The sequence below is a fragment of the Adiantum capillus-veneris genome, chromosome 11 (assembly GCF_014529385.1).
Source record: "Adiantum capillus-veneris isolate H3 chromosome 11, ASM1452938v2, whole genome shotgun sequence".
Taxonomy (NCBI): domain Eukaryota; kingdom Viridiplantae; phylum Streptophyta; class Polypodiopsida; order Polypodiales; family Pteridaceae; genus Adiantum; species Adiantum capillus-veneris.
The window spans coordinates 85659139-85803317 of record NC_140941.1 but is presented as its reverse complement, the minus strand read 5'-3'; the positions used below and the strand labels follow the sequence as shown (position 1 = coordinate 85803317).

At 43.8% G+C, this 144179-nt stretch overlaps 1 protein-coding gene and 1 pseudogene across 1 annotated transcript; one reads left to right on the top strand and one right to left on the bottom strand.

Annotated features, from left to right (window-relative positions):
• The first annotated feature begins 28466 nt into the window (after positions 1-28466).
• LOC147447577 (peptidyl-prolyl cis-trans isomerase FKBP16-1, chloroplastic-like) lies at positions 28467-140620 on the top strand. The gene is made up of 5 exons (XM_086523310.1): positions 28467-28676; positions 46019-46141; positions 46570-46656; positions 72490-72574; positions 140285-140620. The coding sequence occupies exons 1-5, from the start codon at positions 28468-28470 to the stop codon at positions 140486-140488; spliced, it is 708 nt and encodes a 235-aa protein (XP_086379436.1). The 5' UTR covers position 28467; the 3' UTR covers positions 140489-140620.
• Positions 43043-43839, bottom strand: LOC147447578 (uncharacterized; annotated as a pseudogene).
• Positions 140621-144179: the final 3559 nt, after the last annotated feature.

Genomic DNA, 144179 nt, shown 5'->3' with positions numbered 1-144179 from the left:
AAAAGGAGGCAAGGTGGGGATGGGCTTCCCCGCAGGCATGAGGTGGCCTATTTTACCTTTCTCGTATATTTACATAATCATACTTTTTTTTTTTTCTTACTTTTTCCAATGCCTTTTATCACTCCGTCCCTAAGAGGGGTTTTCATGGGGTGGGGACGAGAGAAGAGGGGTATGGGAGCTTGGCTTGTGAAAAGCCCCCATCATAGCCCTCCCCTTTTGGCTAGAGGCATTCATGTCTCTAGCTCATCTGTTTGATCATTATCGTCGGAGGTGGCGGCTGATAGTGTGTCCTCATCTGGAATGTCAATAGGTGGAGCCTGGTCAAATCGAAGAAAATAAGGTTTAAGTCGCCAACCATTTACCCTGGTTTTATGAAGTTTTCCATCAGCCTCCATAAGCTGGTAGCTTCCATTGGCATACTTTTTCCTGATGATGAAAGGGCCTTCCCATCGGAGCAGGAGTTTCTTATCCTTGCGCGTGTCGAAGCGATTGTCGTAGCGGAGCACCAACATTCCTTTCTTCAATTCTTTTTTCCGGAGATGCTCGTTAAAGCTAAGCCATCTATGCTCTGCTTGTGCTGCATAATAATTTATTGCTTCTTCTCTGTCCAGCTGCAGTCTTTCCAAGTTGATGATGTGATCTCTCAAATGCATGTTGGGTTGTTGAAGTTGACTTGCCATTACTCTGAGACTTTGTAGTTGCACTTCAATGGGCAAGATTGCTTCCTTACCAAATACTAGATGATATGGTGTGAATCCCAAGGATGTACGAAATGAAGTTCTGTAGGCCCATAAAGCTGGTAGTAGATACTTATCCCAGTCTCCAGGATGATTGTTTACCTGCTTGGTAATAATTTTAGAAACCATTCCATTTACCTTTTCAACTAGGCCATTACATTGAGGGTAATATGGTGAAGAGTGCCTCCTTGTAATGCCCAGTTTCTGCATTAATTCTCCTACCAAGTCTGCTCTGAAACCTGGCCCTCTATCACAGATGATCTCTAAAGGTGTGCCAAACCTACAACATATGTGCTCGTAGATAAATTTATCTACCTCTACCGCTGTGATTCTAGTGGTGGTTGTAGCCTCTGTCCATCTAGTCATGTAGTCGACCCCCTTGATAATGTAGAATTTTTCTGAGTTGGCCCTAGGTAATGGCCCAATGGCATCGATACCCCATTTTTCAAATGGGCCATATGAGAGAATAGGTGTCTGTGGTTCAGGCATAAGTGACCTAGTGCCGGCCTTTTGACACAACTTACACGTTTTGCACCAGTGGTGTACATCACAGTTGAGGCTAGGCCATATGAAGCCTGCCTGCAAGATTTTCCTACTTGTTATGTCTAGGGCAAAGTGACCACCACAAACCCCGTCGTGATAGCTAGCAATTACTCCCGTGATTTCCTGAGAGAGAGGGACCTTCCTGAGTATTTGGTCCTTACCCTTACAGTACAAACCGTCATTGATGAGTCGATACCTTGTGGCCTTCCGTATCAGCCATTGCTTCTGTCCCTTTGTTAAATCTGATGGGCATTCCCCTGTTTCCAAAAAATGCATGATGTCAGGCAAGGCATCACTTCCTTGAAATAGAGGGAGCTTTAGTTTTATTGCTCCAATCACCACTTCCTATAGTCTTTCACTTGCTAGGGCATCTGCTTCTTGGTTTTGAGCCCTTGGGATATGGTGTATTTGAACTTCTTCAAACTTACTCAACAAGGTTTTTACACCACTTAAGTGAGTCCTTAAACTAGGATTCTTGCATGTCCATGCTCCATTTACTTGCCTTACTAGAAGTAGAGCATCCCCAAATACATTAAGGCGTTGTACACCTTGCGAGACGCACCATTGTAGACCCTTGGTTAGTGCTGCATACTCAGCTTCATTGTTAGAATGTGAATCTAACAATTGGCCCAATGAAAATACCTTTGTCCCTTTGTCATCAAAGACCACTATGCCTGCAGCTGCTTTGTCGGACGCTCGCTTGTAGGCTCCATCAAAGTAGAGAGAGTATGCTCCTTCTACCATCGGTGGTACTGGAGGTAATCGGACTTCTCCTTCCTTAGATTGCTTCTCCTTCCCTTCAAAGACTTGGTAGGTCATGAGTCCCCCCAAACTTGCCCTTGTCGTGCTTTCTACCTGTATCGTGTAGTCAAACTCTTGCAGACGAACTAGCCATTTAGTAATTCTAGCAGACACATCCATGTGTTGTACAACATAGGGAAATATTTCATCTGTGGTTAGAATCACAAATTGCTTAAGCAGCAAATATGACCTAAACTTTGTAGTTGCAAATCTAAGAGCTAGGACTAAGTGTTCCACATGGGTGAAACCTTTCTCTCCTGCTGTCATCATTCGACTAGAGAAGTAGATTGGCCTCATGAAAGATGTCGTTGTATCCTTTTGGAGTAGCACAGCCCCCAATGAGTCATCACCAACACTTGAGGTGACATAGAATTTTTCATCCCACTTAGGTGGTGAGATAGTTGGCAGAGTGGCTAAGACCTCCTTTACCTTGTTGTAGTGATGTTCACTTTCCTCATCCCAAGTGAAAGTTGATCTTTGAGTGAGTTGTTGCAGTGGTAGAACAAGTTGTGATAGTAGATGTATGAATCTACTTAAGTATCTCACCTTCTATAGAAAAGAGACCAGTTGACGTGCGGTCGTTGTATTGAGGAGCCTCTGTCTTTTGATGAAGCACAGAATTCAGAAAATTGGATGGCTACCATGCAATCAGAATATGATGCACTTATAGAAAATGACATATGGACTTTATGTGATTTGCCTCCTGGCAAAAAGGCCATTGGTATGCAGTGGGTTTACAAGTTGAAACGCAAGCCGGATGGTGAGATCGATCGCCATAAGGCTCGACTTGTTGCAAAGGGTTATGCACAGCAAAAAGGCACAGATTATGAAGAGACTTTTGCTCCCACTTGTCGTACGACTACTGTGCATTTTCTATGTGCATTGGCAACTCATTTTGGTTGGAATGTACATCAATCAGACATTGTTACTGCTTCCTTGAATGGTGACATATTTGAGGAAGTTTATGTAACGCAGCCTCGCGGTTTTGTTATAAAAGGACAAGAGGACAAAGTGTGCAAATGTAAGAAGGCTTTGTATGGGTTGAAGCAATCTCCTCGTGCTTGGTATGAGAAAGCTAACACTCATTTGGTTAAATGAGGCTTTCGTAACAGTCGAATAGAAAGCACATGGTATGTAAAGCTTCAGGGTGATGTACTTCTCATTGTGGTTCTTTATGTTGATGATTTGCTGATCACTGGACCAAATGAGAGACATATTACTGAATTTAAGGCTAATTTGAATGCTACTTTCAAGATGAAAGATTTGGGGTGGTTGCATCATTACTTGGGCATACAATTTAAGCAGTGTGATGGTGGTATTGCCTTGTGTTAGAAAAGTTACACAGAGACATTGCTATGTAAGTTTGGACTTGAGGATTGCAAACCTATTGCCACTCCCATGGACACAGGTTTGAAGTTGAGTCTACATGATGCTGGCGATCCTGCTGATATCACTCTTTACCAAACTGCTGTTGGCTTCCTCATTTATGTACGCAACATGAGGCCAGATATTCAGTTTGCAGTCTCACAAGCCAGCAGATTCATGCATAGCCCAAGGTCTAAGCATTGGCAGGCTGTCAAGAAGATTTTCCGCTACCTTAGTGGCACTTTTACACCTTGGCTTGTTTTATCCCAAGGGGGGATCATTGCCGCCAGATTTACATGCTTTTTCATACTCAGATTGGGCTGGTTATTTTGACACGGAAGTGTCCACAAGTGGTTTTTGTTTCATGCTTGGTAGTTCATGTATATCATGGTTGAGCAAGAAGCAACCTACTGTGGCCACTTTGAGTTGTGAGGCTGAGTACAGGGCAGTCTTCACAGCTATGGTTGATTGTGTGTGGCTCAGACGCCTTATGGCTGATTTGGGTGTTGGACAGGACATTGCCAACACTATCTACATTGACAGTCAGAGCGCATTGGCAGTTGCGAGGAACCCAGTTTTTCATGCTCGCACAAAGCACATTGAGGTGCATTACCACTATGTCAGGGAGAGGCTCTTAGCAGGAGAGATCAGCTTGGCTTATGTGCCAACACGGGAGAACTTTGCAGATCTTTTCACAAAGGCATTGTCTCGTGAGAAGCTTGAAGCTTTCGGCAAAGCTTTGGGCTTACTCCCCTTTGGGGATTGATTATGTCCTCAGGGCATGGCACTTCCCTTTACTCATGTGCCAGCTCTCGTCCACCGCATCACTCCAGGGGGGATTTTGTTACCATATACATGTGGTAGTGATGTGTGTTAACACACTAGGACCGCCAGGGCATTTTTTCCCTCTTTAGGAGGTTTTTTCCCCCGTGCATTGTATATACGCCCATCACTCTAGGGCTATCTATCTTTCCATTGCACACTAAGTAATACACTCTCTATTGTGTGCCTTGAGCTTCCTTCGTCTTCTCCAAGCTGTGTGTGTTTCTCTGCAACCCTAATTCCAACATCCCTGAGATATTGCCTCTTAAGGAAATAAAACCCAAAACATTGCATGTCCAAGAGGTTGAACCATATGTCCCCATAGCCCAACTCTCTAGAGCTTCAACTGATGTAGTTGAAATAAAGCTTGAGACACACAAGGCCCATCCCAATATAACAAAGAAAACATACAAGTGGGTCCCTAAAGCTTCTTTAGCAACCATAGCCAGTGCTAAAAGACAAAAGCCTAGTAAGAGACGTCCCATTAGCCCCAAGAAATGTAAGGAAACGTGGTGGTGGATTCCTAAACGACTATTGTAAGCCCAAGACTACTATCAAGGAAATGATCAAATCTGGGTGCAAAAACGTAGATTGTGTTCTTACCTGTCACCTGACCCATGTGAGCCCAATCTCGTAGCTCCAAAATGAATTAACGATCGTGGAAAGAAAAAAATCACAGAATGCTATAAACCCGCTCCAGAGCTAGTTTGGGTACCGAAGAAAGAACGATTTGTTCCACCTAGCTCAGGAACAGGGAAATCAAATGAAGCTTCTTGCTCTTCGTGTAGTTCCTATACGGAAATAGAAGCTTCGACACAACCTCCACCTACCATTTTACATATCCATACAAGCAAGAAAGAGTTTACACCTCCCGTTTTAGGTTCACCACCTACAACAATGTTGCAAATAAATTCATGGGAGAGTACCTTACCACCCTTGCAACTAAATGAAACACATAGGGCGGTCAAAAACTATTGGTTAAAGCCTTCACCCATAACAACTTGGAACAATTGGTTTCAAAAGGTGACGACATCTTTCAAAAAAGTATGACCTACACAAGGAAGGGGGGAAGTCTTCATTCACGTCAGCCTATTGAATTATTTCCCTCTCAACCTTCCTCCCTGACCTCTCAATCTCCCAATCTTAGGGAATGTATATATAAAGCCTTATACTCACAGAAAACAAAAATAATAAAGAGCAAGAGCAATTAGCAAACAAGTATGCACAATAAAAGTCAAAACATTGACCTAGCCTACATATTCACATCCGGTACACTAAAATAGAAACCTATGTCATAATACACCTTTGATCCTCATCACTCGAGTGATGGAGGGTAGGTAGGATTAGTACGATAGGAGTGTTTCTATTTTAGAGTTTAGAGATAAGCAAAGTTCTTTCTTCCTACTAATGTGCCTCCTAGAGGTATTCTTGTGTTTCATAGTGTATACAGGAACGTGTTGCTGTCATCAGGATTTGGACCTTCATGGAGTCTTTCTATCATTCACTCTTCAAATCAAGCACGATCATCAACACAAACAGTTGTTTATTGTCCATTAGCATTGTCCCTTATCTTTTTTGCATCCATGTTTGTCTGCTTTAATTGTGATTGGTAACATAATATTCAACGCATTTACTTAGTATCAAACATTAAATTCAATGTAATTTTTTGTCATAAGCACTTGTTTAGGTTTAAAAATCAAGCAGTCCGAGTAAGCTAGTTTGACCAAGTTAGGTGTTACAAATCTTCTCTTAATACCATGGGGAATGCCTTCCTAATCATCAATGGTTACTTAGGTTCTTAATCCGATTTAGGCAGCATTGTGTGAAATGTACTAGGGCTTTCTAGTGGGCTTAGTCCCTATTGACCTTTAGCTTAAGTATTATAAAGGGAGTTACTAGTGTGATGAGCCTAGGGAGGGTAATAGTGTTATATGACCCCCCAAAGTTACAAAATTAAAATGTTGAAAACGAACAAACAAAAATCAAAGTGCCACAATGTAAAATCTTAAGCTGAAAGAGAAACCTCAGCTTGATTTGGTACTCCACTCACATGTATCGCCTATGGTACTAGAGCCCTAGAGGTTCCCAATGTGGGCGTTTTTCCTTGAAAAGCAAAAAACCCAAGGCATACAAAATAAGCACATACATCAAAATTGAATCACTATGAAAAGACTTTGGGGGGTCAAAGAAAAGGAAATAAGTCAAGCAATGATTTCATGAGCAATTCCTTTTATCGTAGCTTAACTACAAGGTCTTCTAGGTATAGCCTCTAGTCAGCCCTCGAACATGAAATACTTGGCTCTCGCGATTACACAACTTAATTGACCAGAGAAAATTGAGAAGCTTACCCATGGTATTAATAGTCGATCTTTAGTGCCTTTCGACCATTGAATTAGAGACCCCGAACTTGTTTAGTTTTTTACCTTCCCAACTGTTTATGCATTTGATTATGTCGCAATTTAATGTTTATTGTTGACAAATGGTTTAAAATTCTGTTACCAATCAAACTCTCTGCCTACGACTGCATATGCTTTTTAATTGTATATGAGAATGCAATTATTGTGCCAATGTTGTTTGATTTTTCAGTGACTGAAGAAGGCTAAGGACATTCATCTCAAATGCTCTTCCACCTTGACAAACGAGCCTCAACTCAATAGCTTCCGAGGACATCAGGAAGGGGGACATGTTAACCCTCATGCACATTCCTATCACCTAAGACGGACACCGTATTATTTATTTGGTAGAGTCAGGTACCGGGCTTGTTGGTCCAATAGGAAAAGGGTAAGAGTGATCGCCGATGAGAGGCACACTCTAACTAAAACATTCAAGGGATTAGTTGGCTAAGCATGGGCGCCCAAGTGTGAATGGGGCGATCTCATATAAAAGTCAACTAAACCTAAAATTCACTCATTCTCTCATTTGTGCAATTGAAGAGTGCTCTTGCTCCATCTCCATCTTCTTCTGCTTCATCTCCTTGTGTGTGTGTGTATATGTGAGAGAGAGAGAGAGTGCGATCGAGCATTGCGGCGGCACGACGGCGGCGAGGGGGTTGAGCGCGGCGTAGCGGTGTCTCCCTCTTTTTCGCGACGAGGAATCCTCCACGACAGCAAGCGTAGAGCGGTGAATGACACACCATCATCTTCTTTGAGCTTACTAGTTTAAGTTAGTTGCGTGCTTGGAGCCATCTATGGCTCGCACACAGTGTATTGGCAAGTTCCTTGCATTGACACGTGCGACATACGCACACATTCTAGCACACACTTTAGCCCTTGAGAACTTTTGCTTGCATGATGGGCTGATTGTGAAAAGAATCCAAAACAAAAGTTATGCTTATGAAAACCAATCATAAGGAGAAGCCATGCATTGTGTACAACAATGAGACACTTGAAGTTGTTCAGAGCTTTAAGTACCTTGGCCTTGAGGTTTTGGCCAATCACAAGTGGCATGAATGTGCTACGCATCATCTAGAAGCCAGAAAGAGAGCGTACTATGCATTTGAGAACATGTGTAATATGGGGAACATCAAGTGTTGGGTTATTAAGAAGTACCTTATTGACACATTGGTGACACTGGTTCTTATGGAGTTGAAGTGTGGGGTGGGAGCATCTCAAAGTCTACTTGGAAAGAGTTTGAGAATGCAAAAGTATTTTCTTACAAACTTTCTCAAAGTTAAAACACAAACACCATATATGCTCCTACTTCTTGAGTCGTGATCTCTTCCAATTGAGGTTATGGGCATGGAAAGGGTTGTGGAGTACGTGATAAAGATGCACCAAAGCCCGTCACATCAACTTCATACAATTGCATGGGAAGCAAGAAAAAGTGTTCAAAAGACGCATAAAAGTAAGATCTTGAGCACGGGATCCATACAAGACATAAAGAAGTGGTTTGGGAGATGGGATACATTACACTTGCTACATGATGCCTCAATAGACTCCCAAGTAAATGAAGCTTTTCTACAACGCCAATGTATTAAGGCTTGGAAGGAATTTGGTGGGTCACGCTTCATACATTACACCACCCATGTTGCCCCCAGCTACAAAACCATATTCTTTGATGAAAGAGGAAAATGTACTTACCCTTACATGCTTGAGCCTATCACCTTGTCAGCGATATGCACTATCGCAGCCATTCGGATTAGCTCCCACTCCCTTCAACGCGAGACATGGCATTGGGGCAATGGAGAAGAGTCAAATCAATTGTGCACATTATGCTCAGTGCACATTTAAGAGTCTGAGTACCACACACTACTGGAGTGGTCAGCTTTTGGTCACATACAAACTTGATTCCCTCACATTTTTAGCCATGACTTAAACCTACACACTTTCCTCTCCTAGCCACAGTGTGGGCTCTTTATTGCAACTCTCATCACGACAACTTTGGAGCATTCAGAATCACTCATCAGTCGCACACATACTACATCACATGTAACTTTGGTCCCATAGGTCATATTTGATCTCTAAGGATGATAATAAAATCTCTCTCTCTCTCTCTCTCTCTCTCTCTCTCTCTCTCTATATATATATATATATATATATATATATATATATGCTTGGTATCAATGGGATTTGATCTACCACATCCTATCTCTGGCTTGGTCTAAACACTAGACTAGATCGGACTGGATATCATATCTACTACATTGTAACTCTCTGATTTACTTTGACCCTTTTCTCTGATTTACTTTGACCCTTCTCTCTCTCTCTCTCTCTCTCTCTCTCTCTCTCTCTCTCTCTCTCTCTCTCTCTCTCTCTCTCTCTCTCTCTCTCTCTGTATCCTGCTAAAGGATTGGCGACTCTTCATCCATGGTAACTACCTGGGGTTTCTTTCACCCCTTGATATTATTGTGTGAAAAGAAGACTTCTTGGGCGCCTTGGACTTTTTTGAGGGTCTTCATTTTTCTAACCAAATATCTCATTGCATAATGAGGCGTGACAGCACATCATATCAACTTCAATGGCAGAAGGTAGCGCCGCTTACTATTTTTGGGTTGCATGCACAGAGCACCGCTCGGCATCGGATAGGGGAGGAATCGAATGCGCTGCCAGCCAGCCTCTCCATCTGCCCCGAAGAGGGCTCCACGGTCAGTTGAATGCGACTACGGACTTTCTTTGGCAATACTATATAAGGTGAGCCTAAGCTCACTTAGCTTCCACTCCGCGTTGGGTTTCCTTTCTGTCTTTTTCAATATTGTTGAGATTGTGAGTGGCTTCATCTCTACAAGTCCTTTGGTGATGGCTCCTAACAAGAAGTCACTGGCCGAATCTACAAAGGTACCCTGTGTGATTTTAATATTGAATGGCACTTTGGGCATGGTATGCTTTGATATAACGGTTTGAAATGAAGGTTTTTCTGCTGGGTAATTCACGGATGTTGCTTACACCATTTTCGGGATTAAACTTTGCAAAATAATTAAAATATGCTTTCTATCTCTAATGGGGAACATGGAAGCTCGTGGTTCGGGCTGTAGCAAGGCTCACTCTATGGTTTTTTGGATATGGTATGATTGGGTTTCTCACAATAGCTCAATGGATCGTGCTGGGTAATCCAATGTGTTTAAAAGGTTGTACTTGCCTTGTATCCGAGTAGTGGTTGACACTAATCGGGTGTTCTACTGAATGTGGTGAATAAAAGGATGGATTGTATCCTGTCCGGTGTTTGGTATGGGGTAATGTATGCTTTCTTATAATGTCCTAGCTATTTTGCAGACTGAGTTGTCTTTCTTTCTATGGATATCTTACAAAAGCTTAAGCTTCTATTTCGGACTGTTGCATGGCTCAGGAGTAAGGTTTTGAGACAAGGTGTAGTCTCGGGCTGTTGGACTACTCTTCTCCCTCATTTTGAGGGGTTGGGCTGGATCTACCTTGACTCTTGGCATTATCTGGTAGTGATGTGTCTAATCAGTGGATGGACTAAGATTGATTGTTGACTATGTAAGGATCCTTGCCGTTGGTAAATATATGGTAAGGTAAGCTATCCTATGCTGGTTTTGGCCGATTGGTTTGCTAGTGTTACTCACGACTTCCGACTCTTAGGATTGGCTTACCTCAACTCTTGGCACTATCTGGTAGTGGTATGTTGGATAGGATGACTGGTTTTTTTCCGACTAATTGCTGGTGAATTAAACCGCTGCCTAATATGATACAGCTATGATGCTTGCTCTTAAATATAAAGTCTATCTTGTAGCGTTTTTGACGGGTAGGTTGGACTGACCTAATGAGTTGTTTTGTGAGAATCCTTGCCGATGTTTGATATATGGTAGGGTAAGCTATCCTGGTCCTAGGGTTATTTTTGCCGACTGGTTTGCTGGTTATATTCACTGTTGCCGACTCTTGGGATTGGTCTACCTTGACTCTAGGCACTATCTGGTAGTGGTATGTTGGATAGGATGACTAGTTTTTCCGACTGGATTGCTGGTTTATTAAACTGTTGCGTCGTATATACAGTTATGATGCTTAAACTTAAGTATTAAGTTTGTCTTGCAGCGATTGATAGATGGGATGGACTGACCTAATGAGTTGTTTAGGGTTGAAGCATATTCTGGTGATTGAATTGGTTTGGGAACGGAACGGCTTAAGGCTCCCCACTCTATGTGGAAAATTGTTTAATGGCCTTTGCTGGTGCCGAAGCCATACTCTTTTTCTCTTATTTTTACTTGTTGGTAGCTATGGCAATTATTTGTTTTTCTAAAAGCCATATTTTACATACAAGTATTTGTACTAGCTAGGAGCTTTTGGTTTTTTTTGGCGTGAGAGAAATACCAATTGAATGACTGGATTGGATGTGAATGTATGCATATGCTCATATTCTTTCTATCTGGATTAGGAGGTTGTTCGTGCTGATGCATTTTCTCACACTAGCTTGATTGAGTGACTGTATACATATGCTCTTTTTCATTTATAGGGATAGGGTTGCATGACCTTGGGACTGGCTCTTACAAATCTATACTATTTACTTGATACAGCGTGTGTTTCGAACGGTTGGATGACATTGGTCTGGAAACGGACTGGTTTTTCCCTCGACTGACTTCTATTTTGCAGGCTTTGTAAAGCAATAAATACTAACAGTTGAGCATTCTGTTCCGGAGAAATGAACCGACAGCAGGCTGTAGTCATAACATGGGTTGGTCTAATGGTTGGTTTAGGGATTTATTTTGGAAACACATGAGGGATATGGGCCCCTCATTTGACTTGAATGAGTGGGGTTGCAAAATATATTTCTATTTATTCTCTATATGATTAAATGGTAGCATAACCGGACGATAAAAAGGCTGGTGGTAAAAAATTCTTTTGTCTGCTGACTAAAATCTCGGATCATTACTATTTGGGTTTTTGGTTTTTAAAGAAAAGTTGTGACTCAAAGATTGCTTTAACTCATTAAAATAGGCTTTTTGAAATATTTTTGATGGTGGAAATACTGGTAGAGGCGGACAGCCATGCTAATGATTGATTAATCTGGATGAAAAACACTAAGACCTGACTTCACAATAACATAAAAAACAACTGATATAGCATGAACACTGTTTTGATCGATAAAAACTAAATTTTAAAGTACGGAAGGAAGGATTTTTACTTGAACTGAAACTGGAAAGTTGTTTCAAAATTCCATTCTAGTTTAGGGAAACAAAATATTACTAATCACTTTAAACCTTAGCAGCATGATTTTTCTTTTTTTGATACCTTGGTGACATGGATGACAACTAGGTCACCCCAGTTACCTGCAATGCTGTTTGGAAGCTAAAGAATAGTATGTTTTCTTACTGTGGATGCAGGTAAGGGTGTCCTCTCCTTGGAAATTGATTAAGAAGATGAAGTGTTGTACTTGTAACTATTGGACTATAACAGGACAATCCTACCCTTTAATGGCCTGTTACTATGATGTATTTGCTTTGGATAAACTGTTGAAAGAAATACATGACTTTGTACTTTATCTATAGGCCAAGGCCTTTGTAGAATATCTCATGTGTTATGTATATTGTTAATAGTTAAAACTCTCTCTCTCTCTCTCTCTCTCTCTCTCTCTCTCTCTCTCTCTCTCTTCCCCCTTCTCTCTCTATGAGGGAAATGGGGGGAGAGAGAGAGGGGGGGGGGGGAGAAGAGAGAGAGAGAGAGAGAGAGAGAGAGAGAGAGAGAGAGAGAAGGAAAGAGGGAGAGGAAAATCTATAAAAAAGGGGAGGGGACAGAGGTAGAGAGAAAGAGAGGGAAAACACATAGAGATAGAGAGAGAAAGAGAGGGAAGAGAGAGAGGGGGGGGGGGGAGTGTGAAGAAGGAAGAGAGAGAGATAGAGAGAAATCTATAAAAAGGGGGGAGAAGATAGAGGTAGAGAGAGATATAAGCGCCCACCTCCACATGTGCTTGAGAGAGAGAGAGAGAGAGAGAGAGAGAGAAGGGGAAGAGAGAGATAGAGAGAGGAGGGAGATAGATAGATAGAAAGATTCCATTATCATCCTCAAAGGTCAAATATGACCTATAGGACGAGGAAAACGTGTACAATTGAGGCTCCTCTATCTAAGTGGGTACAATGATTGCAATGGCACATATAGATGTTGGGGGAGGGGGGGGGGGGGGGGGGGGAGACTAGGGGGTGATACAAAGTAATTGTAACAAATGTTGCTTATGGGGTAGAAATGGCTAAGAAAAGATGGAGAGAGAGAGAGTGAGTTATCGTCCTCGGAGGTCAAATATACCCTATGGGACCAAAGTTACATGTGATGTAGTATGTGTGTGGCTGATTAGTGATTCTCGATGCTCCAAAATTGTGGTGATGAGAGACATACAAATTTGAATACATGGTTTTCAAAGCTTTAGCAATGTAATATTAGGTTTCAAAAGTATGGTGGAGAAGGTTTGCATCGTATATAGTTAGCTTTGTGTGTTGGAAATCACGCACATGTACATGCCTGAACATGACGTGGAAGCCTTAGATGTGATGCCGAGTGGCTTATTTTGGCTCTAGGGAATGTGTGTTGACCGCTGGGTCAACAACACAACATAACTCAAGTTTCGTACCAAAGTCTTATCTTTTGCGAGTTATGAAATGCTGCGGATTATGGCTATAAACGTCATTTGTAATGAGTAGTTATTCTAGTTTCAGAAGCCGGGGTGCAATGGCACTTCCAAATTGTAAATACAAAGCCATTTGACCCTTTCAACCCCATTTTTGGTTAAACCTAAGGTAGCCTTAGTATATAGGTACCTAGGTCATTTTGTAAGGAAGACTTTAATCATAATCAAAACTTAGCGCTGTCGTCTACTGTGTGTGAGAGAGAAAGAGAGTGAGCGTGAGCTTCATCCTCTCGCTACGCCCGGCTCGCTCAACACATTGGAGATCCGACTGCACCATTGCTGTAGACTCGATGAGAGCTACGCGACAACGCCAAGCATTCCACGCGAGACGAAGCGCACACGTCGACGAATCTACGAGCTATTTGTGGCCGTAAGTGTATCAAATGATGTCTGTTTTCTGCGTGCTAGTAGTCTATAGAATCGTGGCGACATAAGCTACGCATAGGTACTCATAAATTTCAGTTTCAGGCACTTTCAAAATTCTGCTCTGTCATCCTACGCGTTTTTCGCAGATGGGTTTAGAGTGAGGGTTTTGAGTGTAGAAGCTTAGGGACAGGTGTATCCTAGTGAGGGGATGATGTTCCTTAAGTTTCGTACGAATCTGGCATGATGAGGTGAGTTACCTTCCGTATGTGTGTATGTGGCTAGGTGGTGTAGTTGAGAGCAGTGAGGTTCTTGATGTGGTTTAGTTGGCCTTCCAGAGTGTTGTATGTGTCGGATGGTCTCAGTCTGACAAGCTTAAGAGATTTCCTCCGTGTGCCTATCATGTCATCTGTGTCCTCGATTGACATTATGTTGATCTAGGTAGTGTTTGCATGCACTTCATGGGTGTGTGAGTCTCTCGTCCAACATTGGCGTCGCTGTCGGGGACACAAGGACCTAAGTAGGTTTCCTACTAACACTCGTGTGATGGTTGCTTGAGTTAGTTTCGACTAAAGAAAGCGTTTTTCTTAAGTGGATCCGGAAGAGGATATTCCGCGATCAAGTGGATAGCCAGAAAGCGTGTGTCTTGCCGAGGGTCTGCAACTAGATAGGTTTAGTTAGGATCTGTGGATTAGAGTAGTTGTTGGTGGTCGAGTGATTTGTGAGGTGATAAAAGCGTTTACTAGTCCGTGTGTGGCAGTGAAGCGTTTTTCTACTCATAGATGCAAAACCCCATATGATTTGTAGGAGTAGCTTTAGGTAAGTGATCCGATTATGATCTAGAGCTATTCAACACTGAATTATTTGCTAAAGTGCTTGATTGTATTTGAAATCACGGAAAAGTGTGCTTTTGAGGGTAAAAATGCATTAAACAAGCTTTTGTGGACATTTTTGTATGACTGACTGATGTTGTGCATATAAAAGAGCATTTGCAAGGGTTCTGTGAAGAAAACCTGCAATTCTGTAAACGTATTTGGTTCTAATGCTGGGTCTTTGAGGTTTGGTCTGTACTCATGACTAGAATCTGGCTCTTTTAGTTTCTGGTTTGGTGGGATTACTTGTGTAGGCATGACACAGATCACATCCTCAGGTTTTGCCACTGGTGGTTCTAGTAAAGCTTGGGCTATTTGAATCATTTTCTGGCACATTTCAAACTTTTGCTTTTCTAGTTCCGCATAGGGATATGTCATCCACGTGTGTTCTTGGGTTTGGTTGTTTTTGAGCCTCACATCATAGGCTTTCAAGAGGGCATCTAATGTCTCATTAACCTTCTCTGCCAACACAGATCCTCCTAAACTAGCACTTCTCGGTTTCTCATCCGTGGATGGTTCTTCTAGAGGTTTAACCATCAGTGTAAGAGAAGGTGCCTCCTTTTCCTCCTGTTATTTTATCTTCTCCTGAGCTTCGGTAAGCTTCTCAGCCAGGGATTTTTGCTCTCGTTCCTTGCGTGCTTTCATCCTAGTCTTTCTAGCTTTCCAACTATTTCGTTTACTCTTGGTTTTCTGACTAGGTGCGTCTGTCTTTGATCCATCATCTGTCTTTGGACTCGTGTTACTTTCCGTGTTCTTTGTCTCTCAATTCTCATCAGCTTTCTTTTGGGCTTGTGCTCTCGTAACCACTTGAACTGGTACAACATTTTCATTTTCTCAACTACTAGGGAGCTGAACAATCCCTAATACATTTGTCGTAATTTTCCTGATTTGGTTTGGTTTTTTTGGGCAATCGGGGATCAAGTGAGTGATGCCACACTCAAGACAATAGGCATTTACTTCAATGATCTCCGTATGAGGACATTGTTTGACCAAGTGGTTGTCACGACTGTTGTGACAATCTGTCTCTGGTTGAGGAGATTCTTTTAGCATTTCCTCTTGGCTATAAGCAAGCTTTGACCTAGATAAGCCGCTATTTGCAATGAATCGCAATGTCCTTTCGTCCATTTCATACCTTCTTTCTTTCGATTGAAACCCAGGATGTGGAGGTTGTACCAGCCTCACGACTCCATGTGTTTCTCTCACATTTTGTTGCTCCGAAGGGTAGTACTCACTTTGGTTGCTATACCACATTGTAGCTGGTACTGGCGTTGGTTTATTTGATGCTTCCATCATTGGCATGTATCTCATGTCTACCTGCATTCTAGCACCTGGCAGCAGCGAAGGTTGTTGTCCTAAGACAAGTTGTGGCCTTAAAACTCCTACTGGTCCTGGCGCATTCCCCGTAATGTATCTAAGTGGAGTAGGTGCTTCTGGAACAGGTTGTACATATCACTCCCTAGCATTTTCCATGCTATAATAGCACTCTTCCTCCGTATGGTTCGTCCATTTTCTCTCAATTTCACACCACTTTGGCTCTCCCAAATTAGACCTTACAAGAGGAATCAACCTCTTGACCAAGTCGACGATAAGCTTTTCTTGATCAATAGGTGCCGTTGGCTTGGCAATGGACTCACTTATCTGTGAAACACTGTGCCGAGAGGATGTGTCATCTCCTTGACTCTTTAAGTCCTTTTCTTTGTATGCCTCACAGTTATCCACTAGATAAAGAGCTTCTTTGATCAACTCGTTTAGCGTCATTCTCCTTATCATATGCAGATCCTTCTGAAGGCCCGCATGTCTCATTCCCTGGATAAAGATCAGCATCAATCGTGCTTGCGTAGGTAATTCCGCTCTCGGACAGAGCTTAACATATCTCTTGAGCCGTAATGATGCTTTGCGTACTGATTCATCCTCTTTCTGTTTGAATCTATGGATTTGCGAGACCGTGTCGTGAGCAATGCCTTTTGGCGAGAATTCTTCAATAAACTCCTCAAAGAGCTCATCTAGGGTCTCAAAATCCCATTTTTCCACGGAGTCGAACCATGTAGATGCATCATCTTCTAGAGTCAATCCAAATCCCGCAAACTGTGTCGCAAAATTTGAAACTTCCTCTGCTCTAATCACTCTTCTAAAAGCCGTTACGTGATCTCTCGGATCTTTATCTTCGGAGTATTTTCTGTTTACCCATTTCTAGACTTGGGATGGTCTAACTCGTTGATTGTCTACCAGAGACTCTCCCAATCCTTCTCTCGTTATCACTCTTGAAGGGAATCCTGGTAGTTCTCTTCTTGGAATTCCTATAGGAATTCTCGTGTTTGGTGGAGGCATTTGTGGTCCTTCATTGACCAAATATCCACCTCTTTCTAGTACAGTCTGTGGATTTGTGCTTTCTACAACTCTGTATTCTCCTCCATACTTGTCGACAACTATAGATCTGCATTGACAGTCGACTCCGTATGTGTAAACATATAAGAGCTTGTAATCCGTTATCTCTTCTAGGTATGGATCTGAGCACCTATAAAGATTGACCTCATTGTCGTCAATGTATATATATATTCCTTCACTCTCATGACCAATCATCCAAACTCTCTCAACAAGATGGGTCTTTATCAATTGCAAGTTTGGAAGATCCATTGTGGGAGGATATTCCTCTATCGTCGGGATCTCCAAGCTTGTGTAAGCTGCGTTTGAATCTAGGGTAGACATGATTTTTGGGCTTAAGAGATTTTTCTTGGTTCAAGTAGACTTAGTCCACTGTGTTCAAGTGCTTTGCTTAGGGAAAAGTCGAAACTATGTCCAAAACTGCAACCGTTTCGTCACAATTCTCACAAATTGTCGCTTTCAGACACCCCTAACTTGCGGATGTATTTTGAGGCCTCAAACGACGTTTTTTTCAAATTTGAACTAAACGGTTGCCATTGGCATGCATTTAGTTCAAGTTTTGCTCTAAGATCTGTAGAGCCGCTCTCAAGCTACGTTTTGATATAAAAACTTTTCCGATCCGATACCGTTTGTGAAAGTTATGGCCAAAACAGTGAAATACAGTTTAGAATGGTCAAAATGAATTTAAAAGAAGATTTGGGATCTCTGTGAGACTGTGAACACTCCTGTATGGTCAAAAGTACAGTTGGACCCTAAAACTGGCCTAGAGACATCCTACGCGTAGTATGTCTATATGCTCAGAATTTAACAAAATTTTGTCCAGAGACTCCCCTTAAGTCCAACAACACAATGGTATGCTGAGAATTTCATTTGGATTTAAAAATGTCCTTGAGACATCCTACGCGTAGGATGTCTTTTTGCTCAGAATGACTTGAAATTTTCACCCCAGCTTCTCCTTGATGTGCTGATCACAGTGGTGTGCTCATAGGTTGGTTTGGAGTCCTAAATCAAGCTGAAGACATCCTACGCGTAGGATGTCTAATTGCTCATATTTTGTCCAAACTTGATCCCAAGATTCTCCTAGTGCTCAACAACCCAATGGTATACTCAAAATTGAATTTGGATGACAATAGGTCAAAATTTAGGCTGCAAGAGCTTCTAGTGCACTCCAAGAGTAGGATGTCTGACAATTCTTGTCTTTGCTTGGTAAATAGGTCAAACAAGGTCCAAATTCACTTTTGAAAAAAGATCTGGAATCCTTGAGACACTTAGAATCTCCCTATATGGCTACGATAGAATTTTGACCACTTTATGACCCTGGAGACATCCTACGCGTAGGATGTCTTTTTGCTCTGTTTCAGCTCGAACTTGCACTGTAGCTTCCCCTTGATGTGCTAAACTCACAGCTATTTTTACTTTTTGATTCTAACACCTATAGGTTGGTCAAATGATCAAGAATCTGTTCAAAAAGCCTGATGTCTGTTCTGATGAATTCCCAAGTCAAATCAACTCCAAATTGGACCAAGTTTGCCTAGGAGGCTTATTTAAGGCTATATAACACCCTACTATGTCCACAGTTTGAATTTGGCCTCTAAATCATGCCTTAGACATCCTATGCGTAGGATGTCTAACTGCTTAGAATTGCCCCAAATTTGAACCACAGACTCTCCTTAAGGTGCTGGTCACTGTGGTATGCTCAGAATTTTGTTTAGAGTCCAAAATCACACAGAAGACATCCTACGCGTAGGATGTCTTTTTGGCCTGTTTGACCCCAGACTTGTCCCACAGCTTTCCCTTGATGTCAGCAACCCAATGCTATGCTTAGATTTGAGTTTGGATGTCAAAAGACCCCAAAACTAGCTATCCCTGTCTTTTTCATTCAAAAATGTTAAAGTCTGTTCAATCTTCACTTTCAGTGACCCAAATGAGATGAAATTGATCACATGCACTCAATACAACATTTAGAACATGCCTATGGAGTCATCCTATGGTTTGGTCTCAAAATTAGGCCTTGGACACAATTTGGGTAGGATGTCTGGCAATTTTCATCTTTTGGCTTTGATCTATCAAAATATGGTCAAATTTCCACTTTCCAAGTGAAAATAGGGTAAAACCTACCTTCTAAACACACTGGTAACCTTAGATTTTCAAAAAAATGCCCATATCACCCTATAGACATCCTACGCGTAGGATGTCTACTGCTGATTTTTTGAGACTGAAGTGTCCCTGATTCTTCCTTATGCACTCAACAAGTGCAGGTATGCTTCACAATTGCAAAAACATGCAAAAATCACTCAATTAAGCCTTTTTTGAAATTTTACGTTTTCTGACTCCGCCTTTTGGCTTTTGGTCAACAAAAATAGGGAAAAACACTCAAGTCAATATGTTACTAGGGTAAAACCTACCCTCTGAACCCACTGGTGCAGTCAAAATTTTCAAATTTGGTCTCCAAAACCCCCTTGAGACATCCTACTGGTCTTGAAGAATTGTGGAAACAAGTCAGAGAGGCCAATGAAACCAATGACCTAAGAAGACGAGTAGACAAGACTGGTGATGAACGAGGAGTGTTTCTACCACCAATAGAGGAATTTGAGACTGGATCTCAAATGAATCTAGACGTGCGATCGTATTGGGGCAACAAAGGATCTGTACAATCTATGGATAGTAAACCCCATTCGCTAAAAACACTACCGTCCTACATGGGAGAGTACGAGACCAAGTCAGATGCGGTTGCAGTCCCATCACAGAGACTGTCTCCCAACAAGGCCATCGATTCAAAGGGGCTAGTAGATATTCTATCTACCCTAGTCACTTGTACAATAATGTTAGCCGAGTTGCTCTGAATAAGACCAAACATGTGGGCTAATGTGGGTAAATGTCTAGAGAAATTTGGTGTAAAAACCCCAATGACTCAAATCGAGGAAGGCATCAAAGAGCTTGAAATGCCTCAACTAAATACTAGGCCAGTGCCATTAAACAAGGTAGGCGAGTATTACGAGGGAGAAGATGGAAACACCATCCTTCCTGTGGAATTCAATAATGTAAAAACCATGGAAATCCTTGACAATGGAGCTGGTGTGGCCATTGCAACCAAAGAGGTTTGGGAAAAATGGGGAAAACCTGCCTTTACATTCACATGAATGACCCTGCAGCTTGTAGACGGACACAAGAAAAAGCCCCTAGGACTGCTAGAAAAAGTACTTGTTACTTCTTGTGGCATTGAATATGAACACACTTTTGCTGTTGTTGACTTTGGCAAGAAGAAAAACTATGACATCATTCTGGGAAGACCATTCATGTGACAATTGAAAATGGTCCAAGATTGGGGTTATGACCATATATACCTGAGACATATGGAAACCATAACAAAAGTAAACTTGAGGGACCATAGCTATAGGGATGTGACGAGAACACCGGTTGAGGAGTTTGATTCCGCCACAGTAGCAGGATCAGAACTTCCAGCTTGGTTAGGTAAGCCTAAAGAACTGTGGATGTGTGGAGCTTCACAATGTGGTAGCTTGAAACGTGAGGAATGTATCCTAGAGCAGGTTATAGAGGATATGGACTATATCCCAGAACCATTTCCTGAAGAAGAGTTAGAGCCTTTTGGATGGGAACACATCTTGGCTACTCTAGACGTGTGCGCCGTGGAGGATGCTCCCACAACAAAGTTTTGTGATGAAAATGGCTATGATGTCGTTCCTTATTTTGCAGTAAGTATAATCCAAGAAAACGAAGAGATCTAGACATCAACAAGCTCTCGAAATAAGGAGCAAACAAAGAAATGTGGAGAATCAAAAGATGAAGAAGACGACGAGTTCTATGACTCTGTAGAACACTTCAAGCTTCAAGAAGATCAACGACCCGGGAATCAATGTCATCGCTATACGAATAAAGTGCATCAAAAGTGGATTCCAAAGTCCTCCATGAAGACACAGCCACCACAAGCATCCTCATACATGGCTCCTAATAAGGATGCAAAGACTCAGCTAGGAGGAATACGACCAGAGCAACGAGCTAACAATGCTCTAATCAATGGGCTAGAAAAGTCCTCCAAGAAACTACCACCCACGAGCAAACAGACAGTAACTTTCCACTACCAGCCAAAAAATCAAGGGAAAGTACAAGAAGTCAACCTTGTTGAGGATAGTAGCGATAGTGACGAATCTTATGACATCCCCTATCATCAACTCAGACCATCACTATCACCAACCCCTTCAGCAACAACAACCATGACAGGTCAAAAGAACAGGACAACAAGACAAAGCCAAAAAGCTCGACAAATCTGGATACCAAAAAGCCAGATCGTCCAAAAACAGATATGGATCAAAACGACAAAGATCTCTAATGACAAATCACAAGATCCAACACCAAAACAAAAAAAGGAAAGCGTGCACGAACGGGTAAGAATATCACAAAGTCGCAAGCTTTCACAACTCAGGTTTGGGCCCCAAAGAAGTTGATTCAAGCACGAAAAAGTCAGGAATTTATTTGGATTCCAAAACAACCACAATATCAACTTTCAAAGCCTGAATCCCGTCACCAACCAAGCGTACAAGGGCTGAAGCAAAGACCACTGTCGACTCACACAACAAAAAGGTGGATCCCAAAGAAGTCTCTTCAAACACAAACGAAGCACGGGCAAGTATGGGTTCCCAAACGAGCGTCAACAACAAAACAGCCAATAATCACAAAGAAATGGGTCCCAAAGAAGAACAACAAACTTGCTGTCAGTGCATCACCGCTTCAATTCTTACAATTCTTCCTACGATTACAGTACAGTTAGAAGAGAGCAAGTCGCTTCAATCAAGCAACGATACAGGAGGTTCAAAGACCATTACATTGCTTAGAATAGGAAGCCTCGCAAACAAATGCCAATAAGCAAATTGCTTATACCCACATCTTGCACAACATAAATCTTTTCCATGCATTGACTGTGTATGCATAATAGGGCTACATTACAAGGCCTACATAGGCACAACTTTTAATTGCCCAAGCACAACACATACCCTTTGCGATACCCTGTCGTAAAGGATGACTCCAAATAGGAAGGGGAGAGGCATTCTGAATGCGGACCTAACATTATGACTATTAGAGGGCAATGTTTTGTGAGATGCATTGAATTTTTGCGTTTTATTGTGATAATTTTTTGACGAAATTTAGAGTATATGCCCTCATAGTAGTGTTACAGAGGAGTATGGGGACAAAATCCATATATGAGTCCCTAGGGACATGTGTATAGTGTACATAGCATTTAGATTTCTATTTGAATGATTTTTATTTTGTTGAGTTGTTTTAAGATTTTCTTTGTTTATTATTAAGAAAAAAATAAAAAAATTCCATAATCCACATGAAGAAAAGACTGACGAGAGGCCTGAGCACTACAAAGAGAAGAAGGTACAGGGAAACGATGAAACTTCACGAAGTATGTTTCAGCCGCCACTACAACAGCCAAAGAACTTGTCACAAAGCAGTGTCAACATGCAATCGACAAGTCATGCAAGTCAGAGTCGAGTAGCTAAGCCACAAAATGAGTGAGGTGTTAGTCCCAAAGCTTCAAGTAATATTCTCTGTGGTGTAAGCGTCTTAGCTATTCTAGGTACTGCTCAAGATGGAAGAGTTAAGCATATTTACGTTGTGTCGCTCATGCTAGTATAGGTGAGCAAAAGAGTCGAAGTCTAAGTACTTAAGTCTGGTGAAGTGAAGGAGAAGGTCCAAAAGACACTCACGTACTGAGCATAGTGAGATACGAGTGGAGAAACTTCTACATCGAAAACCCTTCTTGGAAAGGTGGAAGCTATTGAGACATCTTTTGATGTCACATGTGCTACATTTATTCCTTGAAACACCCATCATCTCCTTCTTTCACTTTGCATGCTTTTGTTGACAAATTTCTCATATGCATATAGAGTGTCCCATAATTGGCACTTGCATCAGGCACTCTTCCCGTGTTTCACCCAAGCACTCACCTTTCATGAACATGTACTTCACGTTCAACTGCTCAACTCCAATAAGAGCATATACCAAAGGCATTTTTTTCCCACCGGGTTTTTTCCCTTTGGTCATCCAAGTTTTAGACCCTAATCTAAAGACACCTTAACCATCCTCTTGTACATATTCCTTCTACATCAACAATAAGGAAATGCTACTCAAATCAATTGACAAATGAATTGGAGCACCAATTTCATATCATAGCATACTTCTCCTCAATGGTGAGTTGAAGAATGGCCTACAATGACAAAGCTGCAGACAACACTAACAACATGATTGCACAGGAACAAAGAAGTCCCCAATGCAGAAGAGCAGACATAAAAGTAATCAGAAGATCTCAAAAGCTTGTCCTTGATAATGCGCATCGAATGCCCCTCAATGTTTTGAACCTCAAATTAGAATAATTAAGTCCTAGATTCGGCCTGACAGACAGACTTTGCATTGGAGTGCAACTTGGCGTAAAGAAGTTAAGGATTTAGCCATACAATTTCTACAAAATCCTTACAAAGTTGTCATTGGCTCACAAGATCAGAAAGCCAATCACTCAATTCTACAGATTGTAGAAGTTGTTTTTGAGAATCACAAATGCTCCGAATTGACAGATTTGCTGGAGCAAATGATGGATGGAGCTTTCTCTATCCATGATGATAAGAGTCAAGTTAAACGACATTGGGTTCTTTTTGAATTTAGATCTGGCAGTAGACCTATAATGACAGAAACAGATGCTGCAGCTCGGAGCGTGGATGTGAAAGACATAAAGTTCTTCATTAATTATGATTTTCCTGAATCATGTGAAGACTATGTACATCGAATTGGATGAACAAGACAAGCTACTGCAAAGGCTATAGTCTATACTTTCTTTAAAACAACAAAACGACAGCAAAGACCACATCGCCATCGACAATTAGGTCATGTCGGGGACGACATGAACGCGGAAGGGTGGAATGTTGACCGCTTGGTCAACAACACAACATAACTCAAGTTTCGTACCAAAGTCTTATCTTTTGTGAGTTATGAAATGCTACAGATTATGGCTATAAACGTCATTTGTAATGAGTATTTATTCTAGTTTCAGAAGCCGGGGTGCAATGGCACTTCCAGATTGTAAATACAAAGCCATTTGACCCTTTCAACCCCATTTTTGGTTAAACCTAAGGTAGCCTTAGTATATAAGGTACCTAGGTCATTTTGTAAGGAAGACTTTAATCATAATCAAAACTTAGCGCTGCCGTCTACCGTGTGTGTGAGAGAAAGAGAGTGAGAGTGAGCTTCATCCTCTCGCTACACCCGGCTCGCTCAACACATTGGAGATCCGAATGCACCATTGTTGTAGACTCGATGAGAGCTACGCGACAACGCCAAGCATTCCACGGGAGACGAAGCGCACACGTCGACGCATCTACGAGCTATTTGTGGCCGTAAGTGTATCAAACGATGTCTGTTTTCTGCGTGCTAGTAGTCTATAGAATCGTGGCAACATAAGCTACGCATAGGTACTCATAAATTTCAGTTTCAGGCACTTTCAAAATTCTGCTCTGTCATCCTACGCATTTTCCGCAGATGGGTTTAGAGTGAGGGTTTTGAGTGTAGAAGCTTAGGGATAGGTGTATCCTAGTGAGGGGATGATGTTCCTTAAGTTTCGTACGAATCTAGCATGATTAGGTGAGTTACCTTCCGTATGTGTGTATGTGGCTAGGTGGTGTAGTTGAGAGCAGTGAGGTTCTTGATTGTGGTTTAGTTGGCCTTCCAGAGTTTTGTATGTGTAGGATGGTCTCAGCCTGACAAGCTTAAGAGATTTCCTCCGTGTGCCTATCGTGTCATCTGTGTCCTCGATTGACATTATGTTGATCTAGGTAGTGTTTGCATGCACTTCATGGGTGTGTGAGTCGCTCGTCCAACAATGTGTTTGAGCTTTCTAGGATGTAAATATTGCAAGTGGGAAGTGTGGGCACTCTCGTTCCACCCGGAAGTTGGACTAGTGCGATAACTATCTATTTGCGGTGCTAGGTATGCAGCGATCCATGAACCGCCCTAAGAGTGGTCAAAATAATAATGTGGGTATGTGGAAATAAATTTTGGATATCAAGGATCAAGTCTACAAAATTTGGTGGATTTTGGAGTTTGTTTGGTATTTTTCTCACGAAGAATGCCCATTGGAGGTCAAAATAGGCCAAAAATGAGTCCAAAAGTCAAAAAATGGTAAAAAAAGGTGTGAAGTGGGTGATTTTTGCCACATCACTCACGGTGCGGTGAGTATCCAAGCTAAGGGAGAGTTTTTGAAGCCAAGAATTATAACTTTCACCTCTTTGTGTGTGGGAGAGAGCAGGGTTTCTACAGGTGGTACCATGCTGTCCCATCACGTTCACGTCCTGTTTTCAAGTGTGTGGGGGAGTGAATGGGAGTTTCTTCTCTTAAATTTTGCACTTGGGAGAGTCTATGGAAATTCTAAGGTTTCCATGGATGTGTGTATGTGAGGAATTGAGGGAGAAGGTGCGGCTATTTGAAAGACTATGTGACCATGTATCCGGTGCCATTGAGGCTACTCCAAATAGTCCATCAGAGTTGATTTTGGTGAAGCTTTTGCAATAGTTTAAAAGAGGTATTTTTTGGTTGGATTTTTTTAGTTTTTGATGGTTTTTCTTGTATATTTTGGTTGCTATCGAGTGTGATTTCAAATGTTGATCAATTCGACTCACCTTGTAGTGTGTGCGGGAAGGGAAGGGCTTGTAGGTCGAGGCGTTTGGGGTTTGAATTGGGCTTGGGGGGGAGGTTTTTCATTGAGCTTTTGAGTGGTTGTGTGCAAGGTGAGGGTATTAGTGAATTCCTTGTGTTGTATTGAGGTGTGAGGGTGTGTGAGTGTACGCTCTTTTGGCGAATTGCCGGTTGTGCACTCAGAATTTGGATTTTGAGCAGTGATGTTTCCACATTTTTGAATTTGAAGAGAATTTCATAACGGTGGTGCCATTCCAACCATCAATTTTCACAGGTTGCGAGGATGCAGACGATTGGCTTGTGTCTTATGAGTTTGACTTGACATGTTATGTTGTGCGGTTCTAAGTGAGGCGCAAAAACTTGTAGGTATCAATTTGGTGGTCATAGGGAATGCAAGAGATTGGTTTGAGGGCTTGTCACAGGATGAGAATTTCAACTGGGACTGGTTTAAGAGATGCTTTTTGAAGCGGTTCAAGAAGGTGATCCCTCACCAAGATGCATGAAACATGTCACTAGTTTGTTTATGCAAGAGCACAAATTTGTTGCATAATTTTGGTCAAGATTTGATGATGCTTGGAGAGTTTCGAAAGATGCTAAATTTGCCAATTCAGACAACAGGTCTTCTTGGTGTCAATTCACCGATTTAGAAAGACCAATTACAAAATCATGATGTAGAGGCTTCCCTCTTTGCCCCTGATATGATTTTGTTACTTGAGTATTGAATTTGGATTTGGACTTGGATTTGGAATTGGTCTATGATGATTTCTCGCTGACATTGTTTATGAAAATGCACTTGAAATCTATGAAAATTGACTATTGAATGATGAATGTGACCAATGATATCCTCATACATCATGATATGACATATATTTCTTATTCTCGTGGTATGAGACACTAGAATATGCAATATATGGATTTCGAAGACCATAACCAAATTAATCCTGTCTTTTGCAAGAAAGGAGACAATTTTCACCTTTCATCGGATACTTACCCCAAGTTTGAAGGGGGAGCTTACGTGCAATGAAAATGAGTGAGATAAAGAAAAAGAGGTGGTTTTTTTAAAACATGGAATAAGAGTGCAACATGCCGTGGGCAACAGAGGCCAAGAGGGAAGGGGGGGGGGGGGGCAGCACCATAGCGAAGAAGAGATAGCGCTAGCAAGGGAGCAACAAAAGGCTAAATTGGGACTCAAGTAGCACCACAACACGAGGGGAAAGGCATGATGAGGGCAAAATGATATGAACACGGCATGCATTTTTTGTTGTGCACCCATGTGAAAGCTTTATGTTATTGGATAAATATCCTCCTTCTTGTCAATGATATTTGCTCATCTTCTAGAGTCAGAGGTATCTAGCTTTGATTATCAGCAAATCGTGCCATAGCTTTGGTAAACTTTTGCTTTGTGAACACTATCAACAAGGTAGATATCAATTAAAAGAGCACCCAAAGGCAATTTTAGAAATGGGTTGTAATAACAACTCTCACGTTTACTTATCTTTTCTACTTTCTTCTCTTGACGGCTCCACCTTGAAACTTTGTCTTGTTGAGACTAAGATGTTCCACCATGCCGAGAGGCCACGTCCTCAACTTTATGGAGGCTTTCAAGGGGGAGCCTTTTCTGCAATGATTGCATGAAATGGAGTAGCAAATTAAACATGAATGTGTATATGTGTGTACCCAACAAACTTGTCGCCAAATGCATTTTTAAAAAAAAAGAAAGTTTTGTTTTTATGTTGAGAAAGAAGGCCACATTTTTGATACAAAATTTCTAGTAGTTGCATTGGCAATCCCTTTGACATTGCCAACTAAACAGGAATTCAAAGGCAACGACTACAATACACACTCACTTACTCTTCACGTGTGGACATTTTGGGATATGTATGTCTCTCTTCTGTCCTCGATCAATTGATAGACTAGACTGGCCGATACTTTGAACTAGTGTTCGGGAAAAATGTGTCTCAACGAACAATTGTGCCACTTTGAATTTCAAAAATTCCGGTTGCATTTTGGGATATATATGTCTCTCTTCTATCCTCAATCAGACTGGCCGGTACTTTGAATTAGTGTTTGGGAAAAATGTATCTCAGCGAACAATCGTTCCACTTTGAATTTTACAAATTAGCTTGAATTTTCAAAATTCCTCCTGGAAGGATAGAAAGGAATTCTCTCCTTGGCAGTCCGTCTCTGCAGCAAGATGCATGCCTCTCTCTCTCTCTCTCTCTCTCTCTCTCTCTCTCTCTCCGACAGCAAGGAAAACGCAGCAGTCAACATTACTCTCTCTCTCCCCCCGACCTAGAGGCCGCCCCTCCGAGATAGTGTGGAGGGAGTTCTCCATGGCTCACCTCAAACTTGGCGTTACTAAGTGGCTTTGCTCCCTCGTAGCAGTAGTCAACAGTCCTCTCTCTCTCTCTCTCTCTCCCCGACATCAGCATGGAAAAGGAAAGATTGAAAAGCAAGATTATAGAGGAAACGAATTACCTCTGCTCTGCGCCTGCTCCGCGTCAATTGCTTTGCTTGCTCTCTCTCTCTCTCTCTGTGCTAGGCAAGGACGCTGCTATAACAGAAAGTGGTTGATATATAAGTTGGCTGGCCGCCATTCTTTTCTCTCTAAAAACGCCATGCCTCGCAAAGTCTGCAAGCTTTATAGAGAAGCTCTCATTATGCTCAACTCTCGTTCTTTTTTTTTTATTTACCTTGTTCTCTCTCTCTCTACATCCTCATTAATTCCTCAAATCAACGGATGCCAAGTGGCATGCCTCCTCTTGCTCCGTTCCAATCAAGGTAATGACTTTTCAGTAGTTTATGAAATTGTTATGCTAGAAGTGTTTGAACTTTGCCGTCGTAATTTGATGGCAGAGTGCTGGCAAGGGAAGGCGCTCATTCACAGGCCCTACCAGATAGTCTGTCAGGAACATCATGCTCAGAGATCAAATGCAGCAACCTTAACCCGGCGAAGCCTTATCATTCTTACAAACACTGCCCTGCTTGGTGCTTCGCTACATTTAGCTCCTGCCGCCGCCCTGTAAGTCTTTCTATTTTTTCCAAGCTTGTTTCGTCAACAGTGTTAGTGCTAAAGATAAAGCTTGTAGGTCTTGTCTTCCATTTCTAGTGAGTTTGAAAAGGTATTCTCTGCTTTGCTGTGCACCACTCCATTAGTTGATGGTTGTATTGTCCTTTGGATGATTACCATAACTTGCATTTTCCTAGAAAGATGATTTTGCTGGACTGATCTAACGAGCGATGTGGTCTAGTCCAACTGGTTTGGTAAGAGTGTTTAGCGACAGGTTAAGAACTTTAATTTTAGATGCCTTATCACCATGAGTGAGAGGATAAATTTTGGATGCGACAACGGAGGATGGCTAGAGCTATCAAAGGAGCAGTGGAAAAGGTGAATTGGATCCCCATCAACTCTGCAAGACTAGAAGGACTCGCGTGATCAAGGGCAACCACCAAGCCTCGTCGGTGGTGTGAGCAAACCTCCTTGAATTGTGGACAACCCTCCTTGCGTGTAGAATTGCAAAAGCACATGACTCAAGGCAAGGGAGAGAGGGCGATGAGAGAGAGATAGAGAGTAGATCACCAATAGATGAGAGAAAACACTGCTTGGGTTGAAAGCACTGTGTTGAAGTGTGCAATGCGGCTAGGAAAGCGCAGAGCCTCTGACTTTGAGTGTTCGCAACAAAATCAAGCGAATCGTAGAACCTTTGAAGCTAAAGACACACTCCAAAAGACCAAAACTCGAGCCATGAAATCATCACTCTAAAAAAGAACCAAGATCAACTCAAGACTCTTGTATGTGTGAAGATTTTGTTGTAGCCTCGCTTCCAAATGCACAAATACAATGCTCTTTTGCCTTGTTAAAAACTCTAAATTAACGCTTCAATTCTTCATCGTGACTATTTCATGGAACTTCAGAACTTGATTAGAGAAGCCCAAGTGATTATTTGAAGAGGAAAAACCCTAATTGGTGGCCTTATAGCCTTGAACATGCAGTGGAAACAGCACGGGACTAGACTAGCACCCTCACTTGCAACTGCGGTATCTCCTTTCTTAGATGTCCAAAATAGCTCATTTTTGGCTCTATAAACGTACTCTCAGCTTGAGCAAAGATGTCACCGTCCTTGATGTGGCATTTTGAACTATTTTATGCTATTTTTGACCACTTTATGGTCATTTTCAGCAATTTTTAGCCTGTATATGCCCCCTTTTTTGTTTGTGAAAATCCCAAACAAGTTGAAAAATCCCTAAATTTGTGGAAAAATCCCGTTGGGCCCATTGTCATGGGGGCGGGCACCACGTGCCGGCAAAGAACAGACTCAACAAGTCTAAGCACTTCAAATAACAACTGAACTGAAAGAGATGCACGACACACGAGACGGGGAGTGGCGGAGCTTCATGTAACAGACTTGGACACTCCAAGTCAAGAATCAACCGCGACAGCACCAAATAACCACTTCAAAACAATTTACAGATCACAATAGATTTGCACTGGCCCGGCGGAGTTCCGTGCCTAGAGATATTGGCCCCAAAGACTGGCGCCCCTTTCGGTATTTCTTTTTGTATTAATCAATCATCAAAGTACAAGAGAGCGGTTAGGGTTTCACTCTCAGACTCTGTGTCCAGATGCTCTGAGAAGTGAGGCCCTCACCACTAATTTAAAGGTTACAAGGGATGCCCAAAAGCAGAGCCCCAAAAGCTTTTAAAATCAAAAGCATCAGTTCTCTCTCTCTCTCTCAGAGAGTCTTTTCTCTTTTTTTATAAAAAAAAGCAAAAGCAAAATTCGCGTCGCTCATCATCTTCCAAAAAAAATAATAAAAAAAAATACTTTTTAATAATAATCCGCCTCCGCGATTTCCGGAATTTAGGGTTTTTGGCAAAAATTAGGGTTTGCAGGAATTTTAGGGTTTCTGGCAGAAATTAGGGTTTTTGCTGTCCGCCACGTCATCACTTTGTGACATACCCCCCTCTTGAAAGCATTGTAATCGATCGCGATTACGCCTGCAAAACCGACAAAAGCCATAAACTGTCTTAGCAGACACTGACTGTTAGTACCTTCGTACTAGGAACACACATCTAGCACATGTACAAAATCGACAGTCACATCACACGACATCACAGGACATCACCAGACATCACAGGACATCACATGACATTCAACATTCATTCGGATCTTAGACCATGGTTTATCGGCAATGTAGCTAGCAATCACATCTAGGTCCAATCGGGATCAAGTAGACCAAAATGCTGCAGTCATTTCGTCTACCAGTTCCTGCACTCACAAGAAGTCAAGAACAAATCAGTATCATAATCAGGAATTCCATTTCAATATTTTCCCAGGGGCCTGGTGGGTATGGGTAAAGGCTGTAACAATCCCTGTGCCTTATGCCTGTCAAACTTGACCTTCTGGCATACCAAGCAACTGCGCACAAACTCTTCCACATCCTTCTTCAGTCTCCACCAAAAGAAATCTCTCTCTACCCCTTTCATGGTGGTAGCAATGCCGCGGTGACCCGTAAAAGGTGGACAGTGGCAATCAATCATAACCTTTTCCCTCAACAGCTGTGTAATGCACAACATAGTCTTTTTCATCAAGTAGCCTTCCCGAAGGGAGTATCCAGCTACTGTCTCCCCATCCCGTATCCGTGTGAAAATATCTGCAAAATCTGTATCTGTGGCACACTGATCGACCATATCCTCGAAGCTCCTATGATGTATCTCGGAAATAGCCAGAACCAACGGTTTCCGAGACAAAGCATCTGCCACCACATTCTTCTGTCCCTGCACATGGACAATCTGGAAGTGGAACTATGACAAGATGTTCACCCACCGCATCTGCTTTTCCGAAAGCTGCTTCTGTGACAAGAAGTAGCGCAAACTCTGATGGTCTGTAAAGACAGTAAAATCCGCTCCGAGTAGGTAATGCCGCCACTGAGTAAGAGCGTGGATAACCGCCAAAAGCTCTTTCCCATAGATCTGTGCTGTCATCTGCGGCCTAGAGAACAAACGGCTCTCGTAAGCTATGACATGGCCTTCTTGCAGCAAGACCGCACCCAGACTACGACCACAAGCATCACAATATACTTCAAATGACTTCTGCAATTCCGGCAAAGTCAAAATAGGTCTCATAGTCAATTTCTCTTTCAATGTCCGAAAGGCAGTCACCTCTGTGGGTCCCCACGAAAAAGGTACTCCTTTCTGTGTCAAGGTATGCAAAGGGGAAGCAACCTCTGCAAACTTTCGTATGAACCGCCTGTAGTACGAACACAGTCCCAAGAAGCTTCTAGCTTCATGGACATTCCTCAAATCGGGCCAATCACGGATAGTCTCTATCTTGGCCGGGTTCATTTGCACTCCTGCTGTTGACACAATGTGTCCCAAAAAGTGTATCTCTGGTAGGAAAAATTCACTTTTCTTAGCATTAATCACTAATGTGTGATCTCGTAATGCCTGAAAGACTTGAAGCATATGATCTCTGTGTTCTGCCTCATTCTTCGAGAAAACAATGATGTCGTCAAAGAAAGTGCCAACAAATAGCCTGTACTCTCGAAAAATCCTATCCATCATCCGGTTAAATGTCGAAGGAGCATTGGTTAAGCCAAAAGGCATCACCAAAAACTCAAATAACCCAAAAGTCGTCCGAAAAGCTGTCTTGTAGACATCTCCTGGTGCTATCCTGATCTGATGATATCCACTCTTCAAGTCAATCCTGCTAAAGCACGAGGATCCCTGTAACCTGTCGAGTATATCATCGATCCTAGGAATCGGAAATCTGTTCTTGATGGTGCTTTCGTTGAGAGTGCTATAATCGATGCACATTCTCCAAGATCCGTCTTTCTTCAAAACCAACAACACTGGAGAGCAATACGGTGAAGTACTAGGCTGGACAAGACCCTTTTCCAAGAGGTCTTTCACTGAGTTCATAATCTTTTCATTCTGTACTCGGCTCACACGATAAGGTGGCCGATTCGGTGGCGTGCTTCCAGATATCAGATCAATGGTATGATCTTCAGGCCCTCTCAAAAGCAATCGGCATGAGCGTGGAGAAAAAAAAATCTTGGCGTTCTTTTCTTCAGGTCAAAACATATTCAACCTTTATCCATCGTTCAATTCTCCCAAAAGAATGAGTAAGAAAACTGAAGTTCATCAAGTACAATCTCTAAGCCCTTCATTTATCAAAGTCGCTTTCTCGGCCCGGTAGTCAACCACGGCGTAGTTCTTGTGGTACCAAGGGATCCCGAGTAGAACGTCACTCACGTGCCCTGAACACCCCTGTCATTGCAAACGAAGTTTGCCAATGCTCGGTGTAATGGCAACATCCCATCCGGGTGCCAGTCGAACTACCTCCGCCTGTGGCGTCAGTCTATCGGGCGTAGTTCCAAATCGAGCCGCCAATTCCAAGTGAAAAGAAGTTGGCCTTGGCTCCTTCAAAAGAACTTCCTGATCCTTCACTTTGCCCCAAAAAAAGCGGCAAAGTTTGTACTTTCATTCATTTGATTCGGTGCAAGTCCCACGCCATGTGGTACCAGTTCTACTTTTCTATCTGCCTATTCTGCCACATTCCTCAGCTGCTCTCGAACTCTCAGACCTGTCGTCGTCTTTATCATTCTGTTCTTTCTGTGCCTTATCAGGGCACTTCGCGGAAATATGTCCATGTTCCCCGCATCCAAAGCACTTCCCCTCTCTGATGAAGCGAGCTCTCTCCTCAGGAGTAAGCTTGGGTCGTGCATCCTTTTTTTTTCTCTGGGTTGCTCTTTTTCATTCTACTTTCATTCCCAGAAGTCTGTTCGGCTCGTTGTGTCATGGCCTCATCTGTGGGGTAGGTCAGACTGCCAGAGTGAATGGCAAAGCCCCACTTCGCATGACTCATCAACTCCTGAATAGAAGCTGACTTCTGTTCCAAGCAGTGATCTCGGATCTCTGTAGGTAGACCCAAGGTAAACCGCTCAATCTGTTCTCTGAATGAGATCTTCTTGAATGAAGAGGCGGGTAGAAAAGAGCTCCAGAATCTTTCACAACAAGAATTCACTGTATCGCTCTTGGTCATCCGGAGATGGTTCCAAGCAGCTCGTATATCTCGCTCAAACTCTTGAGTCAACCAAGAAGAAATAAAAAGCCTCTTGAATTTCAGCCATGTAACTGGCACAATCTTGCTTAATAGAAGCGTGGACCACCAAGTACGAGCATTCCCCTTAGAGTAAGAGGCAGCTCTCCGAATCTTGGAGTGCTCTGAATAGCGTCCTCCCGCGAAAGCGATGTCAAAGACACAGCCTTCGAAGCATCCGAGTCTCGTGAAAAGTATCAAACTTGATCGAGTGGCCACCTTCCTTAAACTCTCGGACTTTCTTGCTTTTATCTTCGAGAAAGTCATACTGGTTGGCTTTGTAAAAATTCTTCTTGTTCGCATAAAACTTTCCGTCATCGGAATCTGAACTGTCTGTAGACGAGTCCTCAGTAGAACTGTCAGTCTCTGGGCGAGATTTAGCCTTCTTTGCCTTGCCCTTTCCAAAGCGTTGCTTCTTGCTTCTCTTTTTACCTTTTCTGTCTTCTTCGCTCGAATCCGAGGAGCTAGAAGAACTGTCAGAAGAAGAAGAAGAAGAACTGGGTACTCCTTCAAATCAAACACGCTTCTTCCGTTTCTTTGCCTTGTCAAATGTCAACCGACGATCCAAATATCCCGGGAAGTCAGTGCCTTTCTTCTGCTTTTTGCCGTGCTTTTTGGCTTTCTTTTGCGTGTCAAAAAGCTGAGCAATCCGTGCATCAACCACGTTCTCCAGTTCCTTCTCCGTATATTTCTTGGAGGCAGAAGGTTTCTTGAGAGCGGGTTTCGGGAGTGGTGTTGTGGTTCTCTGCCACTCCATCTGTACCTCTTTCAAAGAGGTCTGGTTCATATATTTTGCCATCTTCGGGTCCTTGGCAAAATTGAGCATCATCTTTGTTGCATCGCTGATCAACTGGCGACGCTCTATCTCTCGCCGCTCCGCCTAAGTAGGCCAAGGCGGGCCATACTCTCTGCCTGAATCTTCGTTGTGATCCCAGCCCGCATCTCCAGATGCAGAGGGAGTCGACTGGTCATTGCCTGAAGCCATAGGTGCTGCGGAAAAAAATTCGGGGATCGGATTTCCCGTAGAAGAGAAATCGGCCGTGCTCTGATACCACTGTAACAGACTTGGACACTCCAAGTCAAGAATCAACCGCGACAGCACCAAATAACCACTTCAAAACAATTTACAGATCACAATAGATTTGCACTGGCCCGGCGGAGTTCCGTGCCTAGAGATATTGGCCCCAAAGACTGGCGCCCCTTTCGGTATTTCTTTTTGTATTAATCAATCATCAAAGTACAAGAGAGCGGTTAGGGTTTCACTCTCAGACTCTGTGTCTAGATGCTCTGAGAAGTGAGGCCCTCACCACTAATTTAAAGGTTACAAGGGATGCCCAAAAGTAGAGCCCCAAAAGCTTTTAAAATCAAAAGCATCAGTTCTCTCTCTCTCTCTCAGAGAGTCTTTTCTCTTTTTTTATAAAAAAAGCAAAAGCAAAATTCGTGTCGCTCATCATTTTCCAAATTTTTTTTTTTAATAAATAATAATCCGCCTCCGCGATTTCCGGAATTTAGGGTTTTTGGCAAAAATTAGGGTTTGCAGGAATTTTAGGGTTTTTGGCAGAAATTAGGGTTTCTGCTGTCCGCCACGTCATCACTTTGTGACACTTCACCCCGAGAGAGCACTGGCCCCAAACGTTGGCGCCCCTTTCGGTATTTCTTTATGCTGCTTGAACTTAGTACAAGCCCGTACTCCATGCTTTGCATCTTCACCCGGAAGCGTGCCAAAGAATGAGCCCTTGGCTCATATTTAAAGGCCCTTGGCCTATGAAAAGCAGTTACATGAAAAGCTTCAAATTCAAAAGCATTTGGAATCACTAGCGTCAAAAGCTGCGAGCGCATTTTGCGAAAAGCTGTACAGCTGCCACAGCATCAGCGTAAAACGTGAAAATCCGTACAAGGCATTTGGTCATACCAAAAGCCTCCAACAATTCTTGGACATAGTGCGGCTAAGAGAGAAAGGTGCCCCCCTTTGTTTGCCATATCTCTAGTCCAAGAAAGTAATGTAGCAAGCTGAGTTTTGTCATCTCGAACTCCTTGGCCAAGGGCTCCATCGTACTACATCCCACCTCTATATTGTATATATTCATACTCTCAAAGAGTGATTGCTTTAGCACATAATCCTTTTCCTTTTGTTTGTGGACATACCAAAACACTTTGATATTCATTACCACTTTGTAATGTGCAGCGGAAGTGAATGATGGTGTATGCTCAAGATGAGTGCTTAGTGCGTACTCAAGGTTCCTTTTTATTAAAAGCCAGAGATGGGGAAAGGGGGCGATTAGCCCCCCACTGACTACCAGAGCAAGAGACCCTCAATACATCAGATGTGTGAGTCTAGGAAAATGAATATAGAGGGCGGCTGGACAATGCAGCCTAAATGCATATGCAAAGGGTGGCTAACTCGGAGGCACACTAGCCGTACATGTATGACCTAGATCTGTGAAGCAGTAGAGTGGTGTAAGTCCCCGACAGCCGGACAAGGTACAACCTATGCTATGGGTGGCCAGCCCGGAGACGCTAGCCTTACAAGGAAGTGCCCTAGACCTGTGTGAAGCAGCAGAGTGGTGTAAATCTAACACTTTTATAGACTTCTCTCCAGTAATCAAGATACTTTTATGGGGGGGAGACCAGCCCATCTTTTGGTCCCGAGTACTGTATCAATCTTCTCACTCTCTATCTCTTTCTCTCTCTATTTCTCTCTACGTCATCTGGCTCTAGTATTTAGTGATAATTCTATTTATCCGCGTATATATTTCTATTGTTATGCGCTCCCTTTTGTGACATTAAGTGAGCATAAGAGGCGGTTCAAGCGTGGTAACAGGTGATTCATATGCGGTGAATGCTTATGCTTGGTTGCTAAATGCTTATGCTAGGGTACTAATGGTGTGTGCAATCAGAAGGTATGCAACTACACTAAGTGCTTGGACATGCATGTCCTGGGTAGAGGCTCACAAGGGTGCCAGAACACTTCCTAGGCTGACCTAAACCCTAGAGGTAGGAGTTACAACTTGTCCACATGCACATAAGGTTAGATGTGCACGTGACACACTTTGTTAGGATTACATTGAGGATGGTCCTATCAACATTCAAGTTTTTAGCTTTATTTTCTTGTTTCTAATCTAAATTTTGAGCTTTATTTTTTGGTTTCATTTCTAGGGCCACAATCACTTTGATCCCACATTCACTGTTATTGTAATGTGCAATGAAAGCGATTGATGGTGAACGCTCAGGATGAGTGCTCAGTCCGTACCCAAGGTTCCTTTCACTTCCTGAGAGAGTTCCTTTTACTTTATGTGAGAGATGTACAAAGACTAGACAGAGAAGAAGAAGAAGAAGAAGAAGAGGATTTTAACGTCGCAGGAAACTATCCCAAGAGACCTCAAAGATCTATCCGACGAGAGTTGAACTCACGACCTATTAGGGAAATGGCATAACCAATCTACCACACTTGGGTGATAGAAAGGTTATACCGTTTTCCTCTTTTTATTCACACACACACACACACACACACACACACTCACACACGAGAAGAAGATGTTTTTAACGTCGTAGGAAACTATCCCAAGAGACCTCAAAGATCTATCCGATGAGAGTTGAACTCAAGACCCGTTATTCAAGAGGGAAATGGAATAACCAATCTACCACACTTGGGTGATAGAGGAGAGAATGATACTGAGTGAAGGTTCAGAGAGAGAGAGAGAGAGAGAGAGAGAGAGAGAGAGAGAGAGAGAGAGAGAGAGAGAGAGAGAAATGAAATGTTATATTAATGTCTTCAAAAGGTCAAAATGACCTATGAAACCAATCTGTTACAAAATGGTGAATCTAATACCATGTCTAGGTACAAAAGAACTAGAACAAAGATACTACTACTAGAATCCATCCTCATCTGCACTCTGGATGTCGAGAGAGTATGGCTCGAATACTCTGTTGTAGTCTCCGTCGATGCTGTGTAGCCCCTCTCCTCAATCGTGGCCGTTTGGATCTCCGTAGCTCCAGTGCTCGGTCGATGAGAGTACTGGTAGTGGTAGAATGAGTGTGGGCCGAGCTATGCAGTGATGGCTGTTCCTCTGGCTGTCCCATATCTAGTGAAAAGAAGTCTGTAATCTGTCTCTGGGACTATCTCTCTCTTGGGATAGTTTCCTACGACGTTAAAACTCTCTTCTTCTTCTTCTTCTTCTTCTCTATCTCTCCCCAGTAAAGTGTCTCTATATGTGTGTAACTCAAGTAGATATAGCCCAAGACATCTCTGATCTTCATAACTCATGACCCTAGAGAAAGGACCGAAACCCTCTTTGAATAAGCAGTGGAAACGGCCCCGTATCTCATAGTACACTGTGCAATGACATATGTAATGTAGCTCTGTCTCTAGCTCTAGCTAGCATAAGTGGCATATCCTGTTGTCTGCTTGTATCCCTTTGAATCTACCAGCCTCAATCTCCAGCTGACGTGAGGATGTGCGTATTTGACCAATGGCACATCGGGAAACCATGAGACATATGTGTGTCCATGTAGCTGGGTCGAATCACAAACCCATCTCTTGTGAGGTGGAGAAGATGCTCTCTTTAGAAAGCCATCTTTGTGCCCAACTCCTGTGGCGGCTCTATCCATGTCCTCTTGGTATCCAACTGGATCAGGTCCTGACAAATGAGTCTAGTAATCTCCACCTGTGTAAGAGACATGGAGGGTGCCTGAAGAGAGTACTGGAAAGGGGGCAGCCTGTCCATGGTGAAGCCATGCGTCTGAAACCATAATGTCATCTGTGCATACCAGCATGAAGTGTCCCCTGAAGAGCTGACTGTCTGGAAGACTCAAGGGCCAGTGTAGCATATGTCTCTAGTAGTATCCCACAAGTTGTGCACAAAGGACACTGATCTGGTAAGCTCCTCAATCTCCATAGGAGGGGCAGCTAGCTCTGCTCGAATGATAGCGTGGGGTACGAAGGCCTTGGTTCTGATTAGTCGAGAGATCATAGATACCAAGGGCCTCTCCATACGTCTCCAACCATCCTGGCCTACAGAAGGTCCCGTATCTGCACCCCAGACAACATAGTTGAGGCTACTAAAAGTATCAGAGAGCCATAACTTTGTCCGAGGTTCCCGGAACTGAACCTGCGAACATATCCTCTCCAAGCCTCCCAAGGCCGCAAAAGCTCTAGTCAGTCTAGCCTCTGCTGCTCTCCCCAAAGAAAACCTCGGCCCAATGAAGACAACCCCAAGGTAAGTGTATGCATCTGTATACTCTACAATCTCATGACCATATGTGAAAGTCGGTGCTGATCTCCTGATCCACTGTGGTGTGGTGTTAAACACCATAACCATGGTTTTACCAAGGTTTACAGACAATCCACTATCCTCTACAAAAATGTGTAATGCATCCTACTATCGCTGCATACCCTTTGGTGAGTCAGAGATCAACACAATATCATCATCATATAACAACAATGGGATCCACGTCCTTGCCAACTGGGCACCTCTATCACCCTCTCTATCAATGTAATTAGACACCTCATCAACATACATACCAAATAGAGTAGGAGACAAAGGGCAACCTTGTTTCACCCCAATGGTGGAGTGAACTAAATCAGATATCCCCTCCAGAGTGGTACATATCCCATCACTGATCTGTACAGAGCCATAATCCCCCAAAATCAACACTATGGGCACCCCCATCTCTTGCAGTTTGCGCATCAATCGAGCTCTCGGTACCATGTCAAATGCTTTGCGGAAATCCACAAAACTACAATAAATCTGTCTCCCATGTGACCTACCCTCCTCAATGATGGCTCCGAGTGTCAGAATATGATCAAGAGTAGAGAAACCTCTCCTGAAACCGGCCTGGCCCTTTGCTCGTACACCCTCACCCTCTCCCCAATTACTCAATTGCCACTCAAGAATGGATGCATACAACCGTGCCAATGTGTGCCCAACCATAATAGTGCGGTAATTCCCAGGCTCTGTAGGATCACTTACTTTGAAGATAGGCACAATAGTAAACAACCTCCAAGTCTCAGGTAACCCCTCACACATGGCACGATTGAACAACACTGGAAGAACCTCTACCAACATATCTCTAGCATGTGTAAAGTGCTTTGCTACTAGACCATCATTATCATATACCCTGCTGGCCCTCATCCTGTCAATGGCTAACTTTACCATCTCAGTGGTAAAGAAGCTGCTGGTAGGTGGGCATGGCTCTGTAGGATCTGGTAGGGGGTCCTGTCCAAGAACCGTATATAACGATGAGGCATACTAGCCCACACATTAGGAGAAGTAATCACTGGGGGAGGAGAGTGCTCATGAAAGAATCGCCATGTCTCTCCTGAGTCTCTACTCAAGAACAACTGAAACAAGTTTCGCTCCATCTGGGCCAAGTAAGTTTGTTTCTTCCGTCGCACAAGGCACCGGGAAGCAATCCGAGATTTTCTGTAAGTGATGACTCCTAAAAGAAGATCCCTATGAAGCTGGGCTGTCATCTCTTTGCACTCCTCATCATGCCAACTATTCTGGGGCATGCTCCCAGAATATCGCCTCCGACCCGGCTGAGTGTGTGGGTATGCCTTTGATGCTGCACTATGCAGTGTCTCAGTCAGTAAAGTGGTGCACTCCTCTACTGAGAGACCAGGACCAACTGTGCATAGACGGCTATAGATCTACTCTGTATAAACCGAGTCAGTCTCTGATGTAAATGTATAACAGGTATGTGACCTGCCTCCTGATGTTTGGGTTGTACTATACTAAAATGAAACATACAATGTCAAAAGTGCATGATCCATTGCTACGCCCACTAGTCTGGCTCCCACTATGAAATCTTGAGTACAAGGAATAAAGCTCGGTTGTGCCATAACATAGTCCACTGTACTAGCCCTGTGTCTGTGTGGAAAGAATGTGAAACTGGCTACTCCAGGAAATCGTTGTAGGCCATTAAGTATGGCTAACCCATGTGTAGTCGTCATCTTTGCAAGGTATCTCCCATACTCCGTCTGCTCTCTGTCATGTGAGCATCTGTCAAGCCCAAACTCACCCACATCCAACTCTCTAAGCATCTCTTCTGAAGTGTCGTAGAAGACTGTCTGAGAGTTGCCCGTTCGGGCATTGAAGTCCCCTAGGAGGATGATATCACCATCCCTAGAAAACTCCCATATATCATCATCTAGTATAGAGAAAGGCGACTGTCCTCTGGATGCAGCATATACTGATGTACTGGGGGGGGGGGGGGGAAGTAACATATAGAAATTAGCCTGGGTCAACTCTCAGCCTCACCCACATGTATCTAGCATGGTCATCTCTCCGTACAATATGTAGTAGTGGCTGTAACTTCTCGCTAAATAGCATTGCTACTCCTCCTGAACCTCTCCTACGCTCAGATCTCGCGACTGTCCTGTGGGGGGTCTCCCATCTGTATCCCACCACATGTGGCATAAGCTGTCTAGGGGCCTGATGAGTCTTTGAGAAGAAAACAATGTCCCCGTCTGTGAAACTGTCCTCAAAGGCACCAACGTCCAACCTCATAGATCCATTACAATTCCAAGTAGCCATCTTCAGTGTGGTCCCATAGGTCTCACATCGTCTGAAACCGGCCCGTGGTGGGGCAGGAGGCGTTGGCTTTCATCCAAAATTCTTTACTTTAGATACACACAGAGCACTTTGCAAAGGAAACCTGTGACGGGGATTAACACTTAAGCGCACACATGGCTCGGAAGCTAGAATGCCCCGAGCAGACGCCGACAACCTGTAGGCCCCAAAATTGGCGCCCCTTTCGGTATTTCTTTATACTTTGAGAGGGTAAATTTACAAAGTAGAGTCCTGGGAATCCTTTGTCTATATCCAACTAGATACCACTTGATTTGGCCAAATTTCGGCAGCATAACAGCCCCAAAACTTGCGCGAAACCAATTCCCCTGCTAGAACTCACTTCCACTGGCATAAACCCTCTGATTCTTGCCCAAAAACAGTAAATTCAGCATGCTGTATTTACTGGTTTTTGCCCTGTTTTCAGCCCCAAACAGTCCCCTAACTGTCCTATGCCAGTGGGGCACTATTCCCAATGGTTCTGGCGTCCGTATGGCTGAAAAACAGTCAATTTACAGCGCATACACAACGCTGAAACTCACCTTTATGGTGAGGTTATGACCCTCACCGGTGCCTGCTTTGGAGTAGTAGTTAGCTACCCTTGTTCCTGCTCAAGGAGGCTCTTGCCTCAGCACAAAAGCATGAAACCACACAGCTGTACATTAGTCAAATGAAGAGCCCTCTTGTGGGGCATCACATAACTGCACGTAGGGGAGAGAGAGAGAGCAGTGTGTAGCGTGCAGGGCATCACTCCTAGCACCACACTGTACATGGGAGGGAAAGAAAGCACTCCATAGCTCTTAACCTGTGGTGACAGGTGACAGGTTCTCAATGAAGCATCCCCCCAACATAAATCGAGTGCCCCCTCTGCTGCCCTTGACCTGTAATGCATCTGTGAACAAATAGATGCAAAAAGGGGAAGATTTCCATGGCTGTCAAAACCTGCGTATCGCTGAAAACGCAGCAAAACAGCCCTGTACACACGCATCTGATGCCTTCCAATGCTGAAAATGAGCTCCTTGGACCTAGGCAAAGTCATGGGAAGCTCACAAATGGAGAGAAATGGCTGAAAATCATTGTTAACAGCCTCCAAAACTGCTCTCAAAAGTCAGTTACAAGTTTTTGTTCTCCCAGACTTGGTAAATTGACCAAAAAGTGCCACTTGGCACTCATGTATGCAATTTCCCCGCATTGGGCTTCCTGCTTAAAAATCTCAACTGGTGCATCAGTTGACTTTGCAGCAGAGTAATAAAATGTTCCCATGGTCATACCGAAGGTAATGACGCGAACACATTTCATGGTTCAAAATAGCAGTTCCCTAATTTTTAGGAGATGCTTCTGTTGGGCTCCCACTGGTCATCTGACCATCTATCCTCATTGGGACCGCATCCAAAAGTGCAATGTGGCCCAATTGTCGGATACTTTCTGCTGGTAGTCCTACCTTGACTTTATGCCTTTATTGAGTTAACTTCCTAGTATCCACCAACTTGCTAAGTGCGACGGGGGGACCTACATGATCTTGATCTGAGCCTAGACATCCTTTTACTTTACGAGTTCCAGTGTGCTGACCAACTTTCCGTCTGCGGGTGAAACTACCGTTCACATTGGCCATACAATGTTCGACCATTTGCAACTTCAAAAAGAGGGTCTCAAAAATTAAACAAAAATCATAAGAAACCAACAACTAAGGTTAGCAGTTGGCACGTCCTCGTGACACCGTCATGTAGAGCGCCGCTCTACAATCACCACCCGACCATCTCTGTAAAAGGCTATCTTTCCCTTCTCCCTTGCCGTTGTAATCTCTGGCATTACCTCTCTCATATGCGCAAGCTATGAGAGAGTGAGATCATCACCGAGAAAAATACCTATCTTCTAGAGAGTAGGCCTCGTTCTCAAGATTTCCTTCTTCTCTTCCAAGGAGGGGAAGCGTAGTATGAGAGCTCTTCCTTTTGAAGATTCTCCCGGGCCATCACTCTTCTTAACCACTCTCCATGCCTCTGTGTGTGAAGGCTTGTCCACCCCCATCATGGATGTGAGGCTTGTGACCTCTTTTTCCACATTGTTTATGTCCTTGAGGCTGGTTACCCTCACATGTAGGGCCCGCATCCTCCTCCTCTGTTCCTCTTCAAGGGTCATGTTAATAAGAGTGGGTGTACAAGGAGCTTCCTTACCTTTCCCTTTCTTGGCGACCTCAATCCATTTTTCGGCCTCTACTTTCTTTTGTGTTGCGGAGATGACCGTGGCCCATGATTTCTTCTCCTCACCTTCCTTGATAACCCGTATTTCTTCTCTCATGGTATTCAATTCTTCTATCATGGATGATTGAATTTCGCCTTTTTCGAGGCGCCCACTTTTTGTTTGTAGATTTCGGATGATGGAATCTTGGATGACCACTTTCTCCTCGAGCGAAGCGATCCTCCTACACATGCCATCTCTTTCTTCGGTCCATCTTTGAAGAATAGTGCTCCTCTCCTTCCTCCACTCTTCCACTTCATTTCTCCATTCTCTCATTTTCTTCTCTATTGCCGACATTCTCTTCCCTATCCGCATGAAAGATGCTTTGTGGGTGGTTGGCGAAGGATGCGTCTTCTCACACGTGGGGGAAGCCGTTGGCACTTCTCCGATGCTTCCCATGAGAGAGAGAGAGAGAGAGAGAGAGAGAGAGAGAGAGAGAGAGAGAGAGAGAGAGACTCTAAAACAACAGAAAAATACAAGAAACCCTGAAAAACAGCAAGAAACGCTTGTGAAACCTTAAAAAACAGCACAACATAGATTTGAAACCCTAAAAAACAGTGGCAAAATGGTGACAAAACTCTAAAAAATAGTTGAAACCCTAAAAACAGCCAAAAAGCAATTTCGAAACCCTAAAAACAGCAAAGCAGAAGTGACGAAACCCTAAAAACAGTGAGAGACCCGAGAGAGAGAGAGAGAGAGAGAGAGAGAGAGAGAGAGAGAGAGAGAAGACTGAACACCAGATTGGGTCCCAAACCCCCCTCCAAGGGCCTCCCTTTCTATTGCTAGAGAGGTATTTGCTTTAGATTGCACAAATGTTGATACAAGATTGTGAGATGCTGAAGGGATCTTGTGGTAGATGCTTGGATTTGCGAGGCTAAGTGCAGTAAATGCAGAACACTAGGGATGTTGAATGGGATCTGCAAGCTCGACGAGGCTATGGGTTGATTTGCTATGGCTGACGTAATGATGGGCTGAAAACTGAAAAACGCTGGCTGATCTAAGGGCTGAATTTGAAAATGCTTGCTGATCTGCTGTCTTGGGCTGAAAATTGAAATCAATGGGGTATGCATCTACTCTAAAGTGTCTGGGCATGCAGGTCCTGCGTACAAGCTCACAAGGGTGCGAGAACACTTCCTAGGCTGTCCTAAATCCTAGAAATAGGAGTTAGCTCGTCCACATGTACATAGGGTTAGATGTGCATGTGACAGTTACTTGTGCAGCCCTTGTCAATTTTGAGTTGCAAGCTAACTTTTACTCTTACACAAAAGATTTGAAATTTTGGGTGATTATAGTGAAAGATGTGGGTTAGAACTTGGCTCTGTCAAGCTAAGGTGGTTCATAATCAGTGTGACATGAAACGTTTCGAGGTTTTGTGCGTTACGGGGTTTCTAGGACTTTGAAACGTTTCGTTTCGGAGCTCAAAGAAAACGAAACACAGGTTTCGTTTTATATGTATGTTCGTATGATTATACATTGAATACACATACAAATTCACTTGTAAAGACACGAAATACCAAAATCTAGATGTGAGACTTGAGTCACGAGTGAACAAGGTAAGTCGGTAGCCAGTTGCAACAACGTGGAGGTAAAGAAGAGGGGGCCATGCTGATGTGTAAGGTTCACACACAGAGAGAGAGAGAGAGAGAGAGAGAGAGAGAGAGAGAGAGAGAGAGAGAGAGAGAGAGAGAGACATTATTCGATGTGCGTGAGGGTCAAAAAATCTATCGATTTTTTGAGGTGGCCTTTGTGTATGGCTTAAAAATCCCTAAACGGGTGGCTTGAGATTAACTGGTCAAAAGGGGGCAAAAAAGAAAAAATCAACTCGTTTCGCACGTTTCTTTGAAATGTTTCGGCCGTTTCGGGGTTTCAGAGGGCTGAAACGGGTTTTTATGTCACTATGTTCATAATTTGGCTTGGTCATTCTATTGCATTTTTTTCTAAAATTGTATCCATGCAATCAAGGACGATTGCTTTCTGTGATAGATTGTAGGACAGGTGGTCACTTTCTCCCGCTGCGCACACATCCAATAATTTGATATCTTTAGCACTCTTCTGAGCATATAACTTTTCGCCTAGTTTTTCTGTTTAACGAACACAGTATGATTTTATTCTTTGGATGCTTGTCGAGGTTTGATTATGATTCGGTTGGAGTCTAGAGCTGACTATTAAGATTTCTGCCCTTTCAAATGTAGGGTATGTACCTGTACGTTACATGTCATTTAATTGCGTTTTGCTTTCTAGCTCCTTTGGTGACAAGCTCCGTGCTCCTCGTAACGGCTTTCCTCCAAGCTCTGCCATGGCACGGCCAACTTTCGCAGTTTATATTGTTGTCTCTTTGATCTACATTCGTCTCTGTTTTCTAACATTTTATCAACCATTCACAATATTCTGTAATAAAGTATACCTGGAAGTTATGTTTAGTGTCATCGAGTACTCAGTAGTAGATTGTTTTTCTTCCAGTGCAGCCGATGGGAAACCAAAGTACTTTACCAATCTTGAAGAAGCTCGTGAGGAAGGGGAGAGACGGCGGGAGCAAAAGGAGCGGGCAGAGGGTCCAATAGTTACTCTTCCATCTGGTGTCAAGTACAATCATTGAAGAGTCTGCTGTTAATACTTCAAATTCAAGAGCATTCAGCTGTATATTTTACCCACTTTACATTGCTTCTTTCAAGTGCTGGAGTAGAGGATGGCCCCATTACACCTAAACAATCATCAGTTTTTGGGAGGGATTTTAAAAGTTTTGTCAAGATTGAGATATAAACCTGTTTAACAATGATTTTCAGATTCTGTCTCTCACCAGAGAGGATTACTTTTAGTGACTCACTCACATAGAAGGACTAATACAAGCAGGTGGTCCTATAAGTCACAAAGACAATACAAAAATCCAAACATGTCCTGCTTTTTCATGTTCTTTTGTTGTGGGTGCTTTGTTGGCTTATTAGGACTTAGCAATCATTGGCACCTCTGCTTTACAAATGTATACTGAGAGCTGGATTGGTGTCCTTTCCCAGATTCAGAGAGCTGCACCCGGGTTCGGATGAAACAGTTTCGATAGGGCAATTGTGTTCTGTTTCCTACACAATCTACAAGCTAAATGGGTAAGAGACATGTCGTTCATTTCCTAAGAGCCATGATCTAATTGGTAAGATTTCCATCGCACTTGTTATTATGCATATGGTGCGTGTGCATGCCCATGTGAATGTGTATGCGTGATTGTGTGTTTTTACCCCAAAATAGGTTGGCTGAGGAGGGGGAAGAAAACATATAAAACATGGAAGTCTTTTTATGTAATATTGTAATTTACAGTGAAAGAGAGGAAAGTAAGGTAATGGTTAAGACCATTAGAAAGTGGAATAAGTAATTTGTTTGGTAGCACAGAGAAGTAAGGTAATGGTTAAGACCATTAGAAAGTGGAATAAATAATTTGTTTGGTAGCACAGAGAAGACATGTGATGGACAAGACCATACGAGAGATTCAAATGGTTGTAGGTCCTTATATTTTTTGATTGGACCATACGAGAGTAGATGAAGGTGAGGCCCTCCTCCTCCCTCTTTGAAAAAAAGACTCCACTCCCTCTTCCACTTCAATTTGTTGAAAACAGATAGGCACATGTGCGCGTGTGCACACACAAACAAACAAACAAAATCCACATGCGCACACACAGACACGCGCGCGCGCGCGCACACACACACACACACACACACACACACACACAGAGAGAGAGAGAGAGAGAGAGAGAGAGAGAGAGAGAGAGAGAGAGAGAGAGAGAGATGATATATTACGTCTTCAAAAGGCCAAAGTGACCTATGAGCCCAAAAAGTTACAAAGTGGTGAATCTGATACAATGTCTGAGTATTGAAAAGACTAAATGGTACTGAAAAAGATACTGCAACATCTTAAACTGCTGGAAGTGAGCTAAGCAGCTAATTGAAATTGTGTAGGGTATGAGTGAAGGGCCGATACAATGAGTGATACAATCTCAACGGAGGTGAGTGGATATTGATAGACCATCAAGTCCTAGGATATCCATCATTAGTTGCTGGCGGATCTCATCAATATCCTCCATGGTCAGTACTCTGACTGGGCGTCTCGCATGTTGAGCTAGAATGGTCTAGATCCTCTGTTGCTGTCTCCGTCGATGCTGTGAAGCTCCTTGCAGTCGTGAGCGTTTGGATCACTCCCCCTCCAAATCTACCAGTCTCGACTCTTAATGTGAAGCTGATGCGAAGATGTGGATATCTGACCGATAGCACACTGTATCCCATGAGATAAACGTGTATCCATATATCTGGGCCTAGTCACAAAGTCATCCTCCGTGAGTTGGAGAAGATGTTCTCTATAGAAAGCCATCTTCGTGCCCAACTCTCGTGTCGGCTGTATCCAGATCCTTGGTTTTGTGGATGCTGTTTTCTCACTCTGAGTATCCTTAGGGACATCTCCTTCATTGAAATATCACAATTGTCTCCCAAGTCAATAGCATCTGATACACACTCTTCTTGAAGTCGCGGAGCGGAGCTTAGATCGACTCTCTCTCACACACACACACACACACACACACACAAAGATACACAGACAGAGAGCTTACACAGTACGCAGAGAATTCGTTGAAGGGTTATCTCCCAAATCTTATTATTTACACAAGTATAAGTGAGTATATACAAAGAGTTAGTGATAAGCGAGTTAGGCGCGCGGGCGGCCATATCCGTATAAGAGGCCACTTGGGCTTTAATCCCAACAACCTCCCACTTAAAGTCCAATGTGGCACTTTAAGTAACTGTAAATCTATGAACATAAATGTACAAAGATTTACATGGCTGTCATCTATCCAATGCCCAATAACTCACGACAATGCACAAAGCCCTCTCGTGGAAGTCCCTTTGTGAGTAGATCAGCAGGATGTGGATCTTCATCAGTTGTATCTGCTTATCTTCAAGTACTTCCCTAATGAAGTGATATTTCACATCAATATGCTTAGTCTTCGAATAGAACACTGGATTCTTTGCCAATTGTATAGCACTTTGACTATCACAATATAACTCTAGCATATCTACTTTGACTCTCAAGTCTGCTACCAATCTACCAAGCCAAATAGCTTCTTTGCATGCCTCATTTGTTGCAACATACTCAGCTTTTGTAGTAGACTGAGTAATACAATCTTGTAATCGAGATCGCCATGATATGGCACCTCTAGCCAATGTAAAGACATAGCCTGATGTAGATCTCCTCTTATCTAAGTCTCCTGCATAATCTGAGTCAGTGTATCCTCTGACACTCAAATCTTGACTACCATAGCATATGCGCATACTCTTTGTATGCTTTAAGCATCTCATGATACCTTTCACTGCCTCCCAATGTTTCTTGCCGGGTTTGACATATATCTGCTAACCACTCCCACTGCAAATGTAATATCCGGACGTGTAGCAATCATTGCATACATCAAACTCCCACATGCAGACGCATACGGCACCGTATCCATTTCAACCTTTTCCACCTCAGACTATGGGCAATCTTGGTTGCTTAGTTTCACATATGACGGCAATGGTGTCATCAATGCCTTTCCCCTGTCCATATGGAAACGTTGCAACACCTTGTCAATATACTCTTCCTGAGATGGATAAAGCATCTTCTTTGACCTATCTCGCTGGATACGCATACCCAGTATATGATTTGTCTCACCCATGTCTTTCATGTCAAAACCTTTGCCATTTTTGACTTAAGAGCTGAAATTTCTGCCATTTGTCTACCAGCAAGTAACATGTCATCCACATACAAGATGAGGATTATCAAGCTACCATCCTTAGCTTGTCGAGTATACATGCAATGATCTGTCTCACTTCTCTTGTATCCTTGAGAAAGCATAAATTGGTGAAACTTGTACTATTCTCTTGGTGCTTGTTTCAAGCCATAGAGACTCTTTCTCAAACGACATACCAATTTCTCTTTGCCTTTCTCAACATACCCTTCTAGCTGCTGCATATAAACCTCCTCATGCAAATCTCCATGAAGAAATGTCGTTTTCACATCCATCTGATGTAAATGCAGATCATGTTTGGCAACCAAAGCAAGTACACTTCTCAATGTTGTCATCTTGACAACTAGTGAAAAGACTTCATCAAAATCTATTCCGTGTTCTTGCTTAAAACCCTTAGCAACCAACCGTGCTTTGTATTTTGACTGTCCATCATGAGGAGTAAGCTTATACTTGTAAACCCACTTACAAGGTAGAGCTTTCTTGCCCTCAGGTAATTGAACCAAATCCCACGTTTGATTCTTATGCAGAGCCGTCATCCCTGATTGCATGGCCAACTGCCATTTTTTCGAGTCAACCACTTGTAATGCCTCGTTGTAACAAGATGGTTCTCCGCAATCCGTGAGCATGACATAATTTAGAGGTGGCACATAAGGATCAGGTGGTTTGGAGACACGCTCAGAACGTCTCACCACAACTGATTCTGTCTCTCTAGCCACTATAGGCTGTTCTTGAGCCTGACCATGCTGTCTTGATGTGCTAGCACTAGGTCCATCTTCCTTGAAGACAACTCTTCTGATCTCCTCTGGCTTAGCGTGAAACTTGGCTTCATTGAAATCCACATCATTGTTACGAATAACTTTTCTGGACTCAGGATCCCAAAGCCGGTAACCCATCTCGCCTAATTCTCCGTAGCCAAGAAATATACACTTTTTGCTCTTTGGTTCTAACTTAATCCTCACATCCTTAGAAATATGGCTATAAGCTTCACAACCAAAGACTCTGAGATGCTTATACGAAGGTGCCTTGCCTGTCCATAGCATCTCGGCCACTTCACTCTTATCCAGAACCCTACTAGGAGACCTGTTGATCAAATGGACTGCTGTAGCCACTGCTTCCGCCCAAAATCCATCAGGCAATGTCACGGGGACGTGGCAACTGTTAACTATGTCACGAGGACGTGGCAACTGCTAACTTTAGTTGTTGGTTTCTTTCCAAGCATAGCTACCAGGAATGGGAACGCGGAACAAAATGCCATTCCCTGTTACGGGTACTCACGTTTGAAACACGGAATGGGGATTTGGAACGGGAACTTGGAATGGGAACGGGGAACGGCGACCTGAAAACGGCCATTCCCTGTTACTATGTTTCCAAGGGGTTTTGTTTTATTTTTGAGACCCTCTTCTTAAGTAGCAAACGGTCGGACATTGCATGGCCAATGTGAACGGTAGTTTCACCCGCAGATGGGTAGTTGTCGGCACTGGAATTCGTATGATAAGAGGATGTCTAGGCTCAGAGCAAGATCATATAAGTCCCCCTGTCGCACTTAGTAAGTTGGTGGATACTAGGAAGTGAACTCAATAAAGGCCTAAACTTTAAAGTCAAGGTGTGACTACCAACAGAAAGTATCCAACAGTTGGGCCACATTGCACTTTTGGATGCGGTCCCAATGAGGATAGATGGTCAGATGACCACAGGGAGCCCAACGGAAGCATCTCCTAAAATTTAGGGAACTGCTATTTTGGGCCGAGAAATGTGTTTGCGTCATTACCTCCGGTATGACTAGGGGAACACTTTACGACTCTGCTGTTGAGCGCGCGGCGGTGTGTGCAAGTGAAAGAGCGCGCGAGGAAGTGCAGTGTGTGTGCAGAGAGGGGTGGCGAAAGCCAGCAGGAGAGGAAGCGCTAGCAGAACGATGAGGGTGAGAGAGAGGGCTCACGTTTTTGGGGAAAACTCAATAAGTGAGTTTTGGGTTTTTCCACTTTTATTATAAATGACCTTTAAAAAATGTATATATTGAACCTGGACAAAGTATAAAAATGTACAAAAAGGGGTTATTTAGGCCTTTAACCCAACAACCTCCCACTTAAAGGCATAAATGACGCCTTTAAGTTAACCAACTCCCACCAGCTGTATGCAATGCTCATGTTGAGCCTTAGCAAGACTCTTGGTGAGAACATGTGGAGGGTTATCCTGTGTGTGAATCTTAGTCAAGGTGACTAGACCATCCTCCAATACCTGTCGTATGAAGTGGTAGCGCACATCAATGTGCTTTGTCTGTGCATGAAACATGGCATTCTTGGCCAAATAGATAGCACTTTGGCTATCACATCCCAAGACAGGAGTACTAGCAGGCATACCAAGCTCTTTGACAAGTCTGCCCAACCATATGGCCTCTTTAGAAGCCTCAGCGGCTGAAATATATTCAGCCTCAGTAGTACTCAATGCCACAATTTTCTGCAGTCGTGAACACCAAGAGATAGCACCACCAGCAATAGCAAACACATAGCCACTAGTGGACTTCCTGGTATCCAAGTCACTTGCTATATCTGCATCACAATAGCCCTGCAACTTCAGGTCACTTTTGCCATAGCATATACACCTAGATTGTGTACCTGACAAGTATCTCAGAATGCATTTCAGCTGATGCATAAGGGATTCCCTTCATAGCATTCATTGCCACGTCATCCTTTGGGCAATCGGCTTTGCTAAGTTTTGTGTGTGGAGGTAAAGGTACTCCAAGTGACTTAGCTTCAGCCATGTTAAGCCTGTCAAGTACTTTAGCAATGTACTTTTCTTGAGATAAGAAGAGCAATTTCAGCATTCTATCTCTCTTGATTCTCATGCCCAAGATGTGCTCAGCATCACCTAAATCCTTCATTGCAAAAGCTGAATTCAGCTGACGTTTAAGAGCATCAATGGTAGACTTATGCTTCCCAACAATCAACATATCATCTACATATAGCACAAGGATTATAGGACTTTCATCATTATCCTTCTTTGTATACAAACAATGGTCTGGATGGCTGCGTTTAAAGCCTTGAGACAGCATAAAAGTATCAAACTTTTTGTACCACTGACGTGATGACCGCCTCAAACCATACAGTGCCCTTCTTAGTTTGCATACAAGTTCCTTTCTATCAGGAACTACAAAACCCTCAGGTTGCTTCATGTAGATATCTTTATCAATGTCACCATGAAGAAAAGCTGTTTTTACATCCATTTGATTCAATTCTAAGTCAAGCACTGCAGCGAGAGCAAAAAGGACACACAATGTCGTAAGCTTTACAACAGGAGAAAAGATCTCTTGAAAGTCAATCCCCTCTTTTTGTGCATACCCTTTGGCAACTAACCTTGCTTTATACTTGGGCTTTCCATCAACACATTTGACCTTGTAAACCCATTTGTTAGGAAGAGCCTTTCTTCCTTTAGGCAATGGCACAAGATCCCAAGTATTGTTTGCGTGCAAAGATTTGATTTCCTCTTGCATCGCAAGCTCCCACTTACTGCTTAACTCACATGATTTTGCCTCTTTATATGTAAGAGGCTCACCCTCATCTATCAACATAACATGATGCAAAGAGGGGTCAAAGCGCTGTATCAACCTTCTGACACGAGTAGACCTGCGTACCCAATGATCTACATTCTCAGGCACAGGTTCTACATCAGGAGGCAACTCATTTTCAGCATGCTCATGCTGCTGAAAATCATTTTCAGCCATGACAGATGGCTGTCCATCCTCATTTGGAGCATCTAAATCATGTCCTACCTCTTCTGGCTCAAGGTTAACCGGCTGATTATCAATTTCAGCTTGCGGTAATGCATCCTGAGGCTCTTTTTCAACATCAATAGGTGGCAAGAGAGGTTGAAATTTGACCGATTTCTTGTCAATTTCATAAGATGTAGCATTTTTTAGCAATTTAGCCTCATTGAACACTACATCTCGGCTGCGTACTACCCTCTTAAACTGAGGCAACCATATCCTGTAGCCCATTTCACCCTCTTCCCCATAACCCAGGAAGAGTCCTTGGATGGACTTGGCATCTAGCTTTGTCCTCAAGTCATTACGAACATGGACAAAAGCCTCGCAGCCAAACACTCTCAAATGATCATAAGCGGCAGGTTTGCCAGACCAAACCTCCTCTGGAATGTCATTTTTTAGCGTACTGTTAGGAGAGCGATTGCATACATGAATTGCAGTTTTCAAAGCCTCTCCTCAAAACCCATGAGGGAGATTAGCCGTGGACAACATGCAAGGCATTCTCTCACATAAAGTACGGTTATACCTCTCAGCCACACCATTAGAAGATGGATTATAAGGGGCTATCAACTCCCTTTTAATCCCATATTCTTCGCAATAACGCTGAAATTCAGCACGTGTACTCCCCTCCCATTGTCAGATCTCAGACATGTAAGCTTACTACCCTTTTGCGTGCTCACAAAAGCACGAAACCTCTTAAATGCATTAAATGTCTCACTCTTATTCTTTAACAAATATGCCCAGCCTTTCCTAGTGCAATCATCAATGAATGTAACAAAGTATAATGCACCACCAAAAGACTTAACAGGCATTGAACATACATCGGAGTGAATTAAATCAAGAGCATTAGCTTTGCGCGAGACACCAGAATAATAAGAAGACTTCTTTTGTTTACCATACAAACAGTCATTACAAAAATCTAACTTGGTGCCCTTTACATCAACCCTCTTCAAAGAGGAGAGCACATCAAGTCCCTTCTGGCTCATATGGCCAAGTCTTTTGTGCCACAACTCCAAATGAGAAGCAACTTCGGCCACTGCAAGAAACTTGCCAAGCAAAGCTTTGCCATGTAAATAGTACAATGTACCACTCTTGCATCCCTTGACAATGAGCATTGATCCCTTAAGCAACTTCCATGAACCCCCAGCAAAAATGGTTGTATAACCCTATGCATCCATCTGGCCAACAGACAATAGACTCTTCTTGATGCTTGGTACATACCTTACATCTTTAAGCATAAACTCTTGGCCATTGTTTAATGCCAAGCGCACAGTGCCCATTCCTTCAATGTCACAAGCATGGTTATCCCCAAGGTAAACCTTGCCATACTTGCCTGCATGATAAGAAGCAAAACACTCCACAGATGGAGTCACATGAAATGAGGCACCCGAGTCTACTATCCAAGACTGTGTAAGGCCATCATTTGCACTTAGCAATGCATCAATGATATCTCTACATGAGATAAGCATGTCTTTTGCATTTGCTACAACAAAATCTGAGGGGCATGAAGCTGCAACCAAGATCTCCTCACTGTCAGATAACTCTGTGATAACCACACTAGAGAATACATTGACAGTCTCCGAATCCTTGGAGGAGGTACCTGCTGATTTTTCCCCTTTCTTATCCTCTGTCTTCTTCTTCTCCTGCGATTCCTTCTTTCTTTCCTGCTCTTTCTTGAAATACCTGCAATTTGGCTTCTTATGGCCTTTTCTGCCACACTGGTAACAAGTCACATCATTATCCCTAGACTTGCTTTTGCTCCTGTTTTGAGTCTTGGTACCTGTATTTTGCTTCTGATTTCTGCCTCTCGCATTGTAAGCAGAATTGCCACCTTCCCCACCACTAGACTTGCGTCTAATTTCCTCATTTAAGATGGAGCCTCGCATTCCATTATATGTGAGGTTGGGGCTATTACTCAAAGAAACCACAAGCGTTTCCCAAGAGTCTGGCAAAGTCATCAACAAAAATATGGCTTTCAACTTGTCATCAAAAGGTTGAAGCCCAGTATCCTGTAGCTGACTCATAACACTGGTGAAAGCACCTAAGTGCTCAGAAGCCGACTTGGCTTCGTCAAGCATCATGTTCACCAGTTTGCGCATCAAATGCACCTGATTCACAGGGGTGGGATTCTCATAAGTGGCCTTCAACTTATGCCAAATTGCATGTGTAGTGTCCAAGCCCTTTATGTCCACCAGAATGTCATCGGTCACAGCCATTTTGATATAGGCCTTTGCCCTCTTGTTGAGCTTGGCCCAATCCTCATCTGGCATATCCTCAGGCTTTACAGCCAAAAGGGCGTCCTCACAATCCTTAAGGAACAAAATCCCCTGCATCCTGTCCTGCCATAGGTCGAAACCTGTACCGTCAAATCGCTTGATTTCCATCAAGCTCTTGGCATCAGACGACCAGGAAGTAGAGGCCATTTGCACGGATAAAAAATGCAGCAGAAAGTGTCTACACAAAATCTGAAAATTTCTAGTGATCACAATGTACCGCACGTTGCATACAATGTGCTAAAAATTTCAGCAATTAACAAGTATTCCCAATGCGTACTTGCATAAACCCACAAAAGGCGTACATAAACCTCAATTTGTGTACATAAAAACAGTCCAATTCTGAATTTTTTGCAAATTTATTGTTTTGGCGCATCAATTTGCATCAAATGGACTTGTTTTGAGTGGGAAAAGCAAGGGGCATTCACCGGAATCGATTTAGAACACCTGCGTTTTGCTGTTTTGACCTGTAATTTCTTGGTTTTTACCTGTTTTGACCTAATTTTAGCCTGTTTTAGGCTGTTTTGGGAACCCCTATCACCCTAGGTGACACCGAAAGTAAGAGGCTTCGCGATGAAAGCGGAAATTTGACGCGGGAGAAGCCTTTTGCCTACTGTCCAGCCACCTGCGCAAAGCTTCTGAAACCCTAATCTGGCTCCGATACCAGTTGTTGAGCGCGCGGCGGTATGTGCAAGTCAAAGAGCACGCGAGGAAGTGCAATGTGTGTGCAGAGAGAGGTGGCGAAAGCCAGCAAGAGAGGAAGCGTTAGCAGAACGAAGAGGGAGAGAGAGAGAGCTCACGTTTTTGGGGAAAACTCAATAAGTGAGTTTTGGGTTTTCCCACTTTTATTATAAGTGACCTTTAAAAAATGTGTCCAGGTTCAATATGAACCTGGACAAAGTATAAAAACGTACAAAAAGGGGTTGTTTAGGCCTTTAACCCAACATCTGCCGCAAAGTCAACTGACGCGTCGGTTGAGATATTTTTAAGCGGCAAACCCGAAACGGGCAAATGCTTGTAAATGCGCCAAGTGTCAGTTTTTCATGGACTTGCCTCCTACAGGAAAAAATGCGCTGAATTTGAAGCTGGGAGAGGGCTTCATTTGCATTTTGTCATAGGTTAAGAGCTATGGAGTGCTTCCTTTCTCTCTTATGTACAGTGTGGTGCTAGGAGTGATGCCCTGCTCGCTACACACTGCTCTCTCTTTCCCCCTACGTGCAGTTATGTGATGCCCCACAAGAGGGCTCCTCATTTGACTGATGTACAGCTGTGTGGGTTCATGCTTTTGTGCTGAGGCAAGAGCCTCCTTGAACAGGAACATGGGTAGCTAACTGCTACTCCAAAGCAGGCACTGGTGAGGGTCATAACCTCACTGTACAGGTGCAAAATCGGCGCTGTGTATGCGTTGTAAATTGACTGTTTTTCAGCCATACGGACGCCAAGACCATTGGGAATCGTGCCCCACTGGGGCAGAGGACAGCTAGGGGACTGTTTGGGGCTGAAAACAGAGCAAAAACCAGTAAATACAGCGTGCTGAATTTACTGTTTTTGGGCAGGAATCAGAGGATATACGCCAGTAGAAGCGAGTTCTAGCAGGGGAATTGATTTTGTGCAAGTTTTGGAGCTGTTATATTGCCGAAATTTGGCCAAATCAGGTAGTATCTTGTGGGATACAGGTGAAAGATTCCCGGGACTCTTCTTTGTAATTTACCCTCCTAAAGAATAAAGAAATACCGAAAGGGGCGCCAATTTTGGGGCCTACAGGTTGTCGGCGTCTGCTCGAGGCATTCTAGCTTCCGAGCCGTGTGTGTATTCAAGTGTTAATTCCCGTAGCAGGTTTCCTTTGCACGTTCTCTCTGTGTGTGTCTAAAGTAAAGAATTTCGGGTGAAAGCCAACGCCTACTACCCCACGGGTTGGTTTCATGGTTCCATCGCCGGGATATCAATCACTTTTTCCTTAAAGAGTGAGCCTGGATTGTATTGGGTAAAGACACAGAGTGCATGAACGCGGGATTACACTATGGCCGACAAGGAGAAGGGCATTATGGAAGAGGGTTCCTCTTCAAAGGACAGGCAGGAGATCCCTATGGTTTTCGAGATTGGCGAGAGCTCACGACCAAGTAAGTCTGTACCTCCTGTGAACGTGAATGTCCCTCCAGTAGTACAGGGCTTTATGACTGGGCAACTTGAGGATGATGCGTTCAAGACTCAGTTAGTTGCCGCGATGAACGTCTTTTTGCAGCTGGTGCAGAATCCAAGGTTTATGGAGTTCTTACAAGTGCCACCGGTGCAACAACAAAATAGGCAACCTACGTCGCGTACGGAGCTTGTTGATGCTCAAGCCCAGGTACTTCATGCGGCTCAGGAGGAAAGGGAACACTCGCATGTTGCGGAGTTAGGGGCTCCAAAACAGGTTCCTCTTGTGCTTGAACAGGTGGCTAGAGCACCTATTCCACAGGTTATGCCAGTTCAACCCGCCACCTTTTAGAGCCAGCATGCTGTCTTGAATGGACAGGAAACTGGATACCAGGCTATGCACTCAGTTTTTCCACCACCCACGGTACATCCTGGGTATTTCGGGGGTGGATCAGTGTCCCAAAGTATGGCTGGTTATGCGCCTGGAAGTCAGCCGTACATGCCAGGAACAGTGTTTGGGGGTATGCAAGGCATCATGTCAAACCCCATGTATGGTAGTATCGACATGCAGCAAGGTTTCCACTGCAACCAGGGCCAACTTGGGGTGCCACAGGGTCATTTTGGCATGGCTGGTTTTTCTGGACAGCAGCCAGACATTGCACCTCTGACGCAAAATGTGAATGGCCAAGATGTGCCAATCATGCCTATTACAGTGCCCATGTTGCAGACCATCCCTTATGACAACTTGGGGGCACTAGAGAAGCCGAAGGCTTACAAAGAAGGTGGTGCAGCTGTAAAGTTCAGTACCTTCAGTGGTTTCGAGGACAAGACAAAGGCTCTTACCTTCCTCCAGCAGTTTGATACAGCTTATGCGGGAGGGAATTTTACAGAGGCCTCGAAAGTCAGGAAAGCTGCCACTTTCTTAAAGGACAATGCGCTTACATGGTGGACGACATTGTTAATGCAAGGACAGGCACCCGCCACTTGGGTTTACATAAGCAAATGTTTGCATCTGCTTGGCTGTCAAATGAATTTGAAGCCGACGTCATGACAGATTGGCACTAGCTTACTTCAGCTCGTGCAAGAGCTTGCTGGAGTACAATAGGAGGTTTTGTAAAGCGTTACTCTCAGTGACCTCCTACATATTTGTGCCATTGACAGAGCAGATAGAGAAGTACTATTGTGGGTTGCCTAAAGGGCTTCGCGATTACTGTACAAAGAACAGAGTGGCTACCCTCACTTAGCCTATGGAAGTTGCGAACACCGGTCTTGCCTTGTTGAAAGGAGAGGACAGTGGATTTCCGAGCAACGACAAAGGAGGGCAGCAAAAGAAAAATTTAGCGAAGAAGCCCTTTGTGGAAACGACTCCTGATGCGTCACAGGGGTTAGAAAAGGCCACCAAAGACAAGGATTCAGCCGGGACTTCTGGAGTGCAAGCAAAGAAACAGAAAAGGAAGCCTTTTGTGCGCAAGTCGCTCGAGGAAAAGAAGGTCCTAATGGCTGAGAACAAATGCTTTATATGCGAGCAGCTTGGTCACTTTTCTATCAATTGTCCACAAAGGAAAAGACCAGCTGACTCAGAGGCTAAAGAAGACCAGAAAGGCAAGAAGCCTAAACCCACGGCAGGTTTAGTGCCAGACATGGTGGGTGACAGGCCCAGCACAGATGCCAGTGAGTTATGCAAGGCATGGGGTAAAGTTAGGGATCAGACGGCACTCATCTTCTTTGATCCAGGTGCCAAAGCCAACTTTATTTCACCAGAGTTATCTATGAAGCTGGGCATCAGAGCTGAAGAGATGGGGTACACAGCAAAGGCAGGGTTGGCATGTCCTGGCCACTCATAGTGTGTTACTCCCATCGTTGGAAAACTTCGTCTGCATATTCAGTCGTATGTGGACACTGAAGAGTTCTACATCATGCCGCTGGAAGGTTGTGACGCCTTGTTGGGGATCCCGTGGATGTTCCGAGTGCATGGAGGCTTGGATGCCTACAACAAAAAGATCACTGTACAACATAGGGGCAAAACTCACATCTTGGATGTAAAGCTTAAAGGAGAGTCAGTCCCTATTGTATCTGCTTCTGCTATCACTTCTGTAATAAAGAATCATCTTTCTGTGTACTTGATTTTTGCACGTGATGTCTCAGATAGTGATCAATCAAATTTATCTGTGTTAGATAAAGAAAGGTCAGCATTTTTGCAAAAGTTTAGTGACTGTTTTTCTGATTCATTACCGTCGCAATTGCCACCAGAGAGACGTGAGGACCATCGGATAGATTTGGTGCCAGGGTGCAGCCCACCAAATAGACCTCCCTACAGGGTTAGTGCGGCGCAGCAGAAAGAGATTATGGGCCAGGTTGAGGAGTTATTAGAGAAGGGGCTGATTCAGCCTAGTTCTTCACCCTCTTGCTCCCCAGTGCTCCTAGTGCAGAAGAAGGATGGCTCATGGCGCATGTGTATTGATTAATGTGCGTTGAATAAGAATACCATCAAGAATAGGTTCCCTATTCCTAGAATTGATGATATTCTCCATCGTTTAGAGGGTGCTGCAATTTTCAGCAAGATAGACCTTAAGAGTGGGTACCGTCAGATTCGTATAAGGCCAGAGGATGTGCACAAGACTGCGTTTAGAACGACATTTGGTCTTTATGAGTTTCTAGTGATGCCGTTTGGGCTAACAAATGCTCCTGCCACGTTCAACAGAATGATGGTCCAGATTTTCCGCTCGCATCAACAGTTTGTTGGGACGTTCTTCGATGACATGATAGTGTATTCGAAGAATGAAGAGGAGCATAGGCGTCACTTGACCATTGTGTTCGAAGAGTTGCGCAGTCACAGGTTACTAGTCAATCCTAAGAAAAGTGAATTCTTCCTCGAAGACATCCACTTTCTGGGCCACATAGTCTCAAAGGATGGTGTTAGAATGGATCCCTCAAAGGTCGAAGCTATCAAGACATGGCCAGACTTGAAGACTGTGCACGATGTCAGAAGCTTCTTGGGATTGTGTTCCTACTATAGAAGGTTTATCAGAAATTTTGCAGATATAGCATCACCTCTTCACGCTTTGCAAAAGAAAGAGGTCACTTTTAGATGACCCAAAAAGAGATTTCAGCTTTTAGTCTCTTAAAGGAAAATTTGACTTCAGATCCAATTATTGTTTTGCCAGATCTTAGGAAGTCATTTGTGGTCCAGTGTGATGCGTGTGGCAGTAGCATCGGAGCAGTGCTAATGCAAGATGGACGGGTAGTAGCTTATGAAAGACGAATTTTGCAAGGGCCAGAGAGGACTATGCAAGTCTATAAGAAAGAGCTCTTGGCCGCGCTTTCTAGCTGGAAGCACTACCTCTTAGGTGCTGATTTTGTTGTCCAAACAGATCATCAGACCTTGCGATACTTCTTGACACAATCAAAGTTATCCGCAAAGCATATGCGATGGGCAAACATTCTTTTCATGTTCCACTTACAGATTATGCATGTGGAAGGCAAGAAGAATGTTGTGGCTGATGCGTTATCAAGAAAGCCACAAATTTCAGCTGTGTCAATTCCTTATGATCACGAGCTAGATGACATGAAGGAACAGTATACTGCTGATGAAGATTTTGCAAGGATCTTTGCAACATCACGAGCACTACCTCCTTAGAGACGGTTTTATGATGATGCATGGTAGACTTTGTGTCACTAGGCCACTGCGACATAAGGTCATGGAAGAGAGTCATGTCCCACCGTATGCAGGGCATCGTGGCATTGATGCAACAATTAAAGCGGTAGAGACATTCTTCTATTGGCCTACCTTGAGGAGAGATGTGGATGCCTTTGTGCGAGCATGCATAGTTTGCCAAAAGGTCAAATTTGACAGGCAAAAGGCACCAGGGTTGTTACAACCACTGCCGATTCCGGATGAGCCATGGGAAAGCATTGCTATGGACTTTATCTTTGATCTTCCAAGAACGCCAACAGGGAATGATGGTATATGGACCATTATTTGCAGGTTCAGCAAGCAGGCCCATTTTATCCCTGTTAGGAAGAAGATAAAATTTGATCAGATGGCATGCTCGTTTATGTACAATGTGTTTAAGTACCATGGTATGCCACAATCGATTATCAGTGATCGTGATCCTCGCATGACCAGTTTGTTCTGGAGAGGATTGTTCGAGAACATGGGGACTACGCTCAAGTTCTCGTCTTCGTTTCATCCACAAACTGATGGACAGTTAGAAGAGGCTAATTCTACTGTCTTAGATCTGCTGAAATGCTATGTGTCAGATAATAAGGGCAAGTGGGAACAGTATTTGCCTATGCTTGAGTATGCGTACAATAATACGGTGCATTCGTCTACTGGCAAAGCACCTTTTGAGATTGTTGAAGGCGGCAAAAAGGTTCCTCCCATTTTGCATACAAAGGACAAGATCTTTGAGGCAGATCGATATGTTGAGAACATGGATGAGATGTATAAAAAGATTAAAGTTGCCTTGGAGAAGACTCGGGCAAAGCAGAAAAAGACTGCTTATCGTCACCGTCGTGAATTGCTGTTATCACTTGGTGATTGGGTTCTGTTAAGGTTCGAAAAGGCAAGGTTAAAGAAGATGAAGGGCAAGGAACGGCTGTTTCCTAAGCTCAGCATGCGTTACTGTCACGTGGCACATCCCAACCCTATGTGTCCGTGGACAAGCTACACCACAGTACGGTTCAGTCAGTTCAGTCAAGTCTAGATTAGCAGTGATCTGGCACTTTTGTGAGTCTATTCGTAGACCGTGCATGCCTAGTCACTTAGCATAGATGCATATCCTCCGGTTGCACACAACATGATCATCGGAATTCCCATCAGAATCCATTAGCATCAGTTAGGGGAATTTTCGAGTGTTTTAGCCTATTTTCCTATTTATTGGTATTTTCACTTATATTTTTTAAGTGACTTTCCAACAAAAGTAGGTAGGGCAATTTTGCTAAGTTAATATATAAGCAAACCCAAGTTAGCAGTTATTGGCAGAAGAGGCAGCAGGAGCTTCCCGCTCAACAGGCAACTTCTCAGCAGTACCCCCCAGCAGTAGACCCTCGCCATACCTTCATCCCATCCTTGGCGTTTCCCCCACAGCATTCAGCATCGCCATCCCATTGCTTGCCTGGCGTTTTCCCTACAGTAGCCATTCAGCCCAGCGTTTCCATTGCAAAAACGCTACCTCTGCAGCAGCGTTTTTCATGCAAAAATGCCAGCCCAACCCTCAGCTTCTCCAGCGTTTTCAGCCCCATCACTAACGCTAGCCTTCATGCAGTTTCAGCAGGGATAAAAACGCAGAATTCAGCATATAGAAAGGTAGCAGATTCAGTCCCTCTTGGTTGCAGAAGATCCCCAAGTTTAGCCCCGAAAAACGCAGCCAAAAACAGTCATTTTCAGCCCCCGAAACAGTCCAAGAAATTCAGCATAAAGTAGATCCCAGATTTCAGCCCAAGTCGCCGTCGTCATCGGCATAGTCCCATTGCATCAGTCCATTGCATTAGCATTGTACACCTTTGTGCAATCAAAGATTAGACCACTCTCGCCGACGAGAGTGGGGCCTTCGGAGGAGGGTTTTACAACCTCTCGGTGTCGTATCTCTTCTCTCTCCTTCTCTCAGTCTCATTCACTTGCACGCACAATATCCACTCACTTTGTTCATGATCATAGCACTCTCCATAAGACGGAAAGCTCTCTCTTTCCCTAAGAACTAAAAGGAACCTTGAGCAATAAAGATCACTAATCTTGAGAAAATACAACATTCATTCCGCTGCACCTTACATTTACTATGGGCCTTTTGAAGTGCTTGACAAGATCAACAATGTGGCTTACAGGCTGAAATTGCCTGACGCATGGAAGATTCGTAATGCGTTTCACGTGAGTCTTCTAAGACCCTTCGTGGGTGATGTGCCAGATGAGGATCAGCCAGAAGTTGAGGAACTTGATGAGATCCTGGTACCTGAGCAAGTTTTGGCACATAAGGACAGAAAAGTCAAAGGACAAGTTGCAAGACGCTATTTGGTGAAGTTCAAGAACTATCTGCCTATGGATGCAAAGTGGATGGAAGAGCATGAACTGTCAGAGTCACCAAATGTATTGCAGCTTTACCTTGAAGCCTTTGGGTTACAACCTACTTATGCCCCAACCCAATGTGTGCAAAGGAGGGGTAATGATAGAGCTAGTACATCAAATGTACATATGAATTCAGTGTAATAGATGGAAATGACAAAAGTATGAAGGTCTCATTAAGTCATTTGTATCTATGTATGTTATGACCTTTCTTGCGGATACATGCGATGATAAAAGTGTTAATAGCACAAGATCATCAGTGGCTTGTATTTATGGTATGCAATCGAGGACGTTTGCGATTTCAAGAGGGGGGTATGTCACGGGGACGTGGCAACTGTTAACTATGTCACGAGGACGTGGCAACTGCTAACTTTAGTTGTTGGTTTCTTTCCAAGGGGTTTTGTTTTATTTTTGAGACCCTCTTCTTTAAGTAGCAAACGGTTGGACATTGTATGGCCAATGTGAACGGTAGTTTCACCCGCAGATGGGTAGTGGTCGGCACTAGAATTCGTATGGTAAGAGGATGTCTAGGCTCATAGCAAGATCATATAAGTCCCCCCGTCGCACTTAGTAAGTTGGTGGATACTAGGAAGTGAACTCAATAAAGGCCTAAAGTCAAGGTGTGACTACCAACAGAAAGTATCTGACAGTTGGGCCACATTGCACTTTTGGATGCGGTCCCAATGAGGATAGATGGTTAGATGACCACAGGGAGCCCAACGGAAGCATCTCCTAAAATTTAGGGAACTGCTATTTTGGGTCGAGAAATATGTTCGTGTCATTACCTCCGGTATGACTGGGGGAACACTTTACGACTTTGCCGGGAAGTCAACTGACACGTTGGTTGAGATATTTTTGAGCGGCAAACCCAAAACGGGCAAATGCTTGTAAATGCGCCAAGTGTCAGTTTTTCATGGACTTGCCTCCTACAGGAAAAAAATGCGCTGAATTTTAAGCCGGGAGAGGGCTTCATTTGCATTTTGTCACAGGTCAAGAGCTATGGAGTGCTTCCTTTCCCTCTTATGTACAGTGTGGTGCTAGGAGTGATGCCCTGCATGCTACACATTGCTCTCTCTTTACCCTACGTGCAGTTATGTGATGCTCCACAAGAGGGCTCCTCATTTGACTGATGTACAGCTGTGTGGGTTCATGCTTTTGTGCTGAGGCAAGAGCCTCCTTGAGCAGGAACAGGGGTAGCTGCCTGCTACTCCAAAGCAGGCACCGGTGAGGGTCATAACCTCACCGTACATGTGCAAAATCAGCGCTGTGTATGCGCTGTAAATTGACTGTTTTTCAGCCATACGGACGTCAGGACCATTGGGAATCGTGCCCCACTGGCAAAGGACAGCTAGGGGACTGTTTGGGGCTAAAAACAGGGGAAAAACCAGTAAATACAGTGTGCTGAATATACTGTTTTTGGGCAGGAATCAGAGGGTATACGCGAGTAGAAGCGAATTCTAGCAGGGGAATTGATTTCGTGCAAGTTTTGGGGTTGTTACGCTACCGAAATTTGGCCAAATCAGGTAGTATCTTGTGGGATACAGGTGAAAGATTCCCGGGACTCTTCTTTGTAATTTACCCTCCTAAAGAATAAAGAAATACCGAAAGGGGCGCCAATTTTGGGGCCTACAGGTTGTCGGCGTCTGCTCGGGGCATTCTAGCTTCCGAGCCGTGTGTGTATTCAAGTGTTAATTCCCGTAGCAGGTTTCCTTTGCACGTTCTCTCTGTGTGTGTCTAAAGTAAAGAATTTCGGGTGAAACCCAACGCCTACCGCCCCACGGGCCGGTTTTGAGGCAACTCAGCATTTGACAACATGCTTCTGACCTTCTCCTGGATGGTTCTATTGATACGAACTGCAACTCCATTTTGTGAAGGATTGTATGGTGCAGTAAGTTCCCGCTGTATCCCTTTTGCTTCACAAAAGTCTTGGAAAGCCCTTCAACGAATTCTCTGCGTACTGTGTAAGCTCTCTGTCTGTGTATGTGTGTGTGTGTGAGAGAGAGAGAGAGAGTCGATCTAAGCTTTGCTCCGCGACTTCAATTGGTAGCAAGTCAGGAACTCTGTACACTCTACATGTTTCAGCGGTTAAAAACCATGTAATTAATGTGATTGAGCAGCCAAGTGTGTCACTGTGGCATCGTAGGCTGGGACATATGTCAAAAAGAGGAATGGAAATACTTTCTTGTTATGGTTATAGCCTAACTCGCTTATCACTAACTCTTTGTATATACTCACTTATACTTGTGTGAATAATAAGATTTGGGAAATAACCCTTCAACAAATTCTCTGCGTACTGTGTAAGCTCTCTGTCTGTGTATCTGTGTGTGTGTGTGTGTGTGTGTGTGAGAGTCGATCTAAGCTCCGCTCCGCGACTTCAATTGGTATTAGAGCAAGGTTCAGTGCGTTTTCGCGTAATCGCGCGCGCGTACTTTTCAAGCAGATTTTGGATCCGGAGATTGGAAATTCACACTCGGCGTTCCGGGAGTATTTCCATCAGGCGACTTGGGGTTTTACCCATCTTTCGAAGTTGTTTATGCCCTCAAAATTTCGTTCTGAGCACTACATCAAAAGATATGTTTCAGCTGCAAAGAAACCCGTCTTGTGTAGATTGGCAAGCAGGAGGTGGTCAACATCAATATCGGCATCGACATACATCACTCATTAGTCTTCATAGCATCATCTATAGACTAGGTACACATATATATCATCAGATATATATATTGCAGTTTGCATTGCTACTTCTTGTGCTTGCCAGGTTCCAGGGGAGGTGTGGCTATACGACAGCTTGACACCACTGGCATGTATTGCAGATTGATGTACTGTGATTGTGGGTTTGCTAGTTGTGCGTCACACTAGTAGACAGACCGCCGCAACGGTTATAGGACAGTGATTGGTCTATTGTAGGATGTATGCTAGTTCTGGGCAGTTTGCTGAGCTATCTGAGAGGGTCGTGTGTGAGGTTTTTTGAAGCAAAGCACTGGGGGCAGGGTTACCCAGTGTGAGGTGGATTAGGTTGCTGGAGTTCCCCTCTACAGGCATCCCCTCTACAGGCATCCTCTTCGGCGACTTTTATCCCATAGGATGTATGCCTTTGTGTAGACACTGGATTGCATCTTATGCGTCAGGCCGTTGAGGCATTGTTCAGGGTTCAGTCTTGAGACAGATACATGTTCTATGATCGCCAGACAGGAGACAGTGTATGCTTACAGGATAGGATATTACAAAGATTTTTAGATTTGTCACTGGTCAGCTATTTATGGTTGTTTTTGAGCTATCTTCTGGTTTTCAGAGCTCAGTTTACAGAGGAGACTTTGTTAAAATTTTTCAAAATATTGATAGTTCTTAAGGAGAGGTGTTTAGCTTGTTTACAGCTTGTTTATTGTGTATAGAGGCCAGTTTACACGGGAAACTCTGCCGGATTTTTCCGAGGAGTAAACAGTTTGGGAGACATGTCATCTTCTCAAAGTGAGACTCTTTTCAACATAAAGAAGCTGGATGGCACAAACTTTCGATTCTGGAAGAAGCAGATTTGGCAAGTTTTGGTGCAGAAAAAACAAGTGAAGCCATTGAAGCTCAAAGGGGAGAGACCAGAAGGTATGGCTGAAGATGAGTGGAAGAGCTTGACGAGTTAGCTTGTTCCACAATCATGTTGATATTGGCAGAAAATGTTTACTTCAACGTAGCAGAAGAGACTACAGCGTATGGCGTATGGCAAAAGCTATGTGGTATTTACGAGAAACAAAGTGCTGCTTCTCATATTTATTGGCTCAAGAAATTGGTGGATTTGAAGATGAAGGAAGGGACAGCCATGTCAAATCATCTCAATGAATTTTACACAATTTTCAGCCAGTTAACAGCACAGGAGATAGTCTTTCTAGATTAAGTGAAGGCTATGTTTCTCTTAATCACTTTGCTGTTTACTCCTCGGAAAAATCCAACAGAGTTTCCTCTGTAAACTGGCCTCTGTACACAATAAACAAGCTGTAAACAACAAGCTGAACACCTCTCCTCAAGAACTATCAGTATTTTGAAAAATTTTGACAGTCTCCCCTGTAAACTGAGCTCTGGAAACCAAAAGATAGCTCAAAAACAACCATGAATAGCTGACCATTGACAAATCTAAAAATCTCTGTAATATGCTATCTTGTAAGCATACAAGGTCTCCTGTCTGGGCGATCATAGAACCTGTATCTGTCTCAAGATTGAACCTTGAACAATGCCTCAACGGCCTGACGCATAAGATGCAATCCAGTGTCTACACAAAGTCATACATCCTATGGGATAAAAGTCGGCGAAGAGGATGTGTGTAGAGGGAAACTCGAGCAACCTAATCCACCTCACACTGGGTAATCCAACCCCCAGTGCTTGGCTTCAAAAAACCTTACACACGACCCTCTCAGATGGCTCAGCAAACTGCCCAAAACTAGCATACATCCTACAATAGACCAATCACTGTCCTATGACCGCTGCGGCGGTTTGTCTGCTAGCGTGACTCACAACTAGCAAACCCACAATCACAGTACATCAATCTGCAATACATGCCAGTGGTGTCAAGCCATCGTATGGCCACACCTCCCCTGGAACTTGGCAAGCACAAGAAGTAGCAATGCAGACTGCAATATATATATCTGACGATATATATGTGTACCTGGTCTATAGATGATGCTTTGAAGACTAATGAGTGATGTATGTTGATGTCGATATTGATGCCGACCACCTCCTGCTTGCCAATCTACATAAGACGGGTTTCTTTGCGGCTGAAACCTATCTTCTGATGTAGTGCTCAGAACGAAATTCTGAGGGCATAAACAGCTTCGAAAGGAGGATAAAATACCAGGTTGCTTGTTGGAAATACCCCCGGAACGCGGAGTGTGAATTTTCAAGCTCTGGATCCAGAATCTGCCTGAAAACAGCGCGCGCGCGATTACGCGAAAACGCACTGAACCTTGCTCTGATACCAATTGAAGTCGCGGAGCGGAGCCTAGATCGACTCACACACACACACACACACACACACACACACACACACACAGAGATACACAGACAGAGAGCTTACACAGTACGCAGAGAATTCGTTGAAGGGTTATCTCTCAAATCTTATTATTCACACAAGTATAAGTGAGTATATACAAAGAGTTAGTGATAAGCGAGTTAGGCGGGCGGGCGGTCATATCCATATAAGAGGCCACTTGGGCTTTAATCCCATTACTTCTAGGGTTGTATGCTTCTTGCTATACAATATAGCATAAAGTTCTTTATTGATCAATCCTTCTAGAAACAATGACACTAATCTTTCTTCTGCTGGTATTTCTAATTCTGGGCATCTTGCAATGTATTGCTTCATCCTAGTTGCACAATCCCTAACAGACTCACCTTGTTTCTGTTTGAAGCTATAGATTTTGAGCTACCGTGTTATGTTTGATCCCAGTTTTGAAACATGCAGCTACAAATCTCTGAGCTAATGTAGTTAAATCTATGATTGTCCTTGGTGGAATGTTTTGGAACCATATCAAAGCTTTTTCTTCCAATGTTATTCCAAATTGCTCAAATTGAGTGTGGAAATCAAATATGCGTTTTGCTCTTAGCACTTGCTTGAAGCTAGCTAAGTGGTCAAAATGGATCCCCAGATCCATTGTATTTTTTGACCCATTTTTGAAAATCAAGTAGTCTGACACGTATGTTCGGCTCAACTCCAATTCTTCTGACAGTTGGTCCTGTTTCGAATCCTTCAAACCAATTTGTTGGAAATAGTGACTCATGTAGCCTTGCATTGGCTCTAATGTCACTCGGTTTTCTTCGTGATGAGGTAGGTTTGGGTTTTTTAACATTGCTCCTAAAAGATTTCTCGTGGAGTTCCATCAAAGCATTAGGCGTGTGCTTTCCTCAAAGCATACCAGTCCTATCAAAGAGCAAACAGGGCACTTTGGGCACAATTCTGAAAATTGTTATTGAAGAATCTTCGTGTCCTGACCCCAGACTTATTAGCCACTCCCACCCTTACTTCATCTCTCATGGGTGCGCTCTCGTCTTCATCGCTCTATCTTACAGGGCACAATCCATAAAGAATCCTAGATTACACATGGGTTCAAATGACGAATTCCGCAAGAATCAAACGACCTCTCGTGATACTTTTGAAACGGGAGGTGGTACTGAAAATTCGAATTGATCTAGATGCAATTACTAAATACGTTGCTGGCAATCATGGTCTAAGATTTGGAAAGAATTTTTTTGTACTTGATTTGATCTGTCATGTGATTTCATGTGATGTGATTTGGATGAGATCTGAATGTGATCTGAATGCTGATTGTCGTCTTTGTACAAGTGTTGGGGATTTGTGTCGTCGGTACTTAGAGTCAGTGTCTAGTGAATTGGTGTATGGCTTATGTTTGATTTTGCAAGCATAATCGAGGGTACAATTCTTTCAAGTGGGGGGTATGATGACATGGCAAAACTGCCCGGACACACACACACACACACACACACATACACACACATGGCTGACAGGCTGTATGGACAACATGACACGTGGCATCAATACGGAATCCCGCAAAACGCGCTGGCAAGCTGGCGTGGTAAATTATACGGATTTCCGCTTTTCACGTTGGCTGCTGACGTGGCAGGGTTGTACAGATTTCCGCAATTTGCGTTGATGCTTTTTGGCAGTTTTTGAAGACCAGTTGCTTTTGGGACAGTTTGCTTTTGAGTTTAATTGCTTTTGGGGCTCTGCTTTTGGCATCCCTTGTAAGAATAAAAGGAGCCCAAGGGCCTCACTCTTTAGAGCATCTGGACGGAGAGTCTGAGAGCCGAGGACCCGCGGGAGTTGTACTTTGATCAAGCATTAATATAACAGAAATACCGAAAGGGGCGCCAGTCTTTGGGGTCAATCTCTCTTGGCACGGAACTATGCCGGGCCGTGTCGATTCAAGTTTTTAAAGTTGTGAAGTGTTTTAAGTGATTTACTCGTGTGTCGTGTCGGATTTCCGACTTGGAGTGACCAAGCCTGTGACATGCTACCAATTTCTTGCCTTTGGTCACTGGCAGACTTTCCTCTAGGAGGTTGTGTTTGGCAAGATGGTCGGCCAGATTCCTGATTGCTCAACCCCTAGTTTTCTCTTTGCTTTGAAAGCTGTTATGGATCATCTTTCTTGGCATGGCAGACAACAAAAGGATGGGAATTCGCTGCGCTTTGAAAGCATTCACTAGAGTAGGGCATTCTCTCTTACTCTTGCTGATTGGTCGCCACGCCATGCATACTTCCTTTCTTGCCGAGGCATACGCACAGTGGATGATGTGGTGAATTCATATGGGAATATGCTTCCTTTTTCTCACTCAGCTGCACTGTTTGGGTTGGGTGTGCGTTATCGTCAGATTTGGAGTGTGCTTCAGCATATGCTGGCTGTTTTCCTCCCCATTCTGCCATTCACCAGTGGATGCCGTATGCTAGATTGGACTTTATGGGACACTCCTCTTGATGCCATTTTTGCTTTATGGGATACTCCTCTTGATGCCATTTCTGCCCGCAACAGTTATGCTTCTCTTCTACAGGACTCTTGGCTAGCTGATGATTGTAATGCGCTTTGGTCTTTGCATAATTTTGATCTATTGTGGAGAAAGGCTCTTACTGCAATTTGGAAATGCCGCTTGCCTCTTAAGGAGCATCTCTTTCTCTGGCGTTGTTTGTTGGGAGTTCTCCCTGCTGGAACTCTCCTTGCGGTGCGTCGCATCAGATGCTCCGCCAATGATGAGACTGTCAGACATCTGCTTTGGGATTTTTGCTTCAACACAATTTTCGCATGTTTTTTATTAGCAAGAGGCGGATCCTTTTCCTTCGTTCAAGATTTCGCTTGGGCAATCCTTACATTTCGCCTCTGATGTAGGGGACATATCCTTGGACATCTTACAGCTTCTCTATGTTTTCTTTTAGAGCTTTCCCACCATGGAACACTTCTGTGTTCCTCCCTTGTATGTGATCTTTTTGGTGGGTTTTCCTCATTTTGAGGTTTCCCACTTGTAAATTAATCAAAACAGATTACAAAAAAAAAAGTATGTGCTCTAATGTGTGGTGTTATGTAGGTAAGGTGGAGCAATGGGCAGCACTGGCAAGCAAAAAAGAGGGGGGAAGGCAGCATTGTCAAGCAGAGCGAGTGCGTAGTGTGTTGTGTGGGCAGCAAAACAGCAGGCTGAAACCCTAAAACAGCACGCAAAAACCCAAAATCAGCAGGCGAAACGCAAAAACAGCAATAAAACAGAAATTCGAAACCCTGAAACAGCATGCAAAAATGAGAGAGAGAGAGAGAGAGAGAGAGAGAGAGAGAGAGAGAGAGAGAGTACAAAATTAAAATTGCTACTTTGGCCTCTTATGAAGTTGTTGTCAAATTACTAGATGTGTATCACATCGATAATTGGGTAGCCAGAGGATTGTATGAGCTTGATGTCTATGCTATGGGCAATAAAGAATATGCTATCCAAATGACCAAGTTTGTTGATCTAGGAAGAGCAACGTTTGTTCGATATGTTGTATCAAGAGGTGATGAGAGAGAAGGAACATTTGACAATGGTTTACTTCCAAAGAGCAAAGATATAGAATGGGGTTTTTAGTCTTGTATCTAGGACGATTGGTATTGATGACTTTGTGCACATCTTACTGATTATAGACAAAATCCTTGTAGTGGAGAGGTAGCTTGTCATCAAATTGTGGTTTTTTGATGTTGAAAAAAACAGGCGATGGAGTCCAAAGTTCAAACGCTTGCTCTATGAAGCTTAGGAAACAGTGTTCCTTGTAAGGCTGGAGCTGCTTGCAAGCTCTCTAAGCAAGGTTCTGTCTAGCAGAGAGACATTTGCTTGCCTGTCAATGTGTCCCTCATTTGTGATGAGTTCGTGCCCATTTGGTCATACACGAGATAGCTGTGGAAGTTTCAGGTATGCTTTTCCTTACTCTTGATTCATGATAACAGGTTGTATCTGGACTCTTTGGGTTATGGCAAGGAGGGCAAGGATGATTTTGGTGACACAATAACATTCCAGTATGGAGGTGGGCAGGTCTCTCTCTCTCTCTCTCTCTCTCTCTCTCTCTCTCTCTCTCTCTCTCTCAGGAGGGTTTAGACCCGTCTTTATTACATAAACATATTACACGGCCCGTCGGCATTACACAAGCCTGTAGACATCACATGGTAACCGGAACTAAGAGTGAAAACCCCCCTGAAATATAACAATGACAACAAACCTAAGGGGAAAAACCACCAGTAAAACAAAGTTACGAAATATGGGTAATACATCAAAGGCTAGGGATAAAGGAGTGAAGGACGGTTATAGCAGAGAGCTGAAGTAGAAACAGGCCACCTAGACTTGCGACGAAGAGGCTGAAAACTCCAGCAAAGAGTCTACAATATCAAACTTCGGATCTCCAAGGTCAAAGCACACCACCAGAATAGGCATCACCACCACACAGACACTCTGCATCAAATCTCCGGGAGAGAGAGCCTAAAGCCATCCCTGGCAACAATCAACATGGCTATGAAAAACACTTCAACTTGCGAAACGTCAACATGGAGGGGTGCAAAGCTGACCACCATGCAATAAAACAGGCAGAATTGGATAGGCGCTCACTCATACACCCCACACAAGCAAACATGCATAATTACACACACCCAAGCACATTCAGAACCCGCAATCACATACAACACACACAAAACAAAATAAATTCGCAAGTAATCAGGCAAACAAGCTGTCACAGGCCACACAAACAACAAGCAGGAGGAGGGTCGGTTTGGGGGGGGGGGGGGGGGGGGGGGGGGGGGGGGGGTAAGGTTCACAAACCGGCACGAGCAGCAGATGTGAGGAGGACAGGTTGGCGCATGGTAGCAAGCAGCTCAAATGGAGGAGAGGAGGCCATCTGTCCCTCTCTCTCTCTCTCTCTCTCTCTCTCTCTCTCTCTCTCAGGCCATATCTTTCTTTCAGTTCTTTGAGACAAAATCATTATTGTTCTTAATGTTTTGGTCTCATAGGCCATATTTGTCACGTGCACATCTAACCCCATGTGCATGTGGACAAGCTAACTCCTAGAGGATAGCCTACGAAGTGTGCAGTCACCCTTGTGAGCGTGCACAAGGGACGTGCATGTCCCTTAGATTAGTTACATACCCTCTTAACACATGAGCATAGCCAGTGGTCACTTCTCAAGCATAAGTCAGTACCCTACAGTACTTCAACATCGAGGATAAGTTCTCAGTGTGTACTCAAGGTTCCTTTTACTTCATGAGAGATGTGGAAAGAAAGACTAGAGAGACGAGAGAATGATACTATGAGTGAAGGTTTACAGAGAGAGAGAGAGAGAGAGAGAGAGAGAGAGAGAGAGAGAGAGAGAGAGAGAGATTTAACACCAAATGCCCTTCAAGGGCCCCCCTCTCTATCGCTAGAGAGGTATTTGCTTTAGATTGTGCAAATGCTAATACAATGATCCTAGATGCTAAGATGCTGGATCTCCGAGGCTAAGGGGGCTGAAAATACAGAACCCTAGGGATGTTGAAAATTTGAACGGCATCTGCAAGCTCGATGAGGCTATGGGCTGATTTGCTATGGCCGATGTCAAGGATGGGCTTAAAACTGAAAAATGCTGGCTGATCTGAGGGCTGAATCTGAAAACGTTGACTGATCTACTGCCTTATACTGAAAACTGCTAACATTGGTACTGATGGCTGAATCTGCGATGGTACAGCGAGGTTATGGCTGAAAACTGAAAACATTGGTGGGCTAATCTGTTGCAAAAATGCCAGAAACATTCACCATCAATCACTTCCGCTGCACATTACATTGGTATTAGAGCTCTTTGGCAGTGCTCGGTATCATCACTGAAGAGAAGAACCCAAAGAACCTCTCTCAGATTTATTTTGTTAAAGAACTCTTCGTGTCCTTGTCCGGACTTACTAGCGACTCCCACCCTTAGTCCATCGTGGGTCGGGTGTGCTTCCATCTTCATTGCTCTATCTTAAGAACCATTAAGCCATAAAAGAACTAACCTAGAAAGAAGGGCTTGTCCAGCCTCCCCTCGTTCTTGTTTTCACTCACTGAGAGCGGACCTTGCACATTGCGGCACGCCAATCGACGTGAGGTGGGAAAAAGCAACTTTCGTGTAAGCGGAAGGCCGCCAAGGGGTGCACCCGCAAGAAGGAGTTGAGCTTGGGTAAGAGAAAAGCCTTCTTCAACAAAGATTGCAAGTAGTACCGAGTACCAAGAACCCCAAGTACCAAGAACCCCGAGTACCCAAGTATCCTGAGTACCAAGAACCCCAAGTACCAAGAACCCCGAGTACCCAAGTATCCCGAGTACCCAAGTACCCCAAGAACCAAGTACCCAAGCACTCAGTGCATGGTCATCACCAGAAGCTGGATGGATACTTTGCATGAAGATGATGAAAGTGGAATGGGAGCTAGAGCATGAGCAGACATGTGAAGCTCAACGCATAGCGGTTGAAAAAAGAGGGCAACTATGCAGCTAGAGCGTGAGGCGTTGCGAGACCAACACATGCAAGACTTGGTCCTGTAAGTGCTATCCTCGAAGTGCCACTCAAGGAGGCCAGCAAGGCATCACGTAGACCAGGTAGAGACGATGACTCCAACAATCCAGTCACGAAAAACTTGACCTTCAGTAAGTATGATGGTAAGATGGATGCTTCTGTGATATATTCTTGGTTGCATCAATTTAACGCTTACTTTGCGACTAACAAGAAAAACAGTAATAGTAAAGTTGTGATTGCTGCCATGTATTTGTCGGGTGATGCTAATAAACCTGCCCATAGGGCTACAACCATCTCTACCAGAGAGAGCTACATCAAAAACAAGGAGAGACTCTCCCAGTGAGAAAATATGTACAATGGGGGCTAAATCATGAGATAGGAGGAGGAAAGAGCCACACATGTAAACGGTAGTGCCATTTGGGTGCACCCTGGACCATGGTGAAGAAAGGCCCTGGGCGCCAGAGTCGCAGAAAAGCCTCTCTGCACTCCCGCATGCGGTCGGAGTTGCCTTGGAGTCTCTCGAACTGACCCCTGAGGGTGTTAATCAGCTCCAACCAAAAATCACGAACAGTCTCTGCCAGTGGGACAAGGCGAGCCTCGAAGATGCGGAAGCAGCGGGCTCACCAAACGAACCAAGAGTGTCAGGCCGCAGACGAGCTCCCAACACACCTCTCTCTCACTGCACCACTCCTGGGGAGTAAGCTCTGTGGCAAGTTAAAGTGTAGGTCGCCCCCCCTGGGTCACTATCATCCTGTTGGTGGAAGCCAACTCAAAATGTAGCGCATGGCCTGTGAGAGTGGACGAGGATGTAGCACCTCAAGTGTACTGTCGAGTTGTGGACAGAGCCGGCATCAGCCGAAGAACCGAAGCCAAATCTACTGTGCCATGGGACAGTCCCACAAATAGTGTCGCTGACTCCCCAAAAGATGGCCACAGCTGCACAGGCTGCGGAAAAGCCACTGTGTATTGGCTAGCTCCCAACTGCTGTAGCTTTGCTTGCAACTAGCCACTAGAACAAAGTGACTCTCCTCGACTGTCTAGAGTCCCACAACCGCTCCTAGAAACCTGCCAATAACTCAGTTGTGAGACCCTCCTCCTGCTAGTGAAGTGCTGTAGCAAAACGAGCCTCTCTTGGTGTTGCTTGTATGTGGCACCCCAATCGAACTGTGTACTGAAAGAAGGGAATCCCAGGCTGATCGACTGAGAAGAAAGGGTCTCTCCAGAACCACTCTCCAGGGTCCCACTGCACTCGTGCCAGAGAGCAGCTCTCCCAAGCCCAAAGCCGCCAGTGGCCTGTCTCAAGATTTGTTGGGTTAGGAACAATGACGCAGGTCCTTCCCAAAACTCGTATCCTCTGAAAGCAACACTCTGCAACTTGGGAAGCCTCTACTGAGACTCTGTGAAGGCGACCCTCTCCTTGAACCTGAAAGAACATGTGGGGTATGGACTCCGAGCAAGCCTGAACTACGATGAGGACCTCCAGTCGCGTAAAGGTCCCCATCCATCTGGAGCTGCTGTCTCTAGAGGGGTGAGCCAATCAGTTGGTAAAGCCTCTATAATGTCCTGGCACATGCTCTGCACCCTCCTCATGCCTCGTAGCTGGATGCTCTGAGCCTCCTCGGACAAACCTGAAAATTGGAGCCAGTGACGAAGAGTGTAGGTTGGACGCTCTGCTATGGGACTCCAAGAAACATGAGGCCTACTACCAACCAGGCGGCCTCTCTGAGAGCTAACCATGGGGTTCCAAACAAGGGACTGTCTCAAGCGCTCCTTAGTGCAAGTGGGTTGATGCTGCTCTGGGCCACTCCTCAACTGCTCCCAAGACCTAAGCAAGCTCGCAGCAAAACGATCCTCCAACGTCTTGCTTAGACTAACTATGTGCATCTCTTTAAAAATCCACTTGATGGAAGGGCTCCAAGGGCCTCTTGCATGAGACATTCGAGCTCGAAGCCGGTGAAGCAACTCTTTCCAAGGCTCCTCTCCTGGAAGCAGTCCTTAGACCACAAACTTCCCAAGAAGGGCTTTGCTTTGCTGTGCTCGATCGATGATCCCCAGCCCCCCCCGAGAACATGGTAAGGTGATGACCTGCTAGGCTACTTAAGCCCGTGCGAGCTAGTGTCACGCCTTGACCAAAGAAAATTCTTGATCAGCCTCTCCAGTTGGCTGATATAGCCTATAGGAGCTCGAGAAGATCTAGCAAGACATCATGTACCACATAATAGCCAACAGCACTTGGTTGGCGACTACAACTCTGCCTGCCAAAGAGAGTCGTGCCGAACTCCAATACAGCAACTTCCTTCTAATGGACAGGAGGAGGGGAGCAGTTTGCTGCTCAGGGGACAAGTCTAGGCCAACCTGGCAATCTAAATAGCGAACTGAAGTCCTTGGGGGAATCCACTCGAAGCCCTCACCTGGCGACCGATCAGGCGTAGGAGCACTGCCAACCTAGAAAGCTACTATCTCCTAGTACAAGGCTGAGTTGTCGGTAAACTCAGCGTCCATAGCTCATCTCCCCTAATAGGGAGCTCTAAACCACGCAAGCCAACCTACTGTGAACTCAAAAATCTGCTTATCGCCTCAACATAGAACAAAAAGAGGAAGGGCCCAGGGGGCTAGAGGGAAACCCTGCACTAAAGGTGTGAGCATGAAGTGTTCCACTTCCCCCCCTGCCAAGAGCACCTAACTGTGCGCACGCCTGTAGAGAGCTGACACACCTCTCATCCAAGCATATGAGAAACCCATCCTGTGTAGAGTGCCCTCCAAGAAGTCCCTGTCAACTTTGTTGTAAGCCTTCTCAAAATTGAGGAGGAGTATAACCATATCTTCTCCTCAGGGACGCTGAGGGCAGACGCCTCCCAAAAAGTGAAGATGTTGTCAAGGATACTACGCTCCTTGACAAAACTTGTTTGGGTCCCATGTATAATGCTCTCTAGTAGTGGCTGAATCTCAAGCTCAGAGCCTTTGCTAGAATTTTGTAGGCTGAGTTGAGGATGGTGATGGGTCGTCACCGTCAAATCTCATCCAAGGAGCCTCCCTCCTTGGGAATAAGGTAAATCAAGCATAGTAACAGGGGACGCCCTTTTTCGGGCTTCCCGTCCCCACTTGCCGTCCCGCTCTCTTTTTTACACTAAAAGTCCATTTCAGCCCCGTCCCCCGTCCCCCGTTCCCCCGTCCCGGAATGCGTCCCTTGTGACTATGAAATCAAGCCCTCACTCATGCTGTCAGGCTTCTCTCCAGTATGCAAGATGTACTGAAATGCGCTGCAAAGATCTGAACTAAGCAAGTCCCAGTACTCCAAGAAGAAACTGGGGGTCAAACCATCCTTCCTTGGACAGCTACCTCGAGGGAGTGCTCTGAGGGCCGCATGGAGCTCCTCTAGCTGGAGGGGAAAGCTCTAGTCTTTGACGCATCTCCTCAATAACAAGGCAAGGCATCTATGCCCAAACCTGCTCTCTGTATGCAACTTACAACAAATCTCGGTAAAAGTCAGTAGCTAGTGCATGCATATCCTCAGGCTGTGAAGCAATTGGCCCGCCGGGTCTCCTCCATTGGCTGACACTGGTGTGCGCATGGCAGGGACCCAACGTCTCAAAGAACTCCCTAGTAACTCTGTCACCCACTTGGGTCCACTGAGATGCTTGTCGATGGAAGGCAAACTCATGACGCCTCTCCTCAATGCTAGCCAGCTCCTGGCGAGCATGCTGCATCTTCTCCTCCAACCAAGGACTGTCTGGGTGATGCTCCTGCATCCTCTGCAAGGAAACAACGCCCCGTCGGAGATGCTTCTCCTCCTTCCTAGCTACAGCCAAGCAAGCTGCAGACACTTGGAGGAAGAAGCGAGTAAGCTCAGTAAGTCCAGAGGCCACTCTACCAGCAAGGGTGTTTGTCTAGAGTGCCACCACTCGCTCTCTAAGCTCTGGATCGAGCAAGATCCTCTCAGGGATGCGCAACATCGTGCTCCCCCTCCTCTGTCTATCTGTCACATTGAGGATCACTGGTGCATGGTCCTCACTCTCATGTTTTGAAAGGGGATAAAATACATAGTCAAGTAGCATCTCTTAGTACATAGTCCCATAGTTTAGAAAAGAATCAATCATTGCATGATAAGGAACCTCTCTCTGTCTTTCATTCTCTAAAGTATGAGACATTTTTTGCATGCTAGAGATTTAATTGTTTGTAAGGATCATCAAGCGCTCAAGTGGCTCCAGTTTGTACCAAGTACACCTTGGAGTGACTGTCAAGCGAGATGGTTCTAGTCTTGTGAGCAATTTGGTGGTTTGATTGATTATGTTCCAGTGAAGCTAACCCAATTGGAGATACGTTTAGTCACGAAGGACAAATCTTGGCTCTCGAGTTGAGGTCCACAATACCCATTCAGGAAGTATCTCTTGATAGCATGAAAAGTCAGTATGCATTTTTTGAGTCTCTCATTCGTGACCATCTCTTGTATTTTCGTCACTGTCTTTGTGTGTCACCTTCTCATAGGAAAGCCATATTGCACGATACACACGACTCACAAAAGCATGAACTGCACTCTTAAAAAGATACAAAGTTTGCATTCAAGGAATACACAATGTTTCACCATTGTAGGTCATGTCAAAAAATTTTCATGCTCATTCCTCGGCAAGACACAGTCACAACACAAGCTCTAGCACGATTGTCCATCAAGCATTGGTATTCGCTTTGTGGTAAATGGTTTGCCAAAGTCGATAGTTTCAGGTATAAAAGTCAAGTTTAGATCACATTTTTGGCATGCAATTTTCATCTACATTCCATCCATAGTTATTAGGAAGCATAGTCCATTTCCAGTCATGAAAAAGGTAAAAGGTGCGTCCATGAATTTGTGGTCGCCTAAGTCATAGTCAATGCACACCATTTTCCATGTTATTTGGTTAATGTTGTTTCAGGGAGATCCCACAATGGAGATGCTTGAAGAGAACGAACCCGAGATCGTAGACGAAGCTGAAGAAATGGAGCCGGAATAAATTTTTCTGCATTGCTTCAGCAAGCATTGCATCCCTTTTTGAAGTTTAAGTATTGCGGCACCCACGTAACAAAGTGGGCTGACAAAGATTTCTTTGCAGATTCCATGGACTTGTTGGCGGACTACACGGAAGCCACGCAACTCGATACCAGTAGCTTACCTTGAAAAGAGGGGATGTCATGTGCACATCTAACCCTATGTGCATGTGGACAAGCTAACTCCTATTTCTAGGGTTTAGGACAGCCTAGGAAGTGTTCTGGCACCCTTGTGAGTTTGTACGTAGGACGTCGTCTCAAAATGATGACGTTACATGACCAATAGTTGTGCCAACTTATGGACAACTGTCGAGGGGCCAAAAAGGGGACAACTAGCCATTAAAATAATGCTCAAGCAGTGCTGACGTGGCTGCTGACGGACGCCTGGGATTCATGGTGTTGACGTGGCTACCGTATGGAATCTTTGCAATTTGCGGCGCAAAAAGCGCTGGCAGGACTGTACGGATTTTCGCCAAGAACCCCACCAAAGGCAAAGTTTCATGGCCATCACAATCCGCCTCAAGGGTCAAGGGTGGCACAATTGCCAATTTCTTGCCATTGGGTCCTTCGCTAGCCTAAGGGAAATAAAATGGTGATTGTGCCGCCCTTGACTGACGGGATGGAAATGGATGCCCATGAAAGTTCATAAGGGTAGGGAAAACCACACTTCTCCCCACTCCTATAAAGTTTCACGGCCATCACAATCCTTCCCGATTGTGAAGGGTGGCATAATCACCATTTTTTTATGGTTGGCCCTTGGCAAGTCCAAATACAAAAAAATGGTGATTGTACCACCCTTCAATGGATGGCCATGAAAGTTTGCAAGGGGAAGGAAAACACACTAATCCTTGTTGCTGCAAAGTTTCATGGCCATCGCAATCCGTCTCGACAGTAAAGGACGGCATAATCGTGAATTTCGCAAGGGGCTTACTTCTCAGAGCATTTGCGCAGAGTGTGAGAGCGAGCACCCGCGGGTGTCACAAACTGTTGATGTGTCAAAGCTCTGAAGAATGGAGCCAACTTACAGTGCCGGCCGAGGGGCCTAAACCCTAAGAAGAACAAGTAACAAAAGAAGAAGTCATAGCAACTTATGAGGACCCCGTCCGATGGGGCCCCAAGTGACATAAAGGATTAGAATAAAGCTCGATCCTCACACACACACACAACATGGAACTGATGACATGGCAGATTTTTGAAAATTACGCTGACAGTGCTGACGTGGCAGGCTGTACGGAATTCCGTGATTTACGCTGGCAGCTTTTTGGCATTGCTTTTGGACCAGAGGCTTTTGAAGGCTTTTCATGTAAACTGCTTTTCATAGACCAAGGGCCTTTAAATATGTGCTAAGGGCTCATTCTCTAGCATGCTTCCTAGAGAAGGTGCAGAGTCTGGAGTACCGGCTTGTACTGTGTTGATGCAATATAAAGAAATACCGAAAGGGGCGCCAAGATTTGCGGCCAATACTCTCTGGGGTGGAATTCCGCCACTCTGTGTTGCATGTCGTCTCTCTCTTTCAGTTCGGTTGTTATTGAAGTGTTAAAAGTGTGTTCAGTCTGTTCTTTTCGATTGGCACGTGGTGCCCAACTTGTGAGACTGGTATCAGATGTAAGGTGCAGTGGAATGAATGTTGAACTTTGCTCAAGATGAGTGCTCCGAAGTGTGCTCAAGGGTTCCTTTTACTTACGGAAGGGAGAGCCTTCCGTTCCTTTAGTGAGAGAGTGCAATGGACACAAACAAAGTGAATGAACACTGTGAATGAAGATGCATGAGACTGAGAGATAGAGAGAGAAGAATACGACACTAGAATGTTGTCAAAACCCTCCTCCGAAGGCCCCACTGTCTATGGCGAGAGCGGTCTACTATTGATTGCACAAATCTCTACAATGCTTGGACTTGCCGACGATGAGGACGATGACGAGACGGGCTGAAATCTGAAAATGCTAATGGCTGAAATCTGCAAATCTTTTTCTGCTGAATTCTGACCCTATGTTGGTGACGATGTCGATGGTGACGATGCGACGACGACGTGCTGAAAACTGATGCACTTCATCTGCTGTCCAAAAACGCCAATTGCTGAAATCTGTTGCTGCCAAAAACGCAAGGAAAAACGCTGGTTTGCTGGTCTTTAATTGCTGAAATTTTGCTGCTATGGCGATGCTGAAAATGCTAGGGAAAGGGGGCGTTAATGGCCTGCTGAAAAACGCCAGGGCTGGGATTTGTGGCGATGATTGCTTGGATGAAAAACACCAGATGCTGGGAGGTCTTGGCGATGAGGCTATGGCTGAAAACGCTAGGTACAGGGGTCTTATGGCGATGAAGCTTGGCTGATGAAAAACGCTAGGTGCTGAGGTTTCTTGCTTGGAGGAAAAACGCCATAAAGGGGGGATCTTGCTGAGAGAGAGAGAGGGGGAACCTGCTGCCTGTGGCCTGTGTTCTCCTTCCTCTTCTGCCAATTAGTGCTAGCCTTGGTTTGCTTATATACAAACTTACTCAATTTTCCCTACCTACTTTCCAACAAAAGTCACTTAAATTAATAAGTGAAAAATGTCAAAAATAGGGAAAATAGGTTAAATGCACTGGAAAATTCCCCTGAAGGATTCTGATGGGAATGCTTATGATCATGCTGTGTGCAACCAGAGGATATGCATCTACACTAAGTGTTTGGACATGCACGGTCTGCGAATAGGCTCACAAAAGTGCCAGATCACTTGCTAATCTAGACTGACTGGACTGTCGGAACCCTCGTTATGAAGTAGCTTGTCCACGGACACATAGGGTTGGATGTGTCACGTGACATCTCCTGCTTTTCAAAGTGAGGTACTGGTACCGAACTGTATGGCGTCGAGGGAGATCGCCAATAGCATCCAGAATCTTGGAAGGGACTCTTCGCAGGCCCATTCTGATGTGTGGGTCGTGCGGTAGTTGAACTTCATAAAGGTTTGCAACACTTGCTTCTTTGGGCCGCGCCGAAAGCGACAAAGTCATTGGTCGTTCCTTCAATGCTTCAACTTTGTCTATGGACGTAGGTCCACATTCTTCAAGAATCTTCATGGCTGAAAATTCTTGAAACCACTTCGAACACAAAACATGAACATACCCATTCCATGTAAAGTGACTGGAAAAGCTTTTGTCTTCTCTAAAGATTGTGCATGCAATGTAGATGAACATAGAGACGGAGTGCCAAACTGCTCACTACACAGACACAAACAATGAGATCGAATCTTGTCTTTGTGATCTAAATCAATCAACTGTGGGAACTCACAACGGAAATGCCCATGCTTGGTGCTAATACTTTCTTGTGCTCTTTCTACAACTGTGTTGTGCAAAGGAAGAGACATGGAATGTGACTTCCTTGAATGCATACTTTTCAGCTTTTCATGAATAATCCGCATACATCCGTGCTCATTTATGAGTGAAACGTGCTCAACATACAATATGTCATGCCTAGGAAAAGGGATCACATAAAGACGCTGACTAAAATACAGGAAACGATCACGAATGAAACACTTGTACAATGCGTGGTGACTAATCATGCGAACACATAATACTTCTTGTGAGGGTTCTTGAGACCTATGCTCGAGAGCCAAGATCGGTTCTTCGTGATTGATTGAATCTGCAATGAGGTTAGCATCACTAGAGAAAGTATCTACTAACACATCATCCTTGTGAACAATCACATCATCTTCATGCAAATCATCATGCTCGTGAGAAATCACATTTTGATCATTATGCAAATCATCATGCTTGTGAGAAATCACATCGTGCTCATCATGCAAATCATCATGCTTGTCATTCAAATCATCATGCAAATCCTGTGTATCATGCTTTGGAGAAGACGAGACTAAGAGAGTCTCCTTTTCCTGATTCTGTGAAAACTGGGCCTGCACAATAGAAAAAAGTCACCACAATTCTTTCATGTGTTGGTCGCCCTTCTCTTGTCTTGCTTTGTTCTTGCGATCAAATTCTGCTTGTCTTACTTTGGCTTCCAAGCGTGCTTGCTCGCGCTCACGCGCTATGGCTGCCATTCTGTCTTGGTACTGACGATCAATTTCGGCCATTCTTTCTGTTGTTCTTACTTCGCGTTCTAACTCCTTGTCCCTCATCTTGTCGAAAGCCTCCATAGGAGTTAGTGCAATCCTTGGCGTAGATGGCGAAGGGGGAGGGTCGGAAAAACCTCCTGGTGGGGAAAATTCTTCTTCGCCTCTTTCATGCTCATCACCTCCAAGCGAAGTATCCATTCCGCTTCGAGTGATGACCATCCTCTGAAGTCTTGGGTTCTTGTGGGTTCTTGTGGTCTTGGGTGCTTAAGTTCACGAGGAACTTGGGTTCTTGGGGTTCTTGAGTTCTTGAGGTTCTTCTTTAGCTTGCAATTTGTGTTAGAGAAGGATCTTCTCTTCACCCGAGTGCTGCTCTTTTCCGCAGGTGCACCCCTTGGCGGCCTTGCGCTCACACCAAGGTTGCTTTTTCCCACCTCACGTCGATTGGCCGGCCGCCAAGTGCATGGTCCGCTCTCAATGAGTGAAAAGAGGCACAAGGGGAGGTTGGACAAGCCCTTCTTTCTTGGGATTCCTGTCACTCTTCAAAAACACGATTAGGAATCGACACGCCCAAGTGAACTTGGGTTCGTGCGACTGCAACAAGCAAAAAAATTCTTGTGATTCTTGTCGTTCTTTCCACAGAACACTGCCAAAGCTCTGATACCAATGTAAGGTGCAGCGGAGTGAATGTTTGAACTTTGCTCAAGGTTAGTGCTCCGAACTGTGCTCAAGGGTTTCTTTTACTTACAAAGGGAGAGCCTTCCGTTCCTTTAGTGAGAGAGTGCAATGGACACAAACAAAGTGAATGAACATTGTGAATGAAGGTGCATGAGACTGAGAGATAGAGAGAGAAGAATACGACACCAGGAGCGGTCCACTATTGATTGCACAAATCTCTACAATGCTTGGACTTGCCGACGATGTCGACGACGATGAGACGGGCTGAAATCTGAAAATGCTAATGGCTGAAATCTGCAAATCTTTATTTGCTGAATTCTGACTCTATGTCGGTGATGATGTTGATGGCGACGATGCGACGACGACGTGCTGAAAACTGATGCACTTCATTTGCTGTCCAAAAACGCCAATGGCTGAAATCAGCTGTTGCCAAAAACGCAAGGAAAAACGCTGGTTTGCTGGTCTTTATGTTAGGTGCAGCGGAATGATTGTTTGCGCTTTGCTCAAGATGAGTGCTCCTAACTGTGCTCAAGGGTTCCTTTTAGTTCTTATGGAAGGGAGAGCCTTCCGTTCTTAATGGAAAGTGCTATGATCACAAACAAAGTGAATGGACACTGTGCGTGCAAGTGTGTGAGACTGAGAGATAGAGAGAGAAGATAGATACGACACCAGAGACATTGTAAAACCCTCCTCCGAAGGCCCCACTCTCGTCGGCGAGAGTGTTCTACTTTGATTGCACAAAGTGGTACAATGCGAATGCAATGGACTGATGCAACTTGGACTATGCCGGTGACGACGACGGGGATGACGACGACAACTCTAGGGCTGAAATCTGCGGTCTTCTATGTGCTGTATTTCGGGACTGTTTCGGTGGCTGAAAATGACTGTTTTGGCTGCGTTTTTATGGCTGAAAATGGGGGTTCTTCTGCAACCAACTTGGGGCTGATTCTGCTGCTGTCCAATAGGGCTGAAAACACTGTTGTTCTGATGCGGCAATGGCTGAAAACCACTAACGCTGATCTGCTTGCTGAGCTAGCAAAAACGCTAGGCTGGCTGGAATCGCTGATGGACTTTAAGGCTGAAATCCTAAAACGCTAGCACTTGGAGGTGTTGGCGATGGGAGCAATCTGCAAACGCTAGGATTCTGGTGATGATAGCGATCAAGGCAAAGGATGAAAACGCCAGGGATCTGGGGGAAAAACCCAAAACGCTAGGGCTAGGGTGAGTGCTGATGAGTTCTTGAAGGTTCCTGTTGAGAAGGTGCCTATTGAGCGGGGAGCTCCTGCTGTCTCTTCTGCCATTTAGTGCTAACTTGGGTTTGCTTATATATTAACTTAGCAAAATTGCCCCACCTACATTTGTTGGAAAGTCACTTAAAAATAATAAGTGAAAATACCAAAAATAGGGAAAATAGGCTAAATGCACTGGAAAATTCCCCCGACTGAATCTGATGGATTCTGAAGGGAATACTGATGATCATGGTGTGTGCAACCAGAGGATATGCATCTACACTAAGTGACTGGGTATGCACGGTCTGCGAATAGACTCACAAAAGTGCCAGATCACTTCTAATCTAGACTGACTGGATTGACTGAACCCTGTTATGCTGTAGCTTGTCCACGGACACATAGGGTTGGGATGTGTCACGTGACACTTTAATTGCTGAAATTTTGCTGCTATGGCGATGTTGAAAATGCTAGGGAAAGGGGGCGTTAATGGCCTGCTGAAAAACGCCAGGGCTGGGATTTGTGGCGATGATTGCTTGGATGAAAAACGCCAGATGCTGGGAGGTCTTGGCGATGAGGCTATGGCTGAAAACGCTAGGTACAGGGGTCTTATGGCGATGAAGCTTGGCTGATGAAAAACGCTAGGTGCTGAGGTTTCTTGCTTGGAGGAAAAACGCCATAAAGGGGGGATCTTGCTGAGAGAGAGAGAGGGGGAACCTGCTGCCTGTGGCCTGTGTTCTCCTTCCTCTTCTGCCAATTAGTGCTAGCCTTGGTTTGCTTATATACAAACTTACTCAATTTTCCCTACCTACTTTCCAACAAAAGTCACTTAAATTAATAAGTGAAAAATGTCAAAAATAGGGAAAATAGGTTAAATGCACTGGAAAATTCCCCTGAAGGATTCTGATGGGAATGCTTATGATCATGCTGTGTGCAACCAGAGGATATGCATCTACACTAAGTGTCTGGACATGCACGGTCTGCGAACATACGCACAAAAGTGTCAGATCACTCGCTAATCTAGATTGACTGGACTATCGGAACCCTTGTTATGAAGTAGCTTGTCCACGGACACATAGGGTTGGATGTGTCATGTGACATCAGAGCATCATGTGTGTGCTTTTCTGAAAGCATACCGGTCCCACCAAAGAGCAGACAGAGCAAGATTGCACTTCCAAAGCTCATTGCAAATTTTAGGCTCGTGCTCTGACCCAGGACTTATTAGCCACTCCCACCCTGCCACTCCCATGTCTTACAGGGCATAAGCCATAAAGAACACCTGCAAGAGAAGGATACAAGGTTTGTTTCGAATCACTGTTTTTCTCAAAAGCAGTTCCATGCAGATGTTGATGTCTATAGCTACCAAGCAGCACACTCCAAGGACGTGGCAAGCTTTCACGAAAATTTTTGCACGAAGTTATATGGTTTCTGACATCTTCCTTCGGAGTGCAACTTCTGGTAGAGTGGGGTATCTTGAAATGCTTGCTATGGAAACCGTAGCAGATTATAACTTGAAATTTCTCGACATCTCCCAGTAGATGTCTCTACACGAGCAGATGACCTTGGAGGTCCAATGCGATTGCTATCTTGGGACTACCATCGCCGCCAAAGAAACACTGTTTGTCCAAGAGCTGATGGACCATGTTGTGCTCGGCTACGACCCTATGGAATGAACCTAACCCTAATTTTTTGGTGCAGGTTTTAGGATGGAAAGTCAGTCGACTTTTCGAGCTCGATTGATGTCGTGATTGCTTTTTAAGTTTGAAATCTGTTTGAGAGTGGTGATCCTGTTTGGAATTCACTTGAAATGGATGGTATCTGTTTTGAACTTGTCTTGGTGCCGATTTGAATTGTTTGACTCTGGTTTTAATACTGGTGTCAATGATTGGTGATTTTACTCCTGGATGGAGTAGTGAGAAATGATGTTTGAGAATGTTTGTTCATACTCATGGCTCGGACCCTTGTGGTTATTCGCGGGGGGAGTATTGAATGATTGAAAAGTGCTGTTTTTACTCATGGCCCGGTTATTTACGGGGGGAGTATTGTTGTTGTGACTCCCAGGTCGGACCTGGATGGTTTTGTGGGAGGAATATTAAGAAGTCTGAGCAGTGGTTACTCTCAGCACCTCCAAACGACGTAGGCTGTGGTCCGGGGGGCGTTTGGTTGTAAAGGCCTCTATATCTCCCGGCCCGGACCTTTTTAGGTTATGAAGGAGGAGTGATGAGGGAGTCGTTGAATATCTCCAGGCCCGAACCTTGTTAGGTTATGCGGGAGGAGTGTTCATCGGTGGCTTTTCGTTTCTATGTCTTGTAACATGCATATGTGAGCATTTGTGCTGCATTGTGATGTGCCAACGATTGAATATTCCTAATTGGATGAGATTGCCTGGGTATGTAATTTTAGTGCATCAAGACACCCGGGGAAGATCAATGCGGTCTGGGTGTGATGGCTAATTTTACTATGCTGGAATATCAAGAGTTCCGAACCAGACGAAAGGAGAAGCAAACTCCTTGATCAAAAGAGCCGAAAGGAGAAGCTAACTCCTTAACAAAAAGAGCAAAGTGATTGTCCCTCGGAAATTTTTGAGCTAACTTGAGTTGTTTTGCATATATGCTGTAATTGTGGACGATTACTCTCTTTCAAGAAGGGCAGATGTCACAAACTGTTTGTCACGTACACATCTAACCCTATGTGTACGTGGACAAGCTACTTCATGACATGGGTTCTGTTCAGTTAGATTAGGAAGTGATCTGGCACTTTTGTGAGTCTGTTCGTAGACCGTGCATGTCCAGACACTTAGATTAGATGCATATCCTCTGGTTGCACACAACATGATTATCAGATTTCAGTCAGAACCCATGAAGAGCATTTTTACAGTGCATAGACCTATTTTTCCTATTTTTGACATTTTTCACTTATTATTTTTAAGTGACTTTTGTTGGAAACTAGGTAGGGCAAATTAGCAGAGCAAGTATATAAAGAAACCTAGCGCTAGCACTTTCTGGCAGAAGAGGCAACAGGAACTTCGGTTCAACACACCTTAGCAGGACCCCTAGCAGGCCTAGCGTTTTTGCATTGCAGCAAGGACCTAGCGTTTTTCATCCACAGACCAGCCTTGGCGATTTGCATGGCAGATCAGCCTTGGCGACAACAAGACACGACAGATCAGCCCTAGCGTTAGTAGATTCCACAGCGATAGCAGATCAGCCCTAGTGTTAGCAGATTTCCTCAGCAAGGACAGTTTTCAGCCCTAGCGTTTTTGGTTTGCAGATCAGCCCCGGCGTTTTGCAAGTCCATCGCGACAGATTCATCGCAAGCACCAGCGTTTTCAGTAGTCAGACATCACAGTAGAACCCCCAAACCTCGTAGATCTCACCTTCCCGCAGCAGATCCTCGCCGCACGGTAAGATCCAGCGTAGTTTGCAGTTTCAGCCAGGAAAACACGCAGATTTCAGCATCTACGTTTTCAGCGCGTCGTCGTCGCATCGTCGTCATTGACATCGTCACTGACATAGAGTTAGAATTTAGCAGATAAAGATCTACAGATTTCAGCCCTTAGCGTTTTCAGATTTCAGCCCGTCTCATCGTTGTTGACATCGTCGGCAAGTCCAAAGCATTGTAGAGATTTGTGCAATCAATAGTAGACTGCTCTCGCCATAGAGAGTGTGGCCTTCGGAGGAGGGTTTTGACAACATTCTGGTGTCGTATTCTTCTCTCTCTATCTCTCAGTGTCATGCACCTTCATTCACAGTTTCTATCACTTTGTTTGTGATCATTTGCACAATCTCACTAAAGGAATGGAAGGCTCTCCCTTCCGTAAGTAAAAGGAACCTTGGGCACAGTTCGGAGCACTCATCTTGAGCAAAGTTCAACATTCACTTCCGCTGCACCTTACATTGGTATCAGAGCTTTGGCAGTGTTCTGTATCAGTCAAGGAAAGAACCACAAGAATTTTTTTTTGCTTGTTGTGGTCGCACATAACCCAAGTTCTCTTGGGCGTGTCGATTCCTAATCGTGTTTTTGAAGAGTGATAGGAAAACAAAGAAAGAAGGGCTTGTCCAGCCTCCCCTTGTGCCTCTTCTCACTCATTGCGAGCGGCCCGTGCACTTAGCGGCCGGCCAATCAACGTGAGGTGGGAAAAAGCAACCTTGGTGTGAGCGCAAGGCCGCCAAGGGGTGCGCCCGCAGGGAAGAGTATAGCTCGGGTGAAGAGAAGATCCTTCCGTAACACAGATTACAAGCTAAAGATCAACCTCAAGAACCTCAAGAACTCAAGAACCAAGACCCACAAGAACCCAAGTTCCTCGTGAACTTAAGAACCCAAGACTTCAGTGTATGATCATTACCCGAAGCAAAATGGATACTTCGCATGGAGATGATGAGCATGGCAGTGTGGCGAAGAAGAATTTTCCCCACCAGGAGGTTTTTCTGACCCTCCCCCTTCCCCATCTACGCCACGGATTGTACCAAATCCTATGGAGGCTTTGATCAAGTCGATGACGGACATGATGGCACAACAACACAAAGCGAATCGCATTGCGATGAAACAACAAGAAGCGAATCGCGTTGCCATGGAGGCAGCCGAGGAACAAAAAGAAAGAAAAGCACAAAGAAAGGAGACGGCCGAAGAAAAATGAGCGGCCTCGGAGGCCGAGCGTGAGGTACAGAGAGAACTACGCATGCAAGAATTGGTTCGACAAGTTCTCACCTCAAAGTCCGAGCCGACCAAAGATGTTGGTAGTTCATCCAGTGGTGCAAGCTGAGATTCGAACTCCAACAATCCCGTAACAGAGAAGATTCAGTTCAATAATTATGATGGTAAGATGGATGCTACGATTATTCATTCTTGGTTGCATCAATTTAATGCTTATTTTGCGACAACTAAGAAGACAGGAATCAGCAAGGTTTTGATGGCAGCTATGTACCTTGGCGGTGATGCCATTAATTGGTACCACGCACAGTTGACCGCGCACCTAGAGGAAGCCGAGGACGGGGTGCCCCTTTTTTTCAATTGGGCCGACTTTCAAGACAAGCTCAAGGCGCGGTTTATGCCACCCCAGCACCTCGCACGATTGAAGGACGATTGGCGCGGTCTCAAGCAAAATGGTATGCTAGTTATGTCTTTCTCTACTCGTGTTTTGCAGCTCGGCACTCAATTACGCAAATCGGATGTGGAGCGCAAAGAGGCATTCCTTTATGGATTGGACGAGTATATCAAGTTTGATGTCGAGGTGCTCGACCCATCTGATCTCAACAAGGCGGTAGTGATTGCTCTCGCACAAGAGATGAAGCACAACAAGGGAAAGCCTAAGGTGGAAACAAGACTTTCACAAGTACCTCTCAGACTTCTCAGAACCCTCAGAACGGTAAGAACGTTAACTCTTCTAACCAATCTTCCAATAGTCTCTCAGAAAAGAACTCTCCAAATGAACCTAAGGGTAAAGCTAACACAATTGCTAAACCTAAGCTCACTCTAGATGAAAAAGCAGAACAAGGAATTTTAGGAGGATGCATCACGTCGGAAGAACAAAGCTTTTATTCTAACGAAGGTCGTTGTTTTCATTGTCACATCAAGGGTCACATAAAAAGAACATGTCCTAAGCTTGAATCTAATGAAACTAAAGAACCCACAAAACCCACTTCCTCTGTCAATGCAATAAATGAGAACACGAGTGTGACCCAAGTCTCTCATGATCCTCCCATTGATGAGTCTCTCATTAAGTGTTATGGTCATGTAAAGAGTCAGCGTTTTGTCATATTGTTTGACCCAGGCAGTATGCATGATTTGATTAGTGACTCTCTTGTCGAAAGAGCCCGCTTGGAGGTTAGCAAGACATCTCCTTTCGAGGTGTCCGGCTTCTCCCCCGATATGGACTCTCTCATCACTTGCCTTGGTGTTTTGTTCACTATTCAACAAGTGTCCTTACACAGAAAATTTGTAGTCTCTCCTCTTTTAGGATGTGATATGCTTTTGGGCATTCTATGGTAACCCTCTCATTGATTGGGCGGAAAATACGTTCACTTTCAATGCCAAAAGTGACTCTCCCCTTGTCATTCGTGGAGAGCAAGTTCATTCTTTATCTCTCATTTCTAATGTGCAGGTGAAGATTGAAAAGAACCCGGAAAAGGAGACTCTCTCAATCTCTTCTTTTCCAAAGCATGACACACATGATTTGCACGATAATGATAAGCATGATGATTTGCATGATCAAGTTGTGATTTCTCACAGGCATGATGATTTACAGGAAGATGATGTGATTGTTCACAAGGATGATGCTTTAGTTGATACTTTTTCTAGTGAAGCTAACCTCATTGCAGATTCGATAGATCACGAAGAACCAATCTTGGCTTTTGAGTCGAGGTCCCAAGAACCCCCACAGGAAGTATTATGTGTACGAATGATTAGTCAGCACGCATTGTTCGAGTGTTTCATTTGTGATTCTTTCCTGTATTTTAGTCACCGTCCTTATGTGATCCCTTTTCACAGGCATGCCATATTGTACGATGAGCACGATTCACTCATGAATGAGCACGGATGTATGTGGATTACTCATGAAAAGATGAAATGTTTGCATTCAAGGAATTCACATTCCATGTCTCTTCCTTGGCATGACTCAGTATCCGAAAAAGCACAACATGGATTGAGCATCAAGCATAGGCATTTGCATTGTGATTTGCCACAGTTGATTGGTTTAGATCAGAAAGTCACGTAGCGGACCGTGCACTTAGCGGCCGGCCAATCAATGTGAGGTGGGAAAAAGCAACCTTGGTGTGAGCGCAAGGCCGCCAAGGGGTGCGTCCGCAGGGAAGAGTATAGCTCGGGTGAAGAGAAGATCCTTCCCTAACACAGATTACAAGCTAAAGATCAACCTCAAGAACCTCAAGAACTCAAGAACCAAGACCCACAAGAACCTCGTAAACTTAAGAACCCAAGACTTCAGTGTATGGTCATTACCTGAAGTAGAATAGATACTTCACATGTAGGTGATGAGCATGGCAGTGGCGTAGGCCATAAAGTTCACTTGCAAGAGAAGGATCCACGATTTGTTTTTCTCAAAAGCAGTTCCATGCAAATGTTGATGTCTATAGCTACCACGCAGCACACTCCAAGGACTTGGCCAGCTTTCAAGAAAGCCCGAAGTTTTATGGTTTCTGACATCTTCTTTCGGAGTGCAACTTCTGGTAGAGTGGAGTATCTTGAAATGCTTGCCATGGAAACCCTATCAGATTATAACTTGAAATTTCTCGACATCTCCCAATAGATGTCTCTTCACGAGCAGATGACCTTGGAGGTCCAATGGAATTGCTATCTTGGGACTACCATCGCCGCCAAAGAAACACTATTTGTCCAAGAGCTGATGGATCATGTTGTGCTCTGCTACGACCCTATGGAATGAACCTAACAATAATTTTTTGGTGTAGGTTTCAGGATGGAAAGTCGGTCGACTTTTTGAGCTCGATTGATGTTGAGATTGCTTTTTAAGTTTGAAATCTGTTAGAGAGCTTGTTTGGTGATCCTGTTTGGAATTTATTTGAAATGGATGGTATCCGTTTTGAACCTGTCTTGGTGCCGATTTGAATTGTTTGACTCTGATTTTAATATTGGTTTCAATGATTGGTGATTTTACTCCTGGGTGGAGTAGTGAGAAATGATGTTTGAGAATGCTTGTTCATACTCATGGCCTGGACCCTTGTGGTTATTTGCGGGGGGAGTATTGAATGATTGAAAAGTGTTGTTTTTACTCATTGGGCGGACCCTTGTGGTTATTTATGGGGGGAGTATTGTTGTTGTGACTCCCCGCCTGGACCTGAATGGTTTTGTGGGAGAAGTATTAAGAAGTCTAAGCAGTGGTTACTCTCAGCACCTCCAAATGACGCAGGCTGCGGTCTAGGGGGCGTTGGTTGTAAAAGGTCTCTATATCTCCCGGCCCGTACCTTTTTAGGTTATGCAAGAGGAGTGATGAGGGAGTCGTGGAATATCTCTCGGCCAGGACCTTGTTAGGTTATGCGGGAGGAGTGTTCATCGGGGGCTTTATTTTTCTATGTCTTGTAACATGCATATGTGAGCATTTGTGTTGCACTGTGATGTGCCAACGATTGAATATTCCTAATTGAATGAGATTGCCTGGGTATGTAATTTTAGTGCATCAAGACACCCGAGGAAGATCAGTGCGGTCCGGGTGTGATGGCTAATTTTACTACGCCGGAATATCGAGAGTTCCGATCTGGACGAAAGGAGAAGCCAACTCCTTGATCAAAAGAGCCGAAAGGAGAAGCTAACTCCTTAACAAAAAGAGCAAAGTGATTGACCCTCGGAAATTTTTGAGCTAAGTTGAGTTTTTTGGCAGATATGCTGTAATCGTGGACGATTACTCTCTTTCAAGAAGGGGAAATGCCACAAACTGCTGACGTGTCAAAGCCCTGAAGAATGGAGCCAACTTACAGATGCCTAAACCCTAAGAAGAACAAGTAACAGAAGAAGAAGTCCTAGCAACTTATGGGGACCCCGTCCGATGGGGCCCCAAGTGACATAAAGGACTAGAATAAAGCTGGACCCTCACACACACACACAGCGTGGTGCTGATGACGTGGCAAATTTCTAAAAATTACGCTGACAGTGCTGACGTGGCAGGCTGTACGGATTTCCGTGTTTTGCGCTGATTGCTGACGTGGCAGTTGTACGAAATTCCGTGATTGACGCTGGCAGCTTTTTGGCATTGCTTTTTGGCCAAAAGCTTTTGAGTTTGAAGGCTTTTCATGTAAACTGCTTTTCATAGGCCAAGGGCCTTTGAATATGTGCTAAGGGATCATTCTCTGGCATGCTTTGTCACAAGGCGGGCACCACGTGTCAATAGAAAAGAACAGACTGAACAAATTTTCAGCACTTCAATAACAACCGAATTGAGAGAGAAAGAGAGAGAGACGACACACGACACGGAGTGGTGGAATTCCACCCTAGAGAGTATTGGCCCCAAACCTTGGCGCCCCTTTCGGTATTTCTTTATATTATTGCTGATTTACAAAGTACAACAGCCGGGGAGCACCAGCTCTGCAATCTGCGCGCTAAAAAAGTGCCAGAGAGAGCCCCGAAGGCTCATATTTAAAGTCCCAAAGCCTAAAAGCATCAAATATGAAAGTTGACCCCAAAAAGTCACTTTCCTAAAATTTCAGGATTTCCCTAAAAAACCGCCGCGAATTCCGGAACGTCCGTATAGGTGCCACATCATCATATTTTGATGTGCAAAGTCTTTTGGGTGTGTTCTGCTTTATTTTTAATGCCTTTGTCACTTGGTGGGCCCCATCGGACGGTCCCATAAGCTGGTGGGAACTCTTCTTTAAAAATAGGCCGCTCGTCAAGACTTTGTAAGTCTGTAAAACTTCTTCTTCTTCTTCTGTTGCTTCTTCGTAGGGTTTTTGATTTTAGGGTTAGAGTTTCGGGCAGAATTAGGGTTTCTGATTTTAGGGTTAGGGTTTCAGCAGAATTAGGGTTTCGGGCAGAATTAGGCTTTCTGGCAGAAATTAGGGTTTATGCCCCTCGGCCACATCTGTAAGTTGACTCCATTCTTTAGGCTTTGACATGTCAGCATTTTGTTACATCTCCCCTTCTTGAAAGAGAGTAATCGTTCGCGATTACAACATATCTGCAAAACAACTCAAGTTAGCTCAAAAATTTCCGAGGGACATTCGGAGGGACAATCACTTTGCTCTTTTTATTAAGGAGTTAGCTTCTCCTTTCTGCTCTTTTGATCAAGGAGTTAGCTTCTCCTTTCGGCTGTTTTGATCAAGGAGTTAGCTTCTCCTTTCTTCCAGTTGGAACTCTTGATATTCCGGCGTAGTAAAATTAGCCATTACACCCAGACCGTACTGATCTTCCACGGGTGTCTTGATGCACTAAAATTACATACCCAAGCAATCTCATCCAATTAGGAATATTCAGTAATTGACACATCACAATGCAACACAAATGCTTACATATGCATGTTACAAGACACAACAAACAGCGCCGCTGAGCACTCCCCCGAGACAAACGGTCGGGGGTATGAAGCTACTCAACGACTACCTCGTCACTCCCCCTGTAAATAACCTAAAAAGGTCCGGGCCATGAGCTCAGAAGACTGTACAACCAAACGCTCCACAGACCGCAGTCTGCGGCGCTTGGAGGTTCAAGCATACAACCAAACGCTCCCCAGGCATCAGCCTGCGTCGTTCGGAGGTTTTCTAGCATACAACGGAACGCTCCCCAGGCATCGGCCTGCGTCGTTCCGAGGTTTTCAAACATACAACGAAACGCTCCCCAGGCATCGGCCTACGTCGTTCCGAGGTTCAAACAATACCAAAACAATATTTCTCACTTCTCCACCCGGGAGTAAAATCACCAATCATTGAAACTAGTATCAAACGAGAGTCAAACAATTCAAATCGGCACCAAAACAGGTTCAAAACAGATACCCTCCATTTCAAACAAATTTCAAACAGGATCACCAAACAAGTTCTGAAACAGATTTCAAACTTAAAAAGCAATCTCGACATCAGTCGAGCTCGAAAAGTCGACTAACTTTCCATCCTTAAACCTGCACCAAAATTAGGGTTAGGTTCATTCCATAAGGTCATAGCCGAGCACAACATGGTCCATCAGCTCTTGGACAGACAGTGTTTCTTTGGCGGCGATGGTAGTCCCAAGATAGCAATCACACCGAACCTCGAAGGTTATCAACTCGAGAAGAGACATCTACTGAGAGATGTCGAGAAATTTCAAGATATACTCTGCTAGGGTTTCCATGGCAAGCATTTCAGGATACCCCACTCTGCCAGAAGTTGCACTCCGAAGGAAGATGTCACAAACCATATAACTTCGGGCAAAAATTTTCTTGAAAGCTTGCCAAGTACTTGGAGTATGTTGCTTGGTAGCTGTAGACATCAACATCTGCATGGCACTGCTTCTGAGAAAAAAAACAGTGACTTGAAACAAATCTTGGATCCTTCTCTTGCAAGTGATCTTAATTGGCTTGTGCCCTGTAAGACATGAGCGGTGAAGACGGGAGCGCGCCCGATGGGTGATGAAGTATGGGTGGGAGTGGCTAATAAGTCCGGTAAAATTCCAATAGCTCTGTCTGCTCTTTTGTAGGACTGGTATGCTTTCAGAAAAGCACACGCCTGATGCTCTAATACCACTGTCACAAGGCGGGCACCATGTGCCAATAGAAGAACAGATTGAACAAATTTTCAGCACTTCAATAACAACCGAACTGAGAGAGAGAGAGAGAGAGAGAGAGAGAGAGAGAGAGAGAGAGAGAGAGAGAGAGAGAGAGAGAGAGAGAGAGAGAGAGAGAGAGAGAGAGAGAGAGACGACACGCGACACGGAGTGGTGGAATTCCACCCCAGAGAGTATTGGCCCCAAACCTTGGCGCCCCTTTCGGTATTTCTTTATATTACTGCTGATTCGCAAAGTACAACAGCCGGGGAGCACCTGCTCTGCAATCTGCACTCTAAAAAAGTGCCAGAGAGAGCCCCGAAGGCTCATATTTAAAGTCCCAAAGCCTAAAAGCATCAAATATGAAAAGCTGACCCCAAAAAATCACTTTCCTAAAATTTCGGGATTTTCCTAAAAATCCGCCCGAATTCCGGAACGTCTGTACAGGTGCCCCATCATCATATTTTGATGTGCAAAGTCTTTTGAGTGTGTTCTGCTTTATTTTTAATGCCTTTATGTCACTTGGGCCCCATCGGACGGGGTCCCATAAGTTGGTGGGAACTCTTCGTTAAAAATAGGCCGCTCGTCAAGACTTTGTAAGTCTGTAAAACTTCTTCTTCTTCTTCTGCTGCTTCTTCGTAGGGTTTTTGATTTTAGGGTTAGAGTTTCGGGCAGAATTAGGGTTTCTGATTTTAGGGTTAGGGTTTCAGCAGAATTAGGGTTTTGGGCAGAATTAGGGTTTCTGGCAGAAATTAGGGTTTAGGCTCCTCGGCCACATCTGTAAGTTGACTCCATTCTTTAGGCTTTGACACGTCAGCATTTTGTTACATGCTTCTTGGAGAAGGTGCAGAGTCTAGAGTACCGGCTTGTACTGTGTTGATGTAATATAAAGAAATACTGAAAGGGACGCCAAGGTTTGGGGCCAATACTCTGTGGGGTGGAATTCCGCCACGCCGTGTCGCATGTCGTCTCTCTCTTTCAGTTCGGTTGTTATTGAAGTGTTAAAAGTCTGTTCAGTTTGTTCTTATCCATTGGCAGGTGGTGCCCGTCTTGTGACAACGGGAGTTGTACTTTGCTCAAAGATTAATATAAAAGAAATACCGAAAGGGGGCGCCAGTCTTTGGGGCCAATCTCTCTTGGCACGGAACTACGCCGGGCCGTGTTAACTCTCGCTTGAATTGTGAATTGTTTTGAAGTAATTCTCTGTTGTGTCGTGATAGAATTTAGACTTGGGGTGTCCAAGTTTGTTACAGTGGTATGAGAGCACAACCGATTTCTCTTCTACCGGGAAATCAGATTGCTCTTCTCGCGACACCTATGGATTCTGAAAAGAATCAATAGACCTCTTCTGTAATCGCTAAGGCGGCAGAGGTGGGAGGAGGCAATACGGAAAATTCAAGTGATTTAGCAGAGAACGAGTATGGGCCACCCTGGCCCACACAACATGAACTCTTTGGAGATGCAACATCGACAACACGTTGACGAGTGCACAAAGCAGATGCTTCAGTTTGCTAAGGATTCCCAATTTGCAAAATTTTTGACCTAGGAGTTGATGGCTGAAGTGCATACTCAGTGGCAGAAAGCCATCGAACCACCAATCAAACCGGCAATCAAGAAACCTCTTACTCTGAGGATGTTTACTGAAGAAGAACTTCAAGGTGTGGTCCAAACCCAGATCAGTCATCTCCTAGACACGAAGAAGCCATTGAAGAAGCAATTGAAGAAGCGCAAGAAGGGGACTGACTACCCTGGTTACATGGGCCTTAATAACCATTGGATTGAAATAGCTAGGAATTTTAATAATAAGGGATTTGTCACCTTGGATTCTTTTTGGGATTATGATTGGCAATCCTTGGAGAATCTTAAGCTATGCAGCAATCCCTCACTCCGAGAGGAGATCCTCATTGGAAGACTACTTAAAAAAATCTCAAACCTAACCCTTCCTCCCTGCTCTACACCACTGGATTGGAAAGCTTGGAAGTGGCCTAGAGAAAAACGATTTTGCTCGCCCAAAATTAAATCGATTTATGACAAGCTTTGATCTATAGAGGCTTGGATTGAACACCTTTTTGCATCTGCAAAAAGCAAAAGAAGCGTGTGCGTTTATAAGGACTACCCAATTCTTCTTCCTCTTCTTCTGACAGGTCTTCTAGCTCTTCCTCTTCCGACTCGAGTGAGGAGGATAGAAAGGGCAAGAAGCGAAGCAAAAAAAAAAAGCTTTGGAAAGAGCAAGAAAAAGGCAAAGAAGATCAGATTCTGATCAGTTTCTGATAGTTCTATGGAGGAGTCATCCTCTGACAGTTCAGACTTTGACGATCACATGTTTTATGCAAAGAAGAAGCACTTTTACAGAGCCAACCAGCACGATTTCCAGATAAGAGCAAGGAATTTAAAGAGGGTCGACCATCAATAAATTCGAATCCTTTTCTGGATTCCGAGATGCTTCGAGGGCTTTGGCTTTCATTCAACAGTTTGACGTTGCCTTCTTCGGAGGGTATTACTCGGAGCACTCCAAGATCAGGAGGGCCGCATCATTTATAAAGGGAAATGCTCGAACATGGTGGTCCACTCTTCTTCTGAAGAAAGAAGCCTCGGTTAAGTGGTTGAAGTTCAAACGGCTCTTTATTTCTTCTTGGTTGACTCAAGAGTACGAACGAGATGTGAGAACCGCTTGGAACCATCTTAGGATGACCAAGGGTGATTCTTTGGATTCTTTTCTACCGACCTCTTCGTTTAAAAAGGTCACTTTTAAAGAATAGATTGAGCGGTTTTGCTGCGGACTTCCTACAGAGATCCGAGATTACTGCCTTGAACAAAAGTTTGAGTCTATACAACTAATGGGACATGTGAAACGGGGATTCTCGATACATTCAAGAATTTGACCTATCCCAAAATTCCCTACCTTGTTGATGAAATTTTGAATCAGAGGATCAGACCGCCGACCTCGACCAATGAAAATAGAAAGAAAAAGAATTCTGAGGAAAATAAAGATACACGACCCCGATTGACTATTAGAGAGAGAGAGAGAGAGAGAGAGAGAGAGAGAGAGAGAGAGAGAGAGAGAGAGAGAGAGAGAGAGAGAGAGAGAGAGAGAGAGAGAGAGAGAGAGAGAGAGAGAGAGAGAGAGAGAGAGAGAGAACTATCTCAAAGAGGGGAAGTGTTTTGGTCGCGGGGAACAAGAGCACATCTTCGCAAAGTGCCCCAAAAAGGCACAACGAGGATAGACTGAAGACATGCCAGAGAGTTCTAGAGCAGCGGAGGAACGTGGCGGAAAAGGCAAGATGAAAGCAAGATTGGTACCGGATTGCATGGGAACCGACCCAAGCCAGATGGATGAAAGTACAAAACTTTGCCGCTCATGGGGCAAAGTCAAAGATGAGGAAGCCCTTTATCTTTTTTGATGGAGGAGCCAAGGCCAACTTCATTTCACTTGAATTGGCGGCGCGGCTCGAGAAAGCTCGACAGGATGGAGCCATCTGCGGTGGCGATTCTAGCGGCGCCCAGACGGGATGTAGCTATCACGCCTGTCATTGGCAAACTTCGTTTGCACTGTCAGGGGTATTTAGGGCACGAGGACCTTTACATCATGCCTTTGGAAGGGTGTGACGTGCTCCTAGGAATCCCTTGGTACCATGAGAACAACGCCGTGGTCGACTATCGGGCCAAGAAAGCGACTTTGACAAATGAGAAGGGCATGAAAATTGTACTTGATGTAAAATTGAGAGGCGAGTCCGTCCCTATTGTATTGGCTTTGGCCATTTCAAAATTAATGAAATCCAGTCTCTTTGTTTACTTGATCTATTTGAAAGAATTAAATGATGAACAACGAACGAACATGTCTGAACTAGACAAAGAACGACAAGAATTTCATCACGCACGTGCTGATTGTTTCTCAGAAGTCCTGCCAGGCGAGTTGCCGCCATCTCGTCCTGAGGACCATACTATTGATCTGATTCCTAGAACCACATCACCGAACCGGCCATCTTACCGTGTTAGCCGAGCCCAGAATGAAGAAATCCTGATCCAAGTGAAAGACCTTCTTGAAAAGGATCTCATCCAGCCTAGTACTTCACCCTACTATTCTCCGGTTTTATTGGTACTAAAGAAAGACGGATCTTGGAGGATGTGCATTGACTATAGATCTCTCAATAAAATCACTATCAAGAACAGATTTCCGATTCCAAGGATCAATGATATTCTTGACCGACTTCAGGGATCCTCTTGTTTTAGCAGGATTGATTTGAAAAGCGGATATCATCATATCAGAATCGCTCCGGGAGATGTCTACAAGACGGCCTTTCGGACAAGCTTTGGTTTATACGAATTTTTGGTGATGCCTTTTGGACTTACCAATGCTCCAACGACTTTCAACCGAATGATGGATAGGATTTTCCGAGAGCATCGATCTTTTGTGGGCACTTTCTTTGATGATATTATAGTTTTTTCCAAGGATGAAGCAGAGCATCGACACCATTTGCTACAGGTCTTTCAGGCATTGCGTGATCACAGATTAGTTATCAATGCCAAAAAGAGCGAGTTTTTTTTTTGCTGGAGATACTTTTCCTAGGACACATCGTCTCAGCAACAGGAGTACAGATGGACCCGGCCAAAATTGAGACTATTCGTGATTGGCCAGACTTGAAGAATGTTCATGAAGCTAGAAGCTTTTTGGGCTTGTGTTCTTACTACCGACGGTTCATTCAAAAGTTTGCAGAGGTAGCTTCACCTTTGCACTTATTGACTCAGAAAGGAGTCCCTTTCTCGTGGGGACAGACAAAGATGATTGCCTTTCAGACACTTAAGGAAAAATTGACTACTAGACCAGTGTTGGCTTTGCCAGACTTGCAAAAGCCATTCGAATCTTATTGAAATGCTTGTGGTCGTAGTCTGGGAGCGGTCTTGATGCAAGAAGGCCATGTGATTGCTTATGAAATCAAAATGTTTTCAAGGCTAGAATTGGTAGCATAGATTTATGAGAAAGAGCTATTGGCAGTCATCCATGCTCTTACTCAGTGGCGACATTATCTACTGGGAGCTGATTTCACGATCTTTACTAATCATCAAAGTTTATGCTACTTCTTGTCATAGAAGCAGCTTTTGGAAAAACAAATGCGGTGGGCTAACATCTTGTCACAGTTTCACTTTCAGATTGTCCTTGTTCAGGGACAAAAAAACTTATGGCAGATGCATTGTCTCGGAAGCCTCTCGTCTTGGCTATTGCCTTGATCCATCATAGAAGCTTTGAGGATATGGTTGACCAATACGTCACCCATCCAGATTTTATAGATGTTTTTACTCAGATACTGAATGGGGAGATAGTGCCAGGATATCCCATACGGGATGGGTACTTGATGAAGAAAACATTGTTGTGTGTTACATAGCCGTTGAGGAAAAAGGTTTTAACTGAGTGCCATTGTCCAACTTTTACGGGTCACCGCGGCATTGATACCACCTTGAAAGGTGTGAATCATTATTTCTTTTGGTCGAGACTCAAGAAAGATGTGGACGACTTTGTTCGTAGTTGTTTAGTATGTTAGAAGGTCAAGTTTGACATGCATAAGGTACAAGGATTACTACAACCTTTACCCATTGCACCCGCCGCTGGGAAAGTATTGCAATGGATTTCATCTTTGATCTCCCAAAGACATAGACTGGGCACGATGGCATTTGGATTGTCATTGATAGATTTGGAAAGCAAGCTCACTTCATTCCAGTGAAGAAAATAGTCAAGCCGGACTATTTAGCGAGACTGTTCATTGCACAGATATTTCGATTACATGGCATGCGTGAGACAATAGTCTTCGACAGAGATCCCCGATTCACGAGTTTGTTTTGGAGGGCTATTTGGGAGAACATTGGCACACGGTTGCAGTTCTTGTCATCATTCCACCCGTAGATAGATGGGCAATCTGAGATCGCAAATTCAAATGTTTTGGATTTATTGAGTCTTACATCTTTGATCAAAAGACTCAATGGGAATTTTTTTTGCCTTTGGTGGAATTTGCCTACAACAACATGGTTCACTTTTCAACGGGGAAGGGGCCATTTGAAATAATTGCGGGTGCTTAGAAGGTTCCACCCTTTCTCAGCACTAAAGACAAGATTTTTGAAGCGGACCAGTACACGAGGGACTTGGACATTGCTTTTGCCAAGGTCCTCGAGGCTTTAAAGAAGTCTCAAGAACGGCATAAGAAGGCAGCAGATCGACAATGTCGAGATTTGAAACTAAAGGAAGACGATTGGGTGCTCTTACGTGTTGAGAAGGCACGCCTAAGGAAACGAAAGGGAAAGGAGCGGCTTTTTCCAAAGCTTAGCATGAGGTATTATAGCCTTTCCAGATTAAAGAAAAGATAAATGATGTCTCCTTTCGACTCAAGCTACCCGATACTTGGAAAGATTCACAATGCATCTTATGTGAGTCTCTTGAATTCCCGAAATTGAATATGATTGATTTGTACTCTCTCATTTGACTTGTTTGAGCGCAGGAACTGAAAGACGAAATGACTGCAGCATTTTGGTCTCATAAATCTCTATAGACATGATCGCAATAAGGATTAGTTAATTCGGCATCAGTGAGGTCCGGAATGGATCTAGATGCGGTTACTAAATACGTTGCTCGCAGTCATGGTCTGAGATTTGGAATGATTTTTTTTTGTGATTGATTTGTCATGTGATGTCTTGTGATGTCTAGTGATGTGACTGTCGTCTTAGTACAAGTGCTAGATGTGTTGTGTCTAGTGTATCGGTACTTAGAGTCAGTGTTTGTTGAATCAGTTTATGGCCTCTTGAAAGAATTGGAATCGCCCTCGATTACGCCTGCAAAACAGACAAAGGCAAGAGGGGGGTATGTCACAAACTGATGACGTGGCATGACCAATAATAAGTTGTGTCAACTTATGGACAACTGTCGAGGGGCCAAAAAGGGGACAACTAGCCATTAAATAATGCGCAAGCAGTGCTGACGTGACTGTTGTACGGATGTCCGTGATTCACGCAGCTGATGTGGCTGCCGTATGGAATCTCCGTGTTGACAGAACTGTACGGATTCAAGTTTGATTGCGACACTTTTTGAATTTTGTTTGGTAATCTGTTTGAGAAATTGTTTATGAATATTGTTTGGACTTTGTTTGAAATGGATGTTATTTGTTTTGAACGTGTCTTAGTGCCGATTTGAGAATTACTTGACTCTGGTTTTATTATTGGTTTCATTTTTTTGTGATTTACTCTTGGGTAGAGTACTGAACTTATGTGATAGTGTTTGAACTCGGAACAACGACTAGGTGTCTGGGGAGCGTTTCGTTGTATGCTGGAACCTCGGAAGGACGTAGACCGGGTATCTTGGGAGCGTTTTGTTGTATGTTTGAAAACCTTGGAACGACGTAGACCGGGTGTCTAGGGAGCATTTAGTTGTATGCTTGAAACCTCCAAGCGACATAGGCTGCGGTTTGGGGAGCGTTTGGTTGTATGAGTCCTCTAAGTTGATGGCCCGAACCTTTTTAGGTTATTGGCGAGGGGAGTGAAAAGGTAGTCGTTGAGTAGCTTCATGCCTAAGACCGTCTGTCTGGGAGGAGTGCTCAACGGCGCTGTTCATTGTGTCTTGTAACATACATATGTGAGCATTTGTGTTGCATTGTGATGTGTCAACCACTAAATATTTTTGATTGGGTGAGATTGCTTGGGTATGTAATTTTAGTGCATCAAGACATCCGTTACAGATCAGTGCGGTCTGGGGTAATTACTCTTCTTTCAAGAACGAGGAGATGTCACAAACTGCTGACGTTTCAAGCCATTAAAGACCGCAGCGGACTTGCAGATCCCGATCGAGGGGCCTAAACCCTAGAAGCAGTACAAGAAGCAAAAGTTTTCACGAACTTACAAATCCTGGCAGAGTGAGGCAAATTATTAAAAGAGTTTTTACCCACTTATGGGACTCCCGTCCGATGGGGGTCAAGTGACTAAAGACAATTCAAAATAAAGCAACACACACACACACACACACACACACACACACACACACACACACACACACACACACACACACACACACACACACACACACACACACACACACACACACACACACACACACAAAAGACGTGTAAAAACTGCTAACGTGTCACGTGGAAATTGTTGCACGGACAAGCTGGATATCTGTGATATGTTGACGTGGTAGAGTGTACGGACATTCTTGCAAATTGCGCAGACAATGCCACATGGCAGCTGTATGGATTTCCGCGTTTTATGATGCAGCTGTAACAGACTTGGACACTCCAAGTCAAGAATCTACCGCGACAGCACCAAATAACCACTTCAAAACAGTTCACAATTCAAAATAGATTTGCACTGGCCCGGCGGAGTTCCGTGCCTAAAGATATTGGCCCCAAAGATTGGCGCCCCTTTCGGTATTTCTTTTTGTACTAATCTGAGTTCAAAGTACAAGAGTGGTTGGGTCTCACTCTCAGACTCTGCGTCCAGATGCTCTGCAGAGTGGGAACCGAAGCCACTTATTTATTAACAAGGAATGCCAAAAGCAGAGCCCCAAAAGCTTAAAAATAAAAGCAAAGGCTCTTCTCTCACAAGCTCTCTTGAGCTTATCCAATTAAAGCAAAAAGTTCTCTCCCCCATCCTTTGCGTAGGAAAATCACGACGCCCAAAAGCTCAGGCTGCCGCAAAAAACCGCCGCAATTTTCGGCGCGATTTTTGGACGTCCGTACTGCTGCCACGTGTCAGTTAGGGTTTCGGCAGTTTAGGGTTTCTGTAGATAGAATTAGGGTTTTCAAAATGTAGGGTTTGCAAGTTTTAGGGTTTCTGCAGACAGGTACCCATGTCATCACTTTGTGACATACCCCCCTCTTGAAAGCATTGTAATTGCCCTCGATTATGCCTGCAAAACAGATAGAGGCCATAACCCGTCTTTGCAGACACTGACTGTTAGTACCTACGCACTAGAAACACACATATAGCACATGTACCTGTCACAAAAATACGGAAGCGTAAACTGACTTTTAATTGTACTTCAAATACTCAAGAGAATTAGAGAGAGACAAAAAGCTCGACACTGCATTGGGGACCAGAAGATGGGCTGGTTCCCTCCCATAAAGAGATTATCTTTATTACTAAGGGAGAATCTTTACAAGCACAAGAACGGGGCAATAGCCCGTCCTCTATTCTTTCTTTTCTGCTTCTGACTGAGAGAGTGCGAAAGCTACTCTCTGAATACTGAGAGGATTTTCCCTCTGCTATGAGATTTTAGAAAGCTCTCGAAAACGAGAGTCTATCTTCCACAAAACTCAACGGAAGCTCTCGAAAATGAGAGTCTACCTTCCGCTAATTGAGTCCCTTTATGCATAATCATTCCTGCAACAAAAAGAAGGGAGAAACACGCAAATGCATGCACACATGCTTGCTGTAATTTTCTGCACATAACCTGAAAATGTTACCTGAGCACCTTTCAAAGCCGAAATAGAGACCTTTTCCGCGATGGAATTGCACGAAACTTGGTGTACGCGTAGTGTAGGTAGAGAAGAACCAGATTCTATATGTATTTTGTTGAAATTCAACCTAAAGGAGGTGATTAAGGGCTGAAAACAGAGAATTTACAGCCACCACACTCTACGAAGAGAGTGCCTGCTTCTGCAACTTCTCGCGATGAAACCTCACGAAAAGTTGGCTATGGCTATGAGAGCCCTTGTTCTAGACAATGGGAGCACGAGGCCACCACATATGTCACAAGGGGCTGCTCTCAAGCTTCCATGGAGGGCTCCAATGCGTAGGGCATACTCACAATAGGGGGGTAGGAGCACTGCCAACACTGAAAATGGGGAAGTAGGGCCTCCTAAATAGCCATCAGCGAGAGGGGGCGCTAGGAAGAGAGAGGGTGAGAGTGAGAGACTGAGAGTGAGAGTGAGAGAGAGTTAGTTTGCATTGGTAAGTGTGCCAAGTTGGCACACTTAATAATGTTAAAAACCCTTCAACTTTCACTTTTAAAAATCCCTAGGCTATTAATGAAATGTGCAAATTAACTCACAACTGCACACACAGATGCTACTAATGAAATTGTTAGCTGCTCCCCAACGCAATGCCGTACCGACACTGCTCTGGCATTACCTGTTCGCACTTGTCCGGTCATTTGGTCCGTCATAGACAATTTAAAAATACAATAACTGACTTATCCCAAGGCCATAAAATGATTCAGGTCTTAGGGTTATTATTCTAAGGACCCCATCTCATTCCTGTGCTTGCACTACCGCGCGTAATTTTCTGAGCCTACTATCTACCCCTTCATTGAAGACCCGATTTCCCAATCACTAGGGCTTCAAGGTATTTTTTTGTTGGGGTCTCCTTGAGGTGCTCTGGCCCAAACTTGGGCGCACTTGAGGCCCCAGAAACTGCTAGATCTATTCTGATGTGCACACAACTAATTAGATAATTCTTTTCTTGTAAATAAATTAATTATTTACAAAGTCTGACATAGTTACATACCTCTTGGTTCTAAACAGTTGACCTCAACTGTAGTGCGTCAACAGAACTGTGCAAGATGTCTGGGTAGTCCTTAAGATCGGACTCAGTCATCCTTTCTGCATTTAAAGGGGTGTAATTCTTGAACTTGACTAAATACTGTCGATGTAGGCTCCCCGACTTGAGTTGTCTCTCTGAGTGGTGTATTATCTGTTCAGGTTGAAGGATTTCCTCAGTCTCTTCGACTTCTGGAGGATCTTCTTGTACTGGCGCCACTGGAGGAGGCCCAACATATGGTCGGAGGAGACTGACATGAAAAGCATTATGGATGCGCCAGTGAGAAGGCAAATCCAATCTGAAAGTCACGTCATTGACTTTATCTGTAATTTTGAAAGGGCCGTAAAATCTATGGGAAAGTTTAACAACTTTCCCTTTTCCGACCCGCTTTTTCAATCTAGCTTTCTCAAACCGAAGCAAGACATATTGTTCTTTTTCAAGATTGAGATTCCTTTTGTGCTTGTCTGCTTTTCTCTTGTGTTGCTCTTGAGTACGAAGAATCGCTTGCTTTACTTGTTGATGGGCAATATCAATATTGCGCACAAATTCATCTGCGGCGAAGATATTTTCTTTGGTAACCATAATAGGAAGTAAGAGTGGCTTCCCATAAATAATTTCGAAGGGAGCTTTACCAGTTGAGGAATGTATGGTATTATTATACGCAAACTCAACTATTGGTAAGTACTGTTCCCATTCGGATTGTCGTTCCGAAACATAGCACTTGAGGAGATCTAAAACAATGGCATTAGTGATTTCACTTTGACCATCTGTTTGAGGATGATAAGCTGATAAAAAATCAAGCTTAGTTCCCAAGTTTTCGAACAATGCCTGCCAAAATAGACTAGTCATGCGGGGATCTCTATCGCTAACAATAGTCTTTGGCAATCCATGGTGTTTAAAAATCTGAGCTAGAAAAATTCTAGCCATGTGATCAGCTTTGATCGTCTTCTTTACTGGAAGGAAATGTGCTTGCTTACTGAATCTGTCTACTATAGTCCAGATTGCATCATTTCCATTCTTGGATCTAGGAAGATCTGTAATAAAATCCATGGCAATACTTTCCCATGGCGTGTTAGGCACAGGGAGCGGCTGAAGCTTGCCATAAAGTTTATGTCTGTCATATTTTACTTTTTGGCAGTCTAAACACTCACGTACATGTTTTTCAATGTCCGCACGGAGTGTTGGCCAAAAGAAATACCTTTCGAGGGCACTAGTGGTGGCAGAAATTCCCCGATGCCCGGCATAAGGAGAATTATGTGCTTCATCCATCACCTTCTGACGTAAGGGCTGAGCTATGCATATTGCTTGTTGACGATAGAGTGTATTATCCCTAATGGAATAAGGTGGCCTTGAGTGACCAGCTTGAAGATCTGCCCAAATTGTGGCGAAGTCTCGATCTTGAGGATACATCTCGCTGAGAGATTCTAGTTCCTCATGATAAATTGTTGTTAGTGCATTGATCTTTGGATGCCTGGAGAGAGCATCTGCAACTGCATTCTTCGTTCCAGAAGTGTGTAAAATCTGAAAATGGAACATTGAAAGAAAGTTGGCCCATCTCATCTGCTTTTCTGATAACTTTCTTTGTGTGAGAAAGTAGCGAAGACTTTGATGATCTGTCTTGATAATAAAATCAGCTCCTAACAGATAGTGTTTCCAAATGGAAAGAGCATGAATTACTGCCATTAACTCTTTCTCGTATATGGAAACATGCAACTCTGCATCTGTAAGGCGCCGACTTTCGTAGGCTATGGAGTGACCCTCTTGGTTCAAAACTGCTCCTACACAATCTCCAGATGCATCGCAGTATACCTCGAAAGGTTTGCGAAGATCAGGGACGGTGAGAACAGGTCCGTGACTGAGTAGATACTTAAGCTTTTCAAAAGCTTGTTTTTGTCCAGACCCCCAATGGAATGAAATTCGCTTCTTTGTCAGATCATGAAGGGGACGTGCTATAGCGGCAAAGGCTCGAATGAAACGCCGATAATAAGAACAGAGGCCAAGGAAACTTCGTACATCATGTACTGTAGTTGGCGTAGGCCATTCTACAACTGCTTGAATCTTATCAGGGTCCATTCTCACCTGGTTGTGAGATACTATATGGCCCAAATAGTGGATTTCTTTTAGAAAGAACTCACTCTTCTTAGCGTTCACAAATAATTTGTGTTTGCGTAATTCTTCAAACACTAAGGCGAGATGCTTATAGTGTTCGTCTTCTGTCTCTGAGAAGATTAAGACGTCATCAAAGAAAACGCCTGCGAATCTTCTATATGAGTGGAAGATTCTATCCATCATTCTGTTGAATGTGGCTGGTGCATTAGTGAGTCCAAAAGGCATCACTAGAAATTCATACAACCCGAAGGTTGTTTTAAATGAAGTTTTATGCACATCGTGAGGAGCTATGCGGATTTGATGATAACCGCTCTTCAAGTCTATACGACTAAAGATACTTGCTCCTTGTAACTTGTCAAGAATGTCGTCAATCCGAGGGATTGGAAATGGATTCTTGATTGTGATCTTGTTTAGAGATCTATAGTCTATGCACATGCGGAATGTGCCATCCTTTTTCTGTACTAGCAAGACAGGTGAACAATATGGAGAAGTACTAGGCCTTATTAAGCCCTTCTCCAAAAGTTCGTTAACCTGCTTGAGAATTTTCTCTTGCTGGATTAGAGTAACTCAATAAGGGGGCTGATTTGGAGAACTTCCTGGGATCAAGTCAATTGTATGATCCTCAGGTCGCGAAGGTGGGAGTTCATTTGGAAGTTCATTTGCAAAACAATCTTTATAACTTTCTAATAACTTAAGTCTTTTTTGCTCTAAAGAGTAGAAAGTTGTGAAGCAGACACATCTCTCTCTCTTGTAAAAATCAAGTACGTTGAAACACACTTTTTCATTACTTTCTTGATGGTATGTGATTGGCGATAGGGATACGCCAATCACCTGCATCTGCAAGTACAAGATACTCCTTTCCTTTATGAGCAAAGGATAAGGTTTTCTGAACATAGTCAGGAATGGGATGCATCTTGTAGTGCCAAGGCATTCCCAAGATAACATCGCATCCTTCAAGTGAAGCTAGTAAGAAAGACTCTTGATCTTCGTAGTTGTTGACCTTTAGATTCAACTTCCCTATGATTGGAGTAGAGTTTGAGTTCTGTCCTTTGAAAGCAGATTGTGCTTGAATAGAAACTCCAAAATGATTGGGCTGCAAGTTCAGGTCAGCAGCTAGCTTGGTAGAGATGAAGTTGTCTGTACTGCCAGGGTCAAACAGAATAAGAGCCTGTTGGTTGTTGATGCTACCCCATGCTTTGAGAAGAGCTCTTTCTTTTCCATCCTTGGTTGTATTTCCTTGCACATCTGGGACTGCATTGGAAGAGGGTGGTTGTGGAGGTTTGGTAGGACACTCACCCTTCATATGACCAACTTGTCCACACTTGAAGCATCTTCCTTCGCTAATGTAGGTTCTCAATTCAACAGGAGAGAGATATCTCCCTTTCTTGGGCTGATTTGGCTTTGCTTCTGCTTCGGAGGCGGTTCTTTTCTTCTTTTGAGAAGAAGAAGTAGAGGTAGGCTGCTCATGGAGAGCCTTTTGCTTGGCATGGTAAGTGCTTTGCTCCATCTTTTTGGGAGTACCCTTGTCATGTATTCCATCAGCTATGCGAGCTGATTCCATAAGTATCTGCAAGTTACCTCGAGGGTAAAGCTTCATAGCCTTTTGCAAGGCTTCATGCAATCCTGTTTCAAACTTGCGCATCTTTTCCGAATCGTCAATCTTCTTGAATGGAGTGACTTTCAAGAGAACGTCCCAAAACCTATCCACATAGCGTGGAACAGTTTCGTTCTCCGACTGTGAAAGTCGATCCCATTCTTTCTTTACCTCTTCCTCATAGTTTGGAGGAAGGAACTGTGCGTAGAACTCCTTCTTGAAAGCAGTCCAATCTTGGGGTTTGCGATCTTCCAGGATAAGGGTTAACCACCAACTATTGGCGGTGCCTTTCAGATACATACTGACATGGCGAAGCTTGGATCTTTCTTTAAAATTCCCTTCAGCAAATGCAACTTCGAATTGGCGGATGAAAGCCAAAGCTTTGTCATTATTACGCCGTCCATTGTAGGTGTCGAATTTCACATCTTTGTCTCCCGACTTGAATGTTTTCTGCCTGTGGTGCTTCTTCTTATGGTGCTCCTTCTTTCTATGCTTAGACTCCTTGAGTACAGGAGTCCTTTCCCTTGAATGCACTTCTTGCTGCAACGGGTCGTCCAGAAACATGTCCTCTGGAGCGACGATGTCATCCAGATCCTTCATGAAAGAAAATTGAGGAGAATCAGGGGGATCCTGATCTTGAACCTTTGGATTAAACCGCACATGACGTTCTGGAGGTTTCCTCTGCCTCTCGTGCATGCGGGAGGTTCCAATCAAAGGATCTTTCCTTGGTTCTGGCGCCTTTGGGTTCTGTTGGATTTCTCCCAACCCTATCGGCACTTTCTTCTTCCCTTCTCAAGAGTATGGAGAATCTTTTGGACTTATGGATGGGGGAGAGCTTTTTGCAACTCTTCCACCTGCTGTTGAAGGAGAGAGAACTCTATCTCGTGTCCTCTCATTTCTGCAGTATGCCAAGAGTCGTCAATCCCTTAAGGAAGAGAGAGATAACCTTGCTCTCATACCACTGTTACAAAAATACGGAAGCGTAAACTGACTTTTAATTCTACTTCAAATACTCAAGAGAATTAGAGAGAGAGAGAAAGCTCGACACTTCATTGGGGACCAGAAGATGGGCCGGTCCCCCCCCCCATAAAGAGATTATCTTTATTAGTAAGGGAGAATCTTTACAAGCACAAGAACGGGGCAATAGCCCGTCCTCTATTCTTTCTTTTCTACTTCTGACTGAGAGAGTGCGAAAGCTACTCTCTGAATACTGAGAGGATTTTCCCTCTGCTATGAGATTTTAGGAAGCTCTCGAAAACGAGAGTCTATCTTCCACAAAACTCAACGGAAGCTCTCGAAAAAGAGAGTCTACCTTCCGCTAATTGAGTCCCTTTATGCATAATCATTCCTGCAACAAAAAGAAGGGAGAAACACACAAAATGCACGCACACATGCTTGCTGTAATTATCTGCACGTAACCTGAAAATGTTACCTGAGCACCTTCCAAAGCCGAAATAGAGACCTTTTCCGCGATGGAATTGCACGAGACTTGGTGTACGGGTAGCGTAGGTAGAGAAGAACCAGATTCTATATGTATTTTGCTGAAATTCAACCTAAAGGAGGTGATTAAGGGCTGCAAACAGAGAATTTACAGCCACCACACTCTACGAAGAGAGTGCCTGCTTCTGCAACTTCTCGCGATGAAACCTCACGAAAAGCTGGCTATGGCTATGAGAGCCCTTGTTCTAGACAATTGGAGCACGAGGCCACCACATATGTCACAAGGGGCTGCTCTCAAGCTTCCATGGAGAGCTCCAATGCGTAGGGCATACTCACAATAGGGGAGGTAGGAGCACTGCCAACACTGAAAATGGGGGAGTAGGGGCTCCTAAATAGCCATCAGGGAGAGGGGGCGCTAGGAAGAGAGAGAGGGTGAGAGTGAGAGTGAGAGAGAGTTAGTTTGCATTGGTAAGTGTGCCAAGTTGGCACACTTAATAACTTTAAAAACCCTTCAACTTTCACTTTTAAAAATCCCTAGGCTATTAATGAAATGTGCAAATTAACTCACAACTGCACACACAGATGCTACTAATGAAATTGTTAGCTGTGCCCCAACGCAATGCCGTACTGACACTGCTCTGGCATTACCTGTTCGCACTTGTCCGGTCATTTGGTCCGGCATAGACAATTTAAAAATACAATAACCGACTTATCCTAAGGCCGTAAAATGATTCAGGTCTTAGGGTTATTATTCTAAGGACCCCATCTCATTCTTGTGCTTGCACTACCGCGCGTAATTTTCTGAGCCTGAAATCTGAGGCTACTATCTACCCCTTCATTGAAGACCCGATTTCCCAATCACTAGGGCTTCAGGGTATTTTTCTGTTGGGGTCTCCCTGAGGTGCTCTGGCCCAAACTTGGGCGCACTGGAGGCCCCAGAAACTGCTAGATCTATTCTGATGTGCACACAACTAATTAGATAATTCTTTTCTTGTAAATAAATTAATTATTTACAAAGTCTGATATAGTTACAGTACCAATCGAGAATCACATCACACGACATCACAGGACATTCAACATTCATTCGGATCTTAGATCATGATTTATCGACAATGTAGCTAGCAATCGCATGTAGATCCAGTCGGGACCTCATTGATGTCCGATTGACTAACCCCTAATGGAACCATGTCTATTCAAGATCAAGTAGAGAAAAATGCTGCAGTCATTTCGTCTATCAGTTCCTGCACTTACAAACAAGTCAAGAAAAAATGAGTTTCATATTCAGGAATTCCATTTCATAAAGTCATACAGCAGAATACTGTCAGCTCTCAGTATCCCTGAAGCTCAAAGAGACATCAGTGACTCTAGTATCAAAATCGAGGCATCTGTTGACAAAAGAGCGGAGTAACTCCCCTTTTGTACATCCCACTGCACCAGATCTCCGGCCAAGCTGAATTCTGGGTTCCATTTGGAGTAGACTATGCTAAACCAAAAGCCTCGAGGTAGAGTTTCACAATCTGAGGAGTATCTGCCAGGTCCTCTTGCTCCATCCACTTCGCATCCAATGTAGGATAGTTCTTGAACTTAACCAAGAACTGCCTTCGGACTTTACCTTTATTCTTCGTATCCTTATGCGGCAAAATCTGTTCAGGAACAAGGATCTCCTCGTTTTCTTCCACTTCGGGTTGCTCATCAAGCTCCCCAACATAAGGCACATCACCTTTAAAAGGTTTCAAGAGACTCACATGAAATGCATTGTGAATCCTCCAAGTATCAGGCAGTTTCAGTCAGAAGAAGACATCATTTATGTTTTCGGAGATCTGGAAAGGTCCATAGTACCGCATACTAAGCTTTGGAAAAAGCCTCTCCTTTCCCTTTTTCTTTCTCAGGCGTGCCTTCTCGAAACGTAAGAGCACCCAATCATCCTCCTTCAATTTCAAGTCGCGACGATGGCGATCTGCTGCCTTTTTCTGTCGTTCTTGAGATTTTGCCAAAGCCTCGCGAACCTTGGCAAAAGCCGTGTCTAAGTCTCGCGTATACTCATCCGCTTCAAAAATATTATCTTTCGTGCGTAGGAAGGGTGGAACCTTCGTAGCACCTTCAACAATCTCAAATGGCGCCTTCCCTGTCGAAGAGTGCATCGTGTTATTGTAGGCAAATTCCACCAAAGGTAAGTACTTTTCCCATTGAGTCTTCTGATCCGAGATATAAGACTTCAATAAATCTAAAACCACTGAATTAGCAATCTCAGATTGCCCATCAGTCTGCGGATGGAACGATGACGAGAACTGCAACCGCGTGCCAATGTTTTCCCAAATTGCCTTCCAAAACAAACTTGTAAAGCTGGGGTCCCTGTCGGAGAGAATCGTCTCAGGCATGCCATGTAATCTGAAAATCTGGGCCACAAACAGTCTCGCTAAGTGATCCGGCTTGACTGTTTTCTTCACTAGAATGAAATGAGCCTACTTGCTAAATCTATCAATAACAGTCCAAATACCATCGTGACCACTCTGTGTTCTCGGGAGATCAAAAATGAAATCCATTGCAATACTTTCCCAGGCGCGGGTGGGTATGGGTAAAGGCTGTAACAATCCCTGTGCTTTATGCTTGTCAAACTTGACCTTCTGGCATACTAAGCAACTGCGTACAAACTCTTCCACATCCTTCTTGAGTCTCGGCCAAAAGAAGTATCTCTCTACCCCGCTCATGGTGGTAGCAATGCCGCGGTGACCCATAAAGGGTGGACAGTGGCATTCGGTCATAACCTTTTCCCTCAACGGTTGTGTAACGCACAACATGGTTTTTCTCATCAAGTAGCCATCCCAAATGGAATATCCCGCTACTGTTTCCCTATCCTGTATCCGTGTGAAAACGTCTGCAAAATCTGTATCTGTGGCATACTGGTCGACCATATCCTCGAAGCTCCTATGATGTATTGCGGAAATAGCTAGAACCAACGGCTTCCGAGACAAAGCATCTGCCACCACATTCTTCTGTCCCTGAACATGGACAATGTGGAAGTGAAATTGTGACAAGATGTTCTCCCAGTGCATCTGCTTTTCTGATAGCTGCTTCTGTGACAAGAAGTAGTGCAAACTCTGATGGTCTGTAAAGACGGTAAAATCCGCTCCGAGTAGGTAGTGCTGCCTCTGAGTAAGAGCGTGGATAACCGCCAAAAGCTCTTTCTCATAAATTTGTGCGGTCATTTCCGGCCTTGAGAACAATCGGCTCTCGTAAGCAATGACATGACCACAAGCATCACAATATACTTCAAATGACTTCTGCAAGTCCGGCAAAGTCAAAACTGGTCACGTAGTCAATTTCTCTTTCAATGTTTGAAAGGCAGTCACCACTGTGGGTCCCCACGAGAAAGGGACTCCTTTCTGTGTCAAGATATGCAAAGGGGAAGCAACCTCTGCAAACTTTCGAATGAACTGCCTGTAGTATGAACACAGTCCCAAGAAGCTTCTAACTTCATGGACATTCTTCAAATCGGGCCAATCACGGATAGTCTCTATCTAAGCCGGATCCATTTACACTCCCGCTGCTGAGACAATGTGTCCCAAAAAGTGTATCTCAGGTAGGAAAAATTCACTTTTCTTTGCATTAATCACTAACTTGTGATCTCGTAATGCTTGAAAGACCTGAAGCAGATGATCTCCATGTTCTGCCTCATTCTAGGAGAAAACAATGATATCGTCAAAGAAAGTGGCAACAAATAGCCTGTACTCTCGAAAAGTCCTGTTCATCATCCGGTTAAATGTTGCAGGAGCATTGGTTAAGCCAAAAGGCATCACCAAAAACTCAAATAACCCAAAAGTCGTCCGAAAAGCTGTCTTGTAGACGTCTCTCGGCGCGATTCTGATCTGATGATATCCACTCTTCAAATCAATCCTGCTAAAGCACGAGGATCCCTGTAATCTGTCAGGTATATCATCGATGCACATTCTCCAAGATCCGTCTTTCTTCAAAACCAACAACACTGGAGAGCAATAAGGTGAAGTACTAGGCTGGACAAGACCCTTTTCCAAGAGGTCTTTCACTTGGTTCATAATCTCTTCATTCTGTGCTCGGCTCACACGATAAGGTGGTCGATTCGGTGGTGTGCTTCCAAGTATGATATCAATGGTATGATCTTTAGGATGAGCAGGTGGTAACTTGCGTGGTAGGCCCTCTTAGAAGCAATCGGCGTGAGAGTGGAGAAAATCTTGGCGTTCTTTATCAAGTTTAGACATATTTGTCCTATCCTTATCACTCAATTCTTTCATAAAGATCGAGTAAACAAACAGACTGGATTTCATTAATTTAGAAATGGCCGAAGCCGATACGGATACAATAGGGACAGACTCGCCCTTGAGTTTAATGTCTAGTACAATGGTAAAACCGGCCCGTGGGACGGTAGGCGTTGGCTTTCACCCAAAATTCTTTACCTTAGACTTTACGACACAAAGGAACTTCACGAATAAGCCTGTGATTGGAATTCAACACTTCAAGACAAAGCACGGCCTGGCAGCTAGAGCGCCACCAAGTAGACAACGACACCCTGTTGGCCCCAAAGACTGGCGCCCCTTTCAGTATTTCTTTATACTTTGAGAGGATAAATTACATAGTAGAGTCCTCGGAATCCTTTACTAGTATCCTGCTAGATACTACCTGATTTGGCCAAATTTCGGCAGTATAACAGCCCCAAAACTTGCGCGAAACCAATTCCCCTGCTGGAACTCACTTCCACGGGCATAAACCCTCTGATTCCAACCCAAAAACAGTAAATTTAGCACGCTGTATTTACTGGTTTTTGCCTTGTTTTCAGCCCCAAACAGTCCCCTAACTGTCCTCTGCCAGTGGGGCACTATTCCCAATGGTTTTGGCGTCCGTATGGCTGAAAAATAGTCAATTTACAGTGCATACAAGCACTGAAAACGCACCTGTACGGTGAGGTTATGACCCTCACCGGTGGTTGCTTTGGAGTAGCAGTTAGCTACCCCTGTTCCTGCTCAAGGAGGCTCTTGCCTCAGCACAAAAGCATGAAACCACACAGCTGTACATCAGTCAAATGAAGAGCCCTCTTGTGGGGCATCACATAACTGCACGTAGGGGAGAGAGAGAGCAGTGTGTAGCGTGCAGGGCATCACTCCTAGCACCACACTGTACATGAGAGGAAAAGAAATCACTCCATAGCTCTTAACCTGTGACAGGTTCTCAATGAAGTATTCCCCCAACATAAATCGAGTGTGCGTGCATATGTCGCACGTGTCAATGCAAGGAACATGCCGATACATTGCGTGCGAGCCACAAATGGCTCCAAGCACACAACAAGCCTAAACTAGTAAGCTCAAAGATGACGATGGTGTGTCACTCACCGCTCTACGCTTGCTTTGTGGAGGATTTCTCGCCGCGAAGAAGAGGGAGACGCCGCTATGCCGCGCTCAACCGCCTCGCCGCCGTCGTGCCGCCGCAATGCTTGATCGCACACACACTCTCTCTCTCTCAAGCATACACACACATACAAGGAGATGAAGAAGAAGAAGATGGAGATGGAGCAAGAGCACTCTTCAATTGCACAAATGAGAGAATGAGTGAATTTTAGGTTTAGTTGACTTTTATATGAGCTCGCTCCATTCACACTTGGGCGCCCATGCTTAGCCAACTAATCCCTTGAATGTTCCAGTTAGAGTGCGGCTCTCATTGGCGATCACTCTTGCCCTTTCTCTATTGGACCGACAAGCCCGGTACCTGACTCTACCAAGTAAATAATACAACATCCGTCGTAGGTGATATGGTGTCCGTGAGCCGTGAGGGTTAACATGCCCCCCTTCCTAATTTAGATTCCGACCCGGGAAGCTATTGAGTTAACGCTCGTTTGCGAGGTGGAAGAGCCCTTGAGATGAATGTCCTTAGCCTCCTTCAGTCACTGCAAAATCAAACAACATTGGCACAGTAATTGCATTCTCATAAGCAATTAAAAAGCATATGCAATTGTAGGCAGACAATTTGATTGGTAACAGAATTTTAAACCATTTGTCAGCAATAAACATTAAATTGCAATATAATGAAACGCAACAAGTATGGGGTCGCTAATATAACGGTCGGAAGGCACTAAAGATCGACTATTAATACCATGGGTAAGCTTCTTAATTTTCTCTGGTCAATTAAGTTGTTTAATCGCGAGAGCCAAGTATTTCATGTTCGAGGGCCGACTATAGGCTATACCTAGAAGACCTTGTAGTTAAGCTAGGATAAAAGGAATTTCTCATGAAATCATCGCCTGACTGATTACCTTTTCTTTGACCCCCCAACGTCTTTTCACAGTGATTCAATTTTGATGTGTGTGCTTATTTTGTATGCCTTGGGTTTTTTGCTTCTCAAGGAAAAGCGCCCACACTGGAAACCTCTAGGGCTCTAGTACCATAGGCGATACATGTGAGTGAATTACCAAATCAAGCTGAGATTTCTCTTCCAACTTAAGATTTTACATTGTGGCACTTTGATTTTTTGTTTGTTCATTTTCAGCATTTTAATTTTTTAAGTTTGGGGGGTCATATAACAGTATTATACCTCCCCAGGCTCATCACACTAGTAAACTCCCTTTATAATACTTAAGCTAAAGGTCAATAGGGACTAAGCCTACTAGAAAGCCCTAGTACATTTCACACAATGCTGCCTAAATCGGATTAAGAACCTAAGTAACCATTGATTATTAGGAAGGCATTCCCCATGGTATTAAGAGAAGATCTTTAACGCCTAGCTTGGTCAAACTAGCTTAGTCGGACTGCTTAATTGTTAAACCTAGACAAGTGATTATGACAAAAAATTACATTGAATTAAATGTTTGATACTAAGCAAATGCGATGAATATTATGCTACCAATCACAATCAAAGCAGACAAACATGGATGCAAAAAAGATAAGGGGCAATGCTAATGGACAAGAAACACCTGTTTGTGTTGATGGTCGCGCTTGATTGAAGTGTGAACGAGAGAAAGATTCCATGAAGGTCCAAATCCTAACCACAGCAACACGTTCCTGTATACACTAGGAAACACAAAGAATACCTCTAAGAGGCACATCAGTGGGAAAAGGTACCAACACTTATTGAACACAACAAAAAACATAAGGAACCCTATTCTAATTATTTGCACTCCCCCTAGAGAGTCAAGGGAATAGGATATTGTAGAGATCGGAGGGAAACTCTAAGGCTAAACCCATATCCTCGTCGCGAGATCAACAAAGTCATCATCCATGAAACCATATGTGCCATCTGTGTAGTCATGTAAATCTTCTTCTTCATCATAGGTACCCATGTTTACTAAGACGGTCACTAACGTCTATAGTCATCTTGGTCAAAAGGGTAGGCTTGTGCAATATGAGATACACTCTCTACTAAGTATGGATCAGTCGTGGTCAAGAGACGTATCAGTCATTCTAACTCCTCGAAATTCCTCTCACATTCTAGCGTACCTATCAAATCCCATTCACATACAAGTACCGGAAAGACCATGTGGAACATTTTTTGTGAAAAGTAACGAGGATACCTCTCACCCAAGGCAGGAGTGGATGACTCTAGCGTACTAGCCATATTTGTACACACAAATAGATGATGGTTAGAGTGCAAATATTACAAGGGTCGTGGTCTTGTGCATAATGTGTTTTTATGATTTTATGTTATGGCTCTTGCTCTTTTACTTTTTTATCTTGTTTTTGTGAGTATAAGGCTTTATATATACATTCCCTAAGATTGGAGATTAAGAGGTCAGGGAGGAAGGTTGAGGGGGAAGCAAGTGAATGATGGATGTCAGCAAACACTCCCCCCTTCTTTGGGTAGATCATACCTTTTGGAATGATGTCGTCACCTTTTGAAACCAATTGTTCCAAGTTGTTATGGGTGAAGGCTTTAACCAATAGTTTTTGACCGCCCTATGCATTTCATCTAGTTGCAAGGGTGACAAGATACTCTCCCATGATTTTATTTGCAACATTGTTGTAGGTGGTGAACTTACAACGGGAGGTGCAAACTCTTTCTTGCTTGTATGGATATGTACATTGGTAGGTGGAGGTTGTGTTGAAGCTTCTATTTCTGTATACGAACTACATGAAGAGCAAGAAACTTCATTTGATTTTGCTTTTCCTGACCTAGGGGGAACAAATCGTTCTTTCTTCTCGGTACCCAAACTAGCTCTGGAGCAGGTATGTAGCATTCCGTGATTTTTTCCTTTAAGCAATCTTCAATTTGTTTTGAAGCCACAGGATTGAGCTCACATGGGCCCGGTGACAAGTAAGAGCACAATTTACGTTTTGGCACCCAGATTTGATCATTTCCTTCATAGTAGCCTTGGGCTTCCAATAGTTTTTTAGGAATCCACGCAACATTTCTTTATTTCTTGGGGCGAATGGGACGTCTCTTACCAAGCTCTTGTCTTTTAGCACTGACTATGGTCGCTAAAGAAGCTTTAGGGACCCACTTGTATGTTTTCTTTGTTATATTGGGATGGGTCTTATATGTCTCAAGCTTTATTTCAACTACATCAATTGAAGCTCTAGAGAGTTGGGCTATGGGAACATATAGTTCAACCTCTTGGACATGCAATGTTTTGGGTTTTATTTCCTTAAGAGGCAATATCTTAGGGACTATGGCTTGAGTGGCAGAGCTAACCGTTGGTTTCTGTATTGTGACACCCCCTGTCCCCCAATCAATAGTGCATTTGGTGGCTATCATCCATGTGTGTCCGAGGTTTATATTACTCTCCATAGTTCCAACAGGCATGACCAAAAAGTCTTGAGCTACAACCCCATTGTCATAATTGACAGAAGTGTGCCAGATTCCAAAAACCGCAGTTTTTTTTCTTGTTGACACCCTTGACTTGGATAATACTCTCAGATAGAGGTGGCTTCCCTAACTGACCCCATATGATAGAAGATTATATTTAGCACTCGTGTCCAATAAGGCGTTATATAGCACTTTTCCATAGGTGCTGTTTAGCTCAATAGGGTATCGTAGAGGTGTGTCAGAGTCCAACCAATCCTCGTCGGTTTCTACGTGGAATGCATGTGTGACTCCAAGGTTAGCCTCTCGTTTTCGTCTTATGCGTTGTTGTCGCTCCTTAGTCTCAGCTTGAGCTTGTATCTTCTTCAATTCTATTTGTGCCTTGGCTGTCTTTTTTGTATGGATGGCACGTAGCTCCTTTTGGCTTAAAGGATCATAGTATCTTTTAAATTTGCTCCCATTGAGGAATCGAATGGTTTCAACTCTATGAAGAGTCTCCATACGAATGGTTACTTGTGGGGTGATCTCACATACTCTATATGGTCCTTTTCCCGCATATTTTAACTTTTTCTTTTCGTTACGCACTCCATGCATAAGGACTTTATCACCAACATGGATATCTTTGTTCTTTAGATGACGGTCAAACCATTTGTTCCTCCTATCTTTCTCCACAAGTACATTTTTCACAGCTAATTGCCTCTCTTCATCTAGCCTTTCAAGGATATATAATCGCTCAACTAAGGGGTTACCATCCCAACCTTCTTGAGAAGTTACTTGAAGACTAGGAACGACAAACTCCCATGGCATAACCGCTTCTTGGCCATACACCATCTTGAATGGTGTGCGGTTAATGGCAACTTTGTTCGCAGTACGATAAGCGTATAGAGCTGATGTAAGCTTTAAATCCCAATCTGTGTGATGAGCTTCCACCGTTTTGGTTAAGATAGAGATTAAGGTCTTATTGGTGCTCTCAGCTTGGCCATTTGCTTGTGGATAATAAGGTGTGGACTTATGGTGAGCTATCATAAAGTTGGTAGTGAGTTCTTTTATTACTCCTTTTATAAAATGAGTACCATTGTCACTCACAATTTCAAAGGGACAACCAAATCTTGCAATAATGTTCTCAAAGAGAAACTTGGCAGTTGACCTCGCATCGGCCTTACGTGTCACCCTGGCTTCCGTCCACTTTGTCACATAGTCAGTGGGAACGATAATATATCGAGATTGAGTGCTTCAAGCTGCCGGACTAATTGGGCCTACAAAGTCCAAATCCCATTTTTCAAATGGTTGAGTCACTTTAACAGGATGTAAGGGCATCCTATCCTTTCGTTGTGTGATCTTGTAACGTTAGCATTCATCACATCCTTTTACAAAAAGTGATGCATCCTTGAATAAGGTAGGCCACCAATAGCCTGATTGCAACACCTTTCTAGCTGTTAGTTCCCCTGAGAAATGTTCGCCGGCTATACCCATTTGGGCTTCTTGTAGTATGTATAAATACTCATCCTCACGGGCACAACGTCTAAGAATATCATCCTTCCCTAGTCTGTAGAGAGTTCCTACAATGAGAGAGTAAGGTTCACATTCTTTTAACAGTTTTCGAGCTATGTCTTTACGAAGCTCTTTGGGGAGAAAACCATTAACTAGAAAGTTCACAATCTTCTCACTCCATTCAAGTATGGTTTCGACTAAGAATAGAGAAGTATCGGACAACTTATCATCGACTCCAGTAGGGGCTTCACCATTGGGTATGCGAGACAAATGATCCGCCATGACATGTCTTTTACCAGGTCTCACTACAACGGTAAAATCAAACTCAAGGAGAATTAACAACCATCGTGTAATTCTTCCCGTGGAACAAGGTTTATTTACTAGATACAACAAGGCTTGATGATCAACATAGAACACAAACTTGTTGGCCAAAAGGTAGTAGCGAAATTTCTTCACTGCATAAATCATACCTAAACCTTCTCGCTCTTTAGTGGTGTAGTTTCTCTTAGCATCATTCAACTGACGACTTGCAAAGCTAATGGGGTAGTCCAGTTTATGTTCTCCTGGTTGAGCTAGAACACACCCAATAGCAAAGTTTGATGCATCAATATGCACATGAAAAATTACATTCCAATCGGGCACTCGTAGAATAGGAACACTAGTCAAGGTCTTTTTCAATGACTCATAAGCATGGTTACACTCCGCAGTCCATTGGAACTCAATAAGAAGCTTGTACAAAGGACGAGCTATTTCGGCAAAGTTTAAAATAAACCGTCGGTAATAACCAACATGGCTCATGAACCTTTGAACTCCTTTATAGTTTGTAGGTGGTGGCAATTCAGCAATGGCTTTAATTTTTCCCTCATGTGTGGAAATCCCATTTTTGGACACTATATGCCCTAAAATGACTCCATGTTTAACCCAAAATTGGCACTTGAAAGGGTTTAAAGAGATGCATACAATCTACACTTCTCAAACACTTTTCGTAAGCATGATAGATGTTCTTTCCAAGAGGAATAAAGGCAAAGGTCATCTAAGAAAGCTTCACAAAACTCCCTCAAATATGCTCTAAAAGCAGTGTTTATTAATCTTTGAAAGGTAGCAGGGGCATTGGTTAAACCAAAAGCCATAATACGAAATGCGAACACTCCAAATTCGGTTATAAAGGCTGTTTTAGCTTGGTCCTCCAGCGCAATTGTGATTTGATTGTAGCCAGAGTACCCATCTAAAAAGCTATAAGCTTCCTTCCCTGCAACTCTTTCAAGCGCATGTTCTGAATATGGCAAGGGATAATGGTCCCTCCTAGTGGCGGCATTGACCTTCTTGAGATCCACGCACACTTTGAGTTTCCCATTCTTTTTTGACACAATCACTATTGGAGACACCCATTCTGAGTGCTCAATAGGGTATATGAATCTGCATTCCACAAGCTTTTCAATCTCTTCTTGAACGATTTTTGCATATTTAGGATTCATTGGGTAGGGTCGTTGCTGAACTGGTTTAGCCATGCTATTCATGGAGATTGTGTGTTGCACCACGGAAGGGGGAACACCTTTCATATCATAATATGTTCAGGAAAATATATCCCTGAATTCCTTGAGAAGTTCTTTAAGTACACACTCCTCAGTCTCGGTCAGATCTTGGGCAATGAAAACAGGTTTAGACTCTTCTCTTGGGTCTGCTAACTCTATTTCCTTAACTATCGCTGGACTAGCTCAGGGTCTTTATATAGTTTGGACTAGCTCAGGGTCCTTAACTATCGCTGGACTAGCTGAGACTAGCTCAGGGTCTTTATATAGTTTGGACATGATGGTGGTTCTAACTTCTGAAGACATGAAATCTATCAATTTGGCAATGTTTAACGGCACCTTTTCGCCTTGAGTCCCTCGACGTGGGGAAGATGGGATCTCCATTTCTTCGACAGGATCAAGTAGTCCCTCTGTAAACATTCTTTCCATCAAGAAGTGAGTACGCCCACTTTCACATGACTTTAAGTCACTTTCTTCTTGGATGACACTAGGTATGGCTAAGGGTCTATGGTCTTGGTGAGGTTGTTGTTGCGTAGGGAACACGGTGTTTGTAATCTGGATCTTCCTAGGTGCTAGTTCTAGATCCTTTTGGGTATCTTCTACCAAACTCCTCAATTGCTTGACTCGCTCAATCTCCTCTGTAGGGTTTGGATAAGTTCCTATCTTCTTCTTGGATCCTTGCCATTGTGGCTCATGAAGATCTTCCTTGTTGGTTTCTATCTTAGTGGTTGTTTTGGTCTCCATGGTTTCACGTGAATCCGAATCCTCTTCAGCGTCGTTCATATATACGGGGTCGTCACCAGTCCCTATGTTGGTCTTTGAACTAGGGTCTGACTTCGCTGCTTTTTGCGATCTCTTCCTTCGTGTTTTCTTCCTTTTTTGAGATTGAGCAATTGATGCCGTGTCTCTTTCCTCAAGAATATAAATTTGTTTTTGGAGCATCGATCGTGTGAGTACGTTTACTGGTACCACAGGTGTACTTTGTGATGGCTCCTCGGTAACTTCAATCAAATTTAATAGCGTGATCTTCGGTTCATTTGGATTATTTGGACATTGGGCAATCAAATGATCTATGCCACATCGATTACGCATGAGTATCGACATTGTAGACGTGCTCGCTTGATTGGTTTGCGTTAGTGTGGCGTTCTTTTGTAGCCTAATAGGACACTCGACTACACGATGTGGACCTCCACACTCATAGCATTGAAGAGGTGGTCTCTTAGCGGTGTAATTGATATTTTGGCCTCTTGCCGTAAGAGCAGCTACTTGATATACAGGTTTGACTTGTCCCCAATAGTCCTCCATGTAGTATTGTGGACTTTTTTCAAGCACATCCATCACATAGGCGATATTAGCATCTATATCTTCCTCACAGCCTTCCAAACAAGAAATAGATGACTCACAACCCACTTGATTCACAGAAGTGATTCTCGGATGTAGTGGTTGCGGTCCTAGCACTGGAGGTGGTAAAGGTGTTGTTTGAACAATATTTTGGGCCCTAGGGACCATGTGTTGTGCTGTGTGTTCAAGAGGTGGGGCCGGCATCAATGCAGGCACTCGAGGTGTGTCTGTCCATGCTAAGGTTCGTCTATTGGCCATCGCGCGCTTAAATACTATGCAATCCTTAGCTTGATGACCATACCTTCCACATGTATTGCAATTCCCATTGAATTTTACTCTAAAAGTAGGGCATTCACTGGTACTATGTGGTCCATAGCATACTGAGCACCATTCTTGATTCCTTCTTGGATACATATGCTTGTTTTGCGGAGCACGATTGTCTCTAAGACTCTCTTGAATAGCCTTGGTGAGATCTGCTAAAGTCATCTCAGATATCTTTGGCTCCTTAGCAATAGGCTTTAGGGTCATTGGCTGATGTCCTGATGCTTGCGAGCTAATAGATTTAGGCTCAACAGACACTCTTTCTCCTTGAATCATTAAATTATCCTCCAATTGGATCGCATTGATGGTGACTTCTTCCCAAGTGGTGATACCTCTAATGACTAAGCCATTGTAGTGCATAGGGTGAAAATGGTACCAGATTTTGGCTTTAAGTCTCTGAAATAGTAGAAAAAATGGAAATTTGAGATTTTTAGGTGCATACGATTGGTACACACTTGTAGGTACTGTTACAGACATTGAGATACCATGTAGCAGTGCTTTACTAACAAATGAGGTCCATGGCGTGTTTCTCGGCATGCCCATCATTGGGGTAGGCATGGTAGCCGTGGTGTCATCAAGGGAAAGATGAGCTAGACTTGGAAAGGTGAAGCTATCATTTGTGGGCTCAGATTGCACTGAGGCCCTTGGCGAACAACATATGGAGGATCTATCGGACTTACCGAGGGAGTCTCCATTTGCGATATGGTCGGTTGTTTAGCCTTTCTTGTATCTAAGAATCTCATGAGACCCGTTGAAGGCATGTTGATCCCCTTGTTCTGTCTCTCTAACTCAATGACCCTATGGATGACCTCACAAACTCTTTGTTGTTGATCCTCCACACTAGTAGCTCTCATTGTGGATTGTAGGACATCTAACCAACCCACGTGATAGGTGTGACCTGTGTATAGGTCGGTCAGAGTTTCCGTTTGTAGTTCGTACTCCTAGTTCTCATTTAAGAACACTCCATCTAGAATTGAGGTGCTAGGGGTGTCCTTTGAGATAGATGCAATGTTGCTTTCTAGGGGTTGGCCCTTAGCGGTTGCTAAGTCAGGAGCACTCGATTGCTCTTTTAGCAAGGATATTGACATATGCCCTTTCGATTTTAGCTCTCTTCGTTGCTCCGTCTTGCATAAGCTCTCAATTTCCTTTTCTCTCGTTGCAAGGATATATCGCTCAACCTCTTGCACTTTGGCAAGGCTTCTACCATCGGGTAATATGACCTCGGAGGGGAATAACTCTGAAGAGTTAGGAGGTGCAGTGAATGAAGTATTCACGTGCACATTCTCTAACGGTATACGGTCTACGTTGGTCACAAATGGAGAATTTACTTCCCCACTCCCCTCATTTACATCATTAGCTATATGTTCGGAGCGAGTGGCTCTACTAAAGGTTTCCTTCAGGCGGCTAAGCACGCTCGGCCCGAACCGCGGGTCCATGGCATGCATGTCTTGGCTTGAGCTATCGGGATTTGGCATTGGGAAACCCTCCATGATGTCATAGTCAGAGGAAGAGTCACTAGCCGCTATGTTCGGGTCTTGGTTTGTACTACCTTGGGTTCCCGCCGAGGGCCCGGAATTTAAAATAGGTGGATATTGAGAACTCGCGTAAGTCGAAATTCTCTCTAGTTGCTCTGTCTCTAGTACACGACCAGAGCGCAGATGCATGTGCCTTTGGCACCCTACAAGCATTGGCCAATAACCTCGAAGGTTAACTGCTTACTTTTTTAAGCGTCCGTTTTCACTCGTATTTTTTACGTTTTTAATGTTCTTTTAATGTTTTTTAATGTTTGATTTTTTTGATTAAAGTGTGTGATAGCCCGAAACGAGCGTATTACTTAGAGGGTCGCTGTGTGCTTTACAGCACAATTTTCGGGCATCTGAAGTTCCGTTGGTCCTCAAAAAATCGATTTTTAGCTACGTGTGAAGCTAAAATTCGTAATTTTAAAAGGCGACTGATACACCTACTGTTACACACTAACACACTCTATTAGCTCTCACAGATCTACTTCCTACTTATTGTACACAGAAAACTAACAACCTTAATACACAGAGAATAAACACAGTACCTTTGAAAACTTAATTAACAAAGAAAACTAACAACCTTAATACACAGAGAATAAACACAGTACCTTTGAAAACTCCATTAACAGAAAAAATACACAGTATGACTCAAAATCCTTCTTCTCAACACACACACTCTCCTTCCTTACCTTTCCTACAATAGAAATTGCACCACAAAAGAAGCACAGAGTGCCATTCAAGCTTAGTGTATGGCATTCCCCGGCAACAGCGCCAAAAATGTGCGCGTATGTCGCATGTGTCAATGCAAGGAACTTGTCGATACACTGCGTGCGAGCCACAAATGGCTCCAAGCACACAACAAGCCTAAACTAGTAAGCTCAAAGATGACGATGGTGTGTCACTCAGCGCTCTACGCTTGCTTCGTGGAGGATTCCTCGCCGCGAAGAAGAGGGAGACGTCGCTACGCCGCACTCAACCGCCTCGCCGCCGTCGTGCCGCCGCAATGCTCAATCGCACACACTCTCTCTCTCTCTCTCACGCATACACACACACACAAGGAGATGAAGAAGAAGAAGATGGAGATGGAGCAAGAGCACTCTTCAATTGCACAAATGAGAGAATGAGTGAATTTTAGGTTTAGTTGACTTTTATATGAGCTCGCCCCATTCACACTTGGGCGCCCATGCTTAGTCAACTAATCCCTTGAATGTTCCAGTAAGAGTGCGTTTCTCATCGGCGATCACTCTTACCCTTTCCCTATTGGACCGACAAGCTCGGTACCTGACTCTACCAAGTAAATAATACAACGTCCGTCGTAGGTGATATCGTGTCCGTGAGTCGTGAGGGTTAACAGAGTGCCCCCTCTTCTGCCCTTGACCTGTAATGCATCTGTGAACAAATAGATGCAAAAGGAGAAGATTTCCATGGCTGCCAAAACCTGTATATCGCTGAAAACGGAGCAAAACAGCCCTGTAAATACGCATCTGATGCCTTCCAATGCTGAAAATGAGCTCCTTGGTCCTAGATAAAGTCATGGGAAGCTAAAAAATGGAGAGAAATGGCTGAAAATCAGAGTTATCAGCCTCCAAAACTGCTCCAATAAGTTAGTTACGAGTTTTGTTCTCCCAAACTTGGTAAATTGACCAAAAAGGTGCCACTTGGCACTCATACATGCAATTTCCCCGCATTGGGCTTCCTGCTTAAAAATCTCTCAACTGGTGCATCAGTTGACTTTGCAGCAGAGTAATAAAATGTTCCTGTTGTCATACCGAAGATAATGACGCGAAAACATTTCACGGCCCAAAATAGCAGTTCCCTAAATTTTAGGAGATGCTTCCGTTGGGCTCCCATTGGTCTTCTAACCATCTATCTTCATTGGAACCGCATCCAAAAGTGCAATGTGGCCCAACTGTCGGATACTTTTTGTTGGTGATCCCACCTTGACTTGATGCCTTTATTGAGTTCACTTCCTAGTATCCACCAACTGCTAAGTGCGACGGGGGGACCTACATGATCTTGAACTGAGCGTAGACATCCTTTTACTTTACGAGTTCCAGTGCCGACCAACTTTCCGTCTGCGGGTGAGACTACCGTTCACATTGGCCATACAATGTCCGACCATTTGCAACTTCAAAAAGAGGGTCTCAAAAATTAAACAAAAATCATTGGAAAGAAACCAACAACTAAGGTTAGCAGTTGCCACGTCCTCGTGACATACCCCCCTCTTGAAATCGCAAACGTCCTCGATTGCATACCATAAATACATGCCATAGATGATGTTGAGTGGTAAGCACCCTTTTATCATCGCATGTATCCGCAAGAAAGACTGTCAAAACATATGTACAAATGACTTAATGAGACCTTCATACTTTTGTCAAACTGTACACTGCTGTTGCACTGATTCCATGAGTACATTTGATGTGCTAGCTTTATCATTACCCCTCCTTTGCAGACATTGGGTTGGGGTATACGTAGGCTGTAACCCAAAGGCCTCAAGGTAAAGTTGCAATACATTTGGTGACTCTGACAGTTCATGCTCTTCCATGCACTTTGCATCCATAGGTGGATAGTTCTTGAACTTCACCACATAGAATCTTGCAACCTGTCCATTAACTTTTGACTTGTGTAAGAGGCTCTTGCCTCTGCAAACGAGCATAATTCCACAACATTGACGTATCACCCATGACCAAGCAAGCTCAAATATCAAGATGATTTACCAATGCGTCATAGAATCCAAGCAGTCGCCTCAGAGAATCGGTAAAGAGCGTGTCACCTGGCAGACCCACATCACTCCCGCAGGAGATCTAGTGGCCAATCTACCACCGTGAGACCTCTCCCTATCCTATCTTGGTTCATACTTGCAAACCCTAAAAACGTAGCAGAAGATCAGCCCTAATATGATCACTTTTTGGCAGGGCGAACATGCGGACTTTCCTGTCTGTCCTGTGAAGAGGAACCCTCTTCCTTGGTGTTATCTGTCCTGTTAGCCATAGTGTAATTCCAAGTTCCTGTACTCTGTGTCTTTACCCAAAACAACCGAGGCTCACTTCTTGAGGAAAAAGTGATTCTGTCCCGGCAACGGAACCATGAAACCGGCCCGTGGGGCGGTAGGCGTTGGCTTTCACCAAAAATTCTTTACTTTAGACTTTACGGCACAAAGGAACTTCACGAATAAGCTTGTGTGACTGGAATTCAACACTTCAAGACAAACCACGGCCTGGCAGCTAGAGCGCCACCAAGCAGACAACGACACCCTGTTTGCCCCAAAGACTGGCGCCCCTTTCGGTATTTCTTTATACTTTGAGAGGGTAAATTACATAGTAGAGTCCTCAGAACCCTTTACCAGTATCCCGCTAGATACTACCTGATTTGGCCAAATTTTGGCAGCATAACAGCCCCAAAACTTGCGCGAAACCAATTCCCCTACTGGAACTCACTTCCACTGGCATAAACCCTCTGATTCCAACCCAAAAACAGTAAATTCAGCATGCTGTATTTACTGGTTTTTGCCCTGTTTTCAGCCCCAAACAGTCCCCTAACTGTCTTTTGCCAGTGGGGCACTATTCCCAATGGTTCTGGCGTCCGTATGGCTGATAAACAGTCAATTTACAGCACATACAAGCGTTGAAAACTCACCTGTACGGTGAGGTTATGACCCTTACCGGTGCCTGCTTTGGAGTAGCAGTTAGCTACCCCTGTTCCTGCTCAAGGAGGCTCTTGCCTTAGCACAAAAGCATGAAACCACACAGCTGTACATCAGTCAAATGAAGAGCCCTCTTGTGGGGCATCACATAACTGCACGTAGGGGAGAGAGAGAGCAGTGTAGCGTGCAGGGCATCACTCCTAGCACCACACTGTACATGAGAGGAAAAGAAAGCACTCCATAGCTCTTAACCTGTGACAGGTTCTCAATGAAGTATCCCCCCAACATAAATCGAGTTCCCCCTCTTCTACCCTTGACCTGTAATGCATTTGTGAACAAATAGATGCAAAAGGGGAAGATTTCCATGGCTGCCAAAACCTGCATATCGCTGAAAACGCAGCAAAACAGCCCTGTAAACACGCATCTGATGCCTTCCAATGCTGAAAATGAGCTTCTTGGTCCTAGCTAAAGTCATGGGAAGCTCAAAAATGGAGAGAAATGGCTGAAAATCAGAGTTATCAGCCTCCAAAACTGCTCCAAATTAGTTAGTTACGAGTTCTGTTCTCCCAAACTTGGTAAATTGACCAAAAAGTGCCACTTGGCACTCATACATGCAATTTTCCCGCATTGGGCTTCCTGCTTAAAAATCTCTCAACTGGTGCATCAATTGACTTTGCAGCAGACTAATAATGTTCCCCTTGTCATACCGGAGATAATGACGCGAACACATTTCACGGCCCAAAATAGCAGTTCCCTAAATTTTAGGAGATGCTTCTGTTGGGCTCCCATTGGTCTTCTAACCATCTATCTTCATTGGAACCGCATCCAAAAGTGCAATGTGGCCCAACTGTCGGATACTTTTTGTTGGTGATCCCACCTTGACTTTATGCCTTTATTGAGTTCACTTCCTAGTATCCACCAACTTGCTAAGTGCGACGGGGGAACCTACATGATCTTGAACTGAGCCTAGACATCCTTTTACTTTACGAGTTCCAATGCCGACCAACATCCCGTCTGCGGGTGAGACTACCCTTCACATTGGCCATACAATGTCCGACCATTTGCAACTTCAAAAAGAGGGTCTCAAAAATTAAACAAAAATCATTGGAAAGAAACCAACAACTAAGGTTAGCAGTTGCCATGTCCTCGTGACAAATGGTTCCGCCCTTCTCTGTAGTCACTGTTGCTTTCCTAGCCTGATAATCGACCATGGCATTGTTCTTGCGGTATCAGGGAATTCCCAAGAGAACATCACGACCTTCCAAAGGCATTATGTAAAAGTACTCATGCCCCAAATACCCCTGACAATGTAACCGAATTTTGCCAATGATAGGTGTAATGGCTACGTCCCTGCCGGGTGCCACTAGAACAGCCTCCGCAAGTGGTCCCATCCGATCGGGAGTGATCTCGAGCCGCGCCACCAATTCCGGTGAAATGAAGTTGGCCTTGGCTCCTCCATCAAAGAAGATCAGGGCCTCTTGGTCTTTCACTTTGCGCCAAGCTCGACAAAGTTCTATACTCTCGTCCATGGTGTTGGGATCGGTACCCACACAATCTGGAACTAGTCCTGTTTTCATCTTTCCTTTTCTGCCACGTTCCTCAGCTGCTCTCGAACTCTCAGGCCTTTCGTCGTCCTTGTCGTGTTGTTCTTTCTGTGCCTTTTTAGGGCACTTCGCGGAGATATGTCCATGTTCCCCGCATCCAAAGCACTTCTCCTCTCTGTTGAAGCGAGCTCTGTCCTGAGGAGTAAGCTTAGGTCGTGCATCCTTTTTTTTTTCTGGGTTGCTCTTTCTCTTTCTACTTTCATTCGCTGAAGTCTGTTCGGCTCGTTGTGTCATGACCTCATCGATGGGGTATGCCAGACCTGCCAGAGTGAATGGCAAAACCCCGTTTCGCATGACTCATCAACTCTTGAATAGAAACGGACTTCTGTTCCAAGCAGTGATCTCAGATCTCTGTAGGTAGACCCAAGGTAAACCGCTCAATCTGTTCTTTGAACGAGATTTTCTTGAATGAAGAGGCGGATAGAAAAGAGCTCCAAAATCTCTCTAAGCGTCCACTGTATCTCTCTTGGTTATCCGAAGATGGTTCCAAGCAGCTCGTATATCGCGTTCATACTCTTGAGTTAGCCAAGAAGAAATAAAAAGCTTCTTAAATTTCAGCCATTTAACTGGCGCAATCTTGTTTAAAAGAAGCGTGGACCACCAAGTTCGAGCATTCTCCTTAAAATAAGAGGCAGCTCTCCGAATCTTGGAGTGCTCTGAGTAGCGTCCTCCCGCGAAAGCGATGTCAAACTACTCTATAAAAGACAAAGCCTTTGAAGCATCTTTATATCCTGAAAACGTGTCAAATTTAATTGACTGTCCACCTTAAACTCTCAAACTTTCTTGCTTTTATCTTCCAGAAAATCATACTAGTTGGCTTTATAAAAATTCTTCTTGTTCGCATAAAAATTGCCGTCGTTAGAGTCTGAACTGTCTGTAGACGAGTCCTCTGTAGAACTGTCACTCACTGGGCGAGATTTAGACTTCTTTGTCTTTTTCTTGCCCTTTTCAAAGCGTTGCTTCTTGCGTCGCTTTTTGCCTTTTCTGTCTTCTTCGCTCGAGTCAGAAGAGCTAGAAGAACTGTCAGAAGAAGAAGAAGAAGAAGAAGAAGAAGAACTCGGTACTTCTTCAAATCGAACACGCTTCTTCTGTTTCTTTGCCTTATCAAATGTCGACTGACGACCCAAATAACCCGGGAAGTTAGTGTCTTTCTTCTGCTTTTTGCCGTGCTTTTTAGCTTTGTTTTGCGCTTCAAAAAGCTGAGCAATCCGTGCATCAACCACCTCTTCTAATTCCTTCTCCGAATATTTCTTGTGAGCAGAAGGTTTCTTGAGATCGGGTTTTGGGGGTGGTGTTGTGGTTTTCTGCCACTGCTCGTGCACTTCCTGAAAAGAAGTCTCGCTCATATATTTTGCAAATTTTGGGTCCTTCGCAAAATTGAGCATCATCTTGTTGCATTGGTGATCAATTGACGACGCTCCATCTCTCGTCGCTCCGCCTGAGTAGGTCGAGGCGGGCCATACTCTTTGCCGGAATCTTTGTTGTGATCCCTTCCCGCATCTTCGGATGCAGAGGGAGTCGACTGATCCTTGCGTGAAGCCATAGGTGCCACGGAAAAAAAAATTGGGATCGGATTTCCCTTAGAAGAGGAGTCGGCCGTGCTCTGATACCACTGTAATAGATTTGGACACTCCAAGTCAAGAATCTACCACGACAACACCAAATAACCACTTCAAAACAGTTCACAGTTCACAATAGATTTGCTCTGGCCCGACGGAGTTCCGTGCCTAGAGATATTGGCCCCAAAGATTGGCGCCCCATTCGGTATTTCTTTTTGTATTAATCTGAGTTCAAAGTACAAGAGTGGTTGGGCCTCACTCTCAGACTCTGCGTCCGGATGCTCTGCAGAGTGGGAGCCCAAGCCACTTATTTATTTACAAGGAATGCCAAAAGCAGAGCCCCAAAAGCTTAAAAATAAAAGCAAAGGCTCTTTCTCTCACAAGCTCTCTTGAGGTTATCCAATTAAAGCAAAAGATTCTCTCCCATCTGTTGCGTAGGAAAATCACGTCGCCCAAAAGCTCAGGCTGTCGCAAAAACCGCCACAATTTCTGGCGCGATTTTCGGGCGTCCGTACTGTTGCCATGTTTCAGTTAGGGTTTTGGCAGTTTAGGGTTTCTGCAGACAGAATTAGGGTTTGCAGGTTTTAGGGTTTCTGAAGACAGGTAGCCACGTCATCACTTTGTGACAGCAGCTTTTAGACCAGGCGCTTTTTAACTAGATGCTTTTGAATTGAAGCTTTTCATGACCAAGGGCCTTTTAATATGTGTAGAGGGCTTATTCTTTGGCATGCTTCCATGTGGAGATGTAGAGGGAGTACCAGTGTTGTACTAAGTTGAAGCAATATAAAGAAATACCGAAAGGGGCGCCAGGGTTTGGGGCCAATGCTCTGTGGGGCTGGAACTCCGCCACTCCGTGTCTTGTGTGCCGTGCATCTCTTTCAGTTCAGTTGTTTTGAAGTGCTTAAAGTCTGTTATTTTCTGTTGGCATGAGTTTTCAGATTCAACCCTCAAATCTTTTTCAGATTTCAGCCCATCGCCGACATCGGTGACAATAGATCATCCCATAGCCTCGTTGTAGTCACAAATCCCATTCAACATTCCTAGGGTTTTCAACTTTCAATCGTAGCCCTGCATAGTAGCAAAATTTCATCAGTATCTTAGCATCTAGGACCATTGTATCAGCATTCCTGCAATCTAAAGCAAATATCTCTCTAGCGATAGAGAGGGGGGCCCTTAAAGGGGGGTTTGGGACCCATTCTGGTGTTAGTTTCTCTCTCTCTCTCTCTCTCTCTCTCTCTCTCTCACACACACACACACACACACACACACACACACACACACACACACACACACACACACACACACACACACACCGCCCCCCATAGGTAGTAACCTAAACTTGTCAAATATGATAATATGACATCTCAAAGTTAGAAATTGTTAAGAGTTGATACATGAGTGCCACAAGGCCTAAGAAGTTGTAAAAATGAGCGAGGAGAAAGAACCTCCTCTAAAGAGGAGTAGCCCACTGATAGAAGAGAAGAAATGGACAACAACGAACTCTGAAAGATCGGCATCTCAAATCCTCTGTCACTAAGTGATGACGTGGCTTGTCCAACTCTAAAAGACGAGACCGAGAGGAGAAGGGTTAGGGGTTTAAAAATTTCTAGCCCAGAAGAATTGCAAAAGTTGTGGCCGAGGGGCCTAAAATAAGGGTTAGGATCTAAAAAACCTATCCCACCAACTTGAAGAACTTATGAAGCACCGGCCGAGAGGCCTAAACCCTAACTATCAAAAGCTTGAGGGTTGGGGCTGATTTCCGCAAACTGTGTTGACATGTTGACGTGGCAGGCTATACGGATTTCCGCGTTTTGTGCTGGTTGGTTTTGGTAGCATTTTGCGTGAGATTTTGGGTGCTGCTTTTGGGGTACAAACGTCAACTGCAGGTTGACATGTGCATGAAAATATTGGTGAAGTACTCCTAGGAGCCTAAGATATGTGAATCACGTGAAGAATTGAATTACCCACTTGACGAGATTCACTCTAGATAATGAGAGGCCATTGATTCTCCTCTCAAGTCGGTAATGAAACGGAAAGAAAAGCCGGGTGTAGAAAAGGAGAAACTGTACTCGTAGAAAGAGTTTGACAAAGCTCTTGAAAAGAAGACAAACCAGTTAATGAAAAGCTTAAAGCACTCTCGGAAGAAGAGGAAATCATTGAATTTCCCGGTTATTTAAGCCGGAAATTGACTTTCAAAGTGGTAAGCAGATCCAAGAAGTGTGTTCGTTTCGAGGATGACCTAGATTTTTCTTCCGTATTCATAGAGTTCTGCCAGTTCGTCTTTCTCTAGTTCCATAGAGGATACACAAATGCGAAAGAAGTGGAGAAAAAGCCAGAAAAGTAAGAAAATTAGATTCTCGATAAAGTCTAAAAGGTAGTAGTTCATAGGAGGAGACCTCGTCCTCTTTTGATAGTTCAAACAGTGAGAAAAAGAACAAGAAGACCAAGGGGTTTAAGGATGGGAGTCAAGCAGTTAAGTTTGACACATTTTCAAGCTACTAGGCCATCGAGCCCTTGAATTCATATAGCAGTTTGACATCGCCTTTTCGGGAGGTCGTTTTTTCGAACGCTCGAAAGTACAAAGGGCGGCATCTTACTTGAAAGGAAACACACAGACATGGTGTCTACTTTGTTGTTGCAAAGAGAAGCACCTAAGAAGTGGGTAAATTCAAGGGAGTTTTCTCTTATGGTTGGTTAACGGAAGAATATGAAGAAGATATCATCACGGGATTGGTGTCATTTGAAAATGAATAAGGAAGATAGTCTGGATGGCTATTGCCAAAGGTTTTGAGATACCTACTTGCCAGTGTCCTCATTTTGAAGGGTCACTTTGAAGGACCAGATTGAGCGGTTCAGATGTGGATTGTCAAAAGAGATACGACAATATTGTCTGCAAAGAAGTCTGACTCCACCTAGAGACTTTCGGGACATGCCAAGGAAGATTTTGGTATGCATGTTGGCTCATTGACCTATCCTATAGACAAGCCAATGCCCACCTCAACTTGGCAAGAGTCTTCTGACGAAAAGAAAGACCCAAGGGATCTAGATGATAGTTCATCAGAGAATTCCAAAGAAGCAAGGGAATCAGTTGATAGTTGATTAGAGAGTTCCGAAGAAGCAAGGGAATCAGCTGATAGCTCATCAGAAAATTCTGAAGATTAAGATTGAGGTGCCAGTGGACAAGGGAGGCCAATGAGGCTACCAACAGGTTACAGGGCACAAGAAAAGAACAGGAATGTAAGCTAGGTCCACCGATGATTTGGTCAAGGGCACTTTCTTGCTCTTGATGCAAAGTGGATGGGGAAGAGAACCTCACAGATTCTCTTTAGTTTTGAGCTGTACCTCGAGGCTTTTGGATTATTAGCAGTGTCTATTTCGAAAGTTATTGATGACTCACCAATTTGAATTTGGTACGGTGCGAACTGCAGAAGAGAGGAGCCACTCCACTCCTTCGTCACATAATACCTAGAGTGGATAAAGTCACTAATTTCTCCTTCAGATTTTAGGGATATTGATAATATTTTGCATAATGACTTTATGAAATATGTACATTGAATTGGAATTTCCTTGAATGATTTGAACTTAGTGTATCTAGATATCTGTTAGAGATCAGCGAGATCTGGATGTGATGGCTAAGTGAATGTGAATGAATCTGATTCTAGAGCATCAAGATTTCTATCTAGATGAGATGGCTGGATACAGTTGTGAGTGCATCAAGAGTTCCGGAAGGATGAGATGGTTGCACAAGCATCTAGGTGCATCAAGAGTTCTGGACGGGATGAGATGGCTTGATTGAATGATTGAAACACGGTGTGTAGTGTGAATCATTTTGTGAATTGCATGCTCTGTGAATGTACTATTTTGTGGGGATGGTCATGGGCATGGTTTGCTTAGAATGTGACAAGAAAGGATACGAATGTGATAGTAACAACGAGATTTAGTAGATCAAGACATCCGTGAAAAGATCAACGCGGTCCGGATGTGATTGCTAAATATGTTACAATGATCATGATTTGTATATGAGACCCTTGACATAAATGTGATTGATGTCTTTGTAAAAGTGCTAGATTGTGGAGTTTGGTGCATGGGTAAATTGAGTCATTGTCTATTGAAGAAAGTTTTTGTCCTTGGGCTTCTTTTGCAGGTGTCATTGAGGGTGATTACAAGAGGGGGGATGTCACTAAGTGATGACGTGGCATGCCCAACCCGAAAGGACGAGACCGAGAGGACAAGGGGTTAAAATTCTTACCTAGAACTGTAGAAGATGTGGCCGAGGGCCCTAAAAAAGGGGTTAGAATTTGAAAAACCTAACCCACCAACTTGAAGCAGTGGCCTAGGGGCCTAAACCCTAATTATCAAAAGCTTGAGGATTGGGGCTGATTTTTACAAATTGCGCTCACATGTTGATTTGGCGGTTTTGGCTGCTTTGTCACTAAGATGGCTTTCTATAGAAGGCATCTCCTCCAACTAATGGATATGTGATCAGACCGGCCTATATGGACACTCATTTATCTTATGGGATACGATGTGCTATTGGTCAGATGCGCACATCATCGCATCGGCTAGAGATTAAGACTGGCAGATTTAGGAGAGTACCAGCAGAAGCCAGAATATGCCAGTTGTGTCATATAGAGCCAGAGACAGAGTTATATCACATTTCATTGTCCGGTATACTATGAGATACGAGGACGCTTTCACTGTCTATTCAGAGAGGGTTTTGGACCGTTGCCTAGAGTCATGAGATATCAGGATCAGAGATGCCGCGGATTGTTTTTGCTAGAGCTGCGAAGACACAAGGAGAGTCTCTTGAGGAGACCAGGCAATGGTAGACATTCACAGAGGGAGATCATTGACTTCTTTAGAACAAGGACTCAGCAGCCAGAAGAGCATGCTTCACAGCAGACTTCAGAGCCCACTTCTACCAAAGGTATATTAGTGGGCAAAGCCATTGAGCTCGGGAGAGCTAGACGTCCACGTCTACGGGGGCGACCACGACATCGACAGAGGCTCCATCAGAGAATCAGGACTATTCTAGCACGATATAGGAGACGCCCAGTACGACTATTTACAGAGGCGGACATTGATGAAGCTCTTCAGCAACCGATGCAATACTTTCTCGGACAACGTCCGATGCCGGGCATCCTCGGGCATGGATGACGATGATGATGATGATTTCAGTTTGACGATCTTAGTCTTTTAGTTAGTCTTTCACTCTACTTCATTTTATTTTTGTAACCAGACATTGGATTAGATCCACAAGGATTGTATCAGTTTGGTCTCACATGTCATTTTGGCCTTTTGAAGACGTTTAATATAACATTTCATTTCATTTCATCTGTGTGTGTGTGTGTGTGTGTGTGTGTGTGTGTGTGTGTGTGTGTGGGTGTGTGGAGTATCATGTGTTGAGTTCAAGACTCGTCAGATGGTTCTTTGAGGTTTCTTGGGATTGTTCCTGCGACGTAAAAATCTCTCTCTCTCTCTCTCTCTCTCTCTCTCTTCCCCAAGTGTGGTAGATTGATTATCTGGCTTGCCTCTTGAGTAGTATGAGGGTTTGAGCAAGACTCATGGGATAGATCTTTGAGGTCTCTTGGGATTGTTTCTACGGAGTTAAAACTCTTTCTCTTCCTCTCAATAAATTTGTCTGTTGTGCATGCATTTCAGGTACCTAGAGCCATAGAGCTAGGGATGCAAGGAATGCAAGTTGGAGGGAAGCGGAGAATCTTAGTAAAGCCGGAGTTTGGCTGGATATCTCCTCGTCTGTTACCTTTTCCAACTTCAAGTGCAGCAGAGAGAAGGTTGAACAACAACAAAAAACAGCCTTTGCTCTTTGAAGTGGAGCTTGTGAAATTGAGGCCTGCTCCATAAAGTACCTTCAAATGTAAACATTGTATTCTTCCATTGTTCTATCAACATTTGATGTGAATTTAAGCTGCAAGCCAATTTTTGTAAACTCCTCCCATGTATATTTTCCTGCTGAAAATTGACTTTTCAACCCTATGTCGAACATTTTGCAAGTTTTTGGTCTGAAGTTGAAGATATCAAAGTGGTTTTGTTGTAAAGTTGCAATGTCAAAAATTGAGCTCCTTTTTTTTTAACAATAGTTAAACTTTTTTATTTAACTTCGGCTTTTTCAAGCAATGCTCTACATAAAATTCTCTGTAGAGCATGTAGACATGGCCCGCACTCTCTCTCTCCATGGAGACAGAAAGTTAAGGTGTGTTTAATATTAGCGCCCCCCCCCCCCCCCCCCCCCCCCCCCCCCCCCCAACAATGCATGCCATGGCTCCCGGCTCCCGGCCGGTCGCCAAATGGGGGAGCCTTTAAAATAGGGAATGGTCCGCAATGGACCATTCCCTACACCTTCGTTGCTAAACCTCTAAGAGACAACTAGTCGGATGGTTGAATTCTTGATTTGTCGCTCTAAAAATTTTCAAATGTATGCTTTGATTCTGGTAAGATTGATGTTTTTACACAAAGAAAGAGTGGCATCTAGCTGAAACTCAACAAAAGTAAACAATTTCGTTCCTCTACAGTCAAGAACTCGAAAGGGCATGGTTGGTTGTGTGTGTATGTGTTTGAGAGAGAGAGAGAGAGAGAGAGAGAGGGAACCCATGTGTGAGAGATATATATCCCCCCTCGCGCCCTCGCGCCCCCAAATTCCTCATGTTTTATGTGGTCAATTGGGAGTGGGGAGAGTTTGCCTAGGTGTTGTTCATGTGTGATCCAAGCAGACCATAAGCAACTTCACTTGCACATAATAATGCATATCAAGTGTATTGTAGATCATTTTAATGTTTGTATGCAAATTCCTTGAACCCAAATAAAAAAATCCATGGGCCAAAAGAAGCAAGATTAACATGTTGTCTGATCATTACTTTCACATTAGAATGGCATATTGTTATGTAACAATGCTGTGGCCTTCTTGATAATCATCTTGATGTAATGGTGCATGGCTATATGTTAATGCCTTGAAGCCAAATTGATCAAAGTAACCATTGGCCATAAGAAAGAAGTATTGCCTGATTAAAAAAAATGTTGCATGCAACCATTGTTTGGCTTCTTTCCTAGTGCATGAAAATTTTCCTCCTTTGTTGGAGATTTCCTTCTCTTTAATTTGATGTTTGTGATGTGCTCATAAACATTTCGTGTGGATATTTCAAAATAATTTAGCTTGCAATGTCGTGCATTCAAATATGAAAGGTCAATAGCTTGTTTTGTCAATATTGACCGATTTAATGTGCAAGCTTGTAGTAATTATTGTAAGTTATAAGCCATAAACTGTTGGAATTATGCAACTATTTTTCATACAATCTTTAGATGGTTTAATGCAAATGAAAAATTTAATTTATGCTATACAATTCAATTTGTATGAAAATTGCTTGTCAAGAGCTGTTTCAGTCATAATGTGAAGATGATCCAAGCGGACAACCTTTAGTATTAGACAACCTCTATTAATGATTGCAGATTGTACTTATATATGCTCATATTCCGATAACACGACTTGTAAAATGTAGAGGTTACGAATTTTTTGGGATTCTATTGTATAGGTGTGCAATTAGTGATTCAAGGTGACACCCACACACAAAAAAAGGGCGGGTTTATAATTTATAGCTACAAGCCCCCCCCCCCCCCCCCCCCCGGCCCCCCAAAACACACACACACACACGCATGCACACACACAACACACCCTTCCCTCCCTCTTCCTCTTCCTCTTCCTCTTCTTGCATGTGTATGTGTGTAGAGTATCACATTATACAAACACAGTAGAAAAAATATGGGCTTCACATAGGCCATGTAAGAATCCCTAACTTTAAGGGCTTAAGATTAATCTTGTGTATGGTTAAGGGGGCAAGGGCATTCATTAAGCTACCTTTGCATAGGTTCTTCTAGTCTAGTTGTTATGCCCTAGAGGGGGGGGGGGGGGGGGGGGGACCGGGACCTAAGAAGTTGTTTTCTTTGTCTACCTTTTTTTTTTAAGTGAAGGAGAAAAACACACAATAGAAAAAATATAGGCTTCACATGGGCCATGTAAGAATCCCTAAGTTTAAGGGCTTAAGGTTAATCTTGTGTATGGTTAAGGGGACAAGGGTATTCATTGAGCTGCCTTTGCATAGGTTTTTCTAGTCGATTTTTTATGCCCTAGCAAGGGGTTTAGCTAAGCAGTTTTACACTGTCTACCTTTTTTAGTGAAGGAGAAAAATACACTGTAGAAAAAATACGGGCTTCACATAAACCATGTAAGATCCCTAACTTTAAGGGCTTAAGGTTAATCTTGTGTATGGTTAAGGGGGAAAGGGAATTCATTAAGCTACCTTTGCATAGGTTTTTCTATTTTTTAATGCCAAAGGGGGGGGGGGGGGGTGGGGGGTGTTTGGTTTTGGTTGGTTGGTTGGTTGGGTGGGTTTTGAGCTAAGAAGTTGTTTTCTTTGTCTACCTTTTTTTAAGTGAAGGAGAAAAACACAGAAGAAAAAATATGGGCTTCACATGGGCTATGTAAGAATCCCTAACTTTAAGGGCTTAAGGTCAATGTTGTGTATGGTTAAGGAGGCAAGGGCATTCATTAAGCTACCTTTTCATATGTTTTTCTAGTGTATTTTTTATGCCAAAGCAAGGGGTTGAGCTAAGAAGTTGTTTTCTTTGTCTACCTTTTTTTAAGTGAAAGAGAAAAGGTAGCGTGTCATTAACTACTCCGCTCCTTTCTCTTTCTCATGCCACATTATAACAAGTGAAAGAATCACAATGGATTTCTAAAATAATAAGAACGTGATAAAATCATTAGGTTGAGTTTTAGTAGAATCAGTGTTCAAGAAAGGATTGCCTTAGCTTAGCCTTGAGCCGGTTGAAAATGAAGACTAGCTTGTTGCAAACCATGGTAAAGGGAAGAAAAATTGGTGAAATATGTGAGAAAATAGTTCAAAAATCTTGCAAATTTTAAATTTATGCTAGTATTTTCGGTTCGCTTCTTTGTGGGAAGGAAACTCAACCGATGGCCGCTTAATAAAAGAGACTTTCCTGAATATTTACTAGAATTAAGTTATAGAATGTAAGAAAAGTCAAGCCATGTGAGGCTTTTAAATAAAATGTGAAATAAAAAAAACTCATTGATATATATATATATATATATATATATATATATATATATATATGTGTGTGTGTGTGTGTGTGTGTGTATCCATAGGATTACTAGAATTATGCAAGTGAAGTTTCACTTTAACATTCTAAAACAATAGAATGCAAGAAAAGTCAAGACATGTCACGATATGAAATAAAAGTGAAATAAAAAGATCCATTTACTATTTTAGAATTGAAATAACATTTAATGTAAGTCTCAATCATCACTGAAAACATTGAAAGTATGCCTAATCCAACTCAACTCTAAGGCTTCTTTTAGAAAGCCAAAAAAACATATATGTGTGGGTAAAATTTACTAAAATTATGCAAGGTGAAGCTTCACTTTAGCATTCTAAAATAATAGAATGCAAGAAAAGTAAAGACATGTCACGATGTGAAATGAAAGGCAAGTCTCCATCATGCACTGAAAACTATGAAAGTCTCC

Bases quoted from the DNA above. Each gene is read 5' to 3' on its own strand.
- LOC147447577 (XM_086523310.1), top strand. From the start codon at position 28,468: ATGCTAGAAGTGTTTGAACTTTGCCGTCGTAATTTGATGGCAGAGTGC. The intron at 28,677-46,018 runs GTAAGTCTTTCT...TTTTTCTTCCAG, and splicing joins TTAGCTCCTGCCGCCGCCCT to TGCAGCCGATGGGAAACCAA. The intron at 72,575-140,284 runs GTCTCTCTCTCT...CATGCATTTCAG, and splicing joins TCCAGTATGGAGGTGGGCAG to GTACCTAGAGCCATAGAGCT.